The sequence below is a fragment of the Anopheles gambiae genome, chromosome 2, assembly GCF_943734735.2.
Source record: "Anopheles gambiae chromosome 2, idAnoGambNW_F1_1, whole genome shotgun sequence".
NCBI lineage: Eukaryota > Metazoa > Arthropoda > Insecta > Diptera > Culicidae > Anopheles > Anopheles gambiae.
Window position 1 is genome coordinate 4,250,395 of NC_064601.1, and position 144,179 is coordinate 4,394,573.

The 144,179-nt window shown below is 47.8% G+C and overlaps 1 protein-coding gene across 2 annotated transcripts; it reads right to left on the reverse strand.

The window, feature by feature from the left end:
- Positions 1–14,067: 14,067 nt before the first annotated feature.
- LOC1281766 (hemicentin-1) lies at positions 14,068–65,110 on the reverse strand. Of its 2 annotated transcripts, none has more exons than XM_061644257.1 (17): positions 63,852–65,110; positions 50,967–51,973; positions 31,444–31,785; positions 30,757–30,867; positions 30,463–30,666; positions 30,211–30,362; positions 28,445–28,589; positions 26,097–26,227; positions 23,355–23,514; positions 20,733–20,902; positions 20,357–20,480; positions 19,691–19,851; positions 18,381–18,522; positions 16,320–16,443; positions 15,930–16,156; positions 15,625–15,815; positions 14,068–15,474 (listed from the first exon to the last, which is right to left on the reverse strand). In XM_061644257.1, exons 2-17 carry the CDS (start codon positions 51,274–51,276, stop codon positions 15,232–15,234), a joined length of 2,937 nt encoding a protein of 978 aa, XP_061500241.1. In that variant the 5' UTR covers positions 51,277–51,973; positions 63,852–65,110; the 3' UTR covers positions 14,068–15,231. The 2 variants fall into 2 exon arrangements, with proteins under 2 accessions (XP_061500241.1, XP_061500242.1); XM_061644258.1 differs by having other exon boundaries at positions 63,848–65,110.
- Between the last annotated feature and the right edge of the window lie 79,069 nt (positions 65,111–144,179).

Here is a 144,179-nt window from a genome sequence, read left to right on the forward strand (position 1 = left end):
TGATGAAGGACCACCTTGCGCAAGCGATTTTCACACACACATACAGCTCACAGCGTTTGTGAACCCTCATTACGATGTCTTTTGTAATGGCAGCCAAAAGAAAGTGCTTTATCGGTGGGTGAGAACGAGTTGGGCAAAGTTTTTGATCCTCACTGTACTACATGAGGTCTAGTACGGCAGTGGACGCTTGGTGCTGGGTGCAGATTTTAGTTGTACTGGTGAAACTTTTTTTGGTACGCGTTGGCATTAATGCACCGGACGGAACGAGTCGTAATCAGTTTTTAATCAAAGCCCTCGGTAGTGAGCTGAAAGCGCTCTTTGAAATTAATTTTCAGCTTCGCTGAAAGGAGGCTTCAGTGTAGGGAGGTAAAATGGATGCTTTTTTCGTTGTTGTTTGGTATGGTGTGACCGGTGTCTGGCCTTTTTCACATGCTTTTCTGCAAGTGTCTTTGGCGTTGAATGCGTTGTCTCCTTTTTTCGGAAATAATACTAATTACACAGCCGGATCTACTGCGCCCAAAGGTGACAGCTGCGGCGTAATGATGATGTGTAATCATGCTCAGTGTACGGAGAAGTCAGTAGGCGAGTAGTTGATAACTTCCGAGAACTACGAACTACGATGGCATAAATAAATGTGTTGATGGTATCTCAGCAAACGACTAGAGTGTTTAAGAGCTCTTGTACTCCAATCCTATTTTAGAAACTCTCTTTTTCTTATCCAAACCTGCCAAAATAAAAAAGAATTCAACATGAAGCTTCAACACGACTTCACTCAATTAATAAATTATAAACTCATGCGCTCACTTTAAAAAGCGCTTTCATTTCAGCGCTCCAGAGCAACATGTTTGCTTATGCTCCGATTGCAGAGGCTCCGACCCCTCCATCATCAACCCATCAATACACTCTAGCGTACGTGGTGAAAGCTGGTGCCGTATATTTGCCTTTTTTTTTGAGCGCACATCAAATCGCAGCGATCCACTCTCAAGTACGCTCCGGTAAATAAAACAAGTTAATTTCATTAAATTTATAGCGTGGAGATTTTATTAACCAGCCCATTATACATCAAACGCTACGCGGTGGCTGCTGTAAGTCCGTGAGTGGGGCCTGTAAGTCAAAGGCAAAACTTCGTCCTCGCTGTTGTCGATGCGTGTGTGTGTGTGTGTGTGTGTGTGGTTGAATGGGGTTGTTTTTTATTTTTCCATTCCAGTTTGAGTTCCTTCCTTGCTCTTCTTTGATTTTTTCGTCCGTTCTATTCAACTGCTTATCTGTTCGGTGCGCTGACTAACTGGCGCTCATCGGCACTTTAGTCGCAAGCAGCAAAGGCACTTGGATGGTTGATCGGAAAAGTTTATTGTTTGAAGTGTTTAATAAAATTTGATCCCCAACGGTTGGTCCGGCCGCGGGTGCAGCAGGGATAAAAGTGTTCAGCAAACACAGACACACACACACACACACACACACACACACACACACACACACACACACACACACACACCAACCCAACAAGCACACTTAATCTGACTTCATTGGATGTTCCGATGACAGCGTAGGGATGGACAGCGGAGCCATTCAGTTGAATTCCGGCCACATCCCGTGGTTTGGGCGTAAATCAATTCAATTAGATTTAAAGTGAATTAAAATTTATAGCATCAAAATCGTCATGGATCGTAAAAACTCACTGAAAGCAGGAGGAAGGGAGCTTCCGTGCCATCACAATCGACCCCGTAGAGTGGAACGTCGATGGGATATGGGGTGACATCGGCACTGTACGTATGTTTTTTTTTTTCTCGTCAGGCACTTGCCTTTCATTCACTACCCTTTTGGTTGCATTTTCGGTCCTTCGCTTCTCGGCGCGTTGCTTGCAATCGTCCTAGTGGTGGTGTTCAGTTAGGGGGTAAAATCCCCGATGGAAATGGTCGTAAAAGTTAAGCCTTTCCTTCTGGCTGGTTGGGTGGTCCTGCCAGAACGGTCCTTCCGTGGGTACTTCCTCACTTGTGTGGGGCGTCGACCGCCCAAAATTCCAATATGCTTTGGCTCGGTGCTTACAATTCTCCCCCATTTTTCCCGATGCGTCGGAATGAACGTCGTTTCGTGCCCAATCTACATTAATAGTCTCCACGGTCGTGTGTGTGTGAGTGAGGGAGAGTTGTCGCCGTTCGCCACAATCTTCGCTTGCGGTGAAGAAATGTCTCAATCAAAACTAGACGATCACATCAACGTCGACGGCATATTGTACTAATCCTGCCCGAGATATTACCATGCCCACTGACACAGCTCCTTCCCAGGCCGGGGGTTTCCTTCGTGACCCACCACGAGCACGCGGGTTCATTGTGTTCGGGCAGGATATAGTCGGAAAAATTTGCTGCCAATGTAGTTATGTGATTTGAGCAACGGTGAATGGAGCTCGCACACAAACCGGATGTATTATGGATCCTGGTCGGTCGGGGGCCCGGGGGAAAATCCGACCGTGGGCGCAGTTGGTATTTTGTCCATTTCCTTCCTCAGCGCCGTGCTCGTATGAATGACAGGTCGCCGTTGTATGTCGCGGGAATAATTCACCTTATGCTAATGTTATTAGAGTTTTGGTTCGTTTCTTCTTTTTTTATCCCCTGTTACAGTTATTTAACTGTACCCCGAAAGTCGCCCAGCAATGCGTCTTGCCGGTGCGAGCAGGCTTGGTAAGCAAGGGGTTTAGTCCTTCTGTTGTTGTGCGCTACAACAACTTGGCAACTGTGCGTCGTTATGGCCACGAGAACAGGAGTTGAATACTCCAAGCGACGGATCGGGAAAGCGGGTGCTGCTCCGCCAGCTTGTTGTCCGGTCTCCACCAACAATCGGCCCTATGCTGCAGCATATTTTTGGAGCAATTTATTAAGAGCAGAAGTATATTATGAACGAGTGGAGCCACTGCCACCAGTCCGTAGGCTCCGCTCAACTCGACACAAATGGATATCAATTTGTTATATTGACACACAAATCTCTTCTCCTGAGTAACGGCGCAATAGAACGAAGGTGAGAAATTGAACGTGCTGTCCGCATGCCGTTGACGTCAGAATGTTCGGCCGGTTTGTTGGGATAAAGTTGTTCGGTTCGATGAAGATTGGTTGGGCGAGGCGGAGGAAAAAGGTGTGTAATTAGTACTAATCACTTTTACGGATTCGACGGAACACTCGGATGGGTTGTATTAACCAGGAAGCTTTGGTTTATTGCCTTGCATCATGGGGAAAGGTTCAAGGGCACGATGATGTATCGTTTGTGGAGTATAAAGCTCTTATGCTCTTGTAACAATCGATGGTTTGAGCTAAAAATAAGCACAATTGTTCTCAAAAGAGTGTTGTCATTGCGACAGATATAAACCATTCAAAGATATGTCAAACACATTTTAAGGTTTGATATTTTTTGCATCCAACGCATAGTAAATTGCAACAAAAAGCACGTTATTTATTTATCATATGCTCGTTTCCACTTAGAGCAACACGGGCAATAATTCAGTTCGTGCTATTTTCACACCACGAGCGGTACACCTAGCACGGCTTTTTTGTTGCCCGCGGGCTTTTACTTGTTGACCCGCTTGCACAAGGACAAACGTGGATAGCTTTTTTTTTATTGTACCACCCTAGTCAACAATTGGCAGCACACCATTGCCAACGTAACCGAACCCACATCCGCATCCGCCGGGAGGCGTTAAATTTGGCATGAAATTAAATCACATCTCGCTGCCACTTCAAACAGAATCCATCTCGTCGTGCATTGAGCCGTGAATATTTTTCCCTTCCGTCCGCCGCATGGCTGCGACACAACAAGTCCTGCCATCGGCACCGACTGACCAGCAACCGTGGTCCCGTGGTCAACCGAGTCCGACAGTACCGTACCGGGATGGTTTCAACCCTTTGCCGGCCGGAAAAGGCTGCCCGCCGCCCGTGTCCGTAACCCGGAAACCAGCTGAAATTGATACCCAATTTCGGTCCGAAAGGATAACTCCGCCATAGACGGATTGGATGGTTGGCCCTTCGCCCCTCCCCCACTATAACCGGGTTTGAGTGTAATTGGCTTCGGATGACCTTTTCGGGTTGACGGTTTTTGTTTGCTCGCTTTACGTTGCTTCCGTCACGCAAATGTCAGCTCGATCGTTCAACTTTCCCTGAGACAGGCCCGCTGGTCGAATGCCAATCTTCGTCGCCTGCTCGAACTTCGTGCCGTGGACGGGGGAGGAGCGCAAATTAGGAGACGCGCAATCTCGGGCGAAATTTCGCGACAACCGTGAACTGAAGTGACAGGTTGGGCGGAGGAGACCGGCTCACGCGCAAAACCGGAAGGAATAATAAGTGGGAAATTTAATTCAACTACGAACAGGAATTTCCTGTTGCTGCCTTGTGTGTCCCCTGCCGCGGGCCTGGTAAGCAGCCTGGGCAGCACATTTGCATATTGAGATAAGCGAACATCTGCCCAGGCTGTGAAATTCTCGTTCTTTTCATAGCTTCTTGCCTCATGTACGTGTACACACAGCAGCTCATGCTCGTGGTACACGCACATCACACCCACTATCGTGATCGCACCTGTGCTGGTAGTCATCGGGAGCAGAGAGAAGAGAGAATGTGTGGGGGGGTTGACGAATTTTCTAAGAAAACTTGGAAGCCTCCTTCCGGTGCTTGGTGGCTTTTTCGGTGAAAATAAATCACCTGCTGGGGGAGGGAAAGAGCGGGAAGTTTGGCTGTTTGTGTTTATTTGGAAGAAGTTTTTCGCACCGACGGGTTTGAGTTTTCTTTGTCGAGATGTCCGTTTGTGTGTGTGTTTGGGGGAGTTTTGCCGACATGGCTGCCGTAGGAGAACAGTTGCAAACAGCCAACAGGGACAGTGTCGTCTTGGTCGTGTCGAATGTAGCTTTTCGAGCATAGAGACTGTTCGGCGGATGTTGTCTAATCCTTTTGCCGGTGCACTATTTCCTTCCGGCAACGAGTTTGATTGTGTTTTAGTATGGTTTGGAGCTCATTTTTGCAGTTAATTCTGGGCTATGTTTCAAGCGAAAACTAACAATTGATTGGATGCTTGAGATGAGTTTGGCAGTTGTCAATGATACTACTAGATCAGTGTTTTTATCATAGATTTCTTAAACAACGGTTCATTTAATGAAATACGTATAATAAAAGTCTAAATTTTGCAGACAAAAATGAACAATTTAGAGGAACACACATGAAGAAGGACCATTTGATACAACAACAACAAAAGTAAAAACTGGAAATTTTGAGTCGTTTATGCTCATTTTGAGAAGTTCTTCTCAACTACCATTTTTAGATTTGTAATAAAAAATAATGCTGGCAAATGTTTGACAACAATTGACTTTTAAGCACACATTTAAATTAACTAATCAGAGAAACTCAAATATGTAGCTACACAAATCACGACCCGTAATTCAAACATCAATTAACTATGTCCATGCAATCATACCAATTAATTGCTTCCAATAAATAGCAATCCCCGGCGCAAGCGTTATTATAATCCCGGATTTTGTACCATCGGCAATGGCACTCGCAACCAACCAAGTGCTGAGGAGTAACGAATTGTGGTACGAAATCTTCCACCTGGAAGGACAATTGTGTCATGACAAAGTACACAGCAAAGCAAAAACAATTCCACAGCACAAAAAGGGAGTGAAACAATAACGGAGAACCAGCGACCGCCAGTGGTAGCCTCCTGTCCCACTTCAATTACGCTGCATGTGCGGCTGTGGGCGCGTGTGCAAACGCACCGGAGTACGATGAATTATTCAGTAATAATAAATATAAATATCGACATTAAATGAAAATGGAAAATTAACGAATTAGTGACGCAACCGTTTTCATATTTCCTGCTCCACTCAACTTCGGTGTGGGCTGCGGTGTACGTACCAGCGGAAGGTAGAATCGCATAAAGCATTTGAAGGGACCGGGTGACAAGAATGGCACCTCCTCATCCCACACCCCACCAAGGTAAGTGGGCGCAGCGAAACGCACCAGAACAACAGCCGAAACATTAATGGCATTTTATGCAACCACGGGGTTGGGTTGGTTTTAGAGGGAAACAGGCAGGACGCGTTTGCACCGATGTACTACTGTGGTTGCAAATGGTGCAAAGAAGTAAACCATCAAGCGGCACACGCACACAAAAAATAACGACTTTCAATGCCAACGAAATAAGAGATGCATGAAACGGCCGACCAACCGTTTCCGCCGAGGCACACCGTGTCCGTCGCCAAATTGCAACTCATTCGGCGCTTCGCTTACCCCCCCCCCCCCCAAAAGGGCTCTCAAAATGGCATAACACGGAACACAAACGCACAAACCGCCAGCCAATCGAGCTTCCACCCACCGATGGAGGATAACATTTGCTGCGCAAAGTGGAAACCTTCCAAGCATGAATCAGGAATTAATAAATAAAATCATATCCACAATATTAATTGCAACCTTCATTATTTTCGTTTCTTTCATTCGAATGGAATGTGCTGCCGCTGCGCTGCGGAGCCTCGCAATGGCTCGCAATGCCGTGCCGTGGCTTTGGTACGGAAGTACCTGCTATACGATATGCCGGCCGCCGCCCAAAATCAGCCGGGACGTTATTTGCGAAAACAAACGACAATCATCATTTATCATTAAACGGCCGGTGTGATAATTATTATTTTAATTATCATTATGATTACAGGCCTCAAATGCGTGGTTGTGTGAGTGTGTTTGTATGTGCATGTGTGTGTGAGTTTTTCCATTCGTTTGAAGATTGGCCGATTTATCGTGCTCGAGTGTGTGTGTATGGCCCGTCCCGTGATGCACATAACCACATGCAAATAAATTCAACACGATCAATGATAATTATCGTAGCGGTTAAAGTTTGTTTTCCTGTTCCATTTTTCCCCCTTTTTCCGTGAAAAATCAGGCATCGCCTGGGACGCCTGAACAGTGCTCTATAAAATATTATGGGATTGAACTGAAGCACTCCACTTCCTTCAAATTAACTGTATGCTTCACTCCAATCGGAAGCTTTACAAAGTAGACTAATGCATATTAGTAGTGTTACGGCATCTTTCGCTTAGTTCGTGTGCCGGATTAGTACCGGTTACGATTGGAACCGTTTCCTTATCAAGGCAGGAGCAGCCCCATGCCGATGTCGGCCCGCAATCAATAGACGGTTTATGGAGTGGCACATCATTTGCAGTGGAATTAACATTTTATTACGTCTTATTTATCTTCCATTACAGCTCTTTTTCCCGTATCGCGCTGGCAGCCCCGTGCCATTATCATTGTCGCGCTGGAGAAGCTCCGATAACGGGACGGAGGGATCGATCGTAATGCATGTAAATTGTGCCATGATGAGCAATCGGGATTGGATGCTGCTAGAGCGATCTAATTACAATTATTGAAATGAAATCACTCTCGCTTGCTCTATCTCTCTCTCTCTTTCTCTCTCTCTCTTTCTCGAGAAACGGTTGGTAGAGACGATAGGCACGAGTTTTTACGCGATTAAACACTTTACAGGCGTACAGTAAATTTCACGGAAAAGCGTTTAAATCAGATTGCTTGCCTCGAATAATTTCACGTTTTTAAGTCTCAATATGCCAATTGAATGCATTGAAATGTAAATCCCCGTTTAAGCAGGATCGGTTTGCGTCTCGCTATCGCTCATTAAAACTATTTTCTCATGCTATCGCTCGGACGGAAATGGCAGCAACAATATATCTGCTTTCGCCCACGGTCAGAATCACATTTTCCCATCGTCCAGATCGTACCAGGGAAGCTGTATTCCCCGCAATGAGCAATGGGCCAGTGCCCGTGGCCAGTGGGATAAACATATGCGAACTTTAATCCAATTACAGTTTCCGTCAGCACGTACGGCGCAGGCGAGGGATGCAAATTTGCAAGCTGTGGAAGAATATGAAAAATCGACAATTCCAACTACCACACACACACACACACATGGCCGAACCGACAGCTGCAACTCCCGTGGGGACAGCAAACCTAGAACAAACAAACAACCCGCCAAACAATGGACAACGGATGGGAAAAAAGCGATATCCCGCCAGGTTTTGCAAAATAAACGTTTCCATGTATCGTGCTCCATCATTTTCCACGCGAACAAACATTTGGATTGGAAATAAAAAGTTCGATGAAAAATGATTAAAAACATTTTTCAAGCGGCTGGTGGGTTGTTTTAATGGAAAATAATCTGTTACCGGTAGGGAAAATGGAACTCCAAACCGTCTGCCGTTTCATTCACTTCGCTTCGCTCGTCGTTGCCAAGCGACCAAATGCACAAATCAAAACACATATCAATTGCGAAACTAACAACTTTGCCGTCCCGCTGGGAGATAGAAAGAGAATAAAATGCGATTGTGGCTGTGCAATAGTCGGTGGTGGGAAAGAAATGTAAAAAAATAAACCGTTTACCCGCAGAGGCACGGATTCTGTTTGCGATATTCGTTATCCTTGCCGGGCCGCGAGCGAATCGAGCGATGCGCACGCGATGCATCATGTATGTTGCAGATTTGTCTGGCCGTTGCTTTCGTGCCTCTTCCGTTGCCGTTTCGCTTGAAAGGAATGCACAATAGGAAGTGTATGGGTGTGTGTGTGTGTGTGAGGGAAGAGGCAAAGCGAAAGATAGCAATTCCCTAGCAACGCCGCCGGGGATGAGTGGCGTTGTGGGTTGCCGGCTGGGTTAAGATTCCGCATTAATCACGTTCTTGCTTCACAGCACAGCACGTAAAGTAACTACACATGGGTGTTATGACCGTCACCGGTGGGAATTATGGAACTGCTCTGCACTGCTCAGTATTTCCCAAAGACTGTTGTGACAAAAGGTAAGATCAGGTGGAAGGTACAGCATTTCTGCCCGAGGGCTTTCGACACTCTTTTAGTCGTTTGCAATTTCATCTAGATATTGGTTGGGCGAATGGTTCAAGTGTGAGTGTGTTAGGCAGCTTCCTGCAGGCAATGGATAACACTATTGATTGGATGTAAGCATAAGTTAGTTCATTAGTTGATATTAAACATTTTTTATCGGAAGTTGGGGCTTGTGTTGTAGGGGAAAAATGGAGTAGAAGAGTGTGTGGTAATGAATTGCGCATTAAAATAAGCAGCGTTTCTTGAATATACTTTTTCACAGTATGGTTATCCATTTGATGATTGCTGTTTGATGTACAAGTTTCAGATAATTCAACATGGCGCAGATGATTGATGGAGAGCATTTCAAATATTCCTGTTAAAATAGAACTGTGTTTAATCTGGTGCGGGAGGTGGTTTTGTTAAATATAGCACAATATATTTCAATTAATGTAAACAGTTCTTGGAACGATTTTGCACAACTGATTGCAACATGGTGAGAACCTTGAATTAAAAAAAAAAACAAATCAACAAATTGCACCGCAAACTATTGTTTGATGTTTATGCTGTGTTTGATCAGTTACAGTTCGTCTGTAACCGATTTACTTTGTATGCATTAAACAATATAGAATATTGATATATAATGAATAGTAAAAGATAATACGGCTACTAAACGTTGTGCTTTATGGATAGAAAATTAAACTATTAATTGTGGACTGACGATGGATTAGGCGCATTGTAAAGAATTGCTTTTTATATGCGCACAAGCTTTGTTACGATTAATGTTTATTTTATAATACCGAAAAAAATACAACCAATATAAAAGAACGATTTTGAAATGATAATGCTGGTAAAGTGAATTGTTCGTACGATGTGATTCCCCGCAGCGCAATGTAATACAACACGCTAGAGCATTTGCCAGCCTACCAGCAATGCTCAGAGGAGTCGAGTTGATTTGATTGTTGATCCTTTCCGCTCTGTTGTTCCACTGTTGTTTCCAGCAGCGGATAGAAACCCTCCCATATTAGATACTGAGCCCACCGGCAAGCCACCACACCACCGTACAGCGCCGAATGGCCAATCAAACTTTGAATGAAAGCAATGTTGTTTATTGAGTTTCCGATTCTTTCAGGCATTTTCTGACGTGTTGTTTTCCTTGCTCGGTTTTTTTTATTGCTTTCCCCTTCCCATGAGGGAAAAGCGCAATGCAAACAATACGACGCCATATGCACGCCCAGCCTTCACTGCACCCATCGAACGAGGCGTGAAACCCACCTCCGAGGGAAGGCGCCTCCATACAAATTGGCCTCCTGTACGCATCGAACTTTCGGGACCCGTGTGTGTTAAGGGAGTAGTGGTGTGTTACCCGCAAGCAGTGGAACGCCACAGTCACGCAAGTGTCGTAATTGAGTTATTAAAAGTTGCAAGTTGTGTAGGTAAATTTTCAACTTCTCAATTTTCCCGACACTTTTCGCCACAGTTTCGCCACGCACGTCCTCTCCCCCATCGCCGGGTTAGCCATTTGCCAGTTGGGAAGTTGCTATTTCCGTCATGGTATGCAAACGGCAACGGGCAGGGCCGGTGTGTGTGTGTGTGTGCAACTCGGGGGCAAAAGTGCATACACTCACGAAGTTTGAACTTTATCGCGCGCCTCACTCCTTTGGCTCCCTTGCAGGATAGGATGTCGAACTGTCCGTCTGCCGTGCCCCGTTTGGTTCGTTGCGCTAGATCGGAGTTATCCGTACTCGTACCGGGTTAGGCGGGAATGGGCCGGCCCAGGAGGTGTTTGATTCGACTCGACACGACCCAAGCGGACGCACGTCCGCATCGTCCGCAGGCGAAATTTCTTGAAAGGCAATTAACACTCGGCAATTAAAACTTTTCCAACGGGTTTCGAGGACTGATCGATCGAGGGTTTGTTGTTTTTCTCCGTTGATGTTGTTGTTGTGGTTTATTGTTGTTTGCGAGTGAATGGTTACTGTCTGATGTGGATTTAGAGATTGTAGGCTAGATACAATATAAAACAATGTCTATGTATATTTGCATTGCTGTTTTATGTGCGATTATGATCAATATCTACTCCAAAGTTTGTGGTGAAGATCGATTGCATATTGACACTATAAGAGAATGAATGTGAATTTGCATACTTAGTATACATATATTAATGGTTTCAGAGGGCCTTTTTATCATCATTCCTGAAAGCATTCATGTCGAGCTGTTTCGTAAAATGCTTCCCCGTTTTCAACTCGTCACAAGCCAGCGATGTTCGCTGAAACATCTTCCTGCGCTATTTCCGCAAAAATGGGTAGTAGAGAGTAAAATAGAGCTGGTTGTCTTGAAGTAGTAGCGAAAGTTAGAGCGAGAAAAAGCGACAATAGAACCTGTTGGAATAATTTATTAATTATCGGAAATTGAAGTTTTCTACCAGCTTTCTTATAAACCCGAGTTTCAGCATCAAAAGGGTACTTTGTTTGCAGAGAAATGAACGCAGAAACCCCACCCTTCCTGGAGTTGGGTACGTTAAGCTGATCGTTTCGTTTACCCGGCCCAGAACGGAAGGCTTTGAGTGGGGAAGGGCTGCTTGCCCCAAATGGTGCTTTGCCTCAATCTTGAGCTTGTTCGAAAAACACTGTTGTGACGAAATCGTACGATAACGACTAATTCCGGACAGAGAGGGTAACGTGTGGTACACTTCAACTGGTGAACCTGTGCGGAGCCTGCCCTAGCCATACCGACGAGCGAACCGAACGATCTGTAGACTACATCACAAATTCCCCCATACACAAGTTCCTTGCACCCTTGCAAACATGCTGTGTTTTCTTCATTTCACCGAAACGGGTTCACCGTACACAAGGGGCGCGGACTTGTGCGAGTGGCGTGGGTGGAAATTTGCAAAGACCCCGTCCGTACGGAAGCTTTTCGTACCGCTCGTTCAGTAATTTTCTCCCCGAGCTGGCTGGCTGATAAATAATTCAATGTATCGCCTCCTCGCATCCACTCCGCCACCCAGCGCGCTTTCCTCGCTCAGCACAACCCTTTCGGGCTGTTGGCTTTTGTGGAGAAAGTTTTCCCAGATTTTGGGGTTTGTTTTTATTTTCATTTAGAACCTGGCAAACACACTCCCACACACACACCCGGCTCGGAATGCCGGAAGCGACAGAGGAAGGGTGTACATTTCGAGAGCGCCCGTAATCAATAGGCAAAGTGATTTTGATTATAACTCGATATCATTGATATGGAGCAGATTTTCGTTCTACATCGTACTCGCTGCGAGTCGTTGCCTGGTGGTAAGCGGATGTTCTTTCACGAACGACTTCCGAGTACCGGTTCCAACTGCTTTGTGGCGCTCCAGCAGGAGCAAAACAATCAAAGGAGTTTAATTAGAGAGCCCAGCTTCTTGTGGCGCTGTGTACGTACAGTGGCAAGCGTTTCTTTGAGGCAGCGTTTCTGGAGAGTGAATGGGATTTTCTTATGTCGTTAGTTTTCCAGTAGTGGAGTGGAATGTTTGTCGTCTTAGCACTTTTCGGTGAGATCGGTGGGCGAAGCTGGTAGTCGTTACGAGGCAGTAAATCCCGAAGGAGATCTAATACGACCAAAGTTGAATACAAAATGAGTAGTGTGGGACTTTAACGAGGTGTTTTAACGAGAATGAATATATTTGAGGAAATTGTTCTTGATTCAAATTCTGAGATCCGGATTTCTTTTTTAAAATACTCCCAATTTTGAAATTAAGGAGCTGCACTGGTCCATTTTTAGATCTTGTTATCGATCAATGTAAAGATCTTTAAAAATAACACATGATTTTTGTCATGATGCTCTTACAAATAGCTCTTGAAACACAACGTTTTGGCTGACATTAATTAGAAACCTGGCAAAAATATGAACTCATCATTTAAGGAACCTCATACAAGCCTACCTTCATATCCTTAAGTGAATGCGATCGCTTCACCGTGCACTAACGTGGTGTTTTTATATCACCTGCAGGATGTGTGAACGTTTGCACCTTGGTTGAAAAGGGCCGCACAAGGAGCTAAAGTTTTCCTTCCCGCTTCGCTTCGCTGGCCCTTCACACGACACTTCCCAAGCCGGACCCCACACGCGGTTGTCCCGCGTGTGCTTCGGATTTTAACATTCATCACCCACCCGCGGTGCGCTGTTGGTTCTCCCGATTCGTCTGCATAGTCGGCTCGCGCTCTCACTCACCCGGAAGCACACAATCCCTCAGGGATTGTCTACCGTGCGCTGGAGTCAAGTGGAAGATTCATCTTCCCGGAACGGTGAGGTCGAAAAATATGCGCCCCGTTTCGCGTGAACCATTCCCCGGCAACCCCGACAACAATGAAGAGATAAAAAAAAAGATGACGCTACTGCAAGAAAGCAGTGGATAGAGCTCCGGAAGAAAATTCCTCGCCAAAGCTCTGGGTGTGTGTTGCTGTTGTTGCTCAGTCGAGAAAAATTGCTCGGGGCATTGTTTAAATTTTCTGGCACATTTTTCAGGGCTTATCCTGGTGAAGTTTGTGTTTGTGTCCGTGTTGCTGCTGCCCATCAGACAACCACACGGCATGGGCGCTAGGCGTTCGCCGTGGATGGCGCTCGTGCTGCAGGACTACCAACAAGAAGGTGTCGTTTGGTTTTGCGTTGGATTGTTGGCAGTGTCGGCAAAGGCAACAACAAAGCTGAACCTAGGATAATGGAATGTTTGTTGTGTGAATATTCCAACCATGATGATCCCCAGAGAGGCTTCGAACACAACCAGAAACATATAAAAAACAACAACAAAAAAGAGTGTGGAGAATTCGTTCGCTGGGTGTGATAGTGATGTAGTTTACGGTATAATGCTGCTAATAGTGATCAAATTTCTTTCCCACTGTTGTACTAAATGACATATACAGGCGGAATGTTTGGAAATCATACATTTGTTTCATTTTATTTTCTTTGTCCTTATAAGATTTCTTCTGCCATCCGCCAAGACGCTTGACAACTTGTTCTTGTCCGTTCATTGTTTGGTAGTTGCAAGTCTCCTCAAAGGATAGATTCGTTTCCCTCTTTATCTCTCGTTGCTTTTTGCTAGTTTAGAAATGGAAACAGAAAACGTAAAGCAAACACAAGAATTACCTAGTACTTCCCCTCTTCTGCCTGACGACCAGATGTATTAACTACTTTCTACTACACTTCTTAATGTTTGCTTTTGTACAGTGAATAAAAACAACACTTTTTGTTACACACACAAACACACACATTCGGCGCTCGCGCGCTACCATTCTCACGGGGGCCAGGTGCCATCTCGCTCTTGTTAAATCATTGTTTACCGAATCTCTTTGGAATTTCCACGACCTACTTAACGTTTCTGTGTGATATGGAATCAGTCAGTCGAACCATCGAACTTACTTTTGCTTCACCGGTTTCTGATATATATGTGTATTTACCTTCCTTTCCGTTCACAAGCTAGTGAGCCTTGCCTGCCTAACCGAAACGATAGGGGAATGATTTATTGTGATCGAGGCTGGATCGAAGGGAAACGATTGCTCGGGGTAAACAATCCGCCAGTTTAAGTGTTTTACACTCTATCAATTCTTTTCTTGTTGGAAGAATTACTTGAAGTGTGAAAAAGCTTTCCAGCGAACAGATTAGCTTGCAAACGCTTCCCGTTCAACCGAACCGACAATACCGAACTCTCCCGCAAGAGATCACAGATTCTCCGCTACGAAGTAACACCCGCTCACAAATAATCTCTTTCTCTGGGGATATTGCACATTCTGTGTGGCTCTCTGTAGCTGTACCGCATCTATAGTGTTCTTCCACGTTTATTGTCCAGTCATTAACGCAATGTCTTGGAAAGGGCTGCTCGCGCTGCTAAGATATGCGGCACCGAACCGCGCGCGTGCCTGTGTGTGTGGGTTCTTCAATGTTGCCTCCGAGCAGCCACCAACACCATCTGTAATTCTGCTTCCTCACCGGAAGATGCAACTCCGTTCGAGGATCGAATCTAGAAACAAGACTCTAAAATATGTACATACATCGAAGATATGGCCCAGTCCCTCGGGAGGCTGGACAATATCTCGCTTGCTTAATAATGGCGCTACACCTTTTCAAATTCGATCCATTCCACTGTGTTTCTAAAACAAAGGCTCTACGATAGCTACGCACTAAACTTACGCACAATCACGCATTGACGGGATGAACTTTCTCTCACGATAACGGGGGAGGTTCGGGTGAGTTTTGGGGCGGGATGGTATGGAGGATATGATTCCGGCGCTGGATAAGATTCCGCAGGATATGTGGGAGCCTTACGAACAAACACTTACACTAATCTGGCGGGATGACGTATGATGAAGGGGGGAAGGGGGGGGGGGGAGGGAGGGATGAAGTCGGACGCTCGATCTACACATTATATACAACTTTCCTGTATTCTGTTGGATGTGGTGACCACCTCGGGCCGAAACCGGTACTCGTTCAGCGTCGACGTGACCAGCGACTGGGAGGCCGGACTGCTCAGCAGGCTCCCCACCGCCCCGACCCCGGTTACGGACATCGACGGCAGTGGCAGCGTCGCCGTGGACGCCTGCTGACTAAGTGGACTGAGCGTCGAGGTGACGCTGCTATTGTTTGCACGGCCCAGCGTGGCATAGCTCTGCAAGGGAGAGGTGTAAACAGACGGTAAAGCCAGCTGAAGTGAGTGTTTGGGCTCGGGAGTGCTAAAATCGCGTTATACTGCGAAAACATGGGGCTGGAAAAGGGGCTAGCGGTAAGTGAAATGAAATTCTTACTGTCTTGCACTTACGATTTGTTTACTAGGCTTAAAGGAGTAATGATGTACTTCCGTGTTCGACCCGGTCAGCGAGGCCAGACTGGATCCATCACAATGTCGCTCCTCCTCATGGAGCAGATGCTCACCGCCGTTGCGGTGTATCAGTCTTGCCGAGGGGCTGCGGAACAGCGGCGTAGGAAGTGTCGTCTTCGGTGGCCTCCGCTCTGCGTTTGAAAAAGAGCACCGAAAAACCAAACCAAAGCATTAAGATTTATGCCAGATCCGTCCAGACGGTATCCGGAACAGATGAAGTGAGACTGCACCAGCGCACTACTTACCATACTGATTCGGTATCACATCCGGATCGGTTTCGTCCCCGTCGGGCGGTTCGCCACCAAGCGTGGGACTACCGCGTCGTCCCAGCCCACCAACGCCGCTGTCCACCAGCGGCGTCTGGATGCCGTTCGGGTCGTGCGTCTGATGATGTACGCCAGAGTCCAACTGGCAGTCGGGTGTCGAGGACAGCTGGGCGGTTTTGGTGGGCTTTAGTTTTTTGGTCGTGTTTCTGTGGATGTGCGTGAGTGAGATAGTGAGAGTAGAAGCAGAAAGAGGGCAGCAGAATAGGTGGAGTTAGTAGTGCATCCGTGCGAAGTGTTCACAAAAACGCCGCAGGCCTCCGGACTTCGGTGGACATTTTACACCGCACACATGGACGGTGTGGGACTTACTTGCTCGCATGTCGCCGGTAAATGGTCGCCAGGACGATGCAGACTACGGCAAACAGGATGGCCACCGTGAGTGTTAATGCGGCTAATACCGGTGATAAAGGAACATTCATAACGTTGGACACGCCTGTAATAAATCAGAGAAGGATTGGCTTTGAAAAACCTGGTCTTTCGCAAATGGTAGGCTGGTAGGCCTTGGTAATGGCTTGGTGTGCGACCGTTTTGCGACCTGGCGAGAGGTACGAGCTTGAAGCAAATGCAGTAGAGCACACAACATTTGCAAATTTTACTGTAAGAATGTTATCGATTGTGTAAGGTACGGTTAAGCAACAGTGATTGAAATGAATGTTTTGCAGAAGTAAACAATTTATATGAACGTAATGTTGAATTCAATTGGTTTATGTTACATTAATTCAAATAGAAAGTAATGCCCTATGCAACAGCTAGGCAAGCATGAATTCTTAATCCTCGGCTGCTCCCATTGCTACTGCTAGATTAGGGCATTAATAACTATCTTAATATTTTATCACTGTAAATCTTTCGCTAACTCCCGTCCACCCAACCGCACTGAAGTATCCACTCGGAAGTGGACTGATGCGGCCTTTCAGCAGCCACTGTAGCGACATATGTTGTCGTCGGTAAGCCAGACGATACGGTCCGCAATAAACTATTTAGCCCCGGACCTCTGTCTGTCGGTGTGTGTGTGTGTGTGTGCATGCCGTCCATTGGGCAGACTAAACGCAGCGCCGGGCTCATCTTCATTACCCAACGCGCCGTGATGCGTGGAACAACCGCTTTCGCCCATCTGGCCGAGCCGACCTTTAAGGCCGGATAAGTATCAAATTTATTATTAACGTCCCCGGGATCTCATTAATTTCCATGCCTTGCCGAACAAAATTACCTCCAAACCTCGGAGGCAGCGTAGGCCCGAAACGGCTGGGGATGGTTGGGCTCGCGCGCGCTCGAGGAAGATGCCGACCTAGGCCAGCCCAGCGTACGATGAAACGCTCTAATCCGGGGCACAAACATGACTCCCTCAGCCCCTTGCCCATGGTTTGACTGTGGAAGCTGTCCGCTTCCGGTGGTGAAACCATTCATCACGCTTTTCCTTTGCGGACCACCGTCCGCTAGCTGGCCTGCCTAAGCATGCAAGGTAGGGATTTTAGCGACCGAGCAAAGGACGCAAGCGTGACAGCGGGTGATGGTGGTGGAAAAATCGCCACTGACAGTTGCGGTGCGGTGGTGCGGTGTGGTGCCGTCTATAATCTCTTTGGAGCCACCGGGAGCTTTTCTCAGGTGGCTCACAAACAAAAGCGATTCTTTTGCCGATCTTTCGTGCAGAACCTCGGGCGCAGCCGAGCTACGGTGAGTGACGGTGACCAGTGTCACAGGTCATCAGGCGTGCAGGATTTTGTGCTACCCGAGCGGTCAACCGGGAGGAAGCCACCGTATGCGAAGGCGAAATGGATGGAGTGCGAACCCGTACCGAGTTATCGGACTTGCTCGATGGCAAGCCAGCTTCTGCGCTGTCGCCCGGAAGCTGCGTCGTTCATTGGCTTAGGTTTTGATAACGTGCACATGGAGACAACAAGCTTAAAACGGGCACGAATGGTTCTAGAACGTACGGGATGACACACAAAAAAAAAACAACAACAGGTCCTAAAAGTCTATAAGCTTCTTGGTGGAGTCGCTACGGCAGTGGTGTGAAGAATAGCTTTTTTTCGCAGTTGCTATGGTTTCGGTACGGCAATGGCGGTGAAAGTGCGCTAGCCGATTTGTACCGATGCTTTCGAGAAGGCGAAACGAACTCCCTCTGCGCTGGTAGTGTTAACGGATTAAGATGCAGCTATGACTTTGATGTGCATGTGAGCCAATTGTACAAAGTTGCTTGCTGGAAGGTACCGGCGAGTGTTGTTTTCAACTTTCCAGACCTGACTTTACGGAGCTCAGAAGAGCAATGGCCGCTAGAGGATGTATTTTCTCGTGAATTGTGTTAGCGAGTATTGTATTGTTGTGTGGTCTTATTGCAATCGTTCGTAAGCCGCTGACGGCGCTGACCCTTACCTGTGTATTTGGCCACGCCCTTGAAGGTGATATCATCTATTATGACCGGCTCCGAGCGGCCTTTGGCGTTGGCGGCGAACAGGATGATGCGGTACGAGCTGCCCGGCTCGAGGTTATCTATGTAGAACTGCACTGGCGGGTGCTGTGGATGAGAAAAAAAAGAAGAAATGGAAAGCTGGGTAAGTTTCCGTGCAGAAGAGACTGTCCTGACTGTGTTGTCCAGACCAGAATCGGACGAGTGTGCAGCGTCCTTGAGCTGGCAGAACCTTATCCATTTCTAGGAAGGGTCCATTTCTAGACCAATTGAGATGAATTGAGTCAAGATAGAGACTGTGGCACAGAATGTAGGTCATCTTGTTGATTTATTTCTTTGTTATATTGTTTACTTACTGAGTTGCAAAGTTAATAAACCAAATCGAGCAAAACATGCTTCTTTAAAGCTATACAGGCAATTGCTTAACAGACACTACCAGGATTTGCTGAACTGTGTAGCTTTGTACAAACAATTTTTGACCTCAGCAGCGTTACCTTCATTTCATGATGAGTTTCTGGGTACAGTACTTGTTCTATCCTTCGCTTCCACCAGATGGACGTTGGAATGATGACGGAAAACTACCCTTGGGCCACTTGTCACAATGCTGAAGCTTCTCCGAAAAAGAACAATCCTTTGCCCTGCCCAGCCCTCATCAGACCGGCCCGTTCTTCATGGGTACAACCTAGATGAAGCCCTCAAAAAACCGTGGAATGTTTCATATTTTCCAATTTTTATGTTCCACAGCGCTGCAGGAATCCCCCGACGCCCACAGGTTATGACGAAAGGGAGATAGTTTTCAACCTGAGCAGAGTACGGCACGGTGATAAAAGGAGAAAGTTTTAAGAACCACCTTGACAGAACACAGCGTATATACTCGCTCCTTTCCCTGCTCTTGGCGGTGCAGTGCCCCTTATTACTGGCTGGCAGCACTGGAAACCACGGCATGAGCGGGATACAACACTCAACGCCTGCACCCGTTGCAGGTGCAGAGAGATGAAAATGAGATTTTTGCTCACCCGAGCAGAAAATGTTAGTGAAACAATCGACAGTGACAGCTGTGTGTGTGTGTGTGGGATGGGATGGGAGGCATGGCAGATGCAAGGCTCAGAGGTCGGCTTGGAGGCTTGTTACGTAGCAGGGAGTGCAGGCGTATCGATTTTGTTGCCAGCTTGCTGCACCAACCAGATGTCTGTGTGGTGCAACCCACCCCAAACCCGGTGTATAACCACGAAGCTTCGAGGGAATGTTTGATGGAAGGCGGGAAGAGGTCACATACCTGTAAGCTTAAATTTCTAACTAATCGCAGGACGGGCACCTCCACCAGCTCCAGCAGGAACATCTGCGGCAAACCGCCATCGAACCCCTCGATACACTCGATGTGCAGGGAGTCGGCTGATTGATTCGACACGGAGCAGTTCTGCAGTGCGAAAGGGCGACCTGGAACGAACACACACATTCACAAACAGCGTTAGAGGGTGGGAAACACAGCAGAAGGCGTGGAGTTTCGGTGGTGGGCATGCTTATGCAAGAGTATCGATTGCAGTGACGAGAGCAGCGAAGGTAGCGCTTTGCACGGTTCGATAAGATCTAGAACATTGTAGGAGAATGTTATCTTGTGTCTGATGGTAGGCGTTATTTTTTAAGTTTTGAGAAGGCAGCTGCTTCATCCTTGCTTTCCGCCGCTCCAGAACGGGTATGGATATTATTCGTTATGTTTTGCAAACACCTTTCACTTTGCATCGTCCACGCGGGTGCCTTCCTTGTTCGATGGCGTTCCCATCGATTGTATGGCGTTTTAATTAAATTCCAGACTCGTGCCTCGTTGCCCCTTTCAGCAAACCCACTAACACTTGACCGGAAGCGCTCCACTCCACCACACATTCTACGGCGCTCTCGACACTTCAATGCTGTTAAGTGGACCGGATTCGGTCCGGCAACTTACCTGCAGCCACCACTTGGAAGACGCAGGGTGATTTCTGCACACCGATCGCGTTCCGTCCCCAGCAGGAAATCGTCCCGTAGTCCAGATCGGATGTCGGCGTGTAATTAAGCCTCGATAGACCGGTCTGTCCAGCGTCCGGTCAGCAGTGCAGGAGTCGAGGCGGAACCGGCAACGAGCAGCGACGAACAGAAAACAGATTGGAAGAAAAGAAACGGCACGTAAGCTTACTCGCTAAATTTCACCATCCAATTACCACCGGTACGGGACCGGAGCGGTTCGTTTTCATTATCGCATTTTGAGATGTTTTCTAATTATTTGTCCCGGCGGCCCTGGCGGTTGGAAGGGGGACGGGGCCACTCGTCTCCGTGTCACTTACCTCGCTCGAGTGTAGACGGGACGGTAGCTCGGTCTGCTCGCCGGACGAGTTGAACGTCCAGTGGAAGGATTCGGCCGGTGGCGATGCATCGACTTCACACTTGAGCTGCAGCGTTTCGTGCTTCAGAGCGCCCAAGAGCTCTTCGCGATCCACCGCACAGACGGGGGCATCTGGAATTGTTCGAGGCGGGCGAATTGTTGTACGGTCAGGAGAAAGAAATGCGCATCTATTAGCTAAAGTGCATGCTGATGGAGATTGTTTCGGTTGGTGGTTCGGTGGTGGTAAGGGAATTGAATTTTTGTGGTCGAATTTGTGACGTTGAAAGCTTAAACCAGGACAACAGTTTGTGATTGTGGTGCCAGCTAATGGAATCGCATGACTTAAGGCACACTAAGGCCTGGAAAGAGGTCATTCGAGGTATAATTTCACCAAAGCCGTATAATTGAAGATTCCCAACACTTGGGAAGCTTCTATGAAGTTTTGGGAATGTATTTTATTTCAATAAGGCATACCGATATGGCGCGGTTGTGCATATCGAATACTGGCACACTACTTTTTGTGTTTTTGAATTGAAATCAGAACAATAATTAAAAGAATTAGCTGAAATTTTGTGGAGCCTTCGAACCTTTACTTTACAAACATACAAAACATACAAATGAAAATTAATTTTCCGAGAGCCATTCGCTTTCAAACCGTTAAGTGCCTTTATTTTGAAACCATAGCTTCAGCCCACATACTGCCATTCAGCATTATGAACTAATTGAGTGTGAAATGTGCATCGAACCGAATCAGTGGAAATTTCATTCAAAAAAATAAACGAATTTCCCATTGCCCTCCACAGCCTCCAGTGCCCAAAAGCGCCATCAATGCTGCTGCCAGTTCATCAAAACAGGTGGAACGGGAAAGAACGGGAACGAGGGTATGCAAACGGGGAGCGAAAAATCAAATGGCGTAATTTCTGATTTACAACCATTTCTGACAAACAAATTATCAGTCAATTGAGAGGGAAAAACGTGCACAAGGCAAGCACAAGATCAGGGCCGGCGCAGCAGCCGTAGAGCACATCACCCCTCGCCCGTGATAGCGAGGTGCCTGTGTGCTGGTTTTATTCGATTATTGTGACTGATTGCGGTACGGCCGGGGCCGGCGAAATCAAAGCATCCTCCGTTCTCCATTGAGCGCGCGAGTGCGCGAACAAAAAACCGGGCGGCTCCATCCCGTGTTACAACCACGCTGGCACACACGTGGGCTTGGTGAGTGGCGTTTTCTGCACACTAGAACCAATTGACGTATGCTGGGGTTTTTGGAAGGAGATCATAGTGAAAGCTTTGGTAAATAATTGGGGAAAATAAGCAATGTTGGAGTGAGCCTACTATTTTGGATGGACAATTTTGACGGTTATAATTTTCCATGATGATATCATTTTTGAGCTTGGATACTGATGCCCTTAATTTTGGCCGAATCATCTCCCACTGTGCGATTGATGCTGGCTGAATGTGGAATGCTATGTCCCGGTCGAAAGGCGCCCACCATCGATCGGAATTCCCTGGACGGTTGTGACACTTCAATTACATTTACACGAATTGTTACGATGCCCACAATTGAGTACAAAGTGGAACCGGTTTTTTCCTTCCCAGAACCCAAACCTAGGGCCACTATTTCCCTTTTTCACACACTCTCTCCCTCTGTGAAAACCCCTTTGCCAGCCGTTTAAGGAATAAAAACATCCATCCACAGCGTTACACAGCGCACAGCGTACGGACGGCTGGAGTGCGTTTGTTTGTCGAAATGTATGGAGAATACAATTTAAATCCTCTCACACCCCTTCGTGCGTCAAATTATTCGCTCATATTTGCGCGTGAATTTTGGGGCCGGATTGTTCACCCCATGGTCGCGGTGAAAGCGAGCGTAAATCGAACTTTTGCTGCGCCGGTAAATATTCATGTGTGAAATTAAATTCGATGCGAGAACAAAACACCGAACCCCCAAAGTGGTTGCAATTTGCGGAACATGATGCGGTTTAGTAAAGGTAAAATAAAATTAAATAAAAACATGCTCACTCTCCCATACACACACAGAGAGCGAGGTATGAAAATAGGCAAGCCTTTCCACCACCATGCCACCGTGCCGCAGTGATTGCTGAAGTTTGTACTGCGCTGGAGGGAGGAGGGACTTCACAGCCGAAGCCTTATTTGCTTCCAGCCCACCGAACCGAGGTGCACCAAGGGTGCAAGGAGCGCGAGGAGTTAATGAAATTTCATTTCATTTACAATAATGCTTTCCCAAATGAATCCGTTCCAGTCGTTTGGTCGGGTGACTTCATTCAATGGTACCGAGCACGTTGGGAGGGAAGCGTTTTTTTCCTTTCTTCCGCGCGTGGTTCTTTTCAAAACACAGAGAAGTAAAAGGCAAAGCGACGATTCGCTGAACCTGCATTGAATAAAAAGGTGAAGGTTTTTTTTGTTCTTTCCAGTTCGTCAAGTACAAGTGGGAAGGAAATTCATAGAAGAAACAAAGTATCGTAGCGGCACAAAAAAAAAACACAGAAGAGGGAATGAGGAAAATCAGGTCGTGATCATTTACGCGGTGAAACGGCAGCCCCGGAGTCGGAAGGATACTTACAGCGCACGCGAAGTGTGACGTGATTGCTCGTTCCGCGGCCCTCGGTGTTTGCCGCCATGCAGGTGTAATCTCCGGCCAGACTGCGGGACACGCCTTGCAGGGCCAGCGAGTGGTCGGACAGGATGATGCCAGCTGTGACATTATGATGGAGTTCGTTTCCCTGTTGAAAGAGTGAACGAGTGAGAGTGAGAAAGAGGTAGAGAAAGAGAGCGAGGTTATAAAGGAAGGTATCGTCATCGGGTTCGCAGGACGCGACACACGAACACACCACAAACGAGGTTCTATCCACCGGCACACACCAAGAACGTTAAAGAGACAGCAAGCAAGAACCTCAGACGAAGCAGAATCACAAGGAAAAACAATCACATATACATATACATTACTTTTTTCCGCTCTCGAACGGTTTTGTGCTCCGTTCCACCGGCTTGAAGTCGTAATTGAAGGTGAAAAATTTACCCAACCTCAAACCCGCCCCATCCCTCGTGGGCGAATCTTGGGCAGGAATTGAATTATTTACCCAGACCGCTTTTAATAAGGATCAAGTGAAGCGCCGGCAAGAAACGCTGGCAAGGTAATCAGACCGACCGCCAGCCGCGTTCGCGGCCCAGCTGTGTTCGCGGCAAATGAAGTTCCAAGTCAGTGCGGCCGCGTTTGCCAGTGTTGTGTTGAGCGTTACGAAATTACACGAAAGTAAACACACACACACACACACACACACCCACACTGTTTGGCACACACATCCGCGTAATGTAACTACCAGCGGTTGTTGTTTGCGCTGCTGGTTAATTGTATTCCACTGAAGCTTTTCCCGCGGTGAGCGAACAGAACGCAGTCTTGGCGGGTAACAGAGCCCCCGGGGTTGGAAAGAAGGTTGTGGGGTGTAGGATCCTCTAACGATTATGAATGTACCGTGCAGATAATCCGAATTTTCGACATCAAACAGCAGTGCGACTGGAGCAGGGAGGGAGGGCAGGAGGATTTTCGTGTAATAGGAACAGGTGGTGATGGTGGTGGTGTCGATGGTAGTGGTTTTTCTTTGGAAACAGCGACAATGGTGCGTAATATGCGGTCGCGGTTTTCCATCCCTTTTTAGTTGCTTGCTTGTTTTGGCTCAACCGCGTGTGCTGTGCCTCTTCTGTGTGGCATCCAGTGTCAATTAAATTGTTAATTATTCTGCTTGGAACATCATTCTCTCTAAAAGGCATCTGCTTATCGTTCGTAGCGTGCGTGTGTGGTACCGGTACCGAGAGGGTAATGTTATTCAAAGATTTCGTGAATAGAAGCGCTGGCTTTAGAAATTGGAAAGTGAACGAGACAAGAGTGCATCGTTGTTTTGTAACAGGTGGCGCCGTTGTGCCACAGAAAAGCGTGTGTTTTAATGCGGAAGTGTGTTGCATGCGTGTTACTGGAGCTATTCATGATACGAAGAAAATAATTAAGAGTTTGACGCAGTCTTTCTGAATCGTTGGAATGAGTTTTGAATTCTTTTCGTGTGAGTCGTTTCGTTTTCGTTTCAATTCAATGATGAAAAACTGCCACAGTCACTTGAAACGATCTCACTTTCAGTCGCATTAAATCAGTATAAAATTCATTCGTGAGCATTAAACATCAATAAAACTGAGAGCTTTCAGCATGCATCAAATCACGTTGAAAGCCACGCGTAATACTGAAATTGCTGACTAGAAACAAAAAAGCTCCACTAGGCCATTATTTTCACACCACGCCAGTTCGAAGGATGATTAAATTCAATCTCTTTCCAGTGCACTTGCCGCACAATTTGAATTAACTAATTTTTTATGAGGAGGTGTCTTTTATGACCTCACATTATCCTCGCCAGGGCAGTAAACGAATGGGTGGTGGAGGGAGGGAGGGGGGCATTGGGACGTACCATAACAAAACCACGCACGGTCAAGTGAGGCTGCGCCGCTCTCGAGATCGCTCTCGACTGAAGCCGGAAGGGTCCGGAATCTGCGCGTACCGAACGTAACGCCATAAAGAACGCAATTCTCCGGTCTCATTTGCAACAGCTCAACGCTCAGCGCCCCCCGGGCGGTGGATGGGCCGCACCGCTTCGCAAATCCCATTTACAACCAATCCTCCAGTGGTTAGGCAAATCAAACACAGCACAGGACGGGCTTATGGGAAAGGAATCCAGGCATGGGGAAGCAAACGGAATGGCAAGCAAGTACCACGTCGAGCTCGCCGACAAATCGCCGTCCAAGGTTGCAGCCGAATAGCAGCCGAGCTGTTGGACCGAGCTGTCCCTCGGTGGGTGGAAAGCTCGAGGAGTATTCCTTTGTTACCGGAGAGGCACACACTCACACATCAGGATGATCAGGGTTTTTTTTTTGCTTCCATAACAGCGGAACAGTACTCTAGACTCTTGGTCAGGGGAAGCCAGTTTTGCCCAAGGACGGTCCATTCTTGCTGAGCTCAGCGGAACGTCCCAGGGAACAGGGGGAAGTATCGCACCGAATCGCTCGTTTACGAGGCTCCCATCGCATCACGATGGGTTTGCAGAAGATTATAACGGCCTTCGAGAAGAGCGGCCAGCTTCCGAGGGAGCGGAGGGTAATGCATGCGATCGAGAGATAGGAGCAGGCAATGTGGCATAGTTTCTCGAGCGACGCGGACCCTAAAACCTTCCCGCTTCGTTCGCGTTTTCTTTTTCTGCTGTTTGTTTGTTTGCGAGCAGACGGATGATGTAAAACGGCAACCGAACATATAAACCATCCTACTTACATCGTGATACCAGGCCAGCTTGTAGGGTTTGGGGTTCGATTGAATGTGACAGTCGAAGTAAATGTCGTCGCCCTCCTTAATGTCGTCCGGATTAAGAGATGATCCCATTTTGAGCGTCACGATCGGCATGTCTGTTGTGGGTGAATGGGAAAGGAAGAAAATGCGGTAAGTAAGCTTTTTATTACGGTGTCATCACTTTGCCAGAGTGTAAACATAATTTAGAAACCAGAAACAAACCAGTGGAAGTTTAGCGCAAAACTCTTTTATTCCCTGGGCCCGTTGGATGGCATGGCAGGCAGCTCCGAAGCCAGTCGTAAAACACACTTACAGCGATATAAAAATTCAACAAAACCAAAGCCAAGTTGCATTACGAACGGCGGCGGCGGCAGCGACAGTGCACTCAGAGACCACCGGAAGCAACTAAAAGTCACGACTGGAAAACATCCATTACGCTCTCTTAGTGGAGCACTACTACTGTACTGCGATTTACTTGTAAAATCATCCGGTAATCAAACCCCGGGCCGCTGGAATCACTCTTCCATTGGGCGCCTGCAACGAAACACGGCGGCACAATCTTCTGGCCACTTTATCTGCCGCAACCGATGCAAATGGGTATGGGTCTGCTCTCTCTTTCTCTCTCTCTCTCTCCCTTCCCTTGCAGTCGAAAAAGTAGTAGTCTACGGGTTTCGGTTTTTATTGCGCTACCCGGCCAGACAACACACGCGCTCCAGGGTGGTGAGCGTTGATGGTGTGCAATAAGGAGACAAGTTTTATGCTACTTGTCGTTGGCTAACGTTCGCGTTTTTTGCTTATTTATTTACGATCCTGCGAGATAAGGGGACCTTTTGTGAGAAAGGGAAAGGGGGAGAGTTGTGGAACTGGAGGCACGAAGACACAAACACATGCACAAACACTTTATTCGTCAACGGTACACGGGCGGTCCGGGCAGCAGGGCAGGTTCTTTGGTATTCTACACTCGTGGTTAAGTGGCGCTTCTTCGCCGAGCACGCCGTGAGGAAAGGCAAGAAAGAGAATCTCAGAGAAGATAAAGAAGTGGGAGCAAAAGTTTCATCTCGCCCTGCACGGACCCGTAGAGACTTTCGAAAGGACAATTTCAAGTGTCTGCTTTTTATCATTTCACGGTTGCATAAACACACCAGGGCACAACACATAAATAGACAGCAACATGCTATGCTAGCGCTGGCAGAACAAGTGGGACAGTCGATCTGAATGCAAAAAAAGCGAACACCGAAGAATCTCAATGGCCCAACAACGAAGGCACGACCGATTCAGTCCCATTCTTGTGACTAAAGTGAGTAGCAACAAAACGCAGAAACGAACGAACGAACGTACACTCACAAACTTTCGGTGCGGGAGAATAAGTTAATTTTCAGTTTTATGCTACAGTATTTATTAGATTTGGTTTCGTTTCGTTTCGTTTACGCTTCCGTGTATCGTGTTCCCGTTTACCTTAACGGGAAGGTTTACCTGTGTAGTGTGCGTTTGTTTGTTGTTTCGTGTGTTTTTTTTTGTCACCGGCACCCTCGATTGCTCGATCACGATTTATACGGTTGCGTCTCAATTAGGACCGTTCCGCAGGACCGCGTTGCTGAAAAGGGAGGCATACAGGGAGAAAAACAAAGAGAGAAAGAGAGAGAAAGAGCGAGATCGTTTCCTCCCAACCACTTCCTGGCAGGCAAAATAGTGATGATGGTCTTTGTGGAAGTTTAGCATTTATTGGTAGCGCAATAAAACGCCTGGTGAGGTCGTAACGAGACGCACCCGGACACGCAGCACACGGCGCCGATCGGCAGAACGGCAGCACAGTTTTATCGTTGCGATCGAACCCGTGGACGAATAAAACTGATAGGAATGCTGCAGGACGGATGGTGAGGAGGCCTGTAAATGGAATTCAATTTCCGTGTGCTGTTCCGTGTGCCGTTTTTTACTACTGCTTCTGCTGCTACTGCTCACAGCTCGCGCAGTGCTCGAAGCCAATTCCGATCCATTGCCGCCCAGTTCGAACTCAATCACGGACTGGGTGTGTGTGTGTGTGTTTTGGTGTCTTGAGTGATTTATTTGCTGGTCGCACCGCCACGGAAGACCACGGAGCAACCCCAAAGAGAGACAGACGTTAATAAGACCGAGACGGAATAGAGACGTTAAAGCAGGGAGCGCCATAAACGGTGTACAGTTTTGCGCCATCGCCACATAAACCGAAAATCCTACAGCCGTAATTGGGAAATAAAAGGAGTTTTGAGCTGAACCCCCTGCCCAGCTGCACGCTTAATTTTAAAATGTAATGCGATTTTTCCCGTTACACTACGCTAGCGGAAGGCTCTACTTACAATGCACCACCAGTCGCCACTTGTCCTCGATTGCGCTGTCCGGGATGAGCGGGTTCTCCGCCCGGCAGGTCAAATATTTGCCATCATCGTCCACCGTCGGCGTGTACGATATAACGCTGAGTGATTGGTTGCCCGTCTCGGAAAACTGCAGAACAGATGGAAAGCGAGAGAGAGAGAGAGAGAGAGAGAGAGAGAGAGAGAGAGAGAGAGAGAAAGAGAAATTGAATGGCAAAAGTAAATGTACTGACCGATGCGAGGCGACAGAGGAGAAGTTAAGCAACGAGTATGGCCACGGTTCCAATTCGCAACAGTTACCAAGCAACTTCCACAGCAGTAGCTGTGGGCCGGTTAGAAAGGTTCTCAGCGTTACACATTTCAATCACGTTCACGCTCAGCACTTGGAGGCACTCTTCCCTTTTATGGCAGCACACACCGGCACTGGCAGCGGAAGATCTTTGACTGTGTTTATACTATGTGTTCAATCAGGCTGCAACAAAGTATTACACTGATTCGCCGAACTGCAGAGCCTTTTTTCGCAGTGGAATGTGTTGGCATTACATTTATGTTTCATGCGCTGCACATTTTGCGCTGCCCGGTAGTGATATATTGCATTTGATTTGGAATGATATGAAGATGGGAAACGCTTACAGCATGTTTATATAACATTGCGGCAGACTAAAATCTCCAAGCTTAAGCCAATCGGTGGCTGAAAATAGTACAATCTTGTCAACATTCTTGTTTGGGTCATTTTTAACCGAGTATTATAGAATGAATTATTGGAAAAACTAAATGCCAAATGCGGTGTTCTATTCTACATTGTTTTCTACCAACTATTCCACCAAAGGTTCAATGCTAACTGCCAACAACGAACGATTGCAAAATTTGATCATGTTTGCTAGCACAAACAGTCGCTAGCATTATCATTTGCAATGCAATTTATTCGCGCGTTGTCTGCAAACGAGATTAGTTTGGATGCTCTCCAGCCCACCGCGTCGTACGGCAGCAAAGCCAGCGCTACTTTGAATGAGTTTTTGAATTAGAAAGCAAAAAAAGAAGGAAAAAAAACATAGACCACCTTTCGCCCCGGCCAGCGCTGCGCCAAATAATGGATATCGTGAAATTGTTGATTAATAATTATTGCCGATTGGTTTTGCTAATTATTTCCTCCGGCGGCACAATACAATTCGGCTGTCCGATGCATTGATTCAACCTACACGCAACATAATTATGAGCGCAATTAGCGAGCGAGCGGGCTCGCGCACGCCCCAGAAAACGTCGCAACACCTGCACCAGCTGGGCCAGCAGGTGTTCGTGGTGCAGGGCGTTGAAATTGTGGTTTGATTTAAAATTAATATTTAGCGATTTCTGTTTACGGCATCGGTAGCGATCGGCAGTTAGGCGTGTGTGTGCGTGTGTGTTCGATGTGTGGTCACAAGGCCACAGTCGATATAATTCGATTGTTGGCACAATGTTTTCCCAGAACTATGTTCACTTCAAAGATAGCGTTCGCAATCGCCCTAAAGGTATGAGGCAATACATTGTTGGTCTGTGTTTTCCCCATTAACATGGCGACGGGGGTTTTCGCCCCTTTGGCAATGTTTTCCATTTCACAGGAAAAAGTGAACGGCATGTGTCGTGTGAATGGAATTGTTTGGAACTGTGCTTGTAAGGGGAGAGCGTAGGGGAGATCGTTTGCAAACGACCAACCAACCGTGACGCCGTCCCAAACCTGTAATTACAAACCGAGGGTCCTCGTCCATACTTACGTTCTTGGTCACTCGCTTGAGCATTCGGGTTCCTTTCCACCACGAGATGGCCGCTTCCGGGCGGGAGCCTGAACTTTTGCACTCAATCTCGTACCGCTTGTCGGCGGAGACGAACTTTTCCTTGGCCATGATGTGGACGGCGACCGGTTTGACTGTGGAAATCGAAGCATCGTTGCGCTTTAGCAGCTCATTTCCATATGCACACACACACGCGCGCTGATGGGAAGCTTGAGTTCGTCGGAAGGTACTTACGGTTGACGTCCAGCACGACTACTTTATTGTTGGGCGGCGTCAGGTTCGTATTGCTCGCGACACACATCAGCCGGGCGTCCAGATGCTGTCGGCCAATGTTTGGATAGGACAGATGATTGACCGTCGTCCCGTCCGGGCGGGTCTCGAACGACTCGTCGATGACGCTGTTGTCCAGGTACCAGGTAACGTTTGGCCGGGGTCGCCCTGGAATCGCGAGAGGAAAACATGGCACAGTGTAGTGTCACATGAGATGTGACCTTTTGCGACGATGACCCTCCCCGGCACGGCACTTACCTCCTTTGACCTCGCAGATCAGGGCAATGTCGCTGCCCTCGCTGTACGGCTCGACCGTGTTGGCCTTTTCCCGGCGCCGCGAATCGTAGATGATGGGCCGATCCGGTGGCACTGGAATGAGGTAAAACAGCCCCCGGTGGGAAAACGGAAACGATGAGCACAACATGGAACGCAAAACCGGTTGAGTGACAGCAGCGAGCGATATTTGTCAATCAGTTGAGGTGTGGTCGTTGTGCGAAAACCCGTCCCTGTAGCCCTGGAAGGCTTACAGTGGGACAAGGTAAAATGATAAAATGGGGAAAAAGGGTTAAAATTGTGTCGTTTTTTCGTTTATTGATCGCTAGCTGGGGTCAAAACAGAGCAAGGAATTAAATGTTGAAAGGAACTAGGAAAGAACAATCGTTATTAAACGGCGTGGATTAAATCACAACGAAGCTTTTCATTTGAACTATTCAGGGTTTACATCACAATTGACTTCTAATGGACTAGATGCTTCTGGATCGCAATGTTGCCTTTCTGATTGACTCTTTGAGTGATTGATGAATCTATTTAATTGTTTTTTAAATGATGATTGACACCATGCCAGTCACCTTCAACGAATGATACAACTTAATCGCTCGCTGCAAACCACACGTGTCAAATTGCCGCAACAACCGAGAGTCGGTGGAGACGCCCGGTCACTCTTACCTATCACAGTGAAGTTTATTTTGAGATTTCTCGTGGGCGAATTGCGAAAGTCTACCCGGCACCGGTACATGCCCTCGTCCGACAGCTTGATCTCGTCCACCAGCAGCTGGGCCGGGTGGGTGGTGGCCCGGAAGAAGGCCCGCTTGCCGAAGTACTTGTCCGACGAGGAGAGGCGCGCCTGTGCCACCTGGCGGCCCCGCACGTCAAAGTTGTAGAGCGGTTCGTTGTCGTCCTCTTTGAACCAGAGCACCATGTACACGGCATCGTCCCGCTCGAGCGGCGTGATGTCGCACGGCAGGCTGGCCTGTTTGCCCAACACTCCGCTTACCGTCGTGATGGGAACTGGAGAGTGGAGAGAGAGAGAGAGAAAAAAAAATAAGAGAGAGAGAGAGAGAGAGAAAAAACATGAAAATCAAACAAACATTAAAGTGGTTCCACATCGCACCGAAGGCCAGCTGAATATTTACTTTGTCGTCGATGAAAGCAATAGCTTAATTAGCGCAAAACCCTATTCTCCGTCAGCCATAAGGGCGCACACAACTCCCCCCCCCCACCCCGTTGATTGACACCGAAGCGAAGGTTATAGTTATCACGGGGGTCTGGGTAAAATAATCTCATTTATGTCATGTTTTCCGCACCGAATCGATCAACACACATTCGCCTGGCAAAGCTGCGGGGCTTATCACCACTACGTCAATAACTTTAATTCTCTGCGCTCACCCCGGATTTATCCTTTGAAATCGCTCACTTATTTACGATGGCGGACCGGCGGGACGCCCATCGGCGCAGCGGGAAACGCGCGCACACAGGTGAAACCGGGATCGCCGGGCGCTATTAAAAGGGACCTCGGTGACGTTTATGGCCCTGTCCCAAAATCCCCATCGGTGGGACGATGGCGCTTTCCGGCAATCTAGTGCCGGAATCACAAAAGCTTCGTGTCCCTTGACGACCGGACATGATGGTCGAGCCCCGAACGGGTCCCGAACCAAGGCAGGACGCAAGGGCAAAAAGCCCAAACCCAAAGCATAATCCCATTCCGCCCCGATAAGCCGTAAGCTAGCATCAGTCAAAGCAAAGTATGTGTAGCCTGGGCCGGCAGCCTCGGCATCCCGGACAGCAGGGAAGGGACTACTTCAAAAGCACACCCCGGTGATCCCGGCACATGAAACGAATTTGATCCATCCAATCCTTGCTCCCGCTGCCTGTTCCTGTTCGTCTCGGTGGAGGCCGCATTCGCTCGAGAGGCACTCATTTGGTTGACTAATTTCCGTGCCAACGAGATGGGCGGTGGGTGGCTGGTTCTGTACACACACACCGCTACGCTCCCGCTGCAGCGAACCAACGAACCAACGAAGGCCACACCACACATCGGATTACGTTCCACCGTTTGAACTTTATTTTATTACACTTCATTGTTATTGTTATAGCGCTCGTTGTCGTTGTTAGGATACTTCACTCGCAGCGCCACCCAGCGAGCCTGCTCGCCCACTCATCCCGCCCAATCGCATACTCACACCCAAACACACAGCCTCATGTCTAGTGCCATTCGTACGATGGCGCTCGTGTGCCTGTAAAAAACGACCATCATCAATTCATAAATACCACCTGTGCCACAACCAACCGACCGACGGTAGAGCAGAACGCGACGGCATGAGCGCCACTGAACCGTACAGTACAGCATTGCGCTACGGAGGGTAGTGGTGGTAAAGGGGTGGTGGTGTAAAGGGTTTTGTTTATTTATTTATCACTGGCATTTTTGCCATCCTCGGTAGCTAGCACTACTTTACTGCCTTTCCCTACATCATCTTTCTTCCCTGGGTGCTGGAGTGTTGTTTCGGTGGAGTAGTTTTCTATGCTGTCGAATTACGTCAATGTAAACAACCGACACTATTGGGTGGTTATTGGGCCTGTGGTGAAAATCACTGAACATAATCATGAGTTCGGAGCGTGCGCTTATTAGATATTGAATATGCTTCTTGTGTGCATAGACATTGAAATTCAGGGGTGTGTGAATAATTACGATCAGCTTTTAGTCCAATGAGCTGTTTTTTTCCATAAAATATTAGATGATTGATATACATTTCAATTTTTTTATTATAATTTCTCTATTTATGTATGAACCAAAGCTTAATTTCTATCTCGTAATGTGTCTATCCGGGTCGAAGGACCAAAGAAGCGATGTTGTTTTGTTTAGTCCCATTGAATATTTGCCCCTTCATTTTGTTGCAAACATTATTTTTGATCTTTTATTACATAGCACAAAGCCATAAAAGAAAATATTCGCACACACAGACACCAACAAAGACTCTGTTTACCTTTAAGTTGGATGAAGCGAAAGCGCAAGGGCCTGCCGACCCAACATGCCTGGGGTCCGCTGACACACGCTGCCAACCTTTTTTTGGGGGCGCTGCGCCTTTTTGTCAGCTTTAATGCAATTAAACCCCAGAAAGCCCCCCGAAGCTACGCGGCCCCGGTAAGCCCACGCCGGATAACATCTCACGGCTGCGGGTAAGCAAGAAAAAAAAGGTTCAATTTTCTTTACGGGCACCACCCGCGCTTTCGATGTGTTGCAGCAGAGTGAAACCGAAAACGAAGGAAAAGTAGATTTCCTTTCCCAACACAAACACACATACACACACACACACGCAGAGCTTTTGTTCACTCAGTGCGGTTGGTTACCAACGAGCATGTTCTAAAGGTCGCTTAAACATGTTTCGATTTTTGTTCCGAGAGGAAAACTTTCTTGAGTGTCGTTTTTTTAGTCTTATTTTTAGGTAGATTTTAATTACGCTGTTAGTTCGATGTTGTTTGTGCGCGGTTTGTATGCTGCTGTGTACAACATACCACCTGCTCGCAGCAAACGAGAGGTGAGAAACGTTCGCGTGGAAGTTGTTAGAGGCATTAAAATTGGAATGATTAGCAGCAACATTGCTACAAACCCAAATCGTACCCACCTTTACGAATGCTATTCGCTTCCTATCGACTGCCTAACAACCGTGCCAATCGAGATTAGTGGAAGTACATTTTCAATTAGAAAGCTTTCCCGTTAGGTCGGACGACCCAAATCCCTTACGTTGCTAGCTTTACTACCGCAGCCTGTAAAGCTCTCAATGCAATCGCGTTGACATTGACCGTTTGATTTGCCTGCCCCGAAAGTCTTTTGCGTTCAATCATACCGACCCGGTTGTTAATCAATATTTACAAGGCTCCTTTCTGCCGTTGGGCTCTTGGAAGGGAGTGCGAACAGTACGCAGGTAGGAAGGAACATCATCGTTCGAGGAACAAAAAATGCTATCGCGATCCACCTTTTCGGCATTTCCCGGTGTGTTTGTTTGCCACTTCCGTGCCACCTACCGGGAAAGCGAGTGAGTGTGTGTGTGTGTGCCTCCTGTGTCCCGGAATGCCACAAACGCGAACGCGCCCGGAACAATTTTAATTGCCGACAGCCGAGCCCTGACCGTTCCGCGCAAACCCGAGCCCGAGCCCGTACCGTTTCGAAGGTAAAAAGGTAGGCAAAACAAGCAGGAAAGCATTGAACGAAAAAAACCCACAGACCCGAGGAAAATAAATCAAACAAACGTGGGTGAGCCGTAGCGTGAAAGACCCGACGTACCTGATTATAGGGCACGGCGGTGTGCGTTCTGCACCGCAATCGAACGGAAATGTCCGCCTTCTAGAAACAGGGCGATCGTTTTTTTTTTGTTGGTTCTCCTGCTCGCCTTGCAATTCCAAGCGCTCGATTAATTAACGGAACCGTTTTTACTTTCCATTTACCCCGTTGGTTCGCCTTATCGAACGGGGCCGAAGCTCAAAGCCGCCATAAATCAAAACCACGAACCCGAACGAGATTCCCCTCTCTCGCTGCAAAGGACTTCACCTTCTGGGTGGGCTGCGAGTTCGATTGATGATTGAATTGGTAGGTTTTTCGATTGATTTCGAATCGTCATTAATTTTGGGCTCGACATTGAGGCGTGTATTTTTTTGGCGTGTGTTTGTCCCCTGACTCTTCCACGTCCTGGAACTGGAACGGACCAGGGATCGGTTTCGGCTTATATGGGTCGAGCATTCAATTTGAACCTGAACTGAACCCACGGAACGCGCTGGAAGGGTTTGAACATGGATCAAAGCAGCACACACACACACACACACACAAACACGCAAAACTCCTTTTTTACAGTGCCCTTTCCGTTCGTGCATTCGATACGGCGTCATGATTAATTCACATGCCCTATCATTGCGGTTTGTGTTGGAAAAGTGTCAAATATTAAAACCGCTCATGCCCGCTCGTTTTGCCTTTACCGAGCGATCAAATATTCAACGGGCGGCGTGTTTCGGGCTTCGACCCGTTCGAACAGAGCCAACCGGACCGATTTACACGACGACGGCGATGGCGGCAGAGTCGGCGAATGTCTTAACCTTTATCAAATTTAATCCATTGACCGATCTCTCTGTGTGATCTCTGTGTGTGTGTGTGTGTTTGTGGGACCGTTTTGCTGTCCGCAAGCTGCTGCCCGCATTTTCACCAGTGGGTAGGAAATTCTAAAATAGACTTCACATTAAACCCTTTCCCGCAGCGCATGTGACACACACACACGCACACGAACAGACTCTCCTCCCGCCCTTTCGAACAATCGAAACCGGCCAATGTCTTCTTTATGCGGCACGATTGGCCCTCAGCAGCCGGCTTGTGGCCTGTCCCTTACTTTATCTGATGTGCCTTCCCTGTCAGCTCCCGAGGCCGTCCTCCCGTTTCTGTGTCTGTCAAAAGTTAGCATTCCCGGTATCGAGGACCGAGTTTTTCTGCGGCCCGTGTTGTCTTTGCCGTCAGCCTACCTTCCCCCCTATTGCCACTTTCATTTGCACCGAAAAAGTTACTCCTATCGAATGGAATTTGGACACGCGGGTGGAGGCTTTCGGGCTTTAACCGACCGGCAACGGAAAACAACCCTGTCGAAATGCTGGCCACTTGCGGGTGCGGTCAAGCACGGAGCACGAAGCAGCAGCAGCTGCTGAAGGTTAGGGCTAAATTTATTGATCGTGCGAGCACATAATCTTGCCCAATCCGGCTAGCGTGGATAAACGAGGGAAATTTGCACCGTCCTGCGGAAAGGTGCGACGTGGCGCTTGTTGGCACTTTGGTGTGTCTGTGCTGGTCTCTGTGTGTGGATGTGTGCTGCACTCTACTATACTGCCACTTACTCGATATCCTGTGCGCTGGGGTTTATCCGCATCCGTTAGTGCGGCGTTGAGTGAGAGTTGACCGTCCTCGAGCAAAGAGGAGGTATATGATTGGCCAGTATCAGCGTACCCTGGGCGGGCAAGACGCTTTCCCGAAGGAGTGGAGGGAGTCGCTGGGAAGCACTTCAGCAGGTTCGCTAGAGCTGAGTCAGTACTGAGGCAGAAATCGAAACATGGCAAGGCACAACTGCAGCACACTTTGCGCTCTGACCGACATCTGAAAACGAGAAAGCTAGCGAGCAAGGCGCTTCACCACGAGCGGACTAGCTAGCACGGTTGCAGTTTCGGGGAACCCCTGCGGGACTCCAGCGCCAGCGAGAGGAAGTGTACGAGTTGTCGACGCCACAAAACACGCTCTGTGTGGTTTTTCCGGTTCGAAACGGCAGCACACTTTTCTGCTACTTTTGCCGGTAGTTTTTGTGCAGCATCGATCGATTGGCCGTACTCGAAGGCGAAGAAATGGAAAACCAGACTGGTTTGGTCAGAGTTTGAGTCCCCGTGTGTGTGAATGTGTGTATTCTTGTGTGTTGGTGTGTTGAGTTTTCTTACCCCCGGGAAAAAAAGAAAGAAGCACACCACCGTACTTGACGTCATAGCAAAGCCGCCAGCTGACTCACGTTCTCAAGATGGCGACAATTTGAAAATCACCGCAATAGGGTTATACTTGCAGCGCCGTCGGTTTGTGTGTGTATGAGAGAGTGTCTTGTTGGTGTATTGAAGATGTTGAAAAAGGGGATTCGTTGGAAGCACTTTGTGCAACTGGAGAATGGTGATCTCTTTAAACACAATTGGGTTTAAGGATTGATTTAATTTAAGGAAAGAGCTACACTACGTTATGAGGTTATGTGTAATCTGATTTATACGTCAACTTTCAAGGATTTGCGGCAAAGAAGGACAATAACAGCAGAATCCTTTTTCAAAGAGACACTCACATTGAAAGCCAATTTTAAATACTCTTACAAAACGATCCGAAACTAGATATCTCCATGTCGTTTGAATTCAGAGAAATGCATAATGCATTGAATGGCCATGTTTATTGTTTATTTAGGATACTGTTAATTTTCAGCCGCAAAGCTTTCGGCTGCAGTTCCCGGAGCAGCTAGCATAAATGTCCCACTCCCACTCTACCTCTCAATGGATAGCGCAACTAACAGGTTAAACGAGGCCACAAAAAAGCCCCAACAAGCAATGCCAACTTGCAACCGACGCTCAGCAGCTTTTCACTTCACTGTGGTCATTTTACGTCCTGGTCCTGGTCCTGGCTTACAAACAACAACCGGCTAGGAAAAACGGGGCTCAAAATCTGCTCGCCAATGGGCCCATCCACCGTCGCATTTCCCCCCCGATCCACCGGCTTACCTGGAGTGCAGAAACCATTTACATTCAATTCACAGCCTCAGCGTACGGCGGGATTTCCGAAGCACAACTTCCGCCCTTAAATATCCCGCACTCTCGTCCCTCGGCTCAGTCATTCTGGCGCGCACTGTCACAGTGGGCCATCTGACGGTGCCATCTTTCCGTAGCCCACCAAATCCCGTCCGCTCTTGTTCCGTTCTTCCCATGCTGTGACGGTATGAATTTGAGCTTTTGAATAATTAATCGGACGCTCGGTCCAATGCATCCCTCGCCTCTTTCCCTGCTCCTTCCTCGTTCAGCCCACATCCAGGTGGGTGGGTTACGCCACAGCCCACCACCCACCTGGACCATTAAAACGGTACGCTGGAAGCCGGACGCAAGCCGTGTCCGGGCGACCCGGGAGCACAGCCCGAACCATAATCTCTGGCGAACAATCTCTAGTCAGCGTGGGACGGGCTGGGTGGTTAGTAGTGCTTAGCCTGCCAACCCGGGATTGTTGTGTGTGTGTGTGCCGGGACATTCATGATGTCTGCTGTGTACCCCGTCATCCCAAGCCAAAATCCCCACAACACAGCCAGCAAGAAGCCAAAGCACCCAGAGGGGAACCAGGTTACCGTGCACGATAAGCATCCAAAGAATAAATGGGGATCGTGTTGCTCCTTTGCAACAGGCCAAGGGGAGAGCGAGGGAGCGACCGAGCATAACAGGCAGCAACTACACTGGCTAGCAGCGAGCAGAGGGAAGAGAGAGAAAAAATAGTGCATACTTGCTGTATCCCGAGGCACCACCACCACCACCACCACCACACACAAGGGACCGTGTGGCAGCAAACGCCTCCCATCGGAGAGAGAAAAACGCTTAAAAAGCTTTCACAAAAACGGCGCTCGAAACTGCTGCTAAACTTTAGTTTGTGTGTTGTTATGTTCGGCCGGAACTCGTCCGCCCCTTTCTGCCCCCCTTTCCCTCTTGCTGCGTACCGTAGCGCACAACACTTTTCGGAAAATGTCCCACTTTTCTGGGAGCTTTTAATTTTCCGTAAAACGACAACGACGACCCCGCAGGTCTCTTGATGGTTTTGCCGCAAAAATGAGACCACCACACATACCGAGACACGGTAAAGCACGCTCAGGCGTTCGCTGGCTGGGGACATGCAAACATGAGGGGGGTGGGTGAGGGGGAAAGGGGACGGGGGCAAGCGAGTGGACCACGCGGAATGGGCAAACGGCACGGAAGCAGCGTCAGCAGGCGTCAGGGCAGAACGGAGCACAGCGAAGGGAGTGATGGAACACAAAAAAAAAGAAAAAATGGCACACACACACACAAAAACGAAGCAAAAGAAGAAGATCACCTCAACACGTCGACATGAATAAAAGTCATGTACCCGGGGCCGCAAAACCGGAATGTGTTCGGCCGACGTTAAGCAAAAATTCGCCGGAAGTTTATTTTAACCCGCTGCGCTCTCCCCTGTCCCTGTTCACTTACCGCTCGCCGACGCCACGCCACGGCGTTGGTCACAATTCACGGTAGAGCCAAGGGTGAATTTGGTTTCGCTTTTTTTTTTTGCTCCGTTTCGCTCACTCCCTCGACACACTTCCGTCACATTTCCGTCGGTTGGGCGGGTGCGTCGGTGCACACTTCCGGCTCTTGGGGAGGATTTGTGTGTGTGTGTGTGTGTTGGTTTGCATCGCGCCGGATGAACCCCCGGCACGTAATAGCTTATGAAGATGATTAATAAAATCCATTATGGCAATTTATAGAGAGATAAGATTTTTCCCATTCACCGGCCGGCCAACCCCGGCAATAAGGAGTCCGCGCAGTGCGCGAGAACACTCCCTCTTCCACCCGTCGCTTGGGGGGCGCGGCTTTCTTGCCTTTTGCTGGATGCAGGATTCGTTAGTCGAGGTGAGCGCTGTTTTTTGTTGTTGCTTCAGCAAACTTGAGCAAAGCTGAGCTTGTTTACCGTGCTTACAATTAGGAATTTTTCATTACAACCCACCCGATTCGGGTCGAGTCGCTTCGGGTCCCGTTGGAGCCTATGGACGGGGGTGCACACTTGGTTTTGTTTTTCCATCCTTCATTTAGGTAAAATAAGGCCAACCGAGCGGGGTGGGGGGAGGAGCGTTCTTATTGGGCTTTTGGCCGTGTGTAGGTGTGTTTCTGGCCGTTTGTACAAAGTTGGCGAGAAGATTGTTTCGCGTGAAAAGACTGTGAAACACGAGCGATGAGCGATCCGGCACGATAAGAAGTAAGCGTTTGATACAGTGAATAGAATTTTGACGCGACGATCAGATAAGTTAGATTCTGATTTTGTTCTTCTTTCACTTTAAAAGCTTTTGCAACAACAAAGTGAATGCGACAATTGGATTAGTTCATTGAAGATCATAACGTCTTTGGATATCGTATCTGTAATCTATGAACCTTATTTACGAAACTTATAAAAGTACATAATTTACAGAACAATTTTCGAATACACAAACAACTCCACGACATAAACATTCCTTCATTAAAACAAGCTCTCGTTTCGTTTGCTCTCGCAGGTGTAATTTTAATTATGGAAACGGTCCGTTTTAAAATAAATATTCGACTCGTGCTCTGGTTCCTTTCGCGTCCTACCAACCAGCCCCATCAACATCAACGAGCGCCCTGTGCAATAAACAATTAGGAAACGCTCTAAAACAATTCACCCCATCATACCCCCTCACCACACCCAGTGGGCAAGGGTCCACCATTAAGGACTGGGAAACGGGTGGCGAACTGGTTTAACATTTCCTCCGTACAAAACCCCGCCACGAAGGTTAAGCGAAGAGGTGAACCAAAAAAAGGAGAAAAAAAAGAAAACCGAACCAACAGTACATCACAGTACAAGCCCTCCTTTCATGGCCATCAATTAAGTCGTGTCTTATCAGATGGTAGCCGGTCCCGGGGGCGGGTGCTTGAAAGGAGTTTGTTTGCCAGGCCAATAAAATCTTTCACCAGAATTGGAAGATTCGTTGGCCGTTAGTGTGGCAGTGCTGGCGCGAGCTGGCTCAGTCTCGGAACCGCTGCTTTATGTCCTTCGTGTTGCGAAAGGTTGGCTCGAAGGATGGACAGACCCCCGGGGGAAGGGGGGGGGGGGGAGTGGAAGCGGCCGTATGCTAATTAATGTTGCATAAATTAAGATGCGACCAGCGCGATAAGTAATTACACTTTTGTAGTCGCAACAGCGCACTCTAGTGATCAGCACGCAATCCTTTGCCCAGTGTTGGGAGCAATAGCTGGGGACTGGGGAGGCGCGTGCCCGATACTCGAACTGGCAAACCCGAAAGCAATACCGAACACGTCAATCCGTCGTTTTGCAAGCGTTGAAGCAGAACGGTTATACGTCCGGGAAAACGGAGTCCTTTCCGAGCGATTATGGCATCGCGACCACGGCTTACATGGGTTGCGGTACGCGCTTCATATGCATCAACCCGCTGGATGAATGGGATGTCACAGACGGAGCGAGATAGCGAAGATGTGGTGTAGCGTGTTTGTTTTTTGTTGTTTATGTCGCTTTCCCACTCTTATTATTTATTGCACAACGTGTGTTACAACATTTGGTTTTACGCTTGCCGCCGGTCTCAAAGGGAGTTTTTCACTCGAAGCGCATTCGCCTGTCTTCACCTTTCAGCAGCTCGGTGACGGCGTGTCGGGGAACGGGGAAAAAGATGGAAGAATCGCGGTTGGTCCTTCCACGGCCCAAAAACAGCCAGCAGCCAGGACGGGCTGCTGGTTTTATGGTATTTCTTTTCCGTTTTTACGCTTCATTTTGTGAACCACAGAGAAGCCCGCTGGCACAAAACGCATACACACACACGGTGTCACGTGTGGAAAATGGAGCGCCATCGCAAAAAAGATAGCGAAACCGCGTCCGTACCATTCCCGTTTCCCAATGGTCTCAGTATGTGTGTGTGTGTGTGTGTGTGAAGGGAAAGAAAACCGACAACGACAAGCGAAAGCGAGTAACGACATTCTGCGGATGATGGCAAAAGATGAGCCCACTGGGCGTAGGTGATAAAACGACAAAAAGCCTCCGCCTCCTTCACCTGTCGTCCCCTACCTTCCCACCACCCATCAAACAGATGGCAGATAAGCGTGGGTGGACTGGCAAGCTTCTGTTTTATGTTTTGTCGCGCTGACAGACCATATGTGGAAATGGGCCGAGCACTGAGCGGAGGCTCGATTACACGGAGGGATTTATTTGTGCCGCTGAAGTTATAATGTTGTCGCGGCTAAAGTAGTAAGTTCCCCGACACGACTTATGTTTGCTTCTCTTTCTCTCTCTCTGTGTTTTTATGTTTCCGTTTTGCTGTTACTCATAATCCTCGGGGCCAAAGTTTCGCCGGGACCGGGCTTGGAAAACTCGACACAAATTCCTGGTAGTATCGTGCGTTGTGGGGATGCATTGTGGAGTTGTTAAGCTTGTGATAAGGCACACACACATACACAAATACATGCATCTCTATAAACAGTGTCCAATTAGCTCATTGTCAAGCGTGAGTGCACTGCCGGTGGATCGCTGGCTGAGCTTGTTTTGCAAAGTGCATACAGATTGTGTGAACCGTGTTTTACGAAGGGAACAGAAGCGTTTGTTGTCGCTTAGCTGAGAGTACATACAGTGTAACAAATTATTATTTATGGTTTTTAAGTTGAGAGCTTTTTGAGGAAGTAAATGAAATTGAAACAAAAAAAGCTAATCCATTAACAATGTCTTAGTGAGTTCTTAGTTCGTCTGTGTAAACTTCGATTTCTTATCCATTTTTCCTGTTACATTGTGATCCAGTTTTGCGGAATGTATTTCCATCGGACCGTATTAGCCTCACAAAGTCCTTAAATCGAAAGCAATGGTGATACGCAAATAATGAAAAGAAAATCCCTCGTAGCACCATTTCGGCATCAATCCCATAAATGGGACGCGAACTACAAAAGCAACTTACCCCATTCAGACAACCGAGTATGGTTAACACTTCCCCCTAGAAAGCAACTTAATTACCGAACGTATTCGCTAAGCTGTTCTTTCCGTCCAGCCCACACCAGTTTCTTCCACTCTTTTTGAGGCTATTTCTGGAGCCGCTTTTCCTTTCATTCCAGCGACACGGCACGGGGACTTCCCTTTGGTGCGCCCGGAAAGTCAAAAGCAGCATAAATCACTCCCCATTCATAGCGCACGAAATAAAGTCTAATTTATTTATGGCTTACTTTCTTCATTAAGCTTGAGCTGTAAAAAATCACTCAACCGCACCCGCTCGTTCCTGCCCGCCAGCCGGCGACGTTGAAATCGACCCACCAGAGTGACCACGGCGAGCGCTGTACGTTTTGTGCAGTGACAGAACGTAAGTAAAGTTTTTCTGACCCATCCGCTACCCGGTCCGTACGGTTTGCCTCCCGAACAGACAAAGGGAGACTCCTATCTCGGTGTGGCCACAGCTTAATGCTTCAACTTTGGAGCCTTCGCTCATCTGGCCGAGGTGGCATTATGAATTTTTATCCAAGCGCACGCGTCTTGGAAGAAAGAGCAGTGCGGTAGTGTTTGGCACCGGAGCGCAACATAAATCCTGTAATAATCCTATTGCAGATAAAGCTCCCACCGCACCTTCTCCCACCTTCTGCGTGCTAAAGGGACGAATTAGAAAAGGTGCACCGAGAGGAGTTTTTCGTGTGGTGGGCAAGAACTTTTGTCGCCATCAAGGCCATCTCCGAACCTCCGAAAGGTGAGTTGGTGGCAAAGCGAAGCGGTAGGTTGACGGAGCGCTACGGAGAACGATGGCTCAACTCATAGGAAAGTCATTTGCAATCGAGACAAAACTAACTTCAACCTTGGTTTGCGCTGGAGATGGGAAGGATCGTTTGCGCTTCCGTGCCCGCGCGTTGACGAGAATGTGGCGAGAGCAGCAGCAGCGGACAAAAGTGAAATTGTTCCAAGAGTGCTTTTTCTCGCATTGCAAATCGGGATAAATATTTCAACGTCAAAAAGTTGCTCCCCAGTCAGGGTTTGCTGGAAGATGGCAGGAAGCAGGAGGAGAAGGAGCAAGTATTTTCGTGCCGAAGTTCGTTCCGACTGCTTGCCGTTCTTCTCGTCAGCTTTTAGTTGTGTTAGCATTAGCAACTGTTCCGACTGTGGATGCAAAGTTTGCGTCAGCATTCTTTCACCTCAAGGGCGCACCACACTTACCGGGCTGCCGCAGAAACGATCCTGCCTCGCTCGAGACCGAGGCGAATGTATTGTTTTCTCTTTTAGTGCGGCTTAATTCGACGGAAAACGGGCTTTTCCTGCCAATGCAAACGTACACAGCACAATCGCACGGGCGCGCATTGACAGGCACGGGAGGACCGGGTACGGGGGCGAAATCTTGTCGCAAACACCAGACACGTACCCTTGTCAAACAACTCCATCCGAGTAGCTTCAACAACAACAACACCGCCGTTCCGATTCTCCCTCTCGCACACGGAGGGAAATTGATTTCCCGGGCACTGACAGCACGCAAACGCTGGCATGATTTTCTGTGCGGCTGGTGCGGCTGCGGAAAATCCCTACGAAACGAAAGCAACACACACACACACACACACACATCCTGGAGCAACCCACTCACACGGAGCGCCCCCTATTGTATGCACAACAATGATACCGCCAATGGGTATTCGTGTGTATGTACGTCTTTCGATGCATGCCATGGCCACGGTCCCCGGGAAAAGAGACCTACGTAAACATAATTAAGAGGAGCCGTAGTCCGTAACCGAACAAATCACTTTCCTTTCCCTTTGCGTGGAAACCTCCTCTCCCGAGTGGACGGGCGCTTCTGCAGTGCTGCGGTTTTCTAAGCGCGTCTTGCCTTAGACCTGGTCGTTTCGATCTCGGCGTGGAACAAAATTGCCGTTGACTAGATAAATAGAAACAGGCCGATGCTCTCTTAGGCTTACGCAAACTTTGTGCCACACACCGAATCCGTGTCCGACGTGTGTTGTTGTTCTTGGACGGCAAGTGTGGAAATCTGTGCTCGCTGTGCGGAAAGGCAAGTCTTCTGCTCCTTGAAAAGGTAAAGGTTGAGCTACGCAGGCACCGGGCCGCCCAACGGAAGAAGCTTTTAGCACTCTTATTTCTCCCTCATTGAAGCACTCCACTTGCCGCACCGATGCTGATAGCAGCCGTTTCTGGTGCCCGGATCGCCTAAAAGGAGCGCTGCACAACGGAACCATACGCGAAACGGGATCTTTCGGCGAGGCCTTCGGCTTTGGGCAAACAATGGCAAACGAAACGGTGATTTATTATGCAGTCTGCAATTAACATGTTAAGAGAATTAGGATATATTATTCATCTGCCGGCTATTTTCTTTGTGTCCTTTTCCCGTTGCGCCGGTGCTCGTTGACGCACCAAACTCAGCGCAAGACGTCACAAGCGCACTTGCGATTGGTGTGGCTGCTCGATTCGCCACGGGGATGCTCGCTCGGGCCGGCGTCTTTTCGTCCTGACACGGCTTTTGAGATGATAAATGAGTAATGGCACTTCTCGGGCGCTGGCTTTGGGTGCAAAGTCAATCGATTGGCCCGGCGCCCTGGTTCGATGTGCAACCGGGCGATGCCATTGTGCATTCGGGTGCAGCAAGGCGCGCTCGAAGGCGTTCGGTGCGCCAGAAAGCCATCTCAACAGAGCATGATTGATCATCTTGATCGTCTTTCTTAGCGCCTGGCGCGTTAGTCCAGGGGCAAAGCCGTACGTGTCTGGGTGGATCTGACAGGAAATACATCATCTCATACACCTGTCATTTAAAGTGGAATACATTGCCGATGGCGAGGGAAGAGCGTACTGTGAGATGGAGGAACATTTGATGGTGTAAGAGATGGTCTTACCCGGGAAATATAATTGTTATTGAGTTGAATAATGAACGGCGATAATGGAATTGGTCCCTGGGAGTCTGAAGATTGTCAAAATGTTCTAACAGAGTCACCCGAAAATGAAGGTTAACATATATATAGTTCTAAATATTTGTTTTATATGATAGAATGAAATATACTAAAAAGTATGTGCAAGTATAAAAGCAATGATAAATATAATCACACGTTATAACTATTTTATTTTCAGAAATTATCATAGTCTCTATCTTCTGTTTAAGACATGGAAAAAATCTTCCACAACTTTCAGACTTTTACTTCACAGTAAATAACCTACAACAAGGCTCTAACAGAATAAATCCTCCACCACTATCGCACTATGCTAGCGTCCTCATTTTGTGTGTTTGCGTTCAGGATGGCTGACAGGCAGTGCCGTACCAGCAAATAGTGTAACCCTCGCTCAACATTTCCATCGTCCCGTAAATCACACCACCGTGGCATAATTTTCCCTTCCGACACCCCAACAAGCGCACTAAGCTGGCGGGAAATCGCAGGCGTTTTGTTTACAAACACAAACAATCCCCGGATTGTTGTGTGGTCGGGGGCAGGCTTTGCGGAACTTTTCCACCCGATCCACCCGGAGTGCTGGGGTAAAACCAGGGCTCCAGGGTGCGGTGTGATCGGTGTAATAAACTTTTCCTTCATTCCCGCAGCCTAACCGCGTGGTACGCGTCGATGCACTGTGCGGTGTGAGAATTAATCCCTAATTGTATACAAACATACGGAGGCAGTCGAGTGACCCTGGACCCATGGGCGATGGCCCCGACGCGTACAGCACGGTGTGTGAGCTGCACTCCCGATGCATTAAAAGGGGAAACGCAGGAAGGAGGGGATGATTGTTGCCAGTGGCTGAGCCGTACCGCGTGTTGGAATTTAAATTAGAAGTAACTCCACACTTCAACTACTCCAACTCCGGGCGGGCGGAGAAAAAGTGCCTCCGGGAGCGTGAGTGAGCGCTACACTGGATTGTTGCATGAAAATGCTGCTGCGGTTACCAAATTATCTTCGCATCGTCGAAAGCGAAGCACCAGCGCAACCACCAACAGTTTGCTTTGAAGTCAAACTACTCTATTTGACAGCTCATTAGCGTACGCTAGCGCTCTGTCCGAAAAAGTCATGTGTACATTGAGGTTTCGATGAGCGGAGCCGCGTGCAGAGTTGGTTGTTGAGAATAGAGAAAACAGACATCTCGCACCCTCCACAAAACCCACTCGACAAGGCAGAGAGAGTGAGAGTGAGAGAGAGTTCCGAACGATGTGGTAGATAGAAAAATAAAGCCAATAGCTAAAGTGCACCGAAAACTATGGCGATTGTTTGCCGTTCTGCTGCTGCTGCTGCTACTGATGCTGCTCTTTCGGTTTCCCGCATCACCGCCTGCCGCAAGATCAAACAAAACCGTTCCCGGGGCAGAAGAAAAACTAGCAGCATGTAGAAAAGAACGGCAGAAGACAAGCAGTGTTCCCAAAAAACCGCTCGCCCCACGTACAACCACGTTCGGCGGGCGGAAAGCTCAATTCAAACAGACTTTGTAGCTTGCTGGCGTATGAGTGAGTCCGAGATCACTCCCGTTTGATGTCACAGCGAGGGTTGTGATGTGTGACGACGTGGGACGGATGCAACTGTAACGTTTGTTGCAGTCGGGAAAGTTGCTTTAAATTGTGCCGTGCCCCTCTTTATGGCTGCATGTAAGTAAGGCACGATAGCAATGCTGAAAGCATAATGATACAGAGACAGAGAGAGAGAGTGTGTTGTGTACTGACCGACTCATGTTCATGTTGATGAGTTTCACATGGAGCTGCACTATCAAAACGACGAAAATTACAACATTGTTTTGGATGTGTTGTGTGTGTGTGTGTGTGTGGTAAAACTGTGAACGGGAGACACACTGCCAGATTGTAATTAAAATTAATTTCACAAGCTCTACCGGATGAAAACAAAGCACACCTATTTGCCGTAATGGAAGTGCCGTAACCATGTGGAAAGGAAAGTGCTTGCCAGCAGCCAAGCTACACAAAGCACAGGAAATGAACTCTCACCGGAATGAATAGTCGCTGAAAAGGACTCCAGCTCCAGGTCCCGTCCGATTGGGTGTAATATTGTGCCAAGCAGCCAAGCAGCAGGATGATGTATGGGCATTTGAATGTACACCGTGTAAGAATGCTTCGCCCGTGCTATACGCGTATGAATATTTTACCTCTTTGAGCGTACGGTTGGGTTTGATGAAATTTAAGCAGAAGTAAGAAACTGCATTAAATATTAAAAAACCAGCTCCAACCAGGAATGTCCTTGGCCGGGCCAGGCACAGAGGGTGGCTTGGAAATGCGCGAGTACCCTGCTCGTAGCCAACGTGCTCCCGTGATATATCTACCGGTTTAAGATCAAACAGTTGCACCGTAAATAACTTGCCCAGAATAACCTACCGTACGGGTCGTCGGACACCGAGAAACGGCGGCGCATTGTAGTGCCGTACGGTGTACGCTACCCTCTTGGTGACCACCGTAGTGCGTCGTCATGCTCGAGACTTTGTGCTCGACCCAGAGCTTTCATCGCACCCATTGCTAGCGCACCGTGAAAAAATCGCAGCTCGCGGAATCTGGCTGCTTTTGTGCCGGCGCGTTATCGCGTTGTTGGAAAAGCGCTGGTTGCCAAGGATGGTTGCCCCATGGCAGCCACCCAGCCCATGTAAGCGAAGGTAGAAAGGTAAGGTCCGGAGCGAAACAAACAGGACATCCATGCCATACGGCGACAAGGGAGGAGGAAAACAAGTTGACAGCGAAACGCGAGCTCGGCAAGCCGTCAGGCAGGGAAGGAGGAGCAAAGTGCAAAAGCTTCCTGAAAACAAGCAGCTAAATGTCAGCCCGGTGTGTGTGTGTGTATGTGTGTATGATGTAGCTTGATTTATGTACACGTGCGCGCGTACCAACAACGACGACGAGGTTCGAGCAGCGAGCACTGCTACATCGTCTTTTATCGCATTGCAATACTTTGTGTGACTTGTCGAGGTGAAACTTCACCGGTGCTGCGAACCAACTGCCACAACACCGTGTGATTGTGTAGAGTTTTTCGTGCTCGTGAGGGAGTAAATCACGCAAACCTTCCACCGCTGCTGCTACTCCCTTCAAAGTTTTTTGTGCTGTGTCCTTCTGCACCCAGTCCAGACGTCATAACGAATTAAACAAAGCGTCAAAATGTCGGCTTCGTTTTGTTTCGAGTTTTTTTTTTTGCCTAGGAATGATAATTTAACTTACAAAACAAAACACCGGAACAACTCATGCTACGCTCCGGTTCATATGCACACAGTTCCCTACTCCAAACCACTCCGCTCCGTAGGCTGCGATTTGTAGGGGTTGAATTATTGATAAATGGCTTGTAATTACAATCGGGCCCCTCCGCTCTACGGTGAAACCAACACCCCTTGAAGCTAAATCGACTCGCCTGCCGATCTACCCCCGTTCCCGAAAGAACGACACAGTCCTGGGTGTGAGCATGCATCCACATTTCCTCATAATAACTTCATTGCAAGCGCACGAAATCGAGAGCTACGGTCGGTTTATCTCTTCAGCAATCCCCTTACTACCTCTATCAGAGGCCGGGCGTGCAATAATGTGCGCTTGGCAATGGTTTCACGGGGTCGGGTTTCCCACGCCCACGTTAAACACTTCAAGCCAAGGCCCGTGTGATCCGTGTGTCTCAGGATCCCAGGCTCGAAGGGAGGGGAGTTAGATTCCCCAACACCGGTCTTATGATTGAGCGAGGTACGCCTCTCCGGATCGGGTATAGGGAGGAGTGCTCTCAGTGGTTGCCGATAACGGGCTATTAACAGCGTTATTAGTGAGCGGTCACGGATGAAGCTGTAGCAACACGCCACGACGGGATGCCGTCGGCTAGGGCAGAGGAAATCGCAAGCAGGCACAGCACGGTGCCGGATGTATGATTTGTTATCATTTGTTGTTGGCCGAGGGTAAACCTAGACGGTGTGCGGTTGTGGGATGTTCCGGAGGGATTTACTTTTTATTGAGATTATTGTAGTCAGTCGCTCCGATTTATAAGAAAAAGGAAGTTTGGGCAATCAGAATACGAAGATATCTGAATAGAGGCAGTTCAGAGCTTTTGTCGTTGTAACTTGAATTGTGTTAGAATTACGAACATCAATTCAATGATATGATATGATATCTTTAGTGTTTGTAGCCACACTAGTTGCATAATCATGAAGATGTGAAGATTGCTATCTTGACCATGATATAGGATATACCTTTGCGGACTATTGACTGAGTTTTTGAGCTATATTCTGGAAAAATCAGAATATCGATACGTACATTTGAGTTAACTCCTCCTAGAGTACGAATTGGAAGACCTTGGTCAAAACTATCAGAAGGTTTTTGGTGAAATTGTGAGCTTTCAGGATTTTCAAAAGCATCTTTGTTATATTATGTTAGGCCCTCGTGGGCTGGTCTCGTGGTACAATCATCAATTCGTACGACTTAACAAATGTCCGTCATGGGTTCAAGTCCCAAATGGACCTTTTCCCCATACGTAGGACTAGATTATTTTGCTATGGTAACCAATAAGTCACAGAAAGCCAAGATCTAACTAGAGGTACAGGGATCTTGACCGACAACGGTTGTTGTGCCAAAAGATGAAGTGTTAGGCCCTTATTGAAATGGATGGAAGAGACATATCTATCTGTTCGATAACTTATTCCCAATGTTCCAAAACTACTCTACTGTATTTGATGTATGTTTACGTACTCATCCTACCAAACCTAACCAAAAACTGCCCCAACATTAACAACGAATCTGCAGAGGACGCAATCAAAACGCTGTGCAAGATTAATCGGCCATTAGAGGGAAAAAGTGTACCCCGAATCGTGTCCCAACTAACGCGCCCTCAAAGGTGATCCCACCGAACTCAAGGCCAACCCCCTACCCCACCGTAATACAATTTCGCTCGCAATCATTGCCGAGACAATTTGTCACCTCATAACAAAAGGAATTGGCTTTTCGAGTGACGCACTCCCTACTTACTCGGTCGATCGAGCTCGTTGATTAGATCGTCCGTATCGGAGTAGGAAGCTCCCGCGAAGCGCCCGACGGCTAGCAGCGCGTAAAGCGTCAACGCTACCCAGCTCCGGCAGCTCCGGCCGGCCGTCGTCGTCGTCGTCGTCGTCGTCACGCTTCGCCGTCTGGCACCACTCGACATCGTCCTTGAGGTGATGAGCTGACCTTTCGAGCACCGTGTCGCTCCTTGGCCACTTGGACCACCGTGGCTGGCTGCTGCTACTGCGTCCGCCCCGCTGGCGTGGACGCGCTCACCGCACTGTCGTGAAAATGTCATCGCACTGTTGTCAGATTTTCGCCATTCCTAGTAGCACACGCGAACACATGCACCGGGTCGCACCAACACACCCATCGCGTACAACGACAGCCACCACACACACATCCGCACACGCAACGATACGTTTCACACGCGAACGCGATAGAATGATGTTGCTCGATCGAAATTTTCACCACCACCAACTAGTCCGTTTTTCACACTCGCACACTCACACAAACACACAAACACACACTTGCTCGACAAACGATGCTTTACGGCACAAAATACGCGGCACTGGAAACTCGTGGGAGCACTTGTATTTTCACAACAAGATATCAATTTTCTAGCCCTTCGCTTTACCCCACTGAGGCGCTCTTATCGCACGCTATCTTTGCACGGATCCGGGTGGAAAAAAAGAATTTTCCCCTTCCTTTCCCTCCCTCACTGCTCTTTCCGCTTCCTGCTCACTTCACACGAAAATTCACCTTCACGCAACGGAAACGGGCTGTGGGCAGGATGCGGCAAAGATGATCCTTCCAAATTCGTTGTTTATTTTTCCGGTCCGCGCTGCTGTTGTTGCTGCGTGTGTTGGTGTCGGTGCTGGCAGCGGTGCCACCATCGCATCGTGGCTCGTTTCGGTTTTTCTTATCGCTAATGGATAGCTGTTGAGCTGTCAGCAAAACCCGTTGCTCTCGTGGCGCCACACGCTGCCGTTGCGCTGGAACGAGAAAGCACACACAGACACATGAAAAAAGGATAAGAATTAAAAAAAAGAGGAGCTGCAAAGGAGCTCCCGATAGTGCCCGATAAGGCAGGAAGAAGAACACTCGGAACAGAGGGCAAGTGCAGGGAAAATTCCAAACCCATTTTCGTTACCCGCGCAACATGAAAACCAAACTCCAGGAAAAAGGTGGCCAAGGGGTTGGGCATTTCAAGCGTTGCCTCCCTTACAGCGTGATTGCCCTTTGCGTGGGTGTTGGAAAACCAACTCCCCAACTCTCCCTTCCCACCCCGTAAAGCATGGTTGAAGAAAACCGCCCAATGGTGGCGTTTTCCACTCCACAACGCTTTCACTCGTTAAGTTCTTGTTGCGTCAAAGTGTTGTGCTTTTGCTCTCTCTCTTCGGTGTTCGGGGCTGCTACAACAAATCAGCCTTCCTGCAGAGCCGGTGTTTGGCGTGGCGTGGGCTGTGACCGGGGCAGCGGATGCTCCGAGCCGCGCTAGACAAGGGTGAGTGTTATTCGATTGTCTCAGCGCTTCCGCCGACGTTTCCGCCTACGTTTGGTGCGGAAATTCAAACACTCCCGCGGCTACCCATGCTGGTCACGATTCGCCGTTCTTTGCAAGGGGGTTTGCAGCTGGCTGGAGTGGGCAAACGCGAGCAAAAACGAAACAAAACGAAAGGAAAAGAAAAGACAAGTAAAGAAAAAACAATACCACGAGCACTTGCAAGATGAAGATGGATAGTTTCCGAGGGCTAAAGGACACGCTTGCCGTTCGTCGTTGGTGTGGTGTAGAAGCAAAGGGGAGAATGCGAGCTTGAAGCAACGATAAAAGGTACAACAGAAAGAAGATACTCGTTATATGATAAGGATTAATGGTGTGACGTCTGAGCGAAGGGACACTGGTCGAGCGTGCCAGCGAGTCGGTGATGAATTGGACTTGTAAGTCAGATGTGTTTCGTTCGTTAGTTTGTAGTTGAAACGCCATTTCAAAGGGATGACTCCTTACCTTTAACTTGAAGTATTTATTGTTCTTAAATCTCAGAGCCGATATTTTACCAATCGTCATAAAACCTTGAGATACGCCATTTCTGATTTGTTTGTCCCTTTCTGCGTTGCTATCTGTGGAATTTGGAACTGTGGAACCGATACCTTTTTTTTAGGTCCAACCATTTCTCCGGAACTATCAATACTTGTTGACGTGAAAATCACGACACACCCCCACGAGCCCACAAATCAGTGCCCACCGTGGCCCATGCACCCGTGGAAGACATGGTTGGCAATTTTCCCGAAAACATGTCGCAACAGCATGGCGATCAATCTCTGACAGCGCACCTCACGGACGACCTATTCGTTGAGATTGTTCGCGTGCCACACGTCGTCTCGTTATCGTCAGCACCGCTCCCCACCCACCCTTCGGCTCTGCTTCGGTCACCTGGTCGCCAGCCCACGTTTTTGTCACCGAAGACAGCCCAAGGCCGTTGCCATGAAACGCGCTTCCTGATGGAGAGAGAGAGAGAGAGGGAGGGATGTATGTGTGTTCCAGTTCATAAACGACACCGACACTGGTCGTGCATACGAAACTACACGGACTAGTTCGCTACGGCACACGGCACGGCGTCATTGGCCAGGCGCAAAAGAAAAAAAAACTGTCATGCCGAGGGAGCGAGCCAAAATCACATCACGCGTTGCGAATAAAATGATATATGGAGCATAAAGCCTCCTCGCTGCGTCGGCTGCAGAACGGCTTCGCCGTGCCAAATAAGCTCATTCTTTCGCTGGAAACACGTCGACAGCTGGAACGACGTTTATCGGCACTTGGAACGTTTGCTGCAGATAACGAACTTACATCTGTGCACTGTGTGCCGATGTCGCGACATAGGTCTGTTTGGTCCTGCCAAACGTGAGCTACTTAGGTTATGTGTTGAAGGGAATTTTTGCTTCTTCATCGCTCGGATGTTTTATGGACTGCTTTTGCTGCTGCTGCAAGGCTTTACCCGCTGCAATGCCTCGTCCCAATGGGTGTTTATGAATGTATCCCAGCAAGGACAATCTACGCGAAATGTCTTACACTGCGCTTATCTCTGCTTGTCGTTTTCCCGATCTCACAGTACTCAGTAAATAATCCGAGGGGCGAGTTCTTCAACAACGCTTCGATCGCCCACGAAAGTGACTTGTTTTAGACTTTGAGAAGATTACTCCAAAAATAAAACAACAAAACAGCTCTCTTGCTACACGGTTTACGTCACCACTCGCAATCGAGCAACATTCCACGCGTTTCCGTGGCGTCATCCGCGTACGCCATTTCCATCAAATGCCCCATAATTAGGTTTGTCACCACGACGCGGCCTGATATTGCGTACGACGAAGAGTCTTCCCATTTTGTTACTTCACGGCCGAAACGTTCCAGCCACTTCCTGGGACCACCTGGACGCCAGGAACCGTGTGGCCAACGTTGGGCCGTCGTTGGGCCGCATTTGAGCCACATCGTGAAATAGATTATTCATGAGCATCCGCTTCAAAAGCGCCTCGGGACACTCGATCAGGTCATGTCCCCGGTGCCGGAGTGGGAAAGTGTGATCCGAAACCGAATTTCCTTTTTCCACACACACACACACACACACACACACACTTACACACAGACACCGAAACACGATCACGATAGGGCGGCCGATGGGATGATGATTCGGTAAAATTCCCTTGCCCCTTTTCCCCCCTTTCCCGGGGAGGGGTTTTGGCGGGTGTTTCAACTTGCAAAACACTTTCTTCGCCAAGCTCCCCGAAGACAAAGGAAAAACCGGACCCGACGGCGCATAATTTTTAAAAAGCATTTCAACCAACCAAAAAAGAAACCCTCTCCGACCCATGGCCGTGTTCGGTGGAGCAAATTTAGATGCGGTTTTTATCGCCGCGGCGCGGCTTCGGGGACTTTGGCGTGCGATGATAATATTGTGTTACACGGTGGGTTTACAATATTTGTGCGCCTACCCTCTGGAGGAACATCGGTATGACAAATTGGCAGGAATTTTGGTAATGTTTCAAAGGACCTTTTTTCTCCCCGTTCACTTTCTCCACGGTCGGTGCGGAGTTGCTTTCGAAGAAAAGCCACCGAACAGACGGCTAAGAAGGGGGAAAACAATAGCGCATACACGCTCTGCTCGTGCTGAGATACATTATTGTGACAACCGGAATGGAAACTTTCCTTTTTCTTCATGGCGGGAGTGCTACAAGTTGCGCGGGTGAAAATCTAATCAAATTCACGAAAGTAATTGAAATACAAAAAGTAGACAACTTTACCATAAAACCCATAAAGCCTAATTACGGTGCACGCGCTGTCTGGCTCGAAGGTGAAACAGCTAGCATCATTTCGCTTTCAAACGAACGGATGATGAGCCGTGAGGCGCACGCTGGACGGCTCGCTTCACCATCGCAAACCACCATCATCCCGTGGGAGGTTTTGCGGTGCGAAAAGTTGCGGTCGCTAATCGTTCGTAAAGAGGGCGTCATTGCGTCGTTTTTCTTGCCACCGCCGCTCCGGGTTGAGCTGATGGGGGAAAAGGAATATGGCGAATTTTCACCGCGACATCGAAAGCAAATCCCATTGGGGGGGGCGGTGATGTTTCGCTTTTTGGTGCCGCCGAGACGTCATAATTCGTTCCTCGAAAGCGGTCTGTGTGTGTGTGTGTGGTTGTGGGTGTATCAGGGTGAGCGTTGGCGAGCACTTTAGCATTAGACGGTGGTAGCAGCGATGAAAAACGACAAGTGACACGTACCCGAAAATGAAAATGGTTAACCGAATTAGCGTCTGAAGCGATCAACGGTTTCAAGTGGCTTTTCAAGCAAGCAGGTGGGGTAGCGTTGTAGCTGATTGCTCTCAATTTGCTTGCACTTTATTGTTTTTGATTCGTGAGTGTAACGTTTGTTTGATGTAATTTATGCAGCTGGCAAGCTTTTAGCCAAGATGAATTATTTATGCAAAATGTAAACCATTTGCGATTAAAACGTGCATGAAGAATGCATAATAAGAATTTCCGAGAAGGCTTCAATGAGATTATGCTTAAGCTAAAAATAAGCATAGTCAAATAAAATGTAAAATGTACATTGCTGAAACTAGCACGGGTTGTTTAAAGATACGCAAGTTACACAAAAGAGTGAAAAGAACAATTAAAATCTCAGACAATGCATAAAAATTGCAATAAGTTTACGAAATCGATTCAAAACAATATGCTTATTGGATTGTTTTATAGAAAAAAAGTTCATATCGTCTATTTAAAAAATAATTATCGACCAATGCATTCGAACAATTGACGAGGAATGCAAAATGCATGAATCGTACAACATTATTCACATTATTCAGCTTAAATAGCATATTATGGGGTCGACTCACCCACCACACGCTCGCATTAATGCATATTTGCATTGCAAATTTTTAGAGTGCTTCTATCAGACATGTACTTTATCTCTATGATGTTGTGCATTTTTGAAGCTCGGCGTGGAAAATGTGGTTGCAGGTTGGTCAGAATTATGACTCCGATCGCAACATTTCATACATACTTCATGCGGATACCATGCGAACTACAGCATGCACCGCACAATGTATCCTTTTTTTATCAAAAGTTTAATCGGAAACAAAAACCCAATCAAAGTATCTTTCGATGTGATCGGTATCAACACGTTTTGCACATTTTCTCACCACTCACCAGCAATCAAACTCGCATTACTGTTAATTTGCGAAACGGGCTAATCATTTGCTGTCCGACCGTGTTCCCGCCACCATCGAAACGACTATTTCAACACACACACACACCCTCAACAAGCAGCATAACGATGGCGGTGGTGGGCCAAAAGTAGCAATAAAACTATCATTTGTCCCAGATTCGCCTAGTTCGGAAAAGTGGCAGCTGACATTATCGATATATGCCTTGGCAACGAGCGCGCGAAAAGGCCTGGCTCGCAGTTGGGCACGTTTAGGGGAGCGGGGAGCCTAAAAAAAGGAAGGAAAATCAACGCCCGAACACTTCGCTCACAGGGACGTGTAAAGCTTTTAGCCACTGCCACTACGGGCTTGACAGACTTTTCGGGTTGGCTGTGACAGCGCGGCGGCCAGTGAACAGTAATGGCCGTCCCGCTTCGGCACAGCTTCGGCACAGAACGGTGGCTACTTTTGGCATAGTTCATACATTGATGGCCATTGTTATGACTGCAATTAAACGATTATGGAACACGCTTGCATCGTGTCCCGTGTGGGTGGGTGGAAGGGAGGAGGAAGACGATGTTTCGTCCCCCAATCTGTCAGTGACAGTTGAGCTCTAGTCCGGTGCCAGAGTATGTGCGACAGTGGGAACTGACAAACTGGAGGAAGCGAATCCTGGTAAATGTGTGCATGTGTGTCGTGTGATGACGTCTATGCTTCATCAAGGATAATGGTCGCTCGTTTTGCGCCAGCAACGGAGAAGGGCGCTGCCAGGAGAGGCTGCCAGTTTGCTCGAATGATCACCATCAGCGTCGATTTGATGTCTGTTGCCGAACTCCCCAGCCGCAACACATCGGACTCATCGTTACATTCCGCTGGGAAAAAGGGACGCCACGGTGGACGTGCTATCTTCCGGCCGAGTCGTCCAGTGGCGCGAACAGACAGAGAAGGAAAGTTCGAATAAACTCTGCTTAACAGAATTAAACTCATATTGTACGTTATTACAGTTATGCTTCTTTATTACATTTTCATGGCCATGGCAACGCATCGAGATGGGAAGGACTGGTTGGACGAGAGAGAGAGAGCGAGAGCTAAAGAAGGAAGCCAGTGGAATGTAGCCCCGGGAATGGGTAGTCAATTGGAGATTATACGGCTGCTCCGTCCTACAAGACGTGGATTTAGGATGCCACGAAGTGTGTTTGTCTGTTTAGAAATTTGCTAGCGTTTCTTATCCTTTCCACAGTGAAGGATGAAACAAATGTCGTAACGAATTGTTTGCAATATACTTAGTGATGGTGGAATCTGTCACATGTACTTGTACAAAGTGTATTGTGAATTTATTATGTTTTCAAGATTCTTAAATAAATCTTTTTTTATGAGCAACACGTGTGAGAAACTTTTGAGCAGCACTGTAACAACACACACACACACACACACACACACACACACACACACACACACACACACACACATTTCCCGATAAAAATACACCACATGTTAGGAGATTTCTTGCGCACCGTGTGCTGACCGAACCGTGGGCGTTTTTGCACGTCCTGCCAGCTGCGATGCTCTTTGCTCGGTCCGAAGGAAAAACCAAGAAGGAAATCATTATCGAAGGATGTGAGCGGAATAGTAATGCGCGTGTTGCTGTCTGCTTGCAGCGAAACGGCAGGTCGATCGCCAGAAAACAGGAAGTAGTTTGCGGTCAACTTCTTGCACTTGTAGCCATTTTCCTGCACATCACAGCAGTGTTAGATAATATTTTGCCCAACCACGATTGCCCCACACTGTCTTGCGATGTGTGTGTGGTTTTGTGTTATTTATTATCCCAAGAGCGTGGTGGTGACTTCAGCAGATAAGTGGTCAGTTAAGCAGCGCGAGGAATACACAGTTGGCACGCGTATGAATTTAATTTCGCTCCATTTTCAAACGTACTGCAAAACTGTGTACGTGCTCAGTTGTGTGCTTTACAATTGTTTAGAGCTTGTGGGGGGAAAACCCCCAAGCGCAATATCTAAACGATGAGTGCTTCCCACTTCCATACGTACAAGTGATTTATGGCTATTGTTGAGGGATTTATTAACTCAACGAAAACGTAAAAAACAGAACGTTTTCTTCTAAGAATTAGCTCGTAAAATTGTTTGCAAAATTTAAATAAAAAGGTAAAATTGTGGAAAATTGCAACGGTCCGTCGGTTATGTAGCCTTCGTGAATGAATATTTTCTTCCAAAGCCCACACCACAAGCTTTGAGATCAAGTTCACTTTCCATTAACATTACTTGGAAAACATCCTGCAACCCAGCGCCCTGTGGGTCCACCCCATCCAGGCTGCGGGCGGGAAAAATAATTCACGCTCCAATTATTTTTCTACCCTACCAGTGCGGTGGAGCAAATGGGAGAGAGAGATTGCCCGCCAGCAGCAGCAGCAGCAGCAGCAGCAACGATATCAACATCAGCTAGGAAGAACAAAGGTACCGCTAGTGAAAAACAAAACCATCCAAGAAGTGTTGAAAAGGGTCAATTTTACTACGAGGATGAAAATGGTCGGTTGCTTGCTTGCTTTTCCAGCATCCCCTTTTCCTACTGTTCCTAGAGCTCGAGCCTGATTGTATGTGTGTGCACGTTCTTCCGATAGCTTTATTTTGTTGGAAAAGGATTTCGGGAAAACGTGGAAAGCCCATTTGCCAATCAACCGTGGATCGTACAGCCTCGAGCGCTTTTTTAAAGGCGCTCTGGTATTGCAATTTTGTATACAAAAAAAAAAACACATCGAAAACAAGGAAATCACGCACCGCATGTGCTTTTGATATTTTGTTAAAAAGGTTGCTGTATTAACATGTTCACTCTGTTCACGCTGCCACTGTTGTTCAACATCAAAGCGGCTGGTAACTTCGGCACTGTACACAGGCTTCACCGGCAGCTTGTTTTGGCGTGAGTGAAGCAGTATCTTTTAAAGTTTTCCACGAACATAATGCAAATGTCCATATAAAGCCTGCGCGGAGCGGAAAAAGCTGGCTGTACACTTTCATCTCGATCAACTAATTGACAGGACCGCAGTGAATTTCTAGGGCTTTTTTTCCTTCTTTCTTTCACAAAACTCCGAATGCAAGCTTGCAGTGCGGTGTGATGCAAAATGCCAACCGAGAAGCCCACAGCAGTGCAGCGCGGGAGCATAAATAAAAAAAAAAAAAACATAATCAATTGCCGACACTGCAAATGGTTGCGCTCATCACTGCAGCAGTCGCCGGGTGACAGCGAGATGAAAGGAGCAAAGGCCCTTTCCTCGACACTAAAGCTTTTAATGAAAAGGATACCGAAACCAGCGAAGCGGCACTGTTTCAATAGTTGGTACAGCTTGTGCTGGCACAAAACCGCAGGACCGGTAGTCGGCAGTCGGGCAATAGGGACATATCAAGGACAGTTTCGGTTCGTTTATTCGCACACGCTTGCCTGCTCTCGCTCTCTCTCTCTCGCTATCTAGGACACAGGCACACAAACAACATCCGTACAAAGTCATGTCAGCGGCAAAGCACTGCCACTGCACACGGCCCGAGTGCTATTGCAATGCCGTGAGTCGGAATAATTGATTAGTTAATTAAGTGCTCGGATAATTATGTGTCTCACAGCAGGGCCCGGTAGCCCGGGGATACACACTGCACTGCGCACCGCCACCGGAAGCAATGGCACAACTGCGGAGATGGCTTTAAGCTATTTAATGTACAACATAATCCCGCGAGGAAATGTCCATTTCGCTGGCAGGGAGCGTTATGGTGGTGGGTGTGTTCTTTAAACCTTGATACCTTAAGTGGATCAGTAAACAATGTGTTTGTGGAGTAGGGATCATGAAAGTCATGTTGCATCGGAGCCCATATCCAAACAATGTGGAGCACTCGGAGTTTGTTTTCGGTCCATTGTTGTTGCTGCCAATTAAAATTCCAAAATTTCAAATCAACAATTACTTGCACTCCCCTTCAACAGCACTGCCAGTCCTTCTGCTCTCCGGAGTGCACTTGTCCGCTTCCCCCGGAGAACGTGCTCTATTATGTGGCCATGCAAATCAAACACTCAATTCCTGCCTGCAATCCTGCCAAAGCCCCACTCTAATGCCATCCGTAATCCCGGTGCATTAGCATCAGGCGTCAGAGCACCACCAAACACCAAAGAGCGCACCATACTGTGCGACGGTGCGGCTCGAACGTGCTCACCAACCGTACACGAACACGCGACAGCAACTGCTTCGTCCTCCCCGGCCAGCCGGAGATGGTTGGTCCCGTCGAGCGAAATTACTATTTGTCAAGAATTCCGGCACATGGGTCCCACCATCCGGGTGGGCACGAAATCGTCCTCTATTGCTGCAGCGTACGCCGTCCGTACGGAATCACGTCCGAGCGTATGGGCCAAAGCGGGCGCCAACACGCGACAACTCGCTCTTGCTCGATAGTTGGTACCAAAGTCACACACACACACACATAGAGGCAGACATTGGGCAACAATAGCGGATAATCCACATGTGTGGCCACGGTCCACGGGTCCCCTCGATCCCAGCCGGCCAATTATAAATAGTTTAATCACTCCCGTGGGACCCCGCTCGGGCCGCTTAATCGAACTGGGACACGAAATCTCGGAACTCCGTGCCTGTTTATGAGATCGCTTCGACTCCGGTTTCTTGGATGTGTGTTCCCTCTGCCGCTCTTTACCTTTCTAGGTGGCGATTGTTCATTCCCTGTCCCTCGGAGGGGATTCACCGTTTACCTGAATTGGGTGGAATACGTCCAGCGATTTGAGGCTGACAATTAAAATTAATTTAACATTTTAACCCCTAATTGCTAGCGACGAGGGCACAAGTAGCGTTTTCTATGTGCGGCCACCCACAGCCCACACACAGAGAACTAGAAACAGATGTCTTTTTCCCACTCCTCCCCTCCAAAGAAAGAGAACAAAAGAGCAGCACGAAGAAGGAAAGTTTTACATCAGAAGCTAGCTCACATTGTGACACACGTTGTGCCATTGGAGGTCGTGAATTTTGCTGCACGATGGAAAACATATTTCATACCGCTAGTGGCTGCATGGGCGCCCGAGTGGGCGTCGTCTCGTGGGAAAGTTTGGACCCATAAATCTTTTCCTTTCCCTTCGTTTTTTCTTCTTCTTTTCTTTTTCTCCTTTTTCCAAAACGGATCGATTCCACATTTCGTTCAAAGTAGTCCATTTCCCGAGGCAGTTTCTGCTGGCTTATGCCTCAGTCGTCAGAACATGTGACCGATAGGCCACACAAAGTTGCAAAAAAGAAGACCATACACACACAAACACGTAGATGACCAGGAGGGTAGAAGAGATGGGAGAAAAATTATGTGTATGTGTGCTAACAAAACAAAAAAACCGGGTTATGAACGCTTTCCCCACAAAAGGATTCGGCCAATCGATTATTTGGCTATGTAAAAGAGTTATTTAGATTCCGGTTTTGCACTCATGTTTGTGTTACACTCTCGCCTCGCCTGTTTCCACTAAATAAATAACGATCGAATGGTTGTTGCAAAACATGGCTACATATACACGTAAACAGGCAAACACAAACACGAGAGTAGGGTTTGTTTAATTCACTTCTGCCTTAATCAAAAACGATCAAAGCGAAACACGAAACACACACACGCACCGTCCCTCTCCCCACCCGAGGGGTCCATGTTGGCGAAGGAATGTTGCTGTTTCGATGTGAAATTAAAATTTCGCAAAACATACCACATCGAACACCACACACAGACACAGATACACACATGTCAGAAAAGAACCCCCAGGGAAGGGTGGAATGAAAGGATCACTTACACGCACACGCACCACAAAAACATAGAGAGATATGCATAGAACCGCATCATCACGCTTCGAAGCAACCATCGCACCATGTGTGTGTGTGTTGCGGGAGGAAAGAGGCTCCGGGGGAGGCATAAGTTTCGAGCCCGCAAGCTCTTACGGCCGAGGTTTGATCGCTGCCGGGCTTGCGGAAAAATTGGCCCATCAAGCTTTAAACTTTTTGGCCCTCCATTTTGCGCCCCGGGGTAGCGTTCACTTTCGCACGCCGGCACGCCCGGGAAGGCTTAGTTTTCTTACGCCCGAGTTGATAATGAAACGGGGTTGGATTAAGCGTCTCCAGCACGTTCCCTTTTTCCATCCAGCTTTGCCTCCCCCTCCCAAAAGTCCTGAGCGCTCAGCCTTTGGCTGGGACGAAAACTTTACACGCCCGGCTAGGTTTTGCGGTGGGTCTTAATAATTCATCGAATCTTCAAACGGCGTTTCGGTTCGGTTTGGGAGTGCGGTTAACCCCCGGCTCATCCGGAACAGGCACCAGGGGTGCCGGGAGCTGGCCGAAGTAGACGGCCGGGTGGTACCCGCTCGTTAACAATGCTAATTTATGCTAGCGTACGGTGTTTTCGGTGAGGAGGTTTCGATTTCGAGTCCGGGTGTCCTTCCTTTGTGACGTCGCTTAAAACCAGCCCAATCGCAATGCCGGTGTGACAAAGTTGTCTGCTTGCGACCGCGAACCAGAGTTCCCCATCATTACGTCTCTGTGCCTAATGCGCTGCTGCTGTAAGTTGTGGTTTTCAAAAGCGGTCGGTGCAACTTCCAGCTCCGTCTCGTGCGGGCTTTTGGAGGTCGTTTACACTCAATCAAACAATCGATGTCCGTGTGATTTGACATTGTTTAACTTCAATTACGGGTTGTGCTTTTCCGACATCGGTGTGGTCCCCAACCCCACCACCGATCGATAGCCACTGCATTGCACACAAACACACACACAGCAGCAGCAGCGATTTCTACTCCAATGCGTCGACTCCTCATTATGCTGAGTGTTGGTCGCTGCTTCATTCCATTCCAGGCTCTCGTTTTTGTTTTGTTTTACCAACTCGGCGGAACCTCGGACCTATGCCCACTAGCAAGTCATTGCATTAATTAATCGCTTAAATCATGCTCACGAACAGACACACAGACACACCGACACAAAGGAAGAGTGACAAAGTAGAACAGTCAATACGAGTTTATCGGTCGACGCTCATTATCTCGACCCGCTGCGTACTGCCATCCTTCCGATTATCATTAACAGACACCCTCGTGTCGACCCTCGTCACAACCCGATGGGGGTTTGGGGAGCCCGTACAGCACACACGCACGTCGTTCCCTTTGTACTAACCTACCCCAAAGTATCTCGTTTCCGGCTTCCGTTAAAGGCGACGCTTTTCCGGTATTTTCCGCAGCTCACAATCAAGGGCGCGCGTACGTCAATACGATTAGATGCGGCTCGCACACGGCAATACTGTTGATTCGCTGCAGCTTAGAATACCGCACAAGCACACAGACACATAAACACACACACTGGCGCGCACACACATCCGCACAAGCTCAATCGCAGTACCGCCTGCCTTGATAATCACGCTTCACTTTAACGGTGGCACATCGGAAAGCTTTTATCCTTATTATGCATCCTGTTTCACCCGCCCGTGTCACACACACGTACACATACACACACACACACTCACTTTCCACTTCCACTCGTCTTGCAGCTCTTCTCGCTCCTCGTATTGGCACACTGGTTCCGGTGTGCTTCCGGTTGTTAGGAATTCTCTCGCTACGCTTTCCCGTTTTACACCAACACACGGATGGTCACAGCACGACTCCTAGCAGGACGCATGCGAATACAAAGATATTTTTCTCACCTCACCCGCACTGTGAGACCCTGTTGGGGGTTGGTGTTGGTTGGCTGGTTGCAGAGGCTGGGAGACTTTTCCCACTCTTTTCGCTACACGTTGCGACGCTAGATGGCTAGACTATTTGGCTGCAGGCTTTGCCAGCCCGTTGAACCGTCGAGCTTTAAGCCCCGTTGCGCTGATTACATAAACACTTCCGCCACGGTTGGCGAACACGACTGGGCGACTGGGGTTGCATCGGACGCGGACCCCCTTTTCGAAACACGTGACAAAGTGGGTCCTGTTATGCTTCTTTTCTGAAATTTCCACTTGGGAGGTAATTCAAAGCTGTTGGACGATTGGTGTTCACCGGGTGGATTGAATTTTCACCAATCGTTTTCCGGTTTCCGGACACTTCCAGTCAGTCACTGTGCTTTCGACCTCATTCACTTTACACACACACACACACACTTCCCGGGGGGTTTATGCTTCCGCCTCTTTCGGAACGTAGGTGGTTAAATGTACTTCGCTAAGTGCTGTGTTCCAAAACTTGAAGCCGGCGGTTCTGTCATTCATTTATCCTTGTTTCTCTCAATGCTCACTCGCTACCATTACCACGGTACGGCTGACGGGGTACACGGCACGGACCACGGACCACGGCACTACGAAACACGCACACGCACGGCCCGGAGACGGCACACGAGCATCACGATGATGTGATGATGTGATCACGAGCGTTACTGACGGAGCTTGGCGGCCTGCAGCAGCACCAAAGACACGGTTTTTTCGGGCGCCCTCTTGTGCTGAGATTCTCCGAGCGCGAGATGGCAGCTTCCCCGTCGGGCCGGGTCGAAAGGGCCGAACGTGCGTTCGCGTTTGTTTCGGTACACGCGGGAGTTGTTCGGGCCTGCTGGGCCGTTCATCGTTCGGGGCATTCCTTGGCGCGCGCGAGTTCTAGCATTGGCGGCTGTTTGTCGTGTCTGGCTGGTCCGTTTTACTCACGGTAACTCTGAGTGCCGTTGTTTTGGTGGGGAACGGGCTGCAGATGCGTGATGTCGACGTAAATGCTATGCTCTCCAGCTGAACTATGGGATGGTGTGGACATAGGGCTGCAGTGGAATTGGTTGGTAAGTATCCATTTGATAAATAGGATTAAATATTATTACAATTATATTAAGACAGAGCTTAGTTCCTAATTGCGTGCACGTTTTTAGCTTTGTTTTTTAAAGGAATCATCAACTGAACTACAAACACTGTACAAATGCAGATGCCTCAGTTGCTGTAACGTAAGGAGAACGTAAGTACGCAGCCAGTTGCCTAATATGCAAACGATTCTTTGGCGATTTGAGTTATGTTTCAAACGAAGTTTAAAAGCTTATTTTTTACGATTGTGCCTGATAGATTTGGTAGTTAACTCATAGATTGATGAAAGTAAAGAAACAAACACGGTAAGAGTGTACGGTCCATAGTGAATAACTGTAAATATATTTACTAAGAGACATTTTAAAACAAAAACTGCAAAACATAAGTTTGTTATCAATGTTATGCTTAGCATTTAGCAAATTGAAAACATTGGTACATATAAACTTGAGTGGGTTTATCGACCGAATTCTACCAAGCGGAACAGATCCAATTCAAGGTTGGCTCATATTTCTTCATTGATACAATTATTTTTATAAGCTATGGACGTTACAAGGTTTCTCTTGCATTCTTGCATCTTATATCTCCTTTCCGATGACCTTTAATGACGAGAGTGGTGAAAGTCTCCATTTTGTCATACCATTCAAGTTGATAAAGCAAATAATATGTGTCAAATTCCATCCTATTGTTTCTTATGCACTTTTCACGTTTGTTTGTTGTTTTTCTCAACGCCATCGTAAAAGCATACGATAAACTCACTAGATCGATCACCGAGACAACACCAAGCCTTCACTATTCACCTTCTATTCGATTATTGTTTCACCGACAACAACTGTCCTATTACTGTCCTTTCACCGACCTCCATTGTCTGCACATCTTGTCGAACATGAAGATCCCTGAGCTCGAATGCATCCCCAAAAGTGACCTGTAGTCCTCTAACCTTTTGCACACAGCTGCGCGCTGCAGCCCCGTCAACGCGATCGATCACGCCGCACGGCGCTTAACGCATTTCCTGTCTACATTCTTCGCGCCTTCGATGGGAAAACAGGGTGTGAAAATGATGACTGGCACCTTGTTGTGCACGATGTCACGGTCCCGGATGTGGGGCCTCTCCCCTGAATCCTGCGGGCACCGTTTAAGAGCAGCCCCACAAGGTACGCACGCGAAGGCGAAAGATCGATCAGCTCGATCAGTGATCGAACGTTGGCGATAACAAGCCTGACACAGAAAACGACGATCGACGCTGATCAGCGAACCGGTTGATTGATTGCAGAAATCCGGGGCGCTGGGCGATGGCAGCGTGAACGGAACGTAATCGAACGTAATGCCCACACCCCTCCCCCCCTCCCCTTCCCAGCGATGGGTTGCATCTATAAAAGTCAGTTCTGCTTCACTCATCAATAAACTGTGCACCGGAGACGCTTCGGTTCTCGGCCGTTGGCGCATTCTTCGCCTTCGGATGGCCACGTGTGGTCGAGCGGGAGAAGGCGAAAGAAAGGAAAGAAAAGAAAAAAAGTATGAGTACCAGTACTGCCAAGTCGTTGGCAACCATGCATGCTAATTTTCTCGCCACTTTAGCGTAAAACCACTCGACACTTGGCTGGTCGGTGTTGTTGCTGGTGCCGAGGCCGAGCGGTCGGCGAGAACGGCGATGTGCTATCTTGTTGAAGCAATCCTGCAAAGAAATGGAACGCTCTGGAATCGCTGTGGAAGAGACTCCGAGGGAAGAAAGTGGGTCTGGGTACGCCGTTTGCACTGCACGAAGCGTAAGCGATATGCAATTTGTGTAAATTACACACCTTCTTCAGCTGAAGATGCTCCATTCCTCGGGTTTCGCGAGAAGGAGACATTTTTCATTTCCCACTTATCTTTTCTGCAGCGATGCAGGGAGCAAAGGGGTGTGGTAGAGCAGGGATGGTGGTGCATATCGATCACACGAGCAGCGAACAATGGACAACGGTGTCCAATACACTGGCGCGCACCATTTGTTCCTAGGATCCTTCGGGGCGGGATAGCAGCAGCAGCAGCACACACCGGCACATTGAGCGTGGAAAACGGTTTTGCGATGGTTGTGCGATTTCATGCTGCTTGCACTGAGTAGGAGCTGGAGCTTTGTGCTCCGTATCGTTCGCTGGAGCTTGCTCAACAATCTGAAACAATATTTCATAGCATCATTGTCGTACCGACTGCTGTGCATCGCGAGGAAAAAAGCACCATTTGGCCAAGCAAAGCGGGAGGATCTAGCAAAGATGCTTGAGTTGATAATCCGTGCTGCTTTCCGCGGTCGTCCACTTCTCTATCCGATCCGTGGTAACGAGATTGTGCACAAAAAGACCACTAATTTTATGTTATTGTCTTGTTAATGTTTCATTATAACCAACGAACACGACTGGTCCTGCTCACACCGGCCCTTCCCTCAACGGACGATTAAAAAGTGGGTTAGCATGCTCGATAACGAGCCAGCCAGCCAGCCCAGGCAGAGCGAACGGCACATTCCCATACCACTTTTAATGTGGCCAGATTAAACGAAATCGATAGCGGCGGCTTTCAAAAGGTCCACTGCACCGCAACCGCCCGCTCGGGTATGCGCATATTGGCGCCAATATTGAGCTGCAAAGTTATTACGCGGGGTTGAAAAAATATGCTGGCGTAATAATTACCGCCGGCCATGCTCATATAAGGAATCTTTTCATTTACCGCGGCTGGGCAAAGGCTCAAGATGGTGCAAACTGTGGAAAGAATTCTACCAACCGTCGCTCCTGCTCTCTCTCTCTCTCTCTCTCTCTCTCTCTCTCTCTCTCTTTTTTTGCCTCACCCATCGAAGGTGATAAATGTGGGCTGGTACTAATTATTCGCGCCCCATCAGAGGTGCGCGCGGTGGCAAGTGCGAACAAATTGTAATTACCCCAGCACCGGTCACCACTTGCACAGGGGTTGCAGCATCGATAAAGGGAAGCCAGATAAAGGCATGGGCGCCAAAAGCTGACCGCCAAACCCCGCTGCAAGAAGAAGGAGGCAAACGTAAAGTAGCGCGCCCCCGGGTTGAAACTGAGCAAACAGGTGTTTTCGCAACATTTTCCTTTCCCTTTTTCTTTTCTTATCTACCTATCAACGTGCAGACCGTTTGGTTTACTGCTCGACTGATTTGCATACGATCGTTTTTTCTTTAGTTTTTGTATTCCATCTCGATTCTGCATGAATGTATGCAAAATAAGCGCCGAACAGCGCTAACAGGTTCTGATCGTTAATATGGCTTCAAAGGAGAACGATCGTTTAAAATACAAAAAGAAACCGATAAGAGGGTTATAGTTTTGGTCATTTTATGTCAACAATCGTGGAGGAGATTGTTTGAAGGTTTAAGGCAATTTTTTATAACAATAACAACAAATCTCCCCTTTTAATTGCGTTATTCATTATGCAAAATTAATAAATTGCCAAAACGCTGCTAAAATACTGTTTATCGTCAAAGATGCGTCAAACACGCGAGGCATTACAGTAAAATATCCCATTCCAAGTTACATTCCATATCACAAGCACAACAAAAACAAACAGCTTTTGACTAACTCTAGAAATGCTATTGAGGACCACTCGCAAAATCGAAGCCATTTTCATCTGAATTTACGATTGAAGAACAGGCCTTCGCGCGCGCTTTCAAATGTCAGGCCTATACGCAATGCAACACTGTACACTGTATTTGTGCCTCGATTGGTGTTGGCATCTACATGGCTTGGGGCAGGAATAAAATGCTCGCTCTTACCAGCACCACGCTGCGATATGACGATAAACTTGTTTTTGACTCTCAAGCACGTTGCTTGTTATTTTGGAGACGCTCGAAACAACATACTCCTCAACGGTATCACGCACGACGGCCTGGATGGCAGCTTTTACGACGCGGCATCTCATCCAAAATAGTACGACGGGTGCGACTAAGCGAAAGCTGCTTTGCCAACTCCACTGCCACCCTGGCATGTAATTGATCAGAAGCTGTTGAAGTGTATTTATGGGAAAATATTGATTTTCAAGTGACAAACTCGAGCTTTGGAGAGCTTTCTTCGTGAAAGCTTGAGTATTGTTCACAAGTTTGTAAAATGTCTGTAAAATGAATGTTTTTTGAACATTTTTGTATGCCTCACATCTCTGGTTTGCTTCCATTATAACGCTATCGCATGATGTGAAATGACATCCCATCGGCAGTTGGTACCGACCATCGGCTGGGACGTACAAACGACCACCGCGCCAGATGTTGACCAGGCCCGACCCAAAACGTGCCCGTGCCACAGTGCCACCATAATTGTTTTTCTTTTTCTCCCCTCCAAAGTGCCGCAGCAGCAACATGCCGGGCGCAGGGTTTATACCCGTCCGTCGTGTTGCATTAAATGTCCCGCAGCAAGTGTCCGGCAGATCTCATTTTACACACACGCGCGCCCGCGCATGTAAACGATGCTGCAAATGTGGATTTAATTAAAATTTAATTTTTAAATAATTGTTTCATTTCATGTGCGCTTTACTTTGCCGCACAACTCCCCTCCCAACCCAGACGGTTCAGTGTTGTGTTGTGCAAGCGTGATGCACCTGTGATGCGCCGCACGATTAACGGCGATAATGGGTTTTTGTGCGTTTGAGTTTTTTTTCACACGTGACGCATCCCCCAGCCCCCAGGTGAGGAGACGGTGAGAAGCGGGGATTCGTCCACTAAAAGATTTTTAATGTTTTGTGGTTCGTAATGGTTTTTCGTTGTCGTTCGTTGTTCGTTCGCCCTGCCGTGCTCGTGCGAAAGGCTCGTTCACGCTGCACACGGTGCGAGTGATTCGATTTTAATTGATAATTGATCCATTGTCAATTGAGAACGATTTACAGACAGGGGGAGGCAAAGGAGGAGAAGGGGAGGGGCTCACGATTTATGACCGATTCGGGGTTGATTTTTGTTGTTTTACGCTGCTGTGAGCAGAAGCAGTTCCGGCGTGACCGTTGATGGGTTAAGATAGAGAGACGGAGAGAGTGTGTGTCGATGGACACGATTAATGGCACGTTTTGGACCAGGGCCTCACGGGTCCCCATTCTTGTCGGTTCAAATTGATCCGACTGTAAATTAATCTCCTGCATCCTTGTGATTCACAAATTTTGCTGATCGTTCATTTTATCATTCGAACAAAAGGGGGTAACTGAAGGAGCTGGAAGCAAAGGTGCTTAAGGCGGAGCAGGTCCGAAGGTGAAATAAACTTTCCCCGGTCATTATCGTCGCCCCGCTGGGGAGTGGCAGTGTAAAAGTTTTCCGAAACGCAAGTGTCAGCAGTATTGGATATTTGCTTCCATTCCCCTCCGTTTTTTTGGGAGGAGCAAAACTTTTCCGAGCAGGGACGCTGTTGTCCCAACCTGGGGGAGGTTGAGCAGGGATGGAGAAAGTTTAAAAGTATTTCTTTCCAAATGCTGCTACTGGGGTGCTCCGGCCTGCGCCTGGGAAGGATAACAGTCGGACGCAACGTTCGCACCGGAAACCGGAATTCTGCCCATCGGGTGGTACTTACAGAAGAGGGGAGATTTTACCTTTGCCCGATTCCACCCGGATCGATCCCTGCCTCCCTGCGAGCGCCCACGTGCGGCTTAGTCGATAATAGAAATTATTTGATTATAATCAGCTTAATTTGATTGGGTAATAATCGTACGTTTGTCCGTCAGCCCCGCATCCAGTTCGATCCCGCTCATCCTCGCCGGAACAGCGGTGTTGTCCGAAGCCGAGCAGGCAGGCAGGCTGGATTGGGCAAAGGGCAAACAGGGCAAAGTTTTCTTCCACAGTTGACTCCGAAGCGTAGTCAGCAGCAGCGAGCCACTCTCCACTCCAGGCGGTTTGTGACTGTTGTGAGCTGTGTGTAAACCAGTGGTGAGAAAATCGGTAAAGAAAACTGGTAACAACCCGGGATTGCTTTCTTTCTGCCACCGCAGCACAGCTGACGCAACCGATTCAAATCCTGCCTTGCCTGTGCCCTCCCTCCAGGGCGCCGGGCAGGAGAAAGAAAAGCGATTTGAATTTAAAAGTATCGGAAACTTCACCAATTGGTGGTAAAATTCAATTAGTGTAATGAGCGCGGGTGACTGGGTACAAACAGGTCCGATTGCTCCACGCGCAGGGGGAAAGGATTTCTTTCAAATCAGAGAAAGAGAGAGAGCTAAGGGAGTAAAAGAGAGAGAGTGAATGAGAGAGAGGGAAAGGGACATACAAGGAGCATGGAAAACGGAAAAGTTTGTTACGGGATTCGGGGGAGCATCAGCATAGGGAAAGTTGGAACCAGTTTGAAGCATCCGATGAAGCGTCAGCTGGTGCTGGGAACTAGTTTACAACAGTTGCAAATGACAGCGGCATCAGGCATTGGGATAATTTTGAGCAAAGTTTGCAGCAAGCTTTGGCTTAGCGTCGATCAGGGAGAAGGGGGGGAGAGCTTCCGGGAATTATTGAGAAATTTTAATTGAATGATTTTTCACGACTTCAAACAATGCGATATAAGACGGCCACTTTATTGCTTCAATCAGTTACTTTAGGGAATGTGTTCAGTAATGATGTATGTGGGAAAAAGAGGAAAAATAGGCTAAATGAACAAGAACATATTTCTCTTAATAAAGGTTAGTTTATGGCAACACAATTTTCCACTGATTGGAATTGAAACGTCCCTCACTTCGTCGTGGTACCTCAACACATGGACGAAACACGGGATTCGTGGAAGCTGCAAATCATTTTAGGCACACTAACACTTTACATTCATCCATTTGCCGCTTCATTACACTTTGCCAGTCAAATTCGACGAACATTCTATCCACAATCGCTTCGAAATGCGTCTGAATCGGCGTTCAGTGTGATATCGATTAGCGGATGGCCCTGTGACGGTCTCCCCGCGGGCTCGTACAGCCTCGTACATTAAACGAATTGAAAGCAAATGCACACCCAAACACACCTATACACACGTTAACTGATTTACGAAATTATCTAATTCAATTGCACGTATGTATTACCATACCCAAAAGTACGTGTTTTACACAATGAGCACGTGGGCCGCTTCACCGTGTCATGCGTACTGTTCTTATCATGCCTCGCAGCGCACGAATTGATAGATTTCGGCGTTCATCTCCGCATTCCAAACATAAAAAAGCGTCCTCCTCCTCCTTCTCCCCTAACTGGCATGTCCCCCTGCCAGGACGTGTGCGTGTGTGTGTGCATGAGCATTTCCGTTCTGTGTGCTGTGGATCAGAAAGCAAAACCATTCGATATGGATTCACGGTGCGCTGCTTAGCTTAAATCTGAGAGAATTCAATTTCTTTCGCCCCATTCTACACCCTCCACCTGAACGCATTGCGATCCCGTGCACACCGGTAATCCGATCAGAAGAAAAGGTGCGTTCGCCTTCGTTCTCGGTGACGCACGTTCTTCATACACGTGCACGGTACACGCGGCCCAGCGTCTCAAGTGCGCGGCCTCGAGGTAAGATTTGTAGGATCGCTTTTTGCACGCGCCTCACTCCCACCGTGTCACTCTCATAAGCGGCTTGTCCTGCGTTCCGGACCTCCCCCCCGCCCCCCAGTCCGGCCAGGAAGTCGGCCATTGACGGTGTGGCCTATCGTCCCTTCGTGCCTTCGAGATGATTTGACAACGCGCGGGTATGTTTATGTTAGCCTGGCCCTGGCTGCCTTCCTGCTTTACGTGAAACGCTTTAGCGTGTTCTTCCTTCATTGCTCCTCGCGGGCACACGCTTACACGCTCACCCACGGCTTTGATCTGAGATCCGAACCCAGCCCGATTGCGCTGTGTTTATGTTTCATTTTCGAAGCTGCGCGGCGGCGACGAACATTCTTCCCGGTTTTGTGCCCAGCACCGGCACCGTGATAATCTTCAAATCTCGTTTTGTGACCTTCGCCCTTGCCGCCATGCCGCGCCGTCCTGTCGCTAAGGTCACACGCACCCCCTAGGACACACACATACATACACACACACAGGCACATACGCCGGGTGACATAAGCTGGATCGTGCAATATTATCGAGAATAATATTTCGGATGGGTTTGGGCAAGACCTGCCTGTTGATGGAAGTTTATCTTCTTGCCGTGACGTGGTGTCGGTAAAGTGTTTTTCAGTGGGAAAGGAGATGTAATCGCTCGAGTTCTGAGCTCGGATGATGAAGAAGAATGTTCCATTTCTTATGAGCAGTATGTTTGGAGTCCACAATTCTATGACTTTTGCAATTCAAACATTGTTTTTTCGGTAATTTTGGATGTGAGGTTGACTCACCAAACAACAAGATCCTGCTAAAAAGAGATGTCTCAACATGTTTTATAAGTTCAGTCTCTCAAAATTACTCCGACAAATTGCTCCAAAACACTCGGAGTAATGCTTCAAAAACAAGACAAACAAATGCAGGCGGTAAGGAAAACATCTCGAAAGAATCGTAGGAGAAGCCACTGGCTGAGATTTTTTTTTGTGTTGCTGCTTTTGTGTTGCTCCACGCCTAGAATAAAAATTCATCAGACCGTTACCACCTTCACCGGTCGTCAAGTTGTTATTCTAGCGTCTCATGCGTGATGCGCGTGTTAACATCTTCATTCGGGCTTAGGACGCCCGGTTCACTTTCTCCGTCACCGCACGTGGTTCGGGTGGATTTGGTGCGATCCCCGGGGCGGGATGCCATCGAGAAAGGTAAACCCCGAAAGCAGAGTGAAAAAGCCGGAGAGACGCAAAACGACAACGACCGGAAAACCGATTATACCACGTGCTGCACGCCTATCAGAGGTTGTGAGGATGTCTTCCTCATGCAGCCCTTTCCACACGGGAACCTTCACTCACACACACATAGATGTCAACGACGCATTCAATCACGGGTGTTTCCCGTCCCGAGTGCTGGAGCTCACCCTCCCCTTTCACCTCTTTCCCCAAGAGCAAGGGCTGATGTTGTACTCCGATTAGCGTGAAATGTTATTAAAATTGTTTACAAGACACAAAACACCGCATCGTCGCCGTGTCGTTGTGTCGGGGCGCTCCAGCAATCGGGACGCCGTACAACGTAGCAGTAGGGGCGCTCTCTCGCCCCCGGGCTCTCGTTCCCAATTTTGTGGTGCGACAAACGGTCATGAAGATATTGGAACGGATTAGTGTCCAAACGTGTTAGGTACGGCAGGCACAAAGTTCCTAGAGGAGCCGGTTTGGGGCGTGTATACTCATGGCCGAGCTCGATGCTGCCGAGTGTGATCCCTGCCGAAAAACTCTTGGAAACTCTGTAAACCGAAAATGCGGCAACTGCCGCAAACCGACACACACACACGTGCATGTCTTCAAACGGTAGGTGCTGTGGACCTTCAGCGGGCGTTGGCAGCAGACGGTTAGCGTGGCTCAATGATGGTCGGTTGAGGATTTTCACTTTTCGGGCTGGGGGAAGATTTTCTTAATTGGTCACCGCATGCATTGGCTTTGATTTCTCAATTGGGTGTGCGTTGGGAGGGGCCGATCGGGAGGGAAATGAGTTTCCTCCTCTGCGCGGCTGCCGTGTGCCATGTGCCGCTGTGTTGCGGGGATGTTAAGGAGAGATATTATTTTTATCTGTAAAACACTTTCGGCACGTCATCGTACTGGTGTGCAGTGTGTATCGTTTAGCTTAATGAGCGTGATAAATTTATAAACCGCTGTTGTGGTGACGCTTGCACAATGGTTGAGAGGCGATTTATGGTTGCTCTCCCTGCGGCCGGTTAACTGCAGGGACGATAGTGGGGATTAAATGAACATAGATGAATAGAAGAAGCGAACATCAACTCCAGTTAGGAAAATCGTTCATTTTAAGCAATTCTTTTAACATCTTGTAAGATACACACTTTAAATTTGATTGAAATCCGGCAATTATATCATAAAAAATAGGTCCTTGTTCTCGCATTCTTAACAGGTACACGCAAGTTGTTCTGCTTAGCGTCAACCTTCCCATGGTTTGTCCTATTCGTCTGCGGTAAGAACCAAATCTAATTATTCTTCCACTTTTTGTCACCCTCTCTCCCGTTCCCATTTTCGCTTCCCAAGATGTTAAAACGCAAACTTCTTCATCCGCAATGACAAAAAAACATACAATCCTAATCCTCCCTGCTTAAGGCGCCTTCGCGCTCCAAAGCATTTTCTCAGCTCCCTCCACGCGAACGCAAAAACGCACACAGATTATTGTCCCCTAGAAAAAAGTATTCCGAATTCCTACCGCCAAGGAAGGCGCCAAGGGAGCGCCTTCACTCGGTGGGCGCCGGAATGGATCCGCACAGGAAGAATACAATGCCGCGCGGACAATACCGAACCAACAGAATCGTTTTGCCGTTTCTTGCGCTGCGTTTCGCATCTTGCTCCATCCGCGCGCTCGCTCCCGCGTGGCAAAAAGGTGGGAAAAGCGTCGCATCAATTATTTATTTCATAACAACACCGATCGCATTGCATAAATTACGCCAATGAATAATAAACAGGCCACGCCGGTGGCGGATGCGGACGAATGGCACGTTCCCCACGGACAGCATCACCCGGAAAGGCGAAAGACAATCTGCGCCACCCTGCCCGGATTAGTGAAGGTATTTGTCGTGGACATTCGGTGCGGTGCGGTGCGTTGCAGCATCCACCTTTCCGGAAAGTGTCATCCTACCGGAGATCAGCAAATTGAGAAGCATTCGGTGGTGGTGGACGGGCGAGCGAGCTAATGAACGCACCCGCGCTACAAAAGCGTACAAAAAGAAAGAGGGCAGGCCTAAGAAATTAGCAAACATCGTTTCCATTCCCAGCCATTCAGAAGCCACGAGCAAACCGCTTTTGTGCAAATATAGCTCCAAGGAGAAAGTTTTTCACCACCGAAAGCCTTCCCCGGGCTTACCTGCACAAATGGGGAAGGAGGACATAATTCCGGTGCATAAATTAGGCCAACGGAACAATAAGCATGGAAGTAAGGGCTTAGCAGTTGCGCATGATTTGTCAGCGGGACGCGATTTCGATGGGCTAAAAATGAACCGTGGATTCTAGGCTGGACAAAGCGTGCCCAAATGGAACCAAAAGAAATGGAGAAACCAAAAACAATCCCAGATGTCAAAACTGTAATCTGCTTTGCCAACTTCCTAATGAGCGGCTTAGTGATGATGATGGGTTTTTGGTGGCGAGAGAGAGCGAGAAAGCTCCTTCCTGGGCAGTCAGCAACATCCTCCAAAGTGTGCCTCCGGCTAGCCATTCACTGTCGACCTTCTCCCGCTGGAATATCTGGTTCGATTTATCGGCCATTATTTTTGGGGGATTCTATTAATGCGCTTCATTATTTCGAGCTCTTCGTTGGGGTGAGGGCCTTCCGAGCAGGGAATGTCAGAGAGCTGGTTCGTTTGATCCTTGACCCTATCGAGAGGTCACACATTGGGAGAACTTCAAACCGAAGCTTAGTTAGAATACCACAGAGTGTGTTTTTTTGCCGTCTCTGGGTGAAGTAAATCTGAGTCTTGTCCCTCGGTAAACAAACAAAAGAGGAAAGGTCTGCCAAACATTGCGTCAACAGCTTTGGTCAGAACCACACCAAAAGTTCAACCAATTGGGAGGAAAAATCCTTCCCTTTTTTGTTGTTGTTCGCCTGCAAAACTATTGCCAGTTATTTTGGCTTCAGCTTCACCAAACCTGGGACCAAATCTAGCCTGACCCTCTTTAGCCGCACGGGGTGCGTTCTCCCGGTTCGGTCTTAAACATCAGTTTCTTGATTTGAAAACTTCATCCCCTCCTTCTCGTGCCAGCGATAACGGTTCGGCACGGTGCTTCTTTGCAGTGTTTTATCCGACGATATTTTTGTTGCTGACCGTGGTGGTGTATGCCCACCTCTCCAACCATTGAAATTCCTGCATCCCAATGGGTAGCGCCCAGTAGCTACCCAGCCAGGGGGATTGGAATTGAACGCAGGGGTGCAGGGGATGTTTTCCCAAAACCAACCTCAGCTTGACCGTACTCGTGTTGTTGTTTTTTCTCCACTGCTTTGGTGTACCGACCAAGTCCGGCAGAAGGAACAGAGCATGGGGGTGGGAGGGGTACTGGTGCCCAAGATAAAAACCCACCACCAGCCACAACCGGCAGATTAGTATCGGTCGAAGGAAAAATGGTCAATTTACTTGTGCGATGGCTAAACGCTGGTAAAAAGGATAATGGCGGTCATGCGGTAGGATCGCCAAAAGTGGATCTTAAAACCATCCCATCTCTCTCTCTCTCTCTCTCTCTCTCTCTCTCTCTCTCTATCTCTCTCTCTTTCTTTATTTTTCGAATTTCTATCTCTAAAGCTGAAGTGAAGAGCTGCCTGGTAGCAGCAAAACAACACTCTCTGTACCATTGGACAGGGGTGCCTTTATTGGAAGGATTCCATCACGCCTCGATAGCGAGCGGTTTTTATCGCACTTTCTCTCTCTCCCTGCCCGTCATGGTCTCTCCACCCCACTTCGTTGCACGCTGGACGGTCGGTCAGAGATGGAATTTTATTTGAATTTTGATAAGTGAAATGTTATTCTTTGTCTCACGTACGGGATCGCCCGGGTTGCAGGTGTGTGGTGTGCGTTAGAACATAGATCCCTGAAAAAAAGAAGCACCTGTACGAGAGAGAGAGACAACGGTCCCCCCGTCCCACAAGCATTGCGTGCAGAAATGTTTACACGCGATTGTGCAACCATTTCAGGCTCGTGTTTGTGTCTGTGTATGTTTTACCCTTTTGGAATAGTGGTACTATGGTGCATTTTGCCTTGAGTTGCTGGATAAAATACATTGCAAGTGGCGTTTCGTGCAGGTTGTGCGTATTTTAGCTTTTCCTGGGATATTCGCCCACAACTCAAAGCGTGGTGAAATCCGTTTTCTCATGAAATCTTTGTAGTAGAATTCAGCAGAAAGCAAATAAATACACCTAAGCAACAACCGTCCTGCAGTCTCCGAAGTGTTTTGCGTGAATTCGGGTCTTAGGGCCACTTAATCGGTTTGCAGAACACTCTGGACAAAGTTCGGCAAACGTTTCTTCTGCTGCTCGTGCCATCAACCGGCACGTGTCATCGACAACCTAATCCCACTGTGCGTAAAGATAGCATAAATGGCACAGCTCCGATTGCGCTCTGCACTCAGTTAATCGTTCGGCCTCTGGGTGCCATTGTGCCAGGTGTGGAGGCGGACCGGCTAAATTGATAGTGTGAGCCCCGGGTGAGCGAGGCTGCATGGTGATCTTCCATCAGCAATTGCGTTCGCCATCGCCATCGTCATCATCAAACGCTCGAACGCTCGTTGACCTGGCAGAGCACATTACGCAATGCATATCCTGCCCCATCGGAAGAGCATGTGGGCTGTTTGTTTACCACCTCCATATACACAGCTTACTATTTACATTCACTCAATTTCCCCGCACCATTCCACTACCATTATCACCATGGCACTAGAACGGTCGTACAAGGACACGTGTGTGTGTGTGTGTGTCTGTGTGTGCATCAGACGATACGGCCGATTGCTGTGAGGTTTCCACTAGCTTGTACAGCCCGATTCTAGCTCTGTTTGATGGGAAAATGGATAGAGATTCTCGTCCAATCCGAGATCTCTCAAAAGCGTCCACCTCGGAGTGCGTACCGGGGAGTGTTGCCGTTGTTGTTGTTTTTTTCCTAATGAGATTTTTATCTGATTCCAGCTTCAGAGGCCGTTCGAAAAATAACATGCTTTTAAAATCGGTCTACCTTTCGTGCCGGCTGGCCCGCAAAGGGAATTGATGATGCGATGAGGGCACCGGGCACCAAACTAATAGGCCAGTAGTGTGTGTGTGCACCGATATTCACCGGAACGCATTTTCGCATATCAAAGGGTTCGTGTTTGATTGTAGGTATGTGTGTGACCATCCTAATCGTTAGTCTTTAACGGGCGAATCAACGGCCACGGGTGTTACGCTTTTGCCGACAGGCGTTACAAAGTTCAAAACCAAGCTCACAGGTAAACCACATCATAATCCCACGAGAAATTGCAAATGAAATGGCGACATAGGACACGTGAGTGAGTGTTTTTCAGTATTTATTTTGCTTATTTACCCCTACGCAGAACGTCCTCCACATCCAACGCCGACGCGATCAGTAGCAAATGGGAGAACTTTATTAACGTATATGGATTTTCGGCTGTTTCATAAATAATGGATGAGAAAAGTTACTCCAAGCAAATATGGTGAACCGGGGATGGATGGTAAAGGATTCCATTCCTCCCAACAACAAAAAACAAGGTAACTCTAAACGCGCAACCAAAACAACCCCACACACAAACACACTCACGCGGGCAAAACGAAAGCACTAAAAATTTTATTGCCTCTCAAGCAGAACGCGAATTTTCAACAATTTATTTATTGCTCTCACCGTTTGCCCCAAACAAATGTCGACACACACTCACCACACAGAGAATCACACACACACACATGAGCGTGCAAGCACGCCTTTCTAGAAGGGCTGTGGCGCAAGGCGCAAACCGATCTTAAAGATTCATCCAAGAGCCGGCTGGCTGGCCCTTTGGTTCGTTGCCGGTGGTGTCGCCTAACCCGTGCACACATCCGCTTGTAAGTGAGTGCTGCTTTTGCTGCTGCGTTGTCGTTGGGTTTGGCGGGAAAATTATTATAAAAAATGTACACTTTCGTGGGTTTCATTTCCTCGCTGGGCGATGATTTTATTTGCGCTAACCGCGGTCGGTGGAAGCGCTGCGAGCAGCCATAACTGTGCCGTGCGTTGTTTGCTTCTGTTGCCCATTTTCACTTCACTTCCACCAACACACACACACAAGCGAGCACAAACGGATTTAATTGAAATGTTTCAGGTGCGAGCGTACTCGGCACGTAAAATGAAAGCTAAACAAGCAGCAGCATCCCACCTTCCGCGACTCGTTCCGCTAATTGAATGAGTGATGTTGGAGTGCTTGCCTGCCTCCCCAAAAACCTGCCCAGCAATATCGCAATTAATTTAGCTTTATGCATAAAGCATACCTGTATGCCTTTGCCCTTGCTGGTAGGGGACGGGGAAGGCATACGGTTGATACATTAAACTGCCAAACTCGGTTCGAATCGCGGGAAGGCTGTGTTTGACTTTGCCCTAGCACGGGCTTCTTGGAAGCTAGCAACTAGTCAGCTCAACCCCGGCGATAGCAGCGTTGGATAAGTTTGCGTTTCCGTGTGGATAACTTCCGCGGAACAGCCACGGTACGGTCAGATCGGAACCGTTTTTTTTTCTCGTCCAGGAGCACTGTGTGCACTACCGGTTGGTGTGGAAAATGTTTCTCCGAAAATGGTCTTCCCTGTCGACAACTTTCGGCGTAAAACGTTCACAGAATCTGGGAACCCAAAATCTGGCCGTAGCTATTGTTCTGTTTCATTATGCAGAGTTATAATGTTGGACAGTGATTTGATGCTTGAATTATTTAAGCCACTGCCACTTATGGGAATGGGGTGATGTTTTTCCTAGCATTCAGTCCTTTTTTCCGAACACATAAGCATTCCTTCACGATATAATTCACTTCCAAGTAGCAGACAACTACCTGCGAATATTATTCCAATGAAGTAAACATAGTTTGGGTGACTGATGCATGAATGCTTTGAATCACTCTTCACATTCAGGTCTTGTCCACCTATGTAAGACATAATCCCCATACAATGTCATGCTCTGTTCAATTCCTGCAAGTGTTTCAAATTTTATTGATTAAACATTCTGAATCGAATAATTCTGTATTGAACTCGAGTCAATCTCTCTACATCAGGCGGTTCAGAGACATGTGTTGATTGCACATTAAGATATGAAACATCCCTGAAGGAAGCGTGGGCTTCAATCTAACCCCTACCATATTTATCTTTATGACATCCTTTTGGCAAATTTAAATGCCAATGCCAGTATGCCACTCACTCACACAAACCATCTCCGGGACACATATTTGCCCTCGTTCAATCCATATGCATACATCATCCCTGTGAGCCATTCATCAAAATCCGGTCCGAGAAGGCTTCCGAGAACTCGAATGGATGGAATTTGAAATGCTCGCTTTTCATGCCGGGGTGAGCTACATTCCAACTATGGCTTCCAGACTCCCGAAGAGCCGGTGACGAGCATCATCTGGTCTTGGCCTCACGCGTAGGGCGGCCGAGTGGGCAGGCCATGCTGGCAGGCCCGAAAACATACCGAAGCTTGTAATTATAATCTAAATATTTTTATGCTGATAGATTTATTTATTCTTCTGGTTGGTCATATTTTGCTCGCACCGAGGTTCAAAGAGAACAGAGATGCTGCTTCCTCGACCGCCGTGCCGGCTCGTTACCCGGGCTCGGTCCCCGGTCCGAAAAAGAGACGATCGAGCTCGATTGCTCGTTCCGTTCGAAAATAGAGCAAACCGAACCGAACGGCCCAGAAGGGATCAGTTTTCCTTTGCGCTTTCAAGACAAATCACTGTCATAAATAACGAGCATCACCAAGCAGCGGCACGCAGTCCAAGGAGGGGTCGCCCGACTCAGCCGCACTCAGTCACTGAGATGGAAAATTGAAGTAATAGGTGAACGGGAATGGGAAACACAAGAGAGGAAGGGAAGACCAGGGGTGGCCAGAACACGTGAGTGGAGAAAAACCAGACGTCCACACGCACACGAGATGTGCGGCTGTGGCTGCTGATGCTGTTGCTATCGAAATCAGTTGAGCTCGATCTGTTCCGAATTGTATCTTTTGTTCACCTACGAAGATCGAGTTACGGGCGAGCTGCGGTGAAGGATTCACTTTTTATGAGTTCAACTCGTGGGTCTGCGTTTGGTGTTGGGAGGTTTTTGTCTTGTTGTTGTTGCTTCTTCTGTCGCTGTTAATTTTCTACTTTCCAAACTGTCTGGCGGAAGCAGAACCCCAACGGCTGTCTTCACGTGCTTCTTCACCCGCGTCCGCGCAAACAACGGAACGAAAGGAAGGAAGGGCGCGACACCAAAGGCCAAACACCACGCAGCCGGCGAGCAGGGCGTGAAAATGGATATGGAAACTCATTTAAATACAAATGACATCTGTTAATGAAACACTAATTAGAGCATGCCCCAGCCGGTTGGCATGTGTGTGCTGGTTTGGCACCGGCCAGGCAAGGCTCTGGCGAGTCGCACAGTAATGCAAATCACAAAAGCTGCCAAGCTGCTCACACGCACACACACACAAGGCTATCGGTCGCCCAAAACGGTACCGAGCAAACCGAACGTGACGTACGGCCGCCTGCTTTATGCATGTCGTTTTCGGGCTGACATTCGATACCTTTACCCTGGGCTGGCGCATCTTCCCGCCAACGGGCTCCGACGGGAGCATGATTCACCGAGGTTGGAGGTCATAAAATAATTGGCTTTATTTCTGGGAATGCCCGGCCCCGGATGTCGGAGCCTTTCCGGGGGCTGGCACTCCCGCTGGGCCAAACGGCTGCCACGCGTCGGGCCCAATCGCGCCGTTTAACATCTTGACTTGTGTGCCAGCAGGTAGCGCGCAGCGCCAAATCGTTCTGTGTAACGGACGGTGTAAATTGATTTCCACTGGACATTTCGGGCCCGGACGAGATCGACGTTTATGGTCGGGTTTACAGCATAACAGTTGAGCTCCGGGACAGGTTGGGCTCACTCACTCAACAGTGGTGCAATAAAAACGCGGCGTTCCATGCTGATGGGCTTTCGCTGGATGGGTTGTAAAAGTTTGGCTAAGGTTTGCATACAGAAGCGTGCCAGTATCGGTTGAGAGAAAACAAATGCATAGAAACATGCAATATAAATGAGAATAAATTAGAAGCTAGACATATTGTTATTGCTGTAGCGTATCGGGAAGCATAAAACTTAGAACCAAATGCATGTTAATGAGGAGCATCTGTGTTTATCTAGTAAGCGTAAGAAACTGGAATGGAAAGAGGTCAAAACGGAGAGAAAATTGAGGAAAGAATGAAACACACAAAACTTCTATTTCATAATTTATGTTACCTAAGAACATAATCATGACACGTCAAGCGATATTAGCATTACAATATGAGCAAATAAAAGAAAAAAAGACAATTTAAAGAATAATTTATATAAAAACAATAAGCTCCAAGCAAAAGCAATGAAGAAGCTAATTCCTGTCCTTCAATTGAATATTTCTTTGCAGAAACGGCAGTCATATTCGGTGCCATAAATGTCAAACCATTTCTCGATCATAAAATCTCTCTCCAGTACAACGATACACATGTTACCGGTTAACATCCATTCCATTCCATTCTGAAAGCATTCCTCATTTCACGGCCACCAACGATTTATGCCCCGTTTAGGATGCACGCGTTCGAAAGTGTTTTCCAATCAAGAAACGGCACTTAAATGTCGTCTATTTCCATTTTACACCGTAACGACAGATCGCTTTCACTTTCAAACCAGGAGAACGTCATCCCCAACAAAACCCGATATGATTTACTCCGCTCCGGATCTTACGGTTTAATCCATCGTAAACACATAAATTGCCGACGCCGGCCCAATCGTCACCAAGGCTGTTGGCAAACAGTTAGATTCTTCTCTTGGGTGGAATAAAACAACGAAAGTAAAAAAAACCGTTCCCAAAAGTCTCGGGCCGACTCACGCGAGACAAAACCGTTCGAACCCGGGCGAGGATTACCATTCCGTAGCATCATCTTCGGCGCGAGATGATTCGGTTTTGTTTTACTGTAACTGCGCTGCGGTCGTAAAAATTCCACGCGACACCAGACACCACGGTGTTCGGTGCAATCGCTGGGCGGTTGTTCTGCGATTTGGTGGCGCACGATAAGGGATTCTAAAAATATGCCCCCAGCACCCATCACCTACCTTGGTGATGCTCCGGTCCGGTTGTGACCGTTTTTTTTTTTTTTGATGAGTTTGTTTGATCGGGGATGAAAGCCCGTAGCTCTTTGCTCTAGGCCATTTAATTGCTCCTTGATGGCCACCCGGGTATTTGATAATTGACTACTAAATCAATCCCTCGGCCGCAATAAAAGCCGACGAACGGGAGCTCCCCATTGGCAGCCGTTTGAAGTGGGGTGCAAAATGAAGAGGTAGAACCATTTTTATGAGGAATTCCGTTGCATTAGACAGTTAAAAACGAGCTTACTTTTGCGTAGTGGAATGAGTGCTCGAACTGGCTTTACGAAATGACGTCTTCCGCGACGAGCGTCTGCTGCGTGTTTGATCGTCCGCAACACATCACAAGAATCTCTGTTGTTTCTTCTTTTGATGTAACCAAGGGCGAAACGAATTCTGAGAACAGATGAGTTAAAAAAGGTTGCTACAGTTATAGCTCGGTGCGTGACTCGGTTGGCTCGCAATCATTTTGGGCTATTCCATTTTAAATAAGAAATTATCAAAGCTTGGATCATTTGTCTCAACGAGTTTCCGCCTGCCTGACTGACAGGATGCCATTTCGCTCCAGAAACGATCCAAAATGACGGTTAATTGTGACGGAGTTGAGATTTTGGCGCAGCATCACACGCACGACCACCCACGTGCCTTCGCTGTGTCAGATCGGATCGCGTGTGCGGTCATCGGTCGTCTATTTTGGCCGCTTTAGGCCAGCCTCCCTTCCCCCGTACATCGAACCCCTCCTGCGTCTCACGCAAGCAGAACCATTTATCTCACAGCGTTCGTCATTCCGTCAGGTCGTAAATGAACGCTTTCGCTCGCAGTCCAGAGAACCAGAAATGTGTTTGGTCAGAAAATAAACCCAACTTCCCGGCGGCAAAATGAACGCGCGCGCGCTCCGCATGGATAAATGGGTTCGAACTCCAGCAGGCGCGGTTTCGATTGCGCGGCGGTATCGGTCCCGCGTCCCTGCGATTGTGTTTTGACTGGTGGAAATGGATTTCCAAGCAATTGTTGATGTTTTGCGTTCGATGGCACGCGAGTTCCCACTCATATGTACACACACACATACACACACACGCACGGGAGGTTGTGTGTACACAAAACACGCCATGCCACTCGTATTACGCACCGTGTTTTCCCGTTTGCAGTGGGAAAACATTCCCGTGGGCAGGCGGGATTAGCTGGGATTTTGGGGGGGGGGGGTTAGGGAGGGTGGTAGCAAAAATAAGCAAACAGGGAAACTGGAGATGTGAATGTTCAAACTCGAGCGCGGATGGATAATTGGGAACGCTTCCCCATTGGCACGGCAGTCCATAATTTACACCGCAGTTCTCCAGCAGCTCGCCCCATCATCGGTTAATAGATCATGCGAGAGTGTACATTTACGCTGTGGAGAATTTTCGTTTCCCGAAACTATCAACGCGCGATGCAACCGCGAGCCCGTTTTAGTATGTTTCCTGCAACTCGTAAATATTGTCTTGTTGTGGTTTACTGTAGTCTTGGTGTTTTTACATTCCAGCACGCAGCTCATAAATTGACCACTGTAGTTTGCCAGGGGAGTTTTTCGTTGTTGTTGCTATTGATTGAAGTAATTTGAAACGCATAAACGGATGTATGCTCTCATGGTAAATACGAGCAACCACTTAATCAAATGCTTGTGTTGAGATGTTATCGTTTAATCCTCAAAATCACACAAAACGCATCAACAGTTTTGTACAATTATTGCGAGGACTTCACAGTGCTGTGTGGATTGAATGTTCAAATGCTGGCCGATCTTTGTCTGTCGTAAGATGAACCAAAAAAAGACGCAAAACTAACCTTTCAAAGCTAATTTCCAATTCTCTCCACGCCACAGCTCAGTTCGTTTTGCCTATCAAGCTGAAACACTGAATCATTTACGCGGCAAAACAAAACCCGTTTGTGCAAAAAATACGAATTCCACCAAAGAAGCCACAAATCCCTTCGTCACGGCACGATCGGTCACTGCACGATCATCAATTTTCCGCTGGTAGATAATTAAATTACCCGGGCACAGTTTTGCACCGCGTGCCAAATCGTTCGAAGGCAGGCACGATTTCACACCTGCATTAGTGCTGCGGTGATCGTGATTTTGTGTTGCTGGAGAAAAAAGTGAAACAACGAACCGGTAGCAACAGCAAACTCAACTCTCCCAGTAGTCCGTCAAGGTCAATAGAAATAAAAGTTTGAAAAACCCCACGATGACTTCCTAAGGTGGGTGGATGGACGAGATCGAGATGGAATGCTTTGTTTGACGATCGAACCCGATGTATCTCGTCCAGCGACGAGCGACGGCCCCTCCAGCTTTGACTTATGGTTTCGGCATGATTAATGAATTTGCCCAGCAGCCACGATAGCGTGCTACCCGTGCTCGGATGTTGTATTAATCTGTCCAGCTTCCCGTAGAGGCGCGATAACCAACAACGGCATACGACAATAAGTGAATAATAATCGTGTTTGATTGATTAATTATGAAGCCGCGAGAGTCCCTCGGCTGGGCAAGGGATCATCCGGGGCCTGTCCGGGCGGTACTGGGAGATCGAATTAGCTTGCTTGGATCGCCGATTAAATTATCTCGTCATCTCTCTGCCGAAGCGATGGCCCCACTCGGACGAAAGCGCCCAGGGATGATGCATTGCGTTCACTTGCTCTGGGGGGTGTGACGTGTCTTGCTGTAAACAGCGGCCCTTTCCAGTTTTTGGAAGCAACCATTACTTCCCACGGTTGATGTTGGGGATGGGGGGAGAGCTGGGGGATGGTCTGCTGACCGCGACCCGCTCGGTTGACGATAATCCGAGCGATTACCTGCTCGGTACGGTGTAATCATAGCTGACAAGCCGGGGAAGCGTTTTCTAGCTGATGATTTACACAAAATTGTAGGGCTAGAACACTGGAGTAGGGCCCTCAAGGGATGCATCCGGATGAAGTGGTCGGATCTTTAGAGAACCTTTCAGAAATCAATTAATCAGAAAAAGCTGTGAGATACTGAACTTAACATCAGCTCCTCCAGAATACCCCAGAATAAGAAAAGAGCGACCGAAAAAGGGCCAATGGGTCCCCGCTTGGTAGAGCTGCCCTTCGTTCATTAATCTTCTTCGTGATGAGATGAAACCGTGCTGCCATAACTCATCGTTATTTATTTATCGAGATGCTGTAAACAAGATGTCCCGTACGGATGGAACACACACAAAAACGCCTGGAACGGGATCTGGAGCGCGAGCTGACCGGCGACAGTTGGCCAAATTTGGTGTGTTGGTCGTGTGAGCGAGCGGGTCCGCACAGCAGCTGCACCGATCGTGGGTCCATCGAAAGGGGCGAGAAATCGTAAAACAACGCTAATGATAAAAACCTCGTCGTCGGATCGGATAGCACACCCTGAAGGGGTCGCGGTGCCGTGGACGTATGCAAACATCTTTCTTCGACTGCTTTTGCGGGAACATTAAACCCTTTTAAGCTGATGAACATTGTTTACACTTTTTTGATCGTTCTTTCGTGCTTTTCTCCCGCCCGTATGCCACTGCTCATTCCCTTGAACGTTTCCGTCCTTTCGGTATCGGATCCCGCCCGAGTCAACACGATGCAAAACATGCTGAATCAATAAATCATGCCGCGCATCTGTGGCAGCGGGATGATCTTCATCTATCGATTACAACCCCGGTTTGTGTCGTTCCGTTGCTTTATTTATTTACTTTCGTTAGCAGAGTGTGGTAAATCGGGAAAGACGGATTGCATCCGAACGAAGCGGGGCAGGATGAACTACTTCGGGGGGTCGGGTGGGTGGGAGTGCTTCGCGTCTTTGAAGACAAAGTGCTGTAGAGCATTGCGGCGAAGAAGCTGCATGCGAATGGAGCAAAACCGTTACGCGGGACACGCTGTTTACGGGAAGGAATTGGAACGGCTCTGTTGAGTGATACGGAGCAATGCGGTTTGAAGCACGTTTGGAAAGGCACAGTGTAACCCTTGGCAATGTATTCAGCTACCAAATATTGTTCGATTGTGGCAAGAAAGTCCAGGAGATGAAGCTGAGAAATGTGATATTGATTGGACTGTTACACCTATTTCGAGTGATGATATTTTGATCCTGCTAAAGTATTAAAATTACATTATTAAAAGATAAAAGTCAATGATGATAAAACTCAAAAAAGCACATTAATACTACGTGTTGCTCTATTCCATGTAAATTGTAAATAAACACGACAAAATCGCCCTAAAGTGTTTTCAATACGTTGTGAACAACAGAACTTTACTTCGCCACTCGCCAACAGAAGCCACGATGAGTATCACAATCAATAGATTTAAATCGGCTTTGTCCGGTGCGATGACTCGAGACATTTTGACATTGAGCAGCTTCAGTCTCCCTTGAATCAAGTGCTAATTAGCTTCCGTAAAAACCTCGTCAACTGTGGCATCCGACGAGGGCGATTCTCACACTTCCCAACGCGGTGCCCGAATCGTCCATTGAAACAGAGCGACTACTCGCGGCCGCCCGGTGGCGTAATAATCATCGCTCAATTACCGCACCACCTGCCACCCCAAGGTTCAGGGTGTCGGGTGGGACAATAATTGGGCAACATTGTGCAAACATTTTTTGAAGTAGCAGCAGCTTTGCATAGCACCTTCACCGAAAAAAACATACGCAACCAGATTGTTTCGAGAGGACGGCCGCTGATAGTGGTGTGAAGATCTTGCTTCGTGTTGAAGAATGGATGATGCTTATCGTTTGTGTTTTTGTTATTGTTGTTGTGTGTGTATGTGTGTTTGTCTATGTCCTCCCAACATCGACTTTGCTAGCCATTTATCACTCTCAGCCGGTGGGCTTATCCCCTCTTCAATGCTATTTATTTAACAGATTAAGCGCCACACAGCTCGCCTTTAGATACGTTACGTTTCGATGCTAATGAGCGGTATCGACACCGCAAAGAGCGCCCGGAGAGGACCGTTTCCCAAGCACATGACATGAGGGGCAAGGTTTGGGCCGTTTGGTTTGGGAATGAAAAGGAAAAGATACACCCATACACTTGCCGTCCGTAATTGTGGTGCTTCTGGAAAGAAATGAGACGAAAAAAGTACGGTACACCAATGCGAGCGAAAGAGAGCCGAGTTTCCGTAAAATTTCCCTTTTCCGGTACACTTTTCACCGCTGCAGCTTCCCATGACTCGATGCGTTGCCACTCTTCACACACACTCCCGAAACCAAACAAAAAGCCGGCTTCAGAACCGAGCAAATATGGAATGATTTAAGGTTCTCTTGCTTAACCTCCGAACCGTGATGGATCATTCGTTCCAAGCCGAGGGCGAGGAGAGAGAGAGAGAGAGAGCCAAGGGTGCCAAGGGTTTTAACTCCGCTACCTCGGCCGCACCTCAAAACCGCCAGCCTGTCTTCAGCCCATAACAAAGCGGAAGGATGTAATACGCTAATGGTTGTTTGTTTGGGAACGAGAATTTAATGATTTCCAAACAATTGAATTGGGATAAGCACTGTTTGTGATGATGGGGCACTGTGGCTGCCGGGGGTTGCAACGGGTCCCGGTAGGCATGCGGCCAACTGGCCAGACAAAGAATGGACTAACGTGTCGGTTAAGTACGCTCCATACATTTGCAAGCAAATACGCAAGCTAATATGGGTGCTACACGGGCTGCGGCAGTATCGTGACAAATGGGCAGATTATTTGGGCAAGCATACCGTTTTCGGGCTTAAAGCAGCAGTGAAAGAATGAAAGGATTAAATAAGGTTCATTTTTCAATCCTCACTGTGGTGACTTTTTAAAAATTAGTTCACCCAGGGGCTATAAATTGCAACCGTTGCTAGGTAATCTTGTTGTTGAATGACAACTGAAGCTATCCTGTAACTTAATCAAACAACGCGGCGGCTGTGATTAATGTTGTGCATGTTAACAGCGTCGAAATATGCATCGATGCGTACGCGCCGGCAATGTATCATAAGCCGGCTGCCACATCAAATCAGCGCGCCTCCAGTAAGTTCGGCTTGCTTCGATAGCATTACGATAAGACACGTTCACTACAAGACTTTCGCCGAAGGTACAACGCATTGAACTCGTAGTAGGCCGTACGCTCAAATCTGTTGGCGTGGAAAACCACCCATACACATAGCAACCGTCGCGTAAAGCCACTGAAGCGACCGTAGCATGATGAACCCATAAGTCATTCCCGCAGTTTGGGGTGCCACGTGCGAGTACTTTATTCGTCCGCACGAACCATCGGCCAGGCCAGGGGAAGCTGTCTCGCTCTTCTGTACGTAAAATGTCACGATAAATCGTTCCAGCCGGTACTACTGGGCGAGTGCTTCGCTGTACGCCGAAAAACTGTACGCATCGAAGCCCGGGATGGTTACTTACGCAGCGCAGCGCACAACAAGCGCAGCGAGGGCTTCGATGGGAGCCCGGTTGCAAAGGCCAAAAATCCACTTCCTGGTTAGCCATTTTCAACTTCAACACATTCGGCAGGCGGGCAGGCAGGGGTAAGAAACAGGTACAGGAGGCTATCGTTACGCTGAATTATCGCACAACCGTTCGCGGTTGTTAATATTCCGTCGGTTTTTCCGATTTCCATCGAATGCACCAGCCGCTTGAACGTGTAAGCGCCCGGTGGTAGGGCGCTCGGTAACGTTGGCAAGGATTGCGCGTTTCCCTTTTTTTTTTTTGATTGCCTGTGTATTTATGGGCTGGAAAATGCCGCCCGAAACCGTTGGAATAGACCAACGTTGCGCGACCTCGTAACCATGGCGCGGACTATGTTGCACGGTACCCATACTCGAGGGTACAGCGGTTCACAATTGCAGCGTTAAATTGCATCTGTTGTGCAGCTGCATGAGCTGTGCACATTTTTCCGTGCACAAGAGGCCTACAAAAAAAGGGCAGGAAGCTCGGTTCTTTCAATTTACACAGAGAAACCCTTTTGTCGATTTGGTTGCATTGGATGGAGTTTCCGTTTTTTTATAGAGAAAGAGAGAGAGAGAGAGAGAGAGAGTAAAAGCCAAACTTTTGTTCGATATGAACAAATGTGCAGCATAAAAATCGGATTGGCGGGGCACCAATATCGCCGGACATGGCGGATCGTTTGATGTCTGTTACATTGAATCAATTCAACGGAAGAACAATAAAAGATTCTGAAATTATTCCAGTTTGATACCGATGGTTTTAAAGTGATTCATTTTAAATTTGGTTTGTATTTAGCAGGAAAGATGACCATTTTAGATAGCGAAAAATTAGTTTAGATAGAATCGTTTGATATAGCAATCAAAATAATTTGCGCAAATCAAGATCATGTAAGTTCCTCTTTTATTCATTTAAAATATAAAATCCAAAAAAAATGCATCAAACAATACCTTAATCTTTTACAAAATAATTCGCAATTATGTAAACAGAAATTAGAAAAAAGCACCATTCACGAAGCAGCCCCAAACAAATGAGCGCTCACTCATCAATCTCGTCCCCATCCAGCCAGTAATCCAAACGGTCGCCACCACACCGTACCAATTTAACCGTTCAATTTTATATGATAAAGAGAGAGAGAGAGAAAGAAAAAAAAACATGTTTAACATTACCACCACCTCCAATCTGGCCTAGCACAGCCGATCGAGCCGCTCGAAATGTCCCCTGCAGTGATGGTGCGGTCTGGCGGCAAAGGCAGCGACACTCGATCAAACGCTTCCCGGGCTTGATTCGATGGAAACGCTCAGCATGGTTTAGCACGCGGCAACCGGATCCGCTCTGGAACGATTCTGACCCCCCGGCTCTTCGGGCGGTTCGGTGTAATGGCTCAGCGAAAAACTGACCGTTCATCAAAAATAGGAACCACACGCGTTCGTTTTTCATCGGGCGATTTGTTTCTCTTTTTTTTTGCTCGCTCACCGTTTTCCACCATTTCCAGCATGATTCCATACAATTTGTACGAGCGTTTTTTTTTTTCATTTCCAATTTCTTCCTCTCTCTCTCGCGCGCGCTCTTGCATAGGCACGTAGGCAGAAAAAGCTCCCGAAACGTTTATGTATTACCCGTCCCCGGTTCGACTGCCGTGTTGTGCCGCGCGCAAGAAGATGGAAGGTCCGCGTGATTGGACGCAACGTGGGATGAAAATGGCAGAAAATTATCGTTTTCCAACCACCGACCACAGCACACCGAATATGTAACCGTTTCGACCCCTGATCCTGATGGGGGGAAAGAGTGAAAAAACGCACAACCTGAAACGTTCCAACAGTCGTGTTAGAAAGGAAAGTGAAATGAAAAAAAAAACGCTGGCAAAAGAACCACGTCAGACGACATGAAGCGAAAATTCGTTGACCGATGATGTCATTAAGGGTGGACGGTTGCTGTGTATGTGTTAGTCTGGCATCGGTTGGTCGGCGATGTAATCTGTCGCAAATTTTTCGGTTAAATATTTGATAGATTAAATCTAACAACCTTACCCCGAGCTGCGTCTGTTCTCTCTCTCTACTCTTCCCACTGGCACATAATCTGTCGCACAGAGCCTGCGTTGCCATTGCCCCCGGGGCGTACCAAACCAATCAGGAATCATTTATGCTGCCCGCACGGTTGCGTGGGAATTGGGAATACGAATTATGATAAATACATGCCGGACACGCGGCTACGCGGTAGCGCGGCGAGCCGAGGATTGAAGTACGGTTTTAATGGAAAGCACGAAAGGAAGCATTTACTTTGAGCTAATGGTTGGTGGTCTCATTTTTCTCTCTGAGGTTAAATTTGTTAGAAAAACATCATGCAATTGGAAAAAAACGTGTCGATACAAATGAAGTGCAATAATTTTAATTAATTGGTAATTATAACACCGATTGGATTTTTTGCAAACCGTTTTGAAACCATCACAAGTTTCCTAGAATTCTCACCTAAAATTCCAAATAATTAAACAGGCATAAATAAACGATTGTATAAATATGACGAGACATTGATAAGGGATTTATAGAAGTAATACTGTAAAAATAAAAAAAATAAAAAAACGAACATTAAAAAAGCTTTTCCCGGCTTTCGATCTACCGGTTGTTTATCAACATCCCATCGGAACCAATTCCACAAGCAAGGCAATGCATGGGCAATCTCTCGCTGGGAATCGACGGGATGAATTTATGGGCACTCGCGATCACATTTGGCAAAGTTGATTTAGATTTAAATTGAAACCGAACACAACGCCAAAAGTGGTCGTGTCGCTACCGAGACCGGGCCGATCTGGGATCGTTTTCTTTTTTTTCCATTTCTCAAGAAAAGCCGAAAAAAGCATTGCAAAAGCTAAGTGAACAGCAGCTTTTGTCTTTCCCTGCCCCCTCGGTGTAGCGATCCGTGTCCGGCCAATTCAACGGTAGGACCTGCTAATGTCCCACGGGAAGCTTCTGTGAAGACCTCCAGAAGAGGGAAGGGGAGAGGGGATCCCTGGACTGGAACAACGGCAATAGCAACTTTGTCCGTTTCCATTTACCTTTCTCTGGCCAGCACACGGCCGCGGTCACAGCTTCACAGCAAGCGGGCACTGTATCGAACGGTAATAGATTTCAAACAAGATGCCACACTCCCAGCACAGGGAATACCGCCTCCCGGTAGAAGATTTATTTGACACTGATTAAATCTGGAAGATAGGTTTGTTATTTCTTGCCTGCAGCTGTCTCGGAGGCACACGCAAACACACAAGCGGGGTTGTGTAACACGACGAGCTTGCAACAAAGCGCAGCCAGTGCCACAACAGTAAACAACACGGTTGCTAAATCATCAAGGAATTGGAAACTAGCTTCCAGCCTTGTAGCGCAAGTGCTGAAGCACGAAGAATGTACTTTGCTACCGCTTGCTGTCTCTCAAGTGCTAAGATGCTAAGAATAGAAATGGTTGTGAAAATAAACACGGCAAAGGATATTGATTTGGAAGCCAATTTTATCGGACAACATTCGGGAAGGACGTTATCAGCTTCGGTGATGATATTTTCATCTCGTTTATTGAGAATGCTGTCGAGAGAATTGAAGATGTACTTCATCTGATTTGCCTGGTGAAAGGTTCATTTTATTTGTAATAAATTGGAAGTGCATCAAACATCTATTGAAACGGTAAGAGTTTATTTCCTCCCAATTATTATCATCAGGGTAGTCGATCCGTTTCAAAGGTCAATGTTTGGTTTTTACCTCAGTGTTATAGTGCATTCTTTAATCCAAACAAAATTTCCTCAAAAAAAGCAGTAACTCCTGAATGAATGCACTTGCCTTCCATGGAAATAACGCTTTGAATGAGCTGCAAACAATACGCCTCACCTATGGCTATAAATATTTCATGGGAGCTTTCCCGGCCTTCCATCACCGTTCCCCATGGATCCTGGAAAATGAATGAATAATCTCAGATGAAAAGGAATACTGACAAAAAATAACATCTCGATTTCGAATACCCAACTGTGCGCAATCAGTGTCCAGGGTATGAGTGTGTGCTTTCGTGGAGTTGAAGCAAGGCTACGTAACAGACCAAAAAGCGTACGGGGTAACCTACCCGATGGCGTCATCTGTACCTTGGTTCCGCACATAACCACAGGGATATTAATCCGTGATGTGTAATAAATATTGCAATCATGCATTTTATTGTTACTCTTGCCTTCCCCTCCCCTGTCTGTGTGTGTGTGTGTGTGTTTGGTGCTGGTCGCAAAGGGCATTTGTGCGTCACAATAATTTGAGTGTAGCCTCTTTATTTCGTTTTTCGGTTGGAAGGAAGGGAAAGCGTGGCTTGATAGTTGTTTCTCTCCCACCGAATCAACCATTCCATTTCCCGGGGAACCCCAGAAGTATATCACACAGACAGGGAGGAGAGAGACTGGGGCAAAGGCAAACAAATGTGGCTAATTATTTTTACGTGACAGTTTTGTTGACCGTAAATGAGTCTGGGTCGAGGCAAAATGTGAGTTGCTCGGGTTGACGTAAGTGTGCAATGCTCTACGGTACGGCAGGACAAATTGGAGAACCGCTCCCAACCGTGGACTGGCACAACATTGTAACCCTTTTTGGGTCGGCTGTTTATGCCACTTTTTTGTGACGGTCAGCCCAGTTGACGATGCTGCCACGATTATGAGCTACAGCTTTCCATTCATTCGTCAAGTTGGCCGATGTGTTCCACCCGGATCGGATCGGTAATTTGTGTGGGTCATGGAGGAATATCGATTTACATGATTACCTCGTCTTGGGCGCAATGAAAACCTCTGAATGGTGGTCAGTTTTCTTCAATCACCAACCACACACACAAGCGCACGTACACAAAGGGCACCAAACAAAAGACGAATGACTTGATCTCGAGCGAGCAACCTTCGTTTCGTCGATGGCCCAGACTAGACCAAACAGGCAGCCACTGGCAGTGCAAACCGACTGGACTGAACTGAACTGGATTGGAGTTCAAGCGCACTTTATTCGATTGATTAATGACACGTATTTAGGCACAGATAAATCATCGGTTAATTATGAGGTGAACGGGAGAACGATCCCAACGCGCACCCAACGCGCTCGATACGTCCGTTAAAGATGATCGCTGTCATTAGTGAAGCTCATTGATGTTGGGCAACTTCAATTCGCTTCAAACGCCAGCGGCCGGGGTTCCACTTTCAACCAACAATTCATTATTAATCGTGCATCTCATCCGCCAACGATACGTCCGGCAGAACGGCAAGATTCCAGGGAAATAGGACCACCACCAGCAACCACAACCCCGCTGAACGACTGGCTGGCGGACTGGGCTGGGTGTGCAGTGTGCGAGGAAGCCAGCCGAACCGATAAGCATCTGGGCAACCCGAGGTCGTTCGTGTCTAGACTGGACCGGCGGTTTGTAAGGGCTTTGGCGCCGGCTTGCTTTGAATGGGTTTCCTACGCTTGCTACGAACAAACCTTCCGTCCCACTGACGGATCCAGCATCATCCGCTAACAAGATGATCGGCGTGTTTGGCAGTTTGATCTAAACATTCGACCGGATGGATGCGTGTGTGCGTGTGTCAATGTTTTGTCTTGAATGCGAACCGAACAGAAACAGGACACGTTCGCAGCTGGTCGTATGGAATATCTTGCCACCAGCAAACGGTGCCTTATGATTATGGTGCCTTATGATGGTCTGCGGTGTGAGCAGGAAGCCGAGAAAGTGGAGGACCAGCAGGAGGAAGGAATGCGCGATAACAGTTTTGTTTATACATACGCCCGATGCGATATGTTGCGAGCTTATGTTTATCTACTGCCACTGAGTGTTTGAATGGCTGATGAAGATGTTAGGCGCACGAATATCATTAGAGCTGATGTAGGGGTTGTTTGCTTGAAATTTGCCCTCTTCGGGCGAAACGCAACCACAATGGATTATGCCCGAAGGAATGGCAAGTGGAACTGTGCGTGTCGGATGGGAAGTTGATATGAATTATGTTGTTTTAAGCGTCTTTAATCGTAAGCAGAGCACAGCTGGTGAGTTTTGAAAATCATTTAACTTATACTTTAATCTTTGTTCTCTTCGAAATTTTGTTGATAGGATTATTGATCATCTTTGTTCAAACAACACACACACACTAGAGCTTTTGGAAATGTAGAATCGATCCCAATAGAACAATTTGAAGTTTATCGCTACTAATGGGACAGCTCGTTAGTCGTTTGCAACGAACAATGCGTACAGCATCCGGCCTTCCACCAATCTGAAGCTGAGATTCTTTCCAACAAGAGATCGACATGCATTCCCGCTGCTGGCCATGTCGATTTTGAACCATTAACGTAAACCTCGCGATAGAGGATTTTCGCCGAAAAACGCTCTAAACATGATGCACATGTATTCGCAACGGCATTGGACTGTGCTCGGCTTTGGTCGATACTACTTATCGCCTTCTGAGAAGGCTCTGTTCTAATCTACAGTCTCTCTTCTGGTGAACGGCAACAGCGAAACCAAACAATCCCGTGGTGAAAGCTTCTTGACTTTTTTTGCATTTGAAAGGGAAAAAGTTTTTTTTTTGTTTGTGTAGGAGATAATAGGATTAATTTTTAATACGAAGAAATTATTTTAGGATACGCAGCTGAAGCAAAAATTATAAAAGAACGCACCACAGCCATTTTCCCCACACGATGAATACCACCACCAGCGAGAGCGTCCTAAAATTGACTCTAATCGAGAGGAGAAAGAGAGGGAAATTTGTGGGAAAAAATGGTAGAAAAAACACACGCACCAAGAGAGATGCGTTTTTTGTTGGCAAAATGACAGTTTCTCCATCCTACTCATTGCCGCTATCCGCCATCAACGCCTGGCCAACGTCAAAGAATGTGCCAACGAACTAAACAACGAAGCCGCAGAAATGCTATCATAATAAAATAATTGAATATTCTGTACCGTTCACACCGGATGCCAGAGGAGCACGCACGCACCGCACGCAAGTGAGGGAAGCGTTGACTGCGGCAGGCTGCGGTCCAACCCTGGCAAAACAACCCTGGGAAAGCTGGGAACGAGCAGGCTGACCCCTTTGCCTACCGGGGGATTATCGAGAAAATTGACCTGTTAACGAGTTTGAAATGCTTTCAAAAGGTGGTTCACCCATTCTAATGAAGGATTATCGTTCCGGAGACTGTGGGTACGGTCAACTTTTGCCTCTACCTGCCAGTTTTCGATGGATGGGGAACCTCAAACGTCCCGCTTCTGACTCTGTTTGCTCACGTGCTTCACGTTCCGGCAGTAGTGTGTGTGTGTGTGTGTGTATGTTTTTTCTGATCGGATTTTTTCCTCCTACCACATTGGATCTGGTTTCCTGGAGGTATGGAATACACATCCAACAAGCAGATTTGCCTATTTGCGTAGGATCTCAGTGCCATAGTTTCCCTCACAGTTTGTGTGCGTATGTGTGTGCTGTACCGTTCGTTGCGCAAGCCAAAGGAAGAAGGGGATATTATGTTTGGGGAAATATAATCTACCGCTGGACAGATCTAATCCAATAAAAGCTGTCCTGCTTAAGATATTTGTCGAGGAGTAACAGTATCATCCAGGATTTTTTCTGGTGTCCCTCTGTCTTTAGGTCGGCATCATTTTTTGGACATTTTTCGGGGAAGCAGGATTGCCATTACGCTACGGCCATATCTACGGAATAATTTCGGTAGTTTAATTTGAATCTCAATGCTTCTGGATTATGTTTCAGCAAATTATGAAAACTGAACTCGGCACATTGCGTAGGTTTACTTACGAGTAAAGCTCTAAGGGTTTTTTGGGGGATATGGAATGGAATCCGGGATGGTTCTGAAGGAGATTATTGAATTTAGCCATAAAATGGTTCAAAAATGCTTCAAATACAGAATGCAATTATACCCAGTTTCAAATTAACTTTCATAATAATGGTTTTAGAGTAAAGAGACACAAATTACTTTCAAAATATGAAGGTACATTTCTATTCATTTGAAGATAAATAACAGAATTCGTTTCTATAAAGAGCCAAATATTTAAACAGCGGTCAAATGTACAGGGTTTTTTAAGAGTTGTCATAGTTTTGGGACACTTTCTTGACTCTTTCTTATGGAAAATAACTTCATATGATGCAAATTTGACTCTATGGCACCGTATTTCACAGACTCATTGGAAATTCTTATTGGATTTGATCAAAAAGGTGCTAATTTAGTGCAATTCCCGTCACATAATGTTCATTTCGTGTAAGAAAGAGTCACAAAAGTAACCTACAGGTTTGATAACCCATGAAAAACCCTCTAATGGATTTGCACGTCGTCTACTCAGTGTCTTATAAACCAACACCCACGCAAGCTCGTTTTCCAATATCTACACCTATTCCCGGTAGAATTAAAAAAAAAACTAATCGTTACACCCGACTGGTCCTGTTTTATGAAACACAATCGTCAGCAAACATTCGTACCGACTTGCGAAACGACTTTGATAACTATCCAAATAAATAACCTGTTCATCTTGTTCAACCTCTTTGCAGCGTGCCATCCGGCGTGATCTTAGCGCGCAGCTGTGCGTCCCTCCCCGGTTTGCCTCCCCCTCACACACAGCGAGCGAGGGAAGACGTCACGCTCCAGCAAGGGGCAGGAACACAATCCCTGACAAGTTAATTTCTAACAAATCTACGTTCGCAACGGTTCGGCGAAAATGAAAAGTGGCAAACTTTTTCCTTTCGCTTCCTTCCGTTTCGTTGTTCGCTGTTCGCTGTGTGGTGGCCAAAGATTGCGCCTTGCAGTCTTTTACTGGGACTGGCGTTTTTTTATTATTATTCCGGTAACTACTGGTGAAGGTGAATTGGAAGGGCTGCTTGAGCAACGGATTGAATGAAAGCAAGAATCCTTAGCTCTACACTGCTCGTCTGCTGACATGGAGCTGGAAACTGGAAAAGCACCAAGCGGGAGTCAAAAGCGGGAAAAAGGGTACACGCGGGCGAGGCAGGAAAGAAAAACGTTTAATATTACTTTCGCAACACTTCAGTCAGTTCAACTCCGTTCATCAGGGTGGTCGTGTTGAGCCACGTTACTCTACCACACCATCACTGGGATAAGCTGTTTCTCGAATCAACCCCACACAAGGCGTAGAAACTAGTTAGGCTGAATTGGCCACTGTGTGGATGCTTCCGTTTCCTTCGGTTCCGGTGTCCGGACTCGGTATGAAAACTCCCTCCCCCTAAAAGACAGGTTGGAGTAGGATGTTTTCCGAAAGTTTTCTAAAGAATAAACAAACGCTCCCGGCTGCCACTGGTGGATTGGCCGTAGGTGCACACAATCGGGGCTGGCAATAGCCGCCACAGGATAGACACCGTGTGGACGTAGACCGTGCTAGCAGGCAGCGCCGAGTCGGCAGCGGACACGTCGGAAGCAGTTTGCGAAACAGCGCAAACTTTAGAAACAAGCGTGCAAACTGTGAACAACCGGAAACCCCTGAAGTTATGGCGCACTGTGCGCCTCCATTTAGGGCCCAGCTGCTCTCCTTTCTCTCACGTTCTCTGGCATGCTGAGCACTGCGCACTGTCTCTTTTCGCTCCTTTATTTCTGTGCCTACCTAGATGAGGAGGCATAGAAACTGGCTCGTGAAATACAGAAGAGAGTGGAAAAATGGTGAGACCTACACACATACTGTGTCATGAAAATCAGTTCCTTCCGGAGGCGTCGTCACGCGTGAAGGTCCGTTTTACGCGGGGAAGCTTTTGCGTACCCAATGCCCACAAACACACACAAAAGCGCATCGAAATCCGTGGCAAGCAATCAGGATGCAGCGTCCAAGGCAAGGGCAAAACTTCTGATTGCGTTTGTTGTTATTCAAAGTTTCATTTCGTGTCGGTTGGGCCAATGTTTCCCCCTTTTTTCCCACTGTGCACACAGATTGGTTAGTAGCGCCGGCGGGAGATGGATTTTCATTCGGGAATAAGTCACCGGACGAGCGAGCGAAAGCAAAGGTGGCCTACCCTAGCGGAACGAGCAAATGGTTCGTTCGCGTTGGTTCCGACTGTCTGTCGGTGGCCGGTGACCGGCTGGCCGTTCGCTCTTACACAGAACAAACAGTGGCCGTTGAACGTACAAGTGCTGTTTCACCGTTTCACCGTGGCCCCGTTCGCAGAGGAAGTGTTAATGCAGCTAATGTCGACGATAAAGGGAACATTCATAAAGGGCTTGATGTACCTATAAATCATGAAAAATATACAAGGGATTATCTTGCCCTCTCGCCGGGCAGTCCGGTCTGGCCGGAGGGTTTTCCGAGGTCAGTTGAACTCTGATATCAACGTGGATCAACGTGGTCAGCTCGCTTTCTTTGCACTCATTGTATGGCTCTTGGTTGCAGCTCTTGATGCTTGATGATAGTGCATTCGGTTGTGAATGCTGACCTCGGCCGTAAATTACTGTGCAATGCTGAGGCCAACCTTGGCGCTATGAGCTCGATATATCGGTCCCAGCCCTTAATGCTGTGTGTCTAGGGCAGGTCTTTGCCACCGATACATTGATTCGTGTTGTTCGAGCTTGACTGTAGACAGGCAAGAGTTCCGCTCGATGATTTCATCGGTAAAGGAAGCGGAGCTGAATGTTTGGTTGAAGGTAAATGAATTGTTTCATCGCCGAGTACTCTGTAGTTCACTGTTGCTCAGAGGTTTATCATACAGAGGCAGGGAAAATGAACGTCATAGCAACACATTTCTATTGCAATCGGTATTTGGAAAGCGCAATTTCTACCATATTTAAATGCAACTACTCTCGTGCGGAAATACACATTTCCACTTCCGCACAATATCTGCATACATGCAGCTTGGAGAAGGATTCAAACAATCTCCTGCCCTCGTTATTGGACGCATGTCAGCGCCCAGCACCAGCAACACACCCACAAACAGCGCCTTTTTTCTCCTTTGCTCCCTGTGTAGCGACGTCATTAGTGCCTGCTTTTGACACAGAATAGCGTAACCCGGGGAGATATTTGTCCACCCGTCCGTTGGATGGCATTCCAGCCTTTAGCACAACCAACCAGATGACGAAACTGTCTATTAGCGCTGCCATTATTCCTTCCACGCATGGTCGCACGCATCTCTCTCGGCCAACAGTCACCGCCTCATGCCACCCCACTGTCATCATTCATATGCGCCGTCGTTGCCCACCACACACCTTTTTCTTTGCATCCGATTTCGAAAATTTCCACTGATGCGGCAAATCAACCTTAGCCGTCCGTGTGGGTGCCATAACGAGCCCGGATCCCAACCTGCCAGGATGCCAACCGATGTTGACGTCAAATGTTCGCCATCCACCACCGGCACCGAACCGTCCAAAAAGCTGGCGCCAATGTCTTGCACCACCAACTCGTTGCTCGTTTCATTCGCTGCACTGCAAAAGAAGCTTTTGCAATAAACACACCCAACGAACACGACACCGTGCGCACTACCTTTATCGTGCCCGTGCAATAGGTTGGTGCAAGCTGTATGAATGTGTGTGTGTTTTTCTCTTTCTCTTTCTCTTTCTCTTTCTCTTTCTCTCTCTCTCTCTCTCTCTCTCTCTCTCTCTTTCTAGCTATCCTCCTAACAAGAATCGGGGACATAAATCACAATCAAGCCGCTTTGGCGTACGGAAGCGTTGCCCGTGTAAGGTGTGATTGGATTTCACTCGAGAGCGATGGCCGCATGCAAGGAGCAAGTTTATCAACAGCTACCACCCAGAACCAAACGCCGAGATAAGTTAGGGCGTGCAAGCATGCAGAAAAGAGAGAGAGAGAGAGAGAGAGAGAGAGAGAGAGAGAGAGAAAAAAAACGAAAGAAACTACCCTGGCACACTGTGCCAGGACACTTGTACCTCCGAAAGCCAGCCAGCGAAAACGGGAACCATTTTTCTCGCACTGCCCCAACAAAGCATGCACTTTGCGGGATGATTGTCGTGTCGGTGCCGCGGCAAAGTTATTTTGTACGGTGCTTCCGGAAACCTTTGAACAAATTGCAATTCAACCACCGCTCTTCGGGTGTCGCCCGGGCATGATTATTACCGGACCGGGCACGGCGGCTGTTCTCCGCGAGCGCAAGCCGTGTGAATTGGTTCGGCAAAGTGTTTCTTATTGTTCCGTTTTAAGCGGGAAGTGGGCTGTGCTTTAGCATTGTTTGGGATATGCGTGTGTTACTTTGGTTGTTGCGGGGAAGGTAAATGGTTAAGCGAGCTGGAAAACACTGAAGAACATTGCATGCACATTGAGAGTCATTGCGTTTTGTGACTGACAATCGACTGCATGGAGTGTCCTGGAGGGTTTGAATTTACAGTTTCATTTTTGTATTTATTAACAACTATTCAGTAAATAAATTCTGCTTGGAAATGAATATATCTTCTTTCAATGATGAGACTTTGAAGTTTCAAGGAAGTTTAATAACACTTGAAATTCACCAATACAATACTTTATATGACTTATTAAATAGGTTCATTCTAGTTTTATATACCTTAACATTTGATTATTCACTAGATCGAATGCTTCCTTCTGTTCAATTACCATCCCTGAGCTCAAATTTATTTATTTCGTTTCAGAGATGAGTGCCTCTCAGAATCTTCTTAAAAATGCAAACAACCCAGTCAGCTCACGTTGAACTTCTCCTAAACGCGAACGGAAACTTTGCGTCAAATGCCTCAGCGTTCCAAAAATAAATTATGTTTCAATCAAAAACACATCGTCCTTATGCGTCCCGAGGCCCGTGCCAGGGCCGGCCGGCAATCCACCACGCGATGGCGTTCGTTACCCCCGTCTTGGCAGCACCCGCACCGAGGCCGAGCTTAAATTTCCCGCGCCGTAATGGACGCGCATCGGCATCGTCGTTCGTCCGCTCAGGCATTAATGGCGCCGCGCCGTGCGTCGGCCTTCGCTTTCGTCGGCTTCCTCCATGCGGGCGCGCTCCGTAATTTGATTAACGTCACGTCTTAAGCAGCTTTATAATCAATATCGTGTCTATCATCAATGCCCGGTGTCACGTTTCATGTGCCGTGTGCCTGCCGCCTGCCGCGCACTGTGTGTACTGTGAGGACCCACCGCTCTCACTTTACACCAAAACGAGGATCCAATTTATCCACCGCTTTAGAATGTCGTCCCTCCCTCGATTGCGTCTTAGAGTTTTCCTTCCCCAACAGCCTGCTTTTCCACATGCCTTAGTTCGCCTGTCCTCCGTGCACTGTGCGAATGACATCAATCTTTCGACCAGCGGCTCTCCCTCGGAAGGACATAATCTTTCCGTTTAACCTGCCGCTTCCGCACTTGTCACGAGGAGCTTTTGCTGTTACATTTGCTATCTTCCACCCGCTCTTCTATTCCACCCGTCCATTCCCCCAGCTACTCGTTACCGTGCGATGTCTTCACGGCGGATAAGCACGCGGAGAGACAAAAACAAATGCGCCATCCCCGCCACAAAAAAAAAGCGAATGCGAAGCGACCAGCAGGCCAGCAAAAAGAAATGCTACAAAAATAAAACACCAACCAAACCAAGCGCAGTACAAATGGCAGTCAATTTTTCAGATCACTGATTTTGATTGGGGTTTGGCTGGGTGTCCTTGCTTGAACTGCGGGAGGACTGGGTGTGTCGGGCCAGGGACACTGGAGCACACAGGGCTTTCCGTTCATGGAAACACTTTCGTTCGCAATTGATCGTGGCTTATCTCGGGAGGGCGGTACGGTGATCTTCCTCCAACACTAATCCTGATAAATGCTAATAAATGTTTTAAGGCTTTGCTGCCGAATCGGCAAACAATCCTTCGGACGACAAGGGCGATGCGTTCAGCCGTGCCTATGAATTATTTGCACCGTGGTGAATCTCTCCGTGCTCTGCCGAAATGTACTTTGGACTGAGGACGCTTCGGACGTGTTTGAGATTAAGCAACTTACGAGCAAGTTAATACAATTTACCCTCATCAGGAGATGATTGCCTCCCGTGCGAGCGTTTGATACATTGTAGCACATTTGTAGAACTTGAACGAATAGTGACACAATTCTTTGTTCGATCACAAAATGTCATTTTGCAATGTTTCTTGCTACATTTTTACTAATTTGTAACAAGAAATATAAGTCAGTTGGTGGCTGCAGTTGTTGGCAATCAAACGCCCCTCTGCAAACCAGACGACGGTATCGAATGGCAACTCCGCTGGTTCACGAGATTTCAAAACGACTGCATCATATAAATGGCAAAACCGTTATGACCATGGTAAGACACGGTAATAAGGGATGATTTCTCCAACACTCTCTCTCCTTCCCCGAACGATCAGTTCGCATCACACGGTGGCAGTTAAAATAGCATTTCAACTTCGAGATAGCAGCTGTCAAAACATTCGCCCCGCACGGGCTGCACTGCGCGGGGTTTTGTGCCAAAGACAGCCCATTTACCCGTGCACATGGAATTCGTCTCGTCCATCCCCACACCCCACATCCACCCTGTCGCACCATCGGGGATGCCAAACGCACCGGTACACCAGCGCTTCCAATAGGTTTCGGTTCCGGTTTTCCAACAGGGGGGGGGGGGGGTGGGGTGGCCAGGCCTGGGGGTAAAGCGCTCGGTAAAAGTGATAGCGCGCACTCTCCGGGTATGGAATAGTTGATAAAGTTGAATATGCAAAGTATTTTATTATTCCTTGTTATTATGCAGTCAAAACTTTTTTCTCTCTCTTTCGCTCTCGTTCGTTTCCACACGGTCACAGGGCCGCCACAGGGGAAGGGCTATCGCAATGGAGCAAAGGGGGGATTCCAGCGCGCAAAAGACAAGTTGTCTTCTCACTGTTTTTTTTTATTCGCTCTCTCGCTCCCTTTTTTCCCTCAGCAACAAAACGACAAACGACGCAGCAGCGCACACGGCGGGCTAGTTAAAGCCCAGTGGCAGTGGCGGCTGTCGATGCGCACGCGGCTGACACAAAAACGAGGAGCCTGGAAGGAGGGGTGTAAGAGGAGCGGAGAGCAGTGGAAAAGTTGGTCCGTTCGGGGTGGTGGTGCTTTAATATTTTGCGCCTGTAGAATGATTGCACATTTCCTACGTTCCATTTGCCAGTCGGAAACTGGCTTGTTAGTTTTTGGGAATGCTGCTGGCTGTTCTACGCTCTCTGTTCTACGCTTTTTTTCCTCCGTTTTTCACCCCCTGTGCTGCGTTTTTGGTGACGCGCGGTGCAGTTAGCGCAGCGCAGTAGCGGTTTTTTTTACAGTTGCAGCAGCCTTTTTTTTTGTTCACGCTCGCCTCGTTTTGTCTATAAAATTTTCAAACATATGCGAAAACCAAACTTTTGCAATCATCGCAGCAAAACGGTGAGGTATGTGCTTCGCTTTTGCAACCGAAAAGGGGGTGCAGTGGGGAGAGAGGAGGGTACAGTAAAGGGATGAAATGTTGAAGAAAGTGTGCGCGCTCTAGTAGCGCCATTTTGCCGCGGGAAAAGTCTGGACCGAACAGAGTCAAAAACAAAAAAAAAAACAAACAAAAAACAACGAACCAGACATGTAACAAAATTATGCTGCAACGAACGAACAAAAAAATAATTCATTCTCATTCGCCCGTTCTGTCCTGTGCATGGTGGATGTGTGTGTGTTGTGATAAACGATGGGTAAAAGTATGCAGCGCAGAGTTTTGTGCTTTGTTCGGCGGCCACACACTCTGCCATGAGTGTGTTTGTGTGTCACGTACAAACATTCCACCGAGCAAGGCTTTTGCATACCATGGCGAATTTATGGGTGATACATTGGCTAATGAGTTGATAAATGGGGAAAAGAATACCCAACTTGCAAACACAAAGACACATTGTTTCAGGGTTGTGTTGCTGGAATGTGCGAAGCACTGGGGGACAGTGTTGAACATCCAATATTGTGCGAAATAAATGAAACATTGTCTGAATGTAATTCCTGGCGTTATTAATCGACATTCAAACTAGTGACGTACTCTCTGGAGCACACACACGTGACTTTGATCCAATTTCAACTATTGTTAGTAAATTGTTAGTATATTGTTAGTATACCGACTCTGACAAAATGGGAACCACTAGTTCCGTCCAGGGTCGAAGCCGTCTAGGGTCGTCTGGAGTCGTCCGGAGTCATCTGGAGTCGACTGGAGTCATTTGGAATCATCCAGAATTAATCAAAGTCGGCCCTAGACGACCGGAGTCGCAGTCATCCGGAATCATCCAGAGTTGATCGATGTCGGTTGGAGTCAACTGGAACCTTTCGGTGCATGTACTTGTTATCAGGGAAGTCATTCCGTTGAGTTCTTTTGGCTTTGACTTTGCGCGTGCACTTTGCGTATAAAGGCCATTGCTTCCGGCCGACTCCGGACGACTCCAGACGAATTTGAATCCGGGTGACTCCGACTTCGAACGACTCCAAGCTACTCCGGGCGACTCTGAAATGACTCCGAACGACTCCGGATGATTCAGTATAATGTTGACTTACCTTTCAGTGTCAGTTCCGAAATTATCGGAATCAGATTGGGTTCGACTCCAAACATTTGCCAACTTTATGACATCTCTCACTTATTCAAACAACATGTTTTAATTATGTCATGCTTTTCAGGGTCGTAAATGTGTAACCATGTAGCAGACCACTCAACATTCAGATTGCCATTGTTTCTTTTCGCCAAAAGTTTTAATCTCTATAAAACAATCATTGGCGAAAGGGAACAACATTCACGCTGTCCTTGAACTGCCACTGACAGACACAAACACTTAAACTCGGTGACAAACTAATGAAAGGGCTACAAACTGCAAAGTTTTCCCACTTTCATTCACTCAACGCACAGGCTCCCACCAGCCGCACTGTCAACAAGTGTACAAGTGAAATGAACAATAATTTCCCATAAGAGTACTTAAACATTTTGTCTAAGGGTGCCGCAAAAAAGGGACAAAAGAGGGTGAAGCAAATACTTTAACACCTGCCCCTCCTCTTGGTAGGAAAAATGTGTTTTACAACGGTTTTGCAACCATTTCCCGAGGCCCGACCCGGGCTGCGCTGGCATCGATTGAACGGGAGCTGCTGCCAAACGCCACAGGAATGCAGGCAACTGCTGCTGTTTATGAAGTGTTTGACGCAATCGTTCCCTCAAGCAACGCCACACTGCCGCTTCCACTGCAGCATCATCATCATTGCCGCCTGCATGCAGGGAGAGACGGCAGAGAGACGTTGCCTGCAAAACTGCAGCCATTGTGAGCGTCAGCTGTCACCAGCAAGTACACACACACAGAGACTCCCGTGAGCTAACGCTAAGGCGACAGCACCATCCACCCCAGCAACGACAGGCAGGCAGACGAGCAAGCAAGCAAGCAAGCAAAACCAACATCGACCCTACGGCGTAAGTTAATGAACGTTCATGGACCGGCATGGCGCCGGAACACCCGAGCATGCCGAGACCAGCAACCAGGCAAACGGCATTATCCCACCGTCTTTGGCATCTTCCTTCGGGTGGGTGGGTATGTGTGTGTTTGCTTCGCACGCAACCACAAATAATGACGGAAAAGAAAGCCGGGACAGAGTCGCCTCGGGAATGCGGCTGCGGAGCCATTTCACTTCCTTCTGTCCTGCGGCAAACGCTCTAGCACACGATACGACAAACAGCACAACAGGCTGTCCGCATAGAATCTAGTGCTTCGAGCTACGGTATCGCTTCCCAGCCCAGCCCTGCCTAGCCCCGCCCCTCTCTGCTGCACATGACTCAAGATATCGTTTGCCTGAAATTGCACCATTAAACAAAATGTCACTACACAATGGTAAACAATATAAGATAAATATAATTTTAAGAACATCATAAACCAAATTACTTCTCCTTGTCGGGGTCGGTGTGAGAGGGCTGCTGCTCGTTCGCAGGCTCGTCGTGTGCTGCTGTCAGTTGCGGCTCGTGGCTGGTGAGATGGTAAGCCACCCTACCCAGGCAATGTTGCTCCCCGTTTAGTGTTAGGGCAGCAGCGCCGTGAAGCTTTCCAAGCGCGCAAAGGGCTAACGATGGCTGGCCTGAATGCAGTCTGTGCGGCTCTGGTTGTGATAGTGTCTGCACTTACTATTGGAGAAACCCCAAAGCAGTTAGTGATTTTGCATGCGTCTGTCTAGGTAGGGTGTAGTAAAGATGTGGATATTGAAACATTCTTGCCATACTGTTTACCCCTTTTCGCAATATAACGTTCTTGTATGAATATGTTATCGCACAAAAAACAACACACACACACACACAATCGAGCTTAACCGACTGGCACAATTTGAAAGTCATCCCGCCGTCAATCTCGCCCACAGCACGGCCCAATGGAGACGCCCAATACTTCACGCATCGATCCGTGCGTGCGCTCACTCAATCGGATCTGGAATTCGCCCGAACCATTGGCCGTATCGCACTGAACGCAACCGTACCGCTGGTCATTCAATCCACCGGCACGGGGCACAACTCTCAATCAAACGCCGGCGTCAGCTGTGCGAACAACGGGCCCATCTTTCCCTCCGCAAGCTTTCGTTGCGCGAAACGTTTTGTTACTTTTTTTTTGCAGCTCGCAACGCTAAGCGCAACGGAATCGCAGCTAGCCTTGAACGTATCTTCCATTTCCACCTTTCCACGCGCGCATGTGTATGTGTGTTTGTGTGAAAACCCCCGACGAAACAACTGGACCGGGTCGATGGGAACGCTCATAAATCATATTTATATACCGTAAATGATTGAGGAAATAGCTTTTCGTGTTTTTCGTCATCGCTCGCACACCCGTCCCTTTCGGGCTCTGGGTCCGGAAGCACAGCAGACACAGCCCGGATCGAAACGTGAGGAGGCGTGAGTTGGGAGTGAAACATTTTTCACACGTCAGATGATGATGATTTGTCGAACGCTCCTGAACAACAACAACAGGGTGCGCGTGCTGTGGCGCGATTTGCGAAGAAAACAACCTCATCCGGCAGAGAGCCAAGAGCTTTGTTGTAACTGGTTCTCATCGTCAGCGGCGCCCGATGGCAAGGTGGAAAACTGCACTGTCCTCCTGGTGCTGCTGCTGCTGCTCAATGGGTTATAAAAATTTATGCTAATAAAATGTAATAAAAATTTATACAGGCGAAAAGTTGCACGAGAGCCGGCACCGAGACGGCAAACACTGCTGCTGTTGCTGCTGCTGTTGCTGCCACTACTGAAAACTGACTGGCTGCCGGGACTACACTTTACTACCCATTCGCAGGAACAAACAGAACAAAAACAACCCCTTGAGTGAATGAAGTGATCGAAATGAAAAATTCATACCATGCTGCTTCGGAACGGAGTGGGGCAGAGAGAGAGAGAGAGAGAGAGAGAGAGAGAGAGAGAGAGAGAGAGAGAGAGCAGGGAAAAAAGGATGCCTTCTCGATGTCGATCTCCCCTTTCCCTGGGAACAACAGCCCTGGGTAACAAAGTCCACGAGAAAAGTCAAACTGGCGGTGCCGGTCGATTTGAGATTGTTTAAACCGTACACCGCGTGTGCCGGCGCGGCCTGCCGCATGAATGAACTCTGGCACCCGATCAACCGACCAGCCCGAACCACCTCCCCCCTCGAACCAACCCTGGCGTGCCTTTGCGGTAGTAAAAGTTTACGACCATTTCCAACCACCGGCTGCCCGTCCGACGCGGATGCGACGAGACCACCCTTCTTACACCCTTGCCTTTGCAGAGGGAAAAGAAAAGTTTGCCGGTTGGTGATCGTCTTTGTCACTGGAGAACTGGTACGGGAACCTGAGGGGGGGTTAGAAACCGGCCGCAGAATGGACCCATTTGCATCGGATCAGCGAAAGCCAAACGGTTGTAAGCCTTCCGTTTGTTGAAACGGTTCGTCCCCGTTCTGTCCCACTATTCACACTATTTGCCAGGGGGGGGGGGGGGGGGTAGGGGGAAGGACCGCTCGACCGAAATGACGAGTTTTATGTTTTGGGATTTTTATGACAAGCTTTAAAAGCTGGCACTCTTGGTCGGAATGGCGTGGCCCGGTGGACGTCACAGCATACAAAACATCCGCACATGTCACAAATGGCAGTAAAGAACGGGGTATACGTGAAGAATGATTAGGACAGACATTGGGCAGGGTCAGTGAATATGTGTATGTGTGTGTGTGTGTGTGCTGGAATGACTGCAACACTTTCACAATAACTCCAATCATTACTCGTCAACGAAAGCTTTAGAATGTCAAACTATAAATAAGGGACTTAAAGCTTCACAATACTTGCTGGCGTGCTGCTGTACTTCAATGGATCAAACAATACAAAAGTATGAGAAAACATCCCATTCATCCAAGCATGATGGGAATGTTTTCAATGTGATCGATTGTTCAAGAGCAATACACGCTACAATTGTCATCCTTGAGGTGAAATTTTTAATCTTCTAATCAATTGCAAACCATATTGCTGTTCCTTTTCGAGGAACCATCTTCTCTACAATACCAGCTGCATCTGGACATCAAACAAATTGACACCATACGCTTAACAATAGGCATTAGCTATTGTTGCCTTCTTTCAAACGACTTCAACCCATCCCATGCATTCCATGCCATAACTTAGACAGGAAATGTTTTCTCATGCTGTACAATTATTTGCATACTATTCTGTCAACTGTGGCTGTTCTGGACAACATGATGTATCGGAATGTATGGAATGTATGCAGTCCACCCCTTTACAGGCTTACACCAGCAAAGCTTTTTGATTGGTTTTCACCGCCCCGACTGTTATGATGGCTCATGTGGCTCGATTGTCTGTTGTTCTTGGAAGTGAATTTATTCTCTTCGAGTAGTTCAAGCAGAAAGAAGATACCATTTACACACAAAAAAGCTTCATCATTCAAATAGACAAATTGAATCTGGAAAGATTGCTAGCATGGCTTACGTTCATTGCATCGGAAGAGGGGAATTGAACGGCACACGAACACGTTATGTTGGCCGCTCCGTTGTGTAACTTTCCACCGTCCCTATGCCTTCCCAGGTTGGAACCACTTCTATTAACATTCCATTGCTCATTGGATGCAGTGCGCCAGTACCGCTCCACGGTACGCCTTAAATCCTGAAAATGCAATTTGTTTCTACCTTCTCGATCTCGATCTGGGAAGCAAAATTCATTCCAACCCGTCTGTACCACCCTCTAGCCGGCATCCATTCTTCCGTCAAACAAAACCCAATCCAACACATCGACGTTTCGCTGTACAGACGTAGCACGCGCTCACACAAAGCGAACCCCAAACCCGTCAGCCCCCGGACAACGGTGCAAGTTTTGGGGCACAAGTGCTACCCGTGCGTCTCAAATGCCACGAAAATCGAGTGATCGAGTTTCCAACCGGCAAGCCTCTTCGCCCTCCCCCGAAACCGCGCGCAAAACCCCTTTTGCATATGTTGCTCCGAATCCCCGGGATTACTTGATTAGAGTAACGAACTGGAAACGGAACTGTTCGCATGTTCGCGATGTTTTCAAATGCCGACCACGGAATGCAACGTCTCCGATTACGCCACATACCACTTGCTTCCGGGAAATGTGGTCAGTGGGGAGAGGCAGTTGGGAGGCGTGAGCTGCAGGACGAAGGATTGATGGAATCTGAAATCGATAAGTAGACAGCTACCGATACCGTGCACGACCGCACATTAAGTGTAGCGATGTGGAAATCGACCGAACCTTCTTTTCGGACCGCCCCAGCACCCAGCAACCGCCGGAAAAGGGTTTCGTCCACATGCAACCCGGAAGTCGGATGGGATTAGTGTTCGTTCGCGATAAGAAATCGCGGTGGGAGATGTTCAGGGGGAAGGTGCCCAAGCCCACAGATGCTGAGTAATGTTTCGCCCGGGAAATATGAGATTCTGTGTTGCCGGGGTCAATTGCGGAGCGATGGCTACCCCGTTCGCACTTGATGAGGTAACCGTACACCGATCACGTTCAGTTTTCGCATTCCACACCCTCCGCCGCGCGTGCAGTTGAAACGGTGACCTATAAATGTAGGGAAATAGCTACACTACAGTATAGTTTGTTTTTTTTGCTCCGTTTCATGAAGGAAATCCATAATTGGAGGAAGCAACGGCAGAAATGGATCCGGTTGCGAGATGGAAAATCAAACCGCACACAGACGACGGATACATGCAAGATATTCGAAACATTCGTCAGTTTTACGTTTGAATCGATAAAAGGAGCAGCAGCAGCAGCAGCAGCAAAAACAAAAGACTTTGGCACAAGACGAGGCTGGTTTCGTAAACCTCCACAAACCGAGTGGTCGTAAAATCCTGATCGAATGATGTTTATTCGTCGGCACCTTTTGCCATTGATGGGCTGGATGGGGCGGAGAGGGCTGAGCATGTTATTTGTTATTTCGCGTAACGATTTTCCATCCGCTCGGTCCGATCACTAAATTTGTCATCCTACCACAATCCGAAATAATGCCATTTTTTCTTATTAGATTTTCGCCCGCAAGGCACCCCATGCGATTGCCTGCCAGGAAAGGCGTGGGCGCAAAATGGGAAGCCAAACAAAACACGGCAGACGGAGCATGGTGGGTGAAAAATGTTTATCAGTCAGTGGCGAAAAGAGTAATGCTTCTCGAGCGCGAACGAACGAGGCTTTGCGTGACGACGAGCACGATATATCTGTCGGTGGCACGAACGGTGACCGCCAGCCTTCTGTCTTCGGCTGCCTAGTCCTCGGGTCGGGTAAATAAATGTCATGGCGCTTTCGTGGGGCTGTGCTTTCACAGCTTTGCTTTTAATTTTACAGCAACATGAAACGCAACCCACGGCAGGCCAGCTGGTAACATCTTGGTGAGTGCTAAATATTTATGTGCATTTTTTATAGCGCCCCCGGTAGCGCAAAAGTTTTCCCGTCCAAATGCTGCCGTTTCTAATCGGTTTAGGAGATCTGCGGAGGTAGCGATAGCAATTTAATTGCTTGGAAATGTATAATCAATTAAACAACCATCGCTTATTAACTGTTTGATTGGCATAGTGTTTAATCGTTGGGTTAACGTGGTTAGTGGTCTGATGGTTTAATGAAAGCTTGAATGAAACTTTAGAGTTTGGTTTGCGAAGACAACTCTAGAGGGAGTTCTGTTAGTTAATTTTATATATTATATTCATTTTAAATGTAATTATTACTATATTCATACTGTGTCCAAGTGGTGCCTTACATCCATTTTTTAGCGGTAATTTTTAACAATTTTTCGTATTTTTAAAAACAATGGTAAATTACCATGACAAACCACACAAGTAAACTAGAAAAATCAGAAACTAATTCTTAAAATTGGGGAGAATACTCTGAAAAAAGGACACCTTTAGGACTTTGAAGGATATTTATAATTCATTAATCCATTCATTGCGTGAACCTAAATCGTTAATTACACTTCCAAATGCTTGTAAATACACTCACCGCCAATCACTCATTCATTATTTCTCAAAAGTACATTTATTTCACAATTCAAAGTACCGTTTAATTATACATCCATTACAATATAATCCACCTTTGATTGCTTCCCGGTATCACGCCGCAAAAAGCACTTGCCTGAAAGCCTTACCGAACAATTCCTAGTATCACCTAATAAGTGCTCACTGTGCGCCTTCTTGATTGTCTTAAACTAATCACGATTATTTTTAGCTCCCGTCGCGTCGAGCGAAAACACTCATCAACGGGCAAAGGAAACGTAAACATTTTAGCAAAATTGAACAAACAAACTGCTGCTTATGAGGGGGGGGGGGGGGGGCACCGTACAAACGCGCTTTCGTCTGTTGATTCGAAGCGCAATTCTGTCGCAATGGTGGTGGTCCTGTGCTTATAGAAGAGCATATTCCCGGAACGACAAAACCTAATCTGCTCTAGCATACCAGGAATGACACCCAGCAAGCAGAGACTAATCATTTGCTTGAGACAAACTGGAGCTGGGAGAGAAAAAAGTACACAAACAAAGAAATGCTCGGTACAGCGCAACGAATGCATCTACAGCCGATACGAATGATCTTGCAAGGATATGAGCCCGCTGTGGTGGTGCTTTGGGAGAAGCAACAAATTGAATAGCATCCTGCCCCTCGCCCAGTCCCCTCCCCCCCCCCCCCCCGTTTGCTCTCATTTCTATTCAATTAACTACGGAACGGAACCGGAAACGGGGAGGAACGGTGCGTAGCTGCAGCGCGTTAGATACACATTTGTATCGTCCTGATTTGATTACAGATAAATTAACAAAGATCTGCTGGTGTTTCCCGCTGCTCCACTGTCCGATTGGACGCCGCCCCAGAAGTGGACACCAATCTGCCGGCCGCCGTTTGCCTGCGCACTTCCGTTTCGTCAATCAATGCTGTTCGCAAACTTTGTGCCTGCAATTGTAGATTTCCGGAGCAGGCATCATTTTTTTTCTTTTTTGGTCGGCTTTGATTTCTCTCGTGTTTGCCCTTCCGCTGCTGTTCGCAGCACAATTTCCGGGTGGGCGTTGTATGGAATGCTTGGAAGGAAACCCGGAATCGCTTCCGCTCGATGGCTCCCGGCATGCAGTCTGGGCTCGCCTGGGGTCGCCTTCGTACAAAATCTGCGCGCAAATAAGCTTAATTAAATTCACTTTAACAATACCACCATGCAGAATGGGAACATAGCCGAGATGAATCAACAGCAAGAGAAAGAGAGAGAGAGAGAGAGAGAGATAGAGAGAGATTTTAATGCAAAAAAAGTCCATCCCGGCTGCTGTGAAATGGTCAGCTAGAATGTGTTGGCCTCCAAATGGAGGAAAACCAACCGAAGCAGAGGAAAGCAAGTGCACGAACAACAACAAAAAAAAAACGCACATTTAACTACCACCCTCCCCGGAGTCGCCGTGATGAGGGAAAGCGCCGGAAACTCCCCCGAAACCGGATGTAGCCCGATCCAGCGGTGGTTCACTTTGCTCAAGAAATTAACCATTTCGAAACCTGCTGCAGCTTCCGAGAAGGCCATCGAACTGGACCGAATGTTGCCACACCACGGTTGACCTACCGCCCGATTCGGGTGATCTCATCGCCCTTTTGGCACACCCGCCAAACCCGCCAGTCACCCATGCCCATGCCGTTCCGTGCCGTTCCTGCCAAATGGTGTTTGATGGACGTAGACGCGCGGCAGCACAAATGAAACTCCCGTTCCCCCCTTTTGCTGGTGGCTCGTGCTGATGGTGCTGCTGGAAAATAATTAGCCAATTTTCCACTCGGGCGGGTTTCTTTCATTGCATCAAATTCAGCAATTTTCATAACAAAAGAAAAGTTTTTCCTTTTCATTTCACGCCGGCCACCGGGCATCGTCACCTCCTGCGTTCGTGCGTTGTTTTCTGTCTCTCTCTCACTCTCTCTCTGTCCCTTTTTTCGCGAGCTTTTCCATTTGCTTCCTGTGCCCGGTTTGCATCGCAAAAGCTTTCCTACTACACTGCCACAGTTGCTGGGAGACAAAGCAAATCCAAACAAAAAAAAACGAGTTCGGCCGTCGTCCCCAAAACCGCTTCCCGTGTGGCGCATTTGGGTTTTGGGTGCTGGAATTTTCCCATTCAACCTTTCGCGCTCGCGTAATGCAAAAATGTGAGCAGCGTGGAGCATTTGACAGTAGTAGCAGCGCTGCTGGCACCTTGCCCAAACCGCACCCGGTGCCGGGACGATGGAGCAGCTTAGCAGAATGCCGGACTTGGGATGGGAAATGAAATTTAATTTCGGCTTAAGCGATCGGCCGAGCTAAATTTGCGAAGAATTCCCATCAACTGCCTGGGTTTGGGATGGTGCATATGGTGGAATGTGTCGCTGGCTGAGAGCTTTGATGCTCCAAAATTGGCGGACGACTGAAATGTTACCCCCTTTTCATTGTGATAATAGTGGTGATGTTTGGGTTGATAATCCACCATCCACCACTGCTGGTGCAGCATTCTAGTTCACCAATATTGATTTAATGCATACATGGGTGCGTGATACAGCCGGCCTAGCTGTCGGCTCTTGTTGGAATGAACATTTTTTAGCCCAGCAAGCGATATTCTAATTGCACCTAGTTTTCCTAGAATTGACCCAGAAATAATTGAGCGGCAATCACTGGCATTTAGTTATACAATGATGTGTATGCTGTTGAAAAACTGTTCCCCTCAATGTTGAATTGTTCCCTTCCCTTCATGAAAACACAAACAAAAGGCTTAATAGCAATTTATTGTGAAATTCATCCACATTACCCAACGATCATACACATCTATCCACTTTTCACGGCCAGAAAAATGGCAAAATCTAAACATCATATCACTGATATCACCATCCCGCACCAAATTCCGCCCACTTCACTTCAAACTAAACCGCGCCCATTGTTCGCTTTGGCTGGATCTAATTATCATAATTGATTGAAATTGTAAACCGAAATAGGCACTCACTTTTATTGCTACATTCATTTCGACCTAGGCGAGATATCGATCTCGGTCGGATTTGGAACTCCCTTCCAGCCACCCTTCTACCCACTGCTGCGGTTTGATTGCATTGATTACAGTGTATATTACACTCGAATTCACTTAACCGAATGCCCACCCTCAATCGCCTTTCCAGCTATCGCTTCAGCCATCGTGTGTCCTCTCTGACACATTAACAACGCCAGACAAAAAAAAGAACCCTTTCCGAAACAGTAATTGAGTTTCAATTTTCAAAGAACAGAGTAGAGAAAAAACACCCCACCCTACAGCCGCTTTAATAACTCTATCACAGGATCAACGCCAGCGCATTGCGTTCGAAAGTCACGTGTCACGGGTTAGTCGTAGAATGTCTAAACTCATCTTTTTTTCGGTCTTTTCCCAGCTCAGCAAGCTCATCGAGGGCTCCGAGGGGGGAAGGAGGACGATGGGGAATTTCGAGCTTCAACCCCGGGAATCGGTGCAAACAGTCGATCACGGGCGGCGGGACCACTTCAAACGACCAAACTGCTGCACGGTGTGCCGCTCGGCTGGACTCGCCTCGCACTTCGCAGTTCGATGGTGTGATGATAGCGTTATTATAATGTCATTATTTCGTCGATTCGTATCGACCACGACCGGGACCGGGCGGACCTCGGGGACGGACCAATCGTACCAATTACCCCGACCCCGCTGGTTCGCTGGTTGTCGCTGGCAGTCGCTTCAAATTTACATAACGAATTCAGGGGCGGGGGGATGGCGTTGGATGGCGGGGCTGAGCGTTTGCCACGAAATTGATTCCCAACGAGGTGCTGAGATTCGGTCGGCTGAGCATACCGTACTGCATTCTTTGCTCGCCCTGCTCCGGTTTAAGTCGCGGCGGGGCAGCCACTCGGGCAATTTTTGTCATAAATTATTGACTAAACGGTCGTCCGGCGTGCGCACCTGTGATTGTAATGTTAATTAACTGATTATGAAAATGATTGACCCACTGCTCGTCACACACACACACAAACAAGATGGTTGGAGAGTTGGCTTTTGCCTATTAAGTAGAACCCCTGACGAAACTGGCATCAATCGGTTGGAGGTGTTTTTGTTCGATCGCGAGAAAAAAAAACCTCTTCCTCTTGCTCAATAAAGTACTAACGGTTGTACTAACAATGTACTAATTGATGCCGGTGATGCATGCCGGTGATTCGATCGATACCGATTAAAGCGTTGCACCAGACTCGTCAAACTCGTCGCTGATTCCATTGAAAAGTCTAGCCGCCAATCAACAAATCCCTTCAAACCGTGCGCCCACATAAGCCCAGTGTGAATACAAACTTCACCCGGAAGCCTCGGGACCGCAAAGGGTCATAAATCTGAGCCCCAACAAATCTACTTCACTTTACGGAGCTTGCTCTCCCCTTTGCCGCAACCGTTGAGTACACAGAAAGCTCTCACATGAACCACCCTTTGCCAAAAGCCTCATACAGTACGAGCATTAGAGTAGCGCTATTTACAGGTGCATTTTTCATTCAACCCCTTTGCTCGGGGAGGGAGTGTTTTTTTTAAGTTCCTATTTACAACCCCACTCGCATGGATAAAACGCTTGCCCGCGTAGCTTCGGAGTGGCCAGTACGGGAACTGGAACGATTGGTCCAGCTGGGTTCGCTGGCTTCTGGTCGCTTGTTTACTCAAGCCCAAGCAAAGAGTTCCCAAGCGGAAAAGGGGGACGGGACTAGGCTAGTAGCCAAACTCGAGCCCCGAACCACCTGTCACCCTGCAAAGTCCACCGCAAATAGAAATAATTGTATTTTTCTTACCCTAACCCAACTTCCCGTGCCAGTGCGCTGCGTGTCTGGGCGATTCGGTCCAACCGGTTGTGGGAGACGATGAGGACCAGCAAGACCTCCACGACGGCGAACCTCCAAAGTTGGCCGGAAGCGCCGGAAGGAAGGGCGCGGTAAGACGCGCGGTGGCTCAGGGCATATCGGGCACAGGAAACGACCTGTACCTGTAAATACACACAGGCTCGTAACACTCACACACACACACACGTACGTAAAAAACGAGCACGAGCGGCCAACCGGGGTGTTTGGTCCGTCCGTGGTCAGGCCAGAATCAACCATCCTGCGAGTGCGAAAAAGAAAAACAAACTAATAGCAGAGAGAGATCTGTGGGCGAGAAGGGCTTGTAGTACCAGGAGTTCTTACTACAAGCGAGTGTGTGTGTGTGTGTGTGTGTGTAGTATCAGAGGTACGGTAAAAAAGGATCCAGAGAGCTTTATCACAGTGCCAATATTTGCTGACGGAATGAATGAAACCCGCCGGTTCGGACGATATTGCGTTTCCGTGCCCTTCCGGGAGGCGTCCTTGCCGAGAGACCACCACCACGCCCGGCCAACCGACCCAGAGGTTGTTCTGCCCTGTTCCCTAGAATTCACCACTCGTTCGTTCTGGTGCAGCAGGTTCCACCGGCCGCTGGAATGGTTCGAATGGCAACGCTGCAAATATTGTATCAGCCGGGCGCCCGGACGTTGGACGCCCGGTGAGCCCGGTTGACTCGGTTGGTCCAGTGTGGATCGATGATGATTTTTAGATTTGAACGAGATTTTTAATGATTTTCGTGTGCAGTGTTCGAGGAGGGGTTTGGGGTGGGAAAACGGAACACGGCTGGTTGTTATCTAGTTGTTAATCAATCTTTTCCAGCAGCCGATACGACCCTCTGTGAGACACTTTTTTTTCCATGGCTGGTGCTTATTAATTTCACATTGTTGTTTCATTTAAGAGTCATAGAAAATGCCGATGCAATCACAAAACCAATATCTACACAAATAAGACTCTTTATGCTGCCGAAACGCTGCCGTTAAAAGCTTTCCAAAAACCTCCATTGTGACCCTTGGTCCCCGAGCTCAGTACACAAATTTCTAAATATTGTCCATCCTTCACTCTGTAGGCCAGGGAGCTGGGTTACAGTGTATCCAACAACTCAAACGCTTTCAATAGCGACACACAATGCATCAAAATCACGGCTCGAAATGGCCGTTTGTCACCTTCGCTTACGAAACCTTCATCACGTGCGCTTCATCATCGGCAAAAACCCCTTTTCCGTGTTGATTTTCCGTCACTTTGGAAGGAAACTGTCAACGCAACGTAACCCTCACAACCCTACCCATCACTGGTCAGCGCTTCTTTTCTTTTTTGGTTTCGCCGAATGGGCCCTTTCTAACACTTTTAGCCCGTGTTTAGCCTCCGCTGCTTTTTCTTCACGGGTTGCTGCTACTCTGCCGGATGGATTCACTTAAATGTCAACGTATTTGCATAGAGAGTGAGAGGCCGAGGTCCCCGGCAGAGCCACACCAACAGGTAGCACACCTGGTCCGTCTCTCTCCAGTGCCTCCAGGACACCATTGGAACCATTTGCCTGTTTTGCATGTCCTTCCAACCATGCAGGAAACGCATCACACACAGCGACGAAAAACAAACCACCGCTGGACTAAACGCTTCGCCCTTAAACGCAGTCGCTAACACACCATTCTAGGAGGGAAACGGGCAGTGAGAAAGCGAGCGAAAGTAAAAACGACAAAAATCCCTTTTTAATTGCAACCCTTGTCATGTTTTGGAGCGCGCGTTGTGACCGTCCACATATGAAAGGGCGTTGAAGGGTTGTTGCATTTATTTTAACTCATGTTGTTTTGCTGTTTTGTCGTTTTTTCTCGGTTTGAAGTGTTTTGCTTGTGCGCGAATGAGCAAAGGCTTTTCCATCTTGTTTTAATTGTTTCGCGAATCTGCGCAAAAGAAAGGGCTTTGTTTTGCCTTTTTCGAGTGTATACGATGATGTATGATGCATGTATGTGTATATACATTAATGTTTGGTTTCAGCATAGGGTTTGGTAGTCGTTACTTGTAGCTCGCCTGAAAGCGGTATCGATCGCTCTGTAAAGATCGCACGTGGCTGTGTGAGTGAGTGCACATACAAGCAGAAAGATTGCTTCCAGTTTTCCCCAAAGCAAAGGATTGCTCCACAAGCCACAGAGCAGCGTCCAGCACCTCTCCTGCAGCTCAATTTTCTGCATGAATATTTCATTCGTGCAACACTGTACGCTTCTTGCAGGCGAAAGCATAAAGCAGCACATTAATTTCATCACCCAGACATCCCAGGTTCGATAGCGTCCGGAACGATTGCTCGCTGGCAAATGGTCTTAGCTTCGCTCTAAATGGCTCAACGAAGTGAGTTTAAACCAGAAGAAAAAAGGGAAAAGAAGGCACAAACAAACAGGAGTAGCAGCAGCAGCAGCAGCATAAAAATAATTCGATACACTTCCCAAACAATACCTACGGGAGCAATAGCAAACGGACGGCCCGCCGGCAATACCGTTCGTTCGGCCACACTACAAATCACACATCCATTCCGACAAGGAGCACACACACCCACCCACACACACAATCCTTTGCCAGCTCCCCGGGAAGTAGTGCCGGAAGATGAACTAACCGGTCCCATCGACCGGGCACAGAAGCGAAACCGGGCCACAATCGATCCGCAAAACACGAGTGAGCATACGTAAAACACAAAACGAGATGCAACGACGACAACTTCCTCCGACCTACCATTCCTACCCAGTGGCCGAGAGATAAGACTAAAGAGCGGGAGCGAGGGGACGGCCTCAACGAAACAGCTTCATAACAATAACCGTAAACTGGAAGAAAACTAACGGAAGCACTCCAGAAGCCCGGCCATATTTGATGGCACCCGGGGTCGATGCTGGCCCGGGACACATCCTCGGCTCGGCGTAAGTGCTCCCGGTCCCGTTCGGCCTTTCGGCTTTATCGTTTGCCATTAGCCCTATAAAAGACTCATTTTCCGAATCACCCATGCGCGCCTACGCCCCGGGGAAGCAGGCACGGGACGTGTGCACCGTGGAACGTGCCAGGATGGAAGAGCGAGCCCGGGTGTGTTGGTGTGGGTACGTACACGTACTAGTTCCGGGCGAGCGTAGGAAAAGCGAGTGCAAATCTAAAAGCACAAAAAAAAGCACAAAGGAGAAGAAGAAGTACGGACACGAATATTCGATACATCCTGGCCGGAGGGCGCACTGCTGCTGGAGCAGTGCTGCAATTCGGCGGACGCAAAATGGCGGCGGAAAGCGGAACCCGGGAAAGCGCTGCGCTCCATAGACACGCGCTAGACAATGTTATCGTTGTCTTTTCTTTTCGCAATCTCTCCCCACACCCGGAAGGCAGCGTACATCACTGCTTGGACGGCTGTATTTATTCAACACATCCTTCCTTCCTTGCCGCCCGAAACCGGCCTTTCCCCTTTTGGCTTGACCCTTTCCAGCTTTTTTTTTTGTTTTTGCTTATTGTTGCTGGTGTTGATTCATCCTGCCCGCGTCGCTACGATAATGACTGGTGTGCTGACTGCAAGCCCTGTTCCTGCTGGCTGGCTTGCACCAATGGAACACTACACTATGAGCAGTACCAATGGCAAAAAATACCTTCCTTTCCTATACAAAAACACACAAAAAGCTGGAAATAAAAATCATCACAAAAAAAAGACACTGACTGCCCATAATCTGCCTCCGGTTTGGTCTTCTTCTTCATCATCATACCCGTGAAACGTGGGAGCCGAACCAAGCGGAAGTAAGGTCAAATGGGTTCGGAATGGCGATGGTACATGATCACCGGAAAAGGGAACTGGAACAAAATGCTGAGCAGAAGTACGAGTCCCAACTGTCCACTCCGAAACACTCTGCACACGTACATGACCTCCCCCGTTTGTCCTTCATTCTCTCCCGCTCCCCCCTTGACCATAATCTGTTTTAGGGAACGGCCCTTGCATTCATAATTTGCAGCTGCCGAACGTTTTATTACGTTTCAAATTATTTCGAATGTGACTTTTACACCGAACCGAATTTGCTCGCTGCACTCTGCTCTGCCTTGGCTAGGATAGCTTTGCTTCCACTGCGGCAAAATGCTGCCACTGTTGCTGGTGCTGCTGCTCTGTTCTGATCGCCCGCGTGCTTGCTTTCAAACTTTTCTTAATTTGCACTTTATGCCACTCGGTTTGGTTAATGCATTTGGAGTGGCGCATTTAAAGCACACGCCGGCGGTGAACTCCGATTACACCGGCACGTACGTGAGGGTAAGTTTTAAAGTCGTTTTCCCCGTGACCTCACCCGCGAGCAAACCCTTTTTTCCATGCTGGACTTGTCGAACGGTTGAAGCGTGCGAGAGAGAGAGAGAGAGAGGGGAGATGCATCAAGAGAATAAAGGCTTTCTACAGGTTGGTTGGCGTAGTAGAGTATCTCAGTATCGTAGTAGGCGAAAACGGGTTGAGCTGATGCATCAGAAAGTGGGTTGCAATCAAGGTTAGCATTTTGCAGCATTTTAGGAAAAGCTTATAGAACGTCAAGCACTATTGATTTCGGTAGAACTTTTCAATTATTTATTTTTTAATTGCTTATTCTTTGGTAAAGTTCTTTGACTTTGAGGAATTATTTAGATTCTAGTAATTCATCAACGAAACTTATTTTTCCTTCCAATTTCATCAATTCAGTTATCCTTTGGGGTTTTAAACAATCTTCATTAATCATTAAATAGCGGCTTGATTATTTTGATTCGCCTCTAAAACCATCGACATCCAATTTCGGACAGACGGCAGAGCAAAGAGAAAATACTTCAATTGAGCATTGACTTCTTACTTTCCCAGCACGTTTCAGTTTCACCGAAAGCTGCGCTACACTTTAACGCTGAAACGCAGCTAAAAAGCCGTACCCACTAAAGACGCCCTGGCATTGAATGGATTACATTCACCTTTTTCTCTCGCCCCCAAACCCACAGGCTCCGCTCTGATCGGCGCAAAATGAAGAATTCGAACCCATCCAAGCAAGAGTGAAGCATCCCCTTTCCCCTTCAGTTTTCCACCGAACCAACCGACCAGGAAGAATACACTCCAGCCCGATCGTAACAGTGTTTGGCGAGCGGCGGTGCACACCCGTTTAACAGGGAGCACTTAGCTAAAAAGCGACCTTAGCCCGGTGAAAAGCCACCACCGGAGGCTGTGCACCGAAAAAACCGAAAACAAGAATCCTCAAATCCCACCGTAAGCTGAGTGTGCAATAAAACGCTTCACCGGGTGGCAACTTGAAACCTGTCTGCCATTTGATGGAAACACCTTCACCAGCGCCGGGCCACTGCCCCTGCCACTTCTTCGCAATAGCCTTCAATAGCCAATCCGGGCCCCCCCTGATCAGCGAAGCCAGCCTTACCCTTGGCTGGGATGATTGAAAAGGTAGACACATTGAGAGTTTTTCCGCCCTTTGGAACCGCCTGGACAACATTGGCCGGGCGAGAGGAAATGTTTTCGGATGGTTCCTTGAACTGGGTTCAGGAGAAAAACGCACCGACCTTAGTTGAGGGAACGAGCAATGAAGCAAAGGAGGTAGGGAAAGAAGTGAGGTGGAAAAACGAGCCAACATTTTCTCGAGATTGGACTCTTGGGATGGTTAACGAGAGTAAGAGTAGGCCTGATGTGCTCGGGCGTTCGTGCTTCAAACGCCCACCCGGCAGTGCCCGGCCCTGTTTGAACAGGGGAAAATGAAACTCACCCACCCACTGCCTTTCCCTCGCTCGCAGCCACGTGCAAATAGATCAACCAACCTGTTGGAGGGCCGCCTGAATGTAGCAGCAACCGAGGTGCTCGAAACCAAAACGCTCCAAACGCTGAACGATTTATTACATTAATAATGAAACAGAGAAAATCGATTAATGGTCGCTGCGCTTCCGCCGTTGAGACACGGTGGGTCCTCTCATCTCCCACGGGACACAGAGGGGGAGGTTGGGAGTGAACCAGCAAAAATACCTTTTCTCCCTTAAGGGGCAAATAATGGACGAATGGTTGTGGATGAAGTCAGCTCAAACTCAAACACAGATGAAAGAACCAAAAAAAACAGCTTAAGAGGAGAGTTGGGCCTTTTCTAACTGATACGGATACACTTTAACAAGATTGTTACGCCTGAATTACGCGGAATGTGTCCGTTGTGCTTCTTTGCGCAGTGAAAAGCAAAAAAAAAAGAAATAGTTTGACATTCAATCCATTCCATCTCACGCGGGTGTGCCAAGGGCAAAGTAAATTAATTTATTCAACTCGCTGAACTTTGATTGGGCCCCGTAATGGATCTGTCACCGATCATGAATATCAACAATTAACCGCATTGCTGCACTTCCCACACCCCTCCAATCCAGCGAGACAGGGCAATGGGGGCATTGGGGACTATCGCACTTTGGGAAGGCCCTCAGGCTCAGGCCCAAGTAATTGTGGAGTAATTATTTCTTTCTGTTCCTCTGTCCCTCTCATTCTTCCTTCTCCTTGACACTGGGCCGCGCTGGGGACGCAGCCACATAGGTTCACTGTCACGGTCGATAACGCAGCGGCGTTGCGATTCGTGGGTCGTGGCCCTCTGGAGAGTCTTGGGTCGTGCCGGGATTAACACATCTTTTGCATTACGCGATTGTCATAAATCATCCGCCAGTCAGCCTCCGGTGGTAATTCGGTCTGTTTCGTGGTTTCTGCTTACTTTCTGGTCGCGCCTGTTTAGGTGGAGGATATGCAGGGAGATTGGGATGGGTAAGATTTCCCACCCGTGGAAGAAGTTTTAGACGAGAAAGCAAGGCAGCAAGCGCAACATCGGAGATTCGGGAAGGGGACAGAGTTGTTTTATTCACGCATACTTTACCGTTGCTTGCATTAGGGTGTTTGGGTGGATTTTTTGTGCGTGGAAAACTCAGCAATTAAACCTGATGAGAGAAAAGATACGAATCTTAACTTTATGCAGCGAATTTTAAGCGTTCAATTTGATGTTAGTTTCGTCAACTTCAAGTCTTTTCTTCAAACAACTGTTCCCTGATTATCTGAACTTCTGGATTTAAATATTTTTCTCGTTAAGATGCTGCTTGCAGCTTGCAACTACCAAAAGTGAAAACGCTCAGCACGAAACAAAACACAGCTCGCTACACCATTGCAAAGCGAGATCACCATTTCAGACGGCCAATTCCATTCCATTGCGCGCTCAAACAATACCAGCGAGTGAAATAAATGAAAATTGTTTCAAAGCACGCTTCAAAAGTTCTCGGCAATCGGCGAGCGCGAATTCTTTCACTCGCTTTACTCTCTTGAACCGTGTGACCAGCTCGTGGGTCCCGCTGGGGGGGGTGAATCTGCCCACACCCCACACGGCACCTGGACGCACGGAGGAGGGATGGAGGCAAATCAGATTAGAAAGACAGGAAACATTGCGAGCGAAACGAGAAAATACGTTCGAACTTTGTAGACATGAATCTTGCCGCGCGGATGCAGATGAGCAGCGCCACTTCAAGATACGCACCGTGTGTCTGACACACCAAACAAAAAGAAGAAGCGAGGCGCCCAACGTTGCACGTGAGTGGAGAAATGCGAGAGAGAGAAAAAAATACTCCCGCACCAACCAGAATTAGATTGAGATTTATTCCTTCGATTTATTCCCCAACGCCCCGGGAAAGGGCGGATGTGCGCAATCGTTGCAGCCGGCGAGCATGGCGAACGACCGTTACGATGCCACGCGTGAGGAGGAAGTGGTAGCGGTGTGAATGAGCAAAACGAGCACGAGACATCCTTTCCACGGCCCGAAGCCCCACTCACGCCAACCAAGAACAACCTGGCCACGGCACGCCACCGACAAACTCGCGCGAGCGCGACTCGAGTGAGAAGGAAATCAAGTTAAAATAAATATTAATCTAAATTTAAATTAAATTGCCTATTGGTGTAACTTTTTCTTTCTTTCGCGCGCTCTCTCTCTCTCTTTGAGCTCGCGTGTTTTACACCGTACCGCGCGCACACCATCCCTTCTGTTTGCACATCTAACAATTTTAAGCATTTTCCTCCTTTTTGCCCCCCAAGAGGAGCTCGGTGATGGGGAAAGAATTTCGATTCTTTTACCACCTTCCAGCGAGCAAAGGTTCTCCTCGCTGCTTTGCGCGCATTTCGGTGCGTTTGTTTATGCTGCTGGAAGCACCGTTCCGTCAAAGTTTCGCTCTAGTTTACCGCATAGTTTGCGCGTCAAAACGTCTTCCCAAGAAAAGAGGATCTTCCACTGTGCGCTGTGGAAGAAGAGTGCGCACCACCGCCGAGGTCGCCCCATATCGCGCGGCAGGCGGTGATTTATGCTCCGTGTTTGTGTTTCCTTGTGATGTTTTTGTTTGCTGCGCGTGCGGCGGCGGCGGCGGCGGCGGGTTGTGTGGGAGCGTTTAAGAAATTGAAGATTACCAACAAACCCGCCAAAAATCACATTTCGTAATCAAAACATGGTTGCAGATGGGGATTAAAAACTTTGGGCAGTTCCTCATGATGTGGTGATGTGTTTAGTTTACCAAGGTACGCCCGTAGTAGACGCAAATGGTAGAATTAATGGGGTCCGCCCGCCCCGTGGCGGTGGGTCATGCGCTGGTTGCTTTGATGCAAGACCCGGATGAGTGATGGAGAGGGTTTCATTCTTTCTTTCAAGTTCTTCAATTACAACCACATCAAGGCACGTATGGGAAGGTCGTGCATTTGCAAAAGAGAATTTGTTTGAAAGATCAACATCTTGGTTGGTTGAGAAAAGTGATTTAAAAAACATCAATCAAGGATCTAATTGATATGGAATAGAACATTCGTTTTTGCTGCATTGAGCATTGCTTTGCTGTATATCATGTAATTTCGCTTCGATGTACTTGAATGAGTGATTCTTGGAATGTGTCTTAACAGGCAAAAACTTTAAATATAGCTAATTAAACGATCCTAATCATTTAATTACCCTCGCCTTCACAGAACATGTTTTTCTGCACACGTTCATCAAACTTCTGCTCAGCTTTTAACCATTCTGACCCGGTTAAAGCGTCATCGCACTTGTCTGCAATTCAGCGACCCACGTTCTCAACTAAGGACGATGTTCCCTTCCCCCTAAAACCCCTTGAAAATGTGCCAATTCATCAACCTGCAGTTCGTTAAACCGAGTGCTTTCCGAAAAACCCCACCAGCAAAAAACCCATAAATATGAACCCGTTCGCCACACTCGTGTGCTGCGCCCGAACGATGCTTCAAGACCCGATTTGCATGCGAAGGCGAACCCCGCGGGGCGAGGAGAGGGTTCACCCTAAAAACCGCACCCTTGAAGGTGGTCTAGCCCACACCTTAATACCTTAATTCTGACCAGATATTCTACCAGAGCTACTCTTCGATAAACATTGCTGCTTGGTTACCTTCCACTTAGCACTTGGCGCATGGGAGAGTCGATTCAGGTCAGTCGTAGGGAATGGGAGGGAAGAAAGTACACCACAACACCTTACCACCTTCCTTGGCGTGGCGCTCGTTCCGACCCAAACAAGCCAAACTGTTGGATGGATGATGACGGTACCCCGTCAAGGTGAGATCAAACTGCTGCTGCTGCTGCTGCTTCTTATTCCACCCAGTCTCAGCCCAAACTCCACGATATTTTCCAATCAACCATCAACCGACTCGGCACCGGACTGCTTCTCTAATCCGACAGGAGTGTTCCACTCAACGTTGCAAGGGTGGTTTGGGCTCTCAGCTCCAGCTGAAATAATACCATTTATTACTCGCAAACCCATAATTTCCTCCGTATCAAACTTTTAATTGGGCGCAGTCAGGTGGGGGCCGATCCATCCCCCCCTGAACCAGTATAATTACCTCACTCGTTCACTCTCTCATGTGGGAACTCTCATTCGCTCACCCTTCATCCACAACGGAATGATATTTCCACGCACACCGGTTGAAGCGGCTTAAGAAACCGCACCAGATCCTTCCAGGTTGGAATCGAATTAATTTAATTGCTTCCACGGCCAAACCGTTTTTCCGATTTCCGTTTGCCTGTTCGGCAAAAGTTCAACCCACAGAAGGAAGGGGAACCTGTCGACCCCAAACTCCACTCCGATATCCGGCATGCTTGAATACTTTTTCCCTGTTTCTTCGAGGAAAGCACGAAGCAAAAAAACGCTTTCCACCGGACTTATCCCGGCGTTCCCGAGAAGGTCCGGGGCATTAGCGTAATGTGCTGTCGATGGGTGATGGTGATCGAAGGTAAGTAAGTTTTTCATCACTTCCCGTATGCCGCAAATCGGGGACGCTCACGATAAGTGGCTCGCGTGGAGAGAGGAAGAGAGAGAGAGAAAGAGAGAAAAGCCCGGGAAAAAGGTGATTGAAACGGTCCAACGAGAAAAACATCTGTCAAATGCTTTTGGATCCTCGTTAAAAATTGATGCATTCCTATCTTATTAAATGGTGTTTTCCTTCGGTTTTCCCTCTTACCTTTTTCATTTTGTTTTATCAAATTTATCCCTCGGTTAAAGTGGTGGGTTTGCTCTTCCTCTCGGCTGTCTATTCAAACATTTCACCGGCATATAATCCCGAAGCCCGAGACCCAACCCATCACATCACCAGTCATTAAGATGACACAAGGACTGACAGTCGATTGAGTGACAGTCCGTAGCGTTAAGCTTTGCAGCCTTCTTTTCACTTTTATACCCTCCTTTCTCCTCTTCCTGCACACACAAACACGCACAAAAAGGAAAGCAAATCCCCATCCCATCGAAGCACACACTCACAAAGTGGAAACACACGACGCCGCCCCGGTAAAAAAGGCGGAAAAAACAAAAAACCTTCCAAATTCGAAAGACGGTCGTCGAAACGCGCGTGAACAACGCGCAGCGCGACCGTCCTCGCCAAACGGAACTGGCAACGAAAATGCAAGTGAGGCGGAAAAACTTTTCCTTTTTCCTTTTATTGTCTCTCAACATTTTCCTTTGCCAAAACGTCGGTAAACGATTATAATCAACTGCTTTCGACCCGGTGGAGCGGGACCCAATGTGTCCGGGGTGGAGCGAAGCTGTGCGAATGTCCGGATAATGACAGCGAACAGCGGAGCCGAAAGCGCCTGCCACCCACTGGCGTGTCTTTTCGGTGTCTTAAATTGGGGAGAGAAAAAAAATACTCCCACTCAAACTGGCAAAAAGGAAATGACAAGAACAAGGGCAACAACAACATTGTGCAATTTCATCGACTTTTCCCCCCCGGTGGAAGAATGGGCGGCAGGACAAACCCGGGGAAAGGAAGTTTGATTTTTATCAATTGATTTTATTTCGGGGCGGGAATGTTGACGCGAGCCAATAATCTTCCACCACCCAAAGGGGCCGATCCGAGATGGGAGATGGGGCGAGTTCGTTTCCCCGGCTTCTCTCGTGCTCCTCTTTAAACGACAAGAAATTGTCATTAAACCGAATGGGTGTTCCCCGAAACACAAAAAAGGAGAACGTCATCAACATCCATCTCGCAGTTCATGGGTCGTTAGGCGAAAGTTATGTAAAAATTATGTCTGACGCATTTCGTGTAAAGCTGCCTGGCGGTAAAGGCGAAAACTTTGAGTGCTAGAAATGTTCTACACACCGATTTCGCAGGGTTCGCCCCGGTAAGACGCAGAGAGAGGGTGATTCCCATAAGTGATTCCGCAAGTCGGGCGGTGCAATCTCGGCAGGCAAAGTTTTAATAAACTGATCAAATTTTCATTAGACTAAATGGTTCATTAGTGTGTGTGTGCTATTGGCTGGGGAGTCGAAAGGGGTTTCGATCGGTTGTTCGGTGTGTTATCGACCGTGTGTAAGTATCGTTCCGCTTTTTTTATCCCCCGAGCAAGCTTAAAGCGAAACATGGAACAGTCGGGAAAGGCGGTCGGTCGGCCGTGTTTGGTTTAAACCGATATCAATTTAAATAATTAACATCTGGTAACCTTTGGTTCGATGGTTCGTTAATTGATAGTTTTACATCGAAGCGATCGCTTGTATCGAGTGAATGAATGGTGCGTATTTGAGTTTGACTATTTTTGGGGTCGATTTAGTAATTGGAATTGAATTGAACGGTCACATCGAAACGATCACATCAATTAAAAGCTCTCTCGGTCATATCCCTACACCAATGCAAATAGCAAGCACTTTACCCCTAATGTAATTGTGGTCCGTTCTTTCCTTCGGCAACAATAAAGCTTTCCACGAAGCCAAGGGAGACCAACTCCAACCGAAAAAAAAAGATGCCATTACTTGTTTGAATAGTAAACAAATTACTACAAGCTGTCGTGTCACAATTGCACACCCCTCCACCCCAATTGCCATTTGAGCGACAAAAAAGCACTGCCGAAAACGGGAAAATTATGGAAAAATGCCCCATTCACACTGCTTCAGCACCACACAAAGAGCGCAATGGTGAAAATGGTTGCGGGGACAGCGCTCGTTGAGTAAACAATTTTCCTTTCGCGCTTTTCTTTTTTCCTTCTTCGTCGTGGTTTTCCATTTCTTCTCTGCGTTCTGTTTCTGGCTGGCCCAACACACTCCCTGCGCCCGTGGGAAAGCAATCCTTGCCGAGGGACATGCAAAGCCCGGCCCAGCGACACAAGCGCAGACGAATGTCTTTGTTTGATTAAGTCGTATCCAAGAAAAATACCAATTCCTCCCCCCCCCCCCCCCCATGAAGCCATGAGCTTCAGCATAGAGGGAGGTGTAGAAAAGAAAACTCAAACCACCCTCTGCTTGGGCTTTTTGAACGGTTTTCATCCGTTCTTCTGTTTGCCTTCTGTTCGAATAATCGTACAAATCTGGAAGCAATCACCCGCCGGGCAGCAGCAGGAAAACGGAACAAAACGATGACAACCGATGATTGGTCGCCCGGCGCAGAACGCTTCCCGTTTTCTTTTCCCCTTGCCGTTGGAAAAATGGAAAGGCAATGGAAAAATCCATTCCTTGTTCATTTTATATCAACGAATAAACAAACGAACCGCCAACTATCATGCCTCCCGTCAAGCACCTCGCCGGGAGCTCCGTGCAGGTCTTCCCTTCCTCCGCTCGTTCGCCTAATCTTCAATCAACTCACAATTTTTGAAATCGGCCCGCAGCCATACGGATACATTTTCCCTCGGCCCTTGGTTTGTGTGGTGGCGAAGAAGAAGAAGAAGGAAACACGTTAGGGAGGATTGGAAAAATATCTTCAATTTTAAATATTTATTCCAAACCGATCGCATTGGCCACCGGGATGGGTTGGAGGAGTTTATCTGTCTGTGACAAGGGTGAGCGTCTTTGTGCTTTCGTTGCCCTGTCCTGTGTTGGCACAAAGACGCACAGACACATTGTTGTTCGTTTCCCGAGCAACCGGTCCGGTCGAGCACAAAAACTCAACTCAATAACACAGGCCCGGCCTCAATGCAATATTTTATCTCCTCCCCCCGGCAGCACCGGCAGGAATCGAAGACCGAAAGGGTATGTTTTATTGATTATGACAATAATAAACAAACAGAGGAAGCCTCTCAAGCGAGCGCGTTCGCATGTGTGTCAGTGGGCAACTGGCGGCAGCCTCTTCTTCCCGGGAAAAGGCCCATGTCTTGACAATCTGCCACATCGACATTGTCCTGGCTCTCGCGATGATTGCAATCGTGTTCTCGCCTCACCTGTGCCGTCCTGTGCTGTGCCGTCCTTGAACCCGTCCGAGTTGAACCGACCTGAACAGAAAGTGATCCACGTGGCATAAGGCGATTTGGTCGTTGAAAGACATTTTTATTCCAGGTTCAGGCGCCCACTGGCTGGCTGGCTGGCTAGCTGGGAAAGTGTTGCAGCACAAAAGCCGGCCGGTCCTTGGGGAAATGTTTATCGGGATTTGGGGAACAAATCAGGTCGCCTGAATGGGAAGAATTCTCGGATTCACCCGGGAGCGCAGGCATTTTACCCCAGTTTTACTGTTGCTTGCCTGCGTTGCCATGTCTCCTACTTCCCTCCCAGTTGAATCCATCTGCTGCCCCTCAGAGTGTGTCCCCTTTGCCTTTTGCATAAAAGGGTAGCCGAAGAAAGGAAAGCCGATTTTCCCGAACCTCGAAATGGCCCCGCTGGAATGGGATGATGAAAATAATGATAACAGTTTTGAGTGTGTGGGCGTCTGTATCTCTGAGTGTGTGTGCCTGTATTGATGAAGACATTTCAAGTTCGGTACCACCTCGACGACACCGGGACTCCCTTCTTTTCCCTTCTTCCGAGCAGGGTTCACAAAACCCCGCCGAGGGGTTTACGAATTGAGCCAACATGCAAAAGGCAAACAAGAAGACTGGTCTCCCGTTTTGGGAAGCGGGAACGGCGCGGGGACGTTTGTTGTTCCCGGCACAAAAAGCAAAGCTCCGACAAAAAAGGTTCCAAATACACACATTTCTTGATGTCTTTGACATGTTTTTGAACTCTTTCGAACGGTTTGACCTCTCGCCAACCGTTGGCAGGCGGGCATGTGGTGGATTGTTATTTCGGACTGCTTGACTTTTTTTTTCCAATTCCCACTCTCCCTTCCCATTCCCACCCCATTTTATACCAGCAGTAAATGGACGTATTTGCAACAGGAGTCGAAGGAAAGCGGGAGCGGGTGTAAGTAAAATAAATTGGCTTCCAAAAGGCAGCTGAACTTTTGACACAAAAAGGATGTCCCCTTTCCCCCCCCCCTGTTCTGAGTTCTCCCGCACTAGAGATGATGGAGGGCTGAGGGGCTTTAACAGCGGGCTTGCTTCTATTGTTGTTTGGTTCCCTTTTCCACACAGCACAACCCCTGCGTCGTACAGTGTCAGAGGCCGATTCGTTTGTTGGGGCGAATGAAATGATTCACTTCAGCACTTAACCATAGTGTGCGAAAGCGATACGTCCATCATTCGCCTTTAGTTGGTTGTGATTTGCAATACTGATGGAGAATAGATTACGAGTAGGACTATGGGGAAGGTATGATAAGAGGGGAGGCAATTTAATAGAAAAAATATACTTTCAATCTCGTTCGTTGCATGTTGAGTTTCAGCATTATGCCATTCGGGAACCATTTTGAAAAATATGTTTTTAAAGTGAATAATGAAAATACAATTCTATGACCTGTCTTGTATCATAGCTAGCAGAGCTTCACGTACTTTAATACCAAACACTCTTGAAAGAATTACCAGAGTATCGCTTTTTATAAGCCGGCCACCGAAAGCCGATTTTTCATTCGTTTAATGTATTTACACTAACGTTCCGTTTTGATTGAACTGATGAAAAGAGCTCCGAAACGACCAAAAATGAATCCAATTTTTTGTGTTATTTCCCACCAACCACTTTTCCATTTGGATCGAATTGCCAGCGCTGCTCCAGATTCCATCCATTTGCCCGATCTACGCTGGCCCGTACCACAATAGTCTAAAAATGCAATCATTATGCCTGAACGATATCCCGGGCGATTGTTTAAGCACTGTGCGAAAGAGAGGCAAAGCAACAGAGGGAAAAAACCCTTTTCCCCTCACCAAACAACGATTGAGCTACAATAATTCACAACCAAAAAGTCCTTTACCATCGTAAATCCGCTTCCTCTGTATCCAGTACGAACCAAAGCGAAACAAAATGTCCCAGCGTGAGGCAAAAAACCGCTGAAAATCCCCGCACACGCTTTCCGCCCCCTCCTGCTCGTATCCGCCGATAGGACAAATGAAAACCATAATCCTCGTTTGTGCCGAAAGGCAAATGGCAAATCACGGTGCAACAATCAGTATACATACAGACCGAGCGGCGGAGGGCTTAGTGCACCGGAAGCGGAAACACACCAACAACTAAACCACATCGATATCTGCCCCCCCTCCCCTCCCAGGTCGCTCAAAAGCAACCCGGGAATGGAGCAAGCGAAGCGGAAGGAAACAAACAAGTAATACGGCCGGGACACGAGCGTTACGCTTCAAATTGCAAACGAGACCAAAGTAAATAAGCGCGCGACAGAAATTCGGGCTCACAACCACCCTCGGGGCAACTTTTTTTGTCACTGGTTCTCTTCTCCCATAGCTCCAACCCCTCCCCCATGCTCTGGCCAAGTGTGATGGATGCCAATTTTCACAAAAATACTAACCCCGCGCTCCCCCGATTCGATTCCGAGCGAACGCGGGCGCGGTTTTCGGTGGATTTTTGTGACAGCAAAGTGGCTGCGCAAACAAAAGCCCTGCATTTTTAACCAAATTCAAATTGTGTGCTACGATCTGTCGGAGGCACACACGCACACAAACAAACCTACAAAAAGGCTCATAGCCAGAGAGAGAGAGAGATAAAGAGAGAGAGAGAGAGAGAGAGAGAGCGAAAGAGAAGGCTCCATCAGCGATGAAAGGGTTACGCACGTCTCGACGTCATCCTGCTGCGATCCATTCCCATAACTGGCGGCGGGTTTTTTGTCCCGCTCCACGTGTGTGCGTTACGCACTGACGCAAGGTGACAGGTGTTTCCACGCATTCCGGAAGTGGGGAAAACAGGCGCGGCAGAAACAACAGCAACAATTGGCGGGGAACCGACAGCGACAGCGGGAAGTGACAGAAAACACGCGAAACTGCTCGATTCATCATCTGATTGTTCAATCAATTCGAATGTCGAGTGCCCGATGGGGACAGTTTGTGCGTTCCGAGACCGCACCAGCGGACGCCGGAGCTCCCAACCGTGTACAGAGCTGCTGCGAGTGACGGATTAATACTACCTTGAAAAATACCATCACAGTAGGACAGCAGCAGCTCAGCAACAACCCAACGAAAAAGAACAAAAAAACCCAGGGAAGAGATAAAACTGGCCCTCCACTGCGAGTCCTGAGGCTCCGGAGGACAACTGTTCTACCAAAAAACCCTTTCCGTCTCGCGAAACCATCCAGCAACAATCAACGCGCGCGTGATACGGGAAAGTGTGAACTTCATAATACCGTACAAAATGTGTCTTTCCGAAAACAGCGCCACAAAATGGTCGGGCCCGAGTTATACGCACCACGTTGTTCCCGTTGTTGTCGATGCGATGGCGTCAAATCCTTAACAGCGTGCAGCAAATTTATTCCATGAATTTTAAACAATACCGGAAAAGCGCTAGATAAATGTTTAAGAACAAACAGCTATGAAGGGGGGATGCGGTGGTCCGGTTGTTCGGTGTGACGAGTTATTAGCATTCCGCGACGCGATGGCCTAGAGACGCGACACGCAAAACGACCTGATGGCACAGTTCGGCAGGTGCTTTTACATATTTTTGCAGGCCTTTTTTTTGGGAACGGAGTGGGTAGGCTATCGATTGAATGAATCATTAGGTCATGATTTTGCACTGATCTGGCATTCTCCAACAAGCAAGTGGCTTAAGAGTCCTATTTCCGAACGGACGTGGGAAGAACGTCTGTACCTCTAGGATCGCAAAGTGACGTTTGTAACTTAACAGATGGCCTAACAGGTTGGCTGATAAGTCCCCGGTCTAACACATAGATGGCGCAGCTAGTATTAAATGCATTTGTTTTTATATAGTACCAACCTTCAAATGATTCGTGTCAAAATTTGACGTCCATATGTCAATTAGTTTGTGAGACAGAGTGTCTTTTGTCAAGCAACTTTTGTGTTGTGTTGTTCCACCAAGACAACGCACCGTGCCACAAGTTATTGAGAACGATGGCAAAAATTCATGAATTGGGCTTCGAATTGCTTCCCCACCCACCGTATTCTCCAGATCTGGCCCCCAGCGACTTTTTCTTGTTCTCAGACCTCAAAAGGATGCCCAATTCATGAATTTTTGCCATCGTTCTCAATGACTTGTGGCACGGTGCGTTGTCTTGGTGGAACAACACAACACAAAAGTTGCTTGACAAAAGACGCTCTGTCTCACAAACTAATTGACATACAGACGTCAAATTTTGACACGGATCATTTGAAGGTTGGTACTATATAAAAAAATATGCATTTAATACTAGCGGCGCCATCTATGTGTCAGACCGGGGACTTATCAGCCTACCTGTTACTTTCATGATTCTGCTGTAGCAACTAGATTACAGTCTGAATAAAATGTTTCCACATTCCATGTTATTTAGAGAACCGACTAATTTAAATGAACATTATTTGTGTAATTTTTCATCTGAAAATTTAAAACTGTGTAATTTAATACGACCCCACAACCAAGCATCTGTTCTAACATGCACTCTCATTGTTCTCTACTACTCAGAAGTATTAATGTCCCACAGAATTACGAAAAACAATGCTGACACATTTCGCATAGCCCTAATAAGCTGCCACACATTCATGCCTTAATAATCCTGAAGTTCGAACACATTTATGCTCATTTAATGCTCTCTGAAATATTCAATCACATCAATAGGTGCATTGTCCGGGCCTGCATAAAATCAATGCATCTGCATACACAACCTCCCCTCCGTCAATTACACCGTACACAAGTACAATTGAGGTAAAGCTGGTGTGGTAAAATCATATAAAAGTGATAGTTTTATAGCAACACCATTGGCAGCGTGTCACCCCGAAAAAACAGCGCCACCAAGCAACGCACTCCTGGCGGGAAGTGTGCCATAAAATGGTACACTAATTTATTTGACGCTTCATTCCGAAACCTCCGCCCCCCGCACCGAACAGTAATTTAATTGTGCTGTTCCGTGCGTTCGCACACGCAATCAGCCCGCAACGTGGCACCGCTCCGAGCGCACATCATAAAGATAAAGCCCATCAATTAAAACCAGTCAATAATTTACGACTGTCAGCGACGCCATCAAAACAATCGGTGGGGTGGAGATTGTCCGCACTCCTGCTGAGTGGGGCAGAGCGCTTTAATCTTTCAACCCAATTGCATTCAAATGAAGCGCCTGGAAGCCTGAAGCGCCCTCTGGTCACCGGCGGTATATGCTCCGTTAATAAACACGACACATGGGCAAGCAAGACATGCCGCCGTTCCAAGCGCATAATGTGCAGTGCCGTCTGCGTAGTCTGGCGATGAAATGAACCAGAGCAGCATTCTTCAACGCACCGCGTCCTCACTCCCACCGCCGCAGCGTGATGACAGTATCCAACCGGGAGTCAATTAACGAAATTTAAAACATCGTAAAATTGGAGCTTTATTAAACCTTTTGCTTTCCACTGCACATAAAATCCGATTCACCGTTTTGGGTTTATGGCATTTTTGGGCGCTCTTTCTCTTTCCCTTCTCCTTCCTGTACACGAGAGAAGGCAACCAAACATTCACACCAACCCAGACCGACCAAGTGGTTTCGTTTTATGATGTCTACCTGTCCGGAGGTTTTTCGATCGAGTCCGTACAAGTAAGGGCTCTCGAAGGCAACCCAAACCCTTTTGCAACACCGTTTGCTCATCCCGCTCGACTGACAGCACACCGGCAGCCGGGTCACGAGCGAATAGAACTTTGTGTTGTAATTATAAATGCTCTTAAAATTCCTTCCTATCAGCAAAAACCCTTCTTTTGCGAGAAAGGGGTTTAGGTTGCCTCGTGTGCGCGCAGGAATAACCCTCACCAAGTCCGCCATCGGCCGTCCCTCAGACGCGCGAAAAGTCGGCAACTTGTTAATCATCTTTCGGATTAGCCAAACGAGACCGATGAGGATGAGTTTTGCTCCCCTTAGAACCCGATTCCCCCCTCGTTGTTTGCACAGTTTGCACGGACAGCTCATCCCGGAGCCCGGTGTTTGTGATTGAGGTTCTGCCAGTCTGGCTCTCTCTCCCTGGCATTCGTCTAACCGCTGGAAGGATCCCTGGGAGCAGTCACTTTCTGAGCTCTGTTTCGATTTCGCTCTCCGTTTTCGCTTTCATTCATCGAAGACCGGTGCCAGGCCCGGTCCACACGGTCCTGGAGGTGATGCTACCAATTTAGCTTTTAATTTCTTGTCTACAAATTTGACGCGTTCCCGTGCCGTCCCGATGCGATCCGCCAGTGCCAGGGGTCTCGATTTGCCGTCAGAAGTGCTCAAACAAGAGTGAAGATGATTAAGTCGTGGCACCGCTAATGAGATGAGCTTCAGACTCGCAGACCGGTGTGCCTGAGCATCGTGGCGAACAAATTGAAGAAGACACGGAAGACATTGACCGCTGAAGATTACCAAGCGCGCCACACTCACCTAACGAACTGTTTGGCTCGCCGAGTCAAAGTCTGGGCTCAAGGAGCGTGAATAAAAAAGAAGACCGGGTACAGGTCATGCGATAATTTGTTCGCGAACCGATTAACGTCCGCTAACTCGTGCCAGCCCAAATCTGACAAATGAAACGGGTTTTTTACCGACCGTCCATCAAACCAACCGAAGGGATAATCGGTCCCACCCGGTACTATCTTCATCAGCGTCATGCTTTGCTCCGTGCGCTGCCCTCATTTATGATCCTCCCTGGACTTAATCTTTGGGAACGAGTGCAACGCGAGTTACCTACTGCACGGCAGCAGAGAGAGAAGGGAACGGAGCTTTAAAGGTGACAAAAACCACACCACCCGTCCAAAAGATGTTAAACTCGAATAGCTCGTGTTTGATGATTATCATAAAGATGTTAATGACAACGCCGAAATTGACTCCCGTTCCGAAAACGACCTCAAACCTCACAGTCGCAATAATCATAAACACGCTTCCACCGTGTCGGTGTCGTTTTGGAGTTTTGACTCATCAGCCACCAGGCCAGCGACAGCTTTGCCCGCCCGATCGAACTCGCAGCACTACTGTTCCGTCAAGCACCGTGTCAAGCACTTAACATGCCAACAACCCGTTTCAAGGGGCATAAAAAGGGCGATAAGCGAAGAAGAGCGCCGATATGTATATAAAAAAGGAAACTGCACACATTAATGTGGAAAACTTTACCACTATTGCACCGCAAATTGAACGTGGAAAATCACTATCCAAGCGCATTCCCATCAGATACAAAATGAGAGTTTCATTTTTTTTCACTACCCACATATTTCTAACACTCCCCTTCCTTCTCAACCGACTTCAAGTGGCTCTCCATCTCCGAACAGTGCACACTGCCAAGGGTGCTTCATTATAACCCGTGCCGCCCCATAGCTCTGAAGTGGCGCGGTCGTTCGCGCTCCAACACCGACCCCGAGTGAGCGTAATTAATTTGATTTTAAAATCATTTCGCCGCCGCCCGCTCGCCTGGCGCAAATGCAAATGGCCGACAGTTTAAGCGCGCTTCATGATCGTTGACGGGGGGTTTAATTCATTGTCCGCAGGCCATTCATGCCATTTTAGGCTTGGCGAAAGCGCGCAAGCGAGAAGATCGCTGAATGGGTGGCGCTAGATCGGGTGATTTACTATCAATATTTAGTGCACACGATAAAATGAGGCTGAAGGGCTTTCTACCCACTCTTGTGTTTTACATTTAATGATACAAGTTTGTTATTTATTGAGTGACGCAGACACAGTGTTTTGCTCATTAGAGTTCTACATTGGAGCAGGAGCTAGAAAAAGGACATTTAGAGGAGCGCTTGGAAGAATGATACGCTTAGAAGATCACACAAGAGAGCACATATTTATCGCTTTATGCAACCTGTAGGATACTATTTTATTTACCTTTATATATCCACCACTCCTGAGCTTAATTTTAACATCAATGCTTTGGTGAACTCTTATTGTGCTCCTTTTCTCTTTTATTTCAATTTTCATAACATTCAATCTCTCCTGTTTGCCTTCAAAGAAACACACAACAGCCTTCCCTAGAATGCACCGAAAGACAGGGGAAAATAAACAAAACTCCCAACGCTCAGAAAGACAGCAGGTGACGCTTCTGGAGCTTGTGGAATGCTTCAACTGATTTGCTTGTTTAATTAAAAGCGCCACAGCACTAGACAGCCAAACCATATTCCACATCCTGCTGGAAAGGGAACTACACCTAAAGGACTGCTTCACTAATCAACGGCACAAAATTGGTTCGACGGCACTGCGCTGTTCCAGCTTCTGTCGGATTTCCTTTTTTTTTGCCCTCCCCGAACCGATCGGTTCATTTCCAGTTCGTCATAGAGAGAAAGAGAGAAAATTGAAAGAAATGAAGCAACAACAAGCACAACACCCACAGAGACACACACAAAAAAGCGAAAACAGGTGGAATTCGTTCAAAGAGACAGCAAAAAAAACACGCGCCACGAAAGAAAGTGGAGTTTCTGTCTATTTTGTAGCGCTCCAGTCGGAAGAACACGTACACAGGGACGGGCTTCCGCACGCTCCCCTGTGTGTGTGAAAGAAATTGGCCATCGTAGAGCTCGGGCCATCGCATCCCCGAAAAGGCGACAGTTTGAAAATTGCTGCACTGCGCCGGGAGAAGGGTACGCTTTCGGCAAAGCAAACGCTAAAGGGACGGGAAGCGAAGCGAACGACAGAGAAACTGTCAAACCAGGGCCACCAGATAAAATCCGGCCAGTATACGGGAGAAAATCCGCTCGGGCAGACAAGACAAGGCAGATTTGGCGCCCGTTTTCCTTTCAACCGGATTTCCTCCAGACGGGAGCCACCAGCCTTCCCGACTCAAGGCTGGGCGGCCCAGCCGCACGGGAAATATGAAGAAATTAAGGAACATAATAAATTTAATTAAACTATACAACGTCCATCTTGCACAACCCGAGCGCCCGACGATAGGGAGCGCATCTTTCGGAAAACTGCTGGCATTATATCCTTTTCTATCGCTTCGCCATCCATCGAACCGCCTCGGCTCACCAAATCTCGACGACACTCTATTGCGCTTTCGTTGCGTTCGAGAGATCGACGAAAAAAACACCAACCAGGTCCTACACTTCCTCTTCCCCCTTCCCCTTTCCGTCTTGGTTGGTCGGAAAACGCGGCGCTCTTAATTGAATACGGATGAAAGGAGCAACTTTTTCCCCGTGTCTTTGCTGCTGCTGCTGGCTTCCTTTTTCCGATCGTACCAAAGCACGAAGTATTGCCGTTCCGGTATTTCTCCAATAAATAAACTATCGTCAGCAGAAATGCTTCCCACTCTCTCTCTCGGTGTGTGTGTGTGTGTGTGTGTGGGCCGGCGCCTGAGCCAGGCGAGCGCCTCGGCCCAGGTGAAGAAGGTGGTTTGGTTTGACAGGTGCGCGGAAGCGGACCTCTTTTCCTATCATCATTTGTGAGAGGCTTTATTATAAGTTCCGCCACATTGGATCGTGTGCGCGACGCTATATAAAGGGCTGAAGATGAGAAGGGATCGGGTTTTGCCTGCTATATCCTGCCCCTTCTCCGCTCCATGCGTAGCCATTTTGTTTCCGCACGAGTGCGGCAAGTGACTAAGAATTAAGACAGCCCGAAACTTTCCCTTCGCCCTAGAAGCCCTAGTCCCGTATCGCTCATTTCGGCTTGTGGCTTTGGTAAAGTTTTGCATTTTTCTCTCTCCTTCTCTCTCTCTCTCTCTCTCTCTCTCTCTCGCTCTCTGTCTTCTTTTGTACCTTTCATGTTTTCGGTGCGTTTTGTTTCTTTAAGCCGAAAGCACAATAGCCACGAGCCCGGTACGGATCCTTCACGAGCCGTAAGACAAGTTGCCGTAATTAAACCGATACTGCCGGCGCACCGATAGCGCGCGGCGGGCGACGAAGATAAACCCAGTCGCTGACACAATTAGGTTTCGTTTGGTTCGATCCACGGTGGGGGGGTGAGGCATTCAAGAGGAACGAGGTGAGCTTGCATTGCTGCGACATCGAAGCGCATTGGCCCGGGCCCGTGCTCCGATAATCCGATTTGGTCCGATTTTCGTGCGAAATGTGGGCAGGGAGCAAAGTCCTTATAAAGCTTTGGATGTTTCGTTTTGGTTTTTTGTTTCGTTTGGAGTTGCAGTTTTGTGCACACCACCGCTCCTGCTGCCATCGCCAGCAAGGGATCGATAGCGAGGTACGTATTATGATAGTGTTGAAGTTTTAATCCCGGCAATGGTTGAGAAGCGTCCACCATTCCGCCCGGAAGCGCATTCTACCGGAGACGAGTTAATTAATTTGTGTGGATTAGTTTGTAAAATAAAACTGAGGTGAAGCTGGTGGTGACTCCCGTTACAGTGTTTAAGACTGTGGGATTTTTGAAGCGATAATGGTTTTGTTACCTTTTTCCCGCATTTATGCTCAATGGTTGTTCATGGAAAACGAATCAGAGCTCAGTTTTTGTAATTAGAATGAAAGAACACACGAAGAATTTGAAAGAGAGATGCAACAATCAAACTGGCAGTTAATTACATCCGCTGTAAGGTAGCTTTCGGTGACAATGAGACGTACTTCCAGTTCCTAGACCAACTAGACCATCGACGGAATTTTGCTTATCATTTTTTTAAAATTAATGTTACGTTGTTCATAAAAATTCACTACTATTCCACACGATCCATACAAAAAGGCCCATTCCGTGGCATAATCATACTTTGTTTAATTAACTTCAAACAATGATCCTAACGCATAACCTTGCATTTTTACTTGGAATTCGTTTCATTTATACCATAGAATCTCTTCCGAAAATGCAGCAAAAATCTCATTTCTCTCTTCCTCACTGATCTACCCTATCATTGCGTTTGCTTTACTTCCCACACAGTCGAAACAATACCACCCATACACACTTCCTACGCACCGCAGCCGAAAGTTTCGAGTCAAAAAAAAAGGGAGAACAAAAGTACTCATTAAAACATTAAAATGAAGACACACACAATCACCTCACCACGGTCGGGCACGGGCACGATGGAATTACAGCCAAAAGCTCAGCTCACCCACAAACTCTCCGCCCGGTTCTTGCCCTGCATCCCAAAAATGTGCATCCGGGGTTCATTGTGCATCCGGGAGCTTAATTTGCCGGAAATGTACAATAGACAATGGAGCTTTTTTGCCCATCGGCCACACCGGTTTTGGACATTGCCGGGCCCATTGTCCCGACAGAGCCCGGCAGCCAGATAGCTGTCGCTGCACCGACAACAAAAGGTGAATGCGTTTCCAACCAAGCCTCAGTGTGTGTGTGTGTGTGCTTAAAGCAAACCATTAACACTGGTGTTGTAGCACACAGTGTCATTATGAGATTTATGATGCGGTTGCACCACACACTTGTGCATTGGTTTTGTGTCGGGTGCATGCGCATCCCCTGTTGCTGTTGCTGCAGTCCGGTGCAGGGCCGAATGGCCGGAACTTTGCCCGAACCGAAACCTATTATAACTTCCGGCAGTGTGCCGTGCCAAGCAAATGCCAGCTGGAACCATTTCCCACAGTCCCAGCGCCTTTGCCAGGGGTTTAAGTCTGCCGGCGCTCACCACTTCGTCT

What these genes read in the sequence shown, in the direction of transcription:
- LOC1281766 (XM_061644257.1), bottom strand. Translation starts at nt 51,276, where the DNA reads ATGACATTTTCACGACAGTGCGGTGAGCGCGTCCACGCCAGCGGGGCG. An exon ending in CTTCCAAGTGGTGGCTGCAG is followed by an intron (nt 19,852 to 20,356) that starts GTAAGTTGCCGG and finishes TGTTCGTTCCAG; the next exon opens with GTCGCCCTTTCGCACTGCAG. An exon ending in TTAAGCCTAGTAAACAAATC is followed by an intron (nt 15,475 to 15,624) that starts GTAAGTGCAAGA and finishes TCTCCCTTGCAG; the next exon opens with AGCTATGCCACGCTGGGCCG.